This window comes from Bos javanicus, chromosome 3 (assembly GCF_032452875.1).
Source record: "Bos javanicus breed banteng chromosome 3, ARS-OSU_banteng_1.0, whole genome shotgun sequence".
Taxonomy (NCBI): Eukaryota; Metazoa; Chordata; class Mammalia; order Artiodactyla; family Bovidae; genus Bos; species Bos javanicus.
Genome location: NC_083870.1, coordinates 108,204,852 through 108,315,539, shown reverse-complemented (window position 1 = coordinate 108,315,539; position 110,688 = coordinate 108,204,852). Strand labels below are relative to the sequence as shown.

General features: G+C 47.3%; 4 protein-coding genes and 2 long non-coding RNA genes across 9 annotated transcripts in view; 3 read left to right on the top strand and 3 right to left on the bottom strand.

Annotated features, from left to right (window-relative positions):
• Window positions 1-495: 495 nt before the first annotated feature.
• INPP5B (inositol polyphosphate-5-phosphatase B) lies at window positions 496-55,238 on the bottom strand. Of its 4 annotated transcripts, none has more exons than XM_061412456.1 (24): window positions 55,142-55,238; window positions 54,425-54,494; window positions 53,915-54,009; window positions 53,027-53,124; window positions 52,863-52,892; window positions 51,120-51,230; window positions 45,394-45,534; window positions 26,952-27,048; window positions 22,924-23,091; window positions 21,685-21,786; window positions 20,132-20,246; window positions 19,398-19,514; window positions 18,566-18,753; window positions 16,816-16,927; window positions 14,304-14,413; window positions 13,273-13,408; window positions 11,483-11,593; window positions 10,128-10,290; window positions 7,672-7,907; window positions 5,128-5,241; window positions 3,516-3,600; window positions 2,737-2,864; window positions 1,558-1,669; window positions 496-1,318 (listed from the first exon to the last, which is right to left on the bottom strand). In XM_061412456.1, exons 2-24 carry the CDS (start codon window positions 54,479-54,481, stop codon window positions 1,176-1,178), a joined length of 2,769 nt encoding a protein of 922 aa, XP_061268440.1. In that variant the 5' UTR covers window positions 54,482-54,494; window positions 55,142-55,238; the 3' UTR covers window positions 496-1,175. The 4 variants fall into 4 exon arrangements, with proteins under 4 accessions (XP_061268440.1, XP_061268439.1, XP_061268438.1 ...); XM_061412455.1 differs by having other exon boundaries at window positions 53,915-54,015; window positions 54,431-54,494; XM_061412454.1 differs by lacking the exons at window positions 54,425-54,494; window positions 55,142-55,238 and having other exon boundaries at window positions 45,390-45,534; window positions 53,915-54,015.
• LOC133244817 (uncharacterized) lies at window positions 13,405-26,556 on the top strand. Its single transcript, XR_009735524.1, has 2 exons — window positions 13,405-13,581; window positions 22,683-26,556. It is a non-coding gene; the product is annotated as an uncharacterized LOC133244817 (long non-coding RNA).
• A 9,432-nt stretch (window positions 55,239-64,670) lies between the features above and the next one.
• Window positions 64,671-91,095, bottom strand: SF3A3 (splicing factor 3a subunit 3). Its single transcript, XM_061412450.1, has 17 exons — window positions 90,843-91,095; window positions 90,520-90,567; window positions 89,172-89,224; window positions 88,960-89,065; window positions 85,969-86,041; window positions 85,512-85,603; window positions 84,486-84,568; window positions 83,342-83,480; window positions 82,125-82,193; window positions 81,633-81,700; window positions 81,368-81,475; window positions 80,352-80,421; window positions 77,677-77,841; window positions 77,470-77,580; window positions 76,265-76,355; window positions 65,884-65,939; window positions 64,671-64,976 (listed from the first exon to the last, which is right to left on the bottom strand). Exons 1-17 carry the CDS (start codon window positions 90,936-90,938, stop codon window positions 64,899-64,901), a joined length of 1,506 nt encoding a protein of 501 aa, XP_061268434.1. The 5' UTR covers window positions 90,939-91,095; the 3' UTR covers window positions 64,671-64,898.
• Window positions 91,096-95,261: 4,166 nt separating this feature from the next.
• FHL3 (four and a half LIM domains 3) lies at window positions 95,262-102,862 on the bottom strand. The gene is made up of 6 exons (XM_061412452.1): window positions 102,710-102,862; window positions 97,671-97,844; window positions 97,408-97,582; window positions 96,422-96,591; window positions 96,125-96,311; window positions 95,262-95,996 (listed from the first exon to the last, which is right to left on the bottom strand). The coding sequence occupies exons 2-6, from the start codon at window positions 97,824-97,826 to the stop codon at window positions 95,842-95,844; spliced, it is 843 nt and encodes a 280-aa protein (XP_061268436.1). The 5' UTR covers window positions 97,827-97,844; window positions 102,710-102,862; the 3' UTR covers window positions 95,262-95,841.
• Window positions 102,863-102,960: 98 nt separating this feature from the next.
• On the top strand, window positions 102,961-105,089 carry LOC133244811 (uncharacterized). Its single transcript, XR_009735520.1, has 2 exons — window positions 102,961-104,453; window positions 104,581-105,089. It is a non-coding gene; the product is annotated as an uncharacterized LOC133244811 (long non-coding RNA).
• A 3,915-nt stretch (window positions 105,090-109,004) lies between these two features.
• The window catches only part of UTP11 (UTP11 small subunit processome component), an 11,193-nt gene continuing 9,509 nt past the window's right edge, over window positions 109,005-110,688 (top strand). Inside the window, exon 1 of the mRNA XM_061412453.1 lies at window positions 109,005-109,173. Coding sequence (XP_061268437.1) covers window positions 109,111-109,173 — 63 coding nt within the window. The 5' untranslated portion in view covers window positions 109,005-109,110. The remainder of the gene's footprint in view (window positions 109,174-110,688) is intronic.

The window sequence follows — 110,688 nt, the reverse complement described above, 5'->3', positions numbered from 1 at the left end:
CCCAGGCCGTGTCTCCCAGGTTTTTCTCCAGAGGACTGCCGGCTTCCTCCGGACACGCACCCGGGCCAGGTAACGCCACCTACTGGCCATTCCCTTTCTTTAACCGTTCACATGGTCATACAGCCTGCCCGTATCTGAATCAGTACACTGCCAAGGAGTGGTGGTGTTCCAAGAAGCGATTTTGAACGTGCTTTCATTCTGCTCCAGACTTATAAATGCCTGTTAGATCTAGCTGTCGGAACTTCTTATCAGCCACAATCGTCTTCCCTATAAGCTACTTATTCAGCGTGGGACAACCCTCAGAAATTAGATCAGGGGTCAAGGGGTTGGGCCATGCCTGTACTAGCTCTTCCTTGAAAAATGTAAATAGTGGTTGTTATCACCAGACTGCCAGGCAAGTATCTCTCTGGCCCCTGACCAGCTGCCCCCAGTGCTTATGCCACAAATGTCCAGCTGCTGAGACCTGCCATCTCTAAAAAGATAAAAACAAGCAACCACTGTTAAAAATACATTTATCATTAAAATATATTACACACAGAGGGAATGCATTATATACAGTTGGGAGGATTTGTTGGCCTGGTAAATTCCACTTGTTTCACCAGAACACCAGTTTCTTCAGCATTTTCATTTTCAAGCCACTGTATTGCCCTTGGAGGCTAGGTGGCCAGTTCCAGAGTTGTTGAGCCATATTTATGAGTGGGAAGCGGGGCAGGGTTTGCATATGGGTACACCCATGTCCTCGGACAGAGCACTGAAAGCACCTGGAGAGGCTGTGTGGCCTGTTTATCCAGCAGCTTCCATTTAATTCTTTGTATTTGCATCCTCATTCATCCTTCAGGACTCCAGAGTTTGTTCAAATACCTGATTGTGGGGAGCTCGGCCCAAGCTACAGGGAAGGCACTGTATGCCTTGGAAGCAGGTTGAGCACAAGGAGTATGGCTGTTTAAACGTTAAAAAAAAAAATGTTAAAAAACTAAAGTTGAACACTGCATGTCAGTTTTACTGTGGTAGATTTCCCCTCAATGTCTTCACAGCAGGACTGAGTGTGATGGTCATGGTGGACAGGGCGGTCTGGGCTCAAGAAACAGGCAGCTGCCACTCAGGCTTCCCTGTGGGCTCATATCCTCTTAGGGCAGCTCTGGAGCTGAAACAGGTGGGGCTGGTAACTGGCTGTCTCAGGCAGAATAGGAGAGGAGAGAGAGAGGCTCCGGGTGAGTGAGGAACTGGTGAACAAATTCTTGAGCCTTCTTCTTTTCTGCCATTTCAAGCTTTTGGTGACCAGCTGGGTTTCGAAGCAGCAGGCTACCAAATATGCTGGCTGCATGAAAAACACATAAGACACAGAATTCAGCAGAAGTACTACTTACTCTCATGTTCTAAAGGGTGGGGAGGGCTGCCCCCGTGGCAATAGTTTCTGCTTTAAAATAACTATCTGAGGGTAAACTTTGCCCAGAGCTTGAGGTTTTAGTTCCACTGCAGTGGACTTGGGACCTTCCTCAACCACCCTTCTTGTAATGAGTCAGTTTGCAGACTGCTTTCCACACATCCTTGGCTTACCTAGAATATTATCATCCAAATGATTTTTTGCTGAATTTTTCAGCAATTCTTGCAAAAACGCCATCAAATAGGTGAAGACATTTCTGTGGCACGCAGGAAGGGCAGTAATGACCTGAGAGAGGGAGAATTGATATTTGTCTTTTTGTTCATTCAATCATTTCTCCAGTGGCTGTTACGTTCCAGGAATTGACTGTACACGATCCAGGTACATGAGAAAGACTGTGTGTAGAAAACCCTGATCACTCATCACAGGTGCCAAAAGAGAAGCACAGATCAAGTGCTATGTGAATTTAGAGGTCAAATTTCTAACTGCATGTTCTCAAAAGTCAAAAACATCTCAGTTGGGTCTTGAATATAAGTGAAGATTGGACTTGCAGAGGTAAGGACTAGAGCATTTAGGGCAAAAGAAAGTGTAGAAAAAGGCAAGATAAGGAAAACTGTGAGATAAGAAGAGAGAACCCATTGTGAGAAGTCAGTTTTGGTAAGAGCACTACTGTCTGAACAGGCCCTAAGCCTGGAACGGTTGATCAGGCTAGAATTCAAAAAGTACTCTGGCTGTCTGCCTTTCAGAATTGGTGGCAAAGCTTGCACAAAATATATTTCAAAAGAGATTCTGATTCAGAGGAGGTGGGGTAAGACTCGGGAACCTGTATTGTTAGCATATTTTCTAGATTATTCTGCTCCAGCAGGTTACTTATGTGTACGACTAGGTGAGATCATAAACAGTCCCAAATACTGGTTTAAGAAAATCCTTATTTGGCAGTGGAGAGCCTTTCTGACTAATGGGGACCTGATGAGAACTTTTGAACCCCAGATCTAATGGCAGTTCGCAAAACCAATTAGCAGAGGCAGAGCATGAATGCAGGGCCCTGAACCAAGGAAAGTGGGACTAGAATGGAAGAAAGAAGGAGAGTGGCAGAGTAAGGGGATAGCACATGTGGGAGGTGAGAAGAGGAGGAGGAAGGAATGACGCCGTTTTCTGGGCTGAGTCAGTGGAATCATGGTGATGCCATTAAGAGGAAAAGGGACATGAGAGGAAGAATGGGTTTGGGAAGGAAAGACTTGGAGTTGAGTTTCTAAGACATTGCATTTGGGGGATGGTAGCCACTTTTTTCCTGTAGGCCCCATGAGACCCAGGGTTACACCATGAACACGGCAATGCTCCACGCTCGCCCTCACCTGTTTACTTGCTGCGAGGTTGCCGGAACACTCCAAGCAGTTGCGGTAGGCGCTGTAACAGATGACAGGCTCTGGCAGGCTCTCCAAGAAGAGCAGCAGGGCTTCGGCCACAGAATGATTGCTAGCAGCTTTGGGCCCATCGTTAAGGAATAGATGACACTGCTGCCATGGTCACTGTTAGGAAAAGGCCTGGGAGCCAGCACGTGCCAGAGTGCTGCGTGCCCAGTCAGGCTCTCTGCTCAGTGCTCAGATGCTGGACTGACATCGTGAAGGGGCCAAGCTGTTAGCTTAGCTGGGCTCTCCTAAATTCCTGATATATTGGTTGCTTAAGGTTGTAAATGGAGAAGGCAGTGGCACCCCACTCCAGTACTCTTGCCTGGAAAATCCCATGGATGGAGGAGCCTGGTAGGCTGTAGTCCATGGGGTCGCTAAGAGTCGGGCACGACTGAGCGGCTTCACGTTCACTTTTCACTTTCGTGCACTGGAGAAGGAAATGGCAACCCACTCCAGTATTCTTGCCTAGAGAATCCCAGGGACAGAGGAGCCTAGTGGGCTGCCATCTATGGGGTTGCAGAGTCGGACACGACTGAAGCGACTTAGCAGCAGCAGCAAGGTTGTAAAGTCTTCTCTATGCAAACTTTAAATAAGAAAAACATGACAGCTGAGTTCACAGTGTCTGATTTTGAGCCTTAAAATATCACCCTTTCCTTCTGCTCACTTCTCTTACTCATATGCACACACACATATACACACGGGCACACGAACATCTGAAAGGATACAGAGGTTATCAATCATCCCAGTATCTAAACAGTCCCTGATATGATCAAATTCCGACCTCAGGCCTGGCTGCTGAAACAGATCTTCCTGAAAAAAGGAAGAGAGTCACAAAATAATTCTATTCTCAGAAAGTCAGCAATGATTTCCTGACCTAGAAACATGATCACCAGCAGGGTACAGAAAGGGAGAGCATGTTGAGGCTTTTGAATCAACCCAGTAGACAATGTGATGTAGGCTGATGTGGCTAATTCATCTCTCAGGCCTTCCCAGTCATGCTCTCACAACAGGTCTTGAGCATAATAATGTTTCTATTATGAGAGAATTCTTTGGAGTCCAGTGATTAGGATGCTGTGATTCCATTGCAGGGGGTGCAAGTTTGATCCCTGGAGATCTGACCGAAGGGAAAACTATTATTTTTTTTATAAACATTTATTAAAATAGTCGTGTCTGACTCTTTGCGACCCTATGGACTGTAGCCTACCAGGCTTCTCAGTCCATGGGATTTTCCAGGCAAGTGTACTGGAGCTGAAGGGAAAACTTTAAAGTAGCTATGGTTCCTGCAGTGTTAAGAGGGATTAACCAGAAAAAAAAAAAACAAAGAAGGTATATCATTTATAAGATGGAGAAAGTTAAAAAGGTATCTCAGTGCTTTGAGAAAATGAGATTATGGCAATAAAGGTATTTCCATGAATCCTAGGATCCCGTATATTCATTTGTTTTACAAAATGACTCAATGCCCAATAACTGAACAGTAACAATATTATATGTATTGCTCAAAAGTTACACCTGGAAGGAGCTCTGAAGAGAAGGTAGACTAGCACAGTCCTTAAGAAGGTGACTTCTAGAGATTCCCTGGGTTTAAATCCCGATCCTGCCCATCTGTCAGCTCTGGGACCCTGGCCAAATTATTTCACCATTTCTGAGCATCTGTCTCCTCATTTGAGAACTACTATGAGAACTAAATCAGGTTGTGCTGCAAAACACTTAGAACAGAGTTTGGGACACTGTAATGCTCAATAAATCTGAGGGGAAAAGCAGAGAGACACTGTGCTAAGAATGTACACTGCTCTGAAGTGGCAGAGCTGCAGTAGATCAGAGTTTCTATGGGTCTCCCTGGGCCCCAGACAAACCAGTCAGTGAAACTGACCAATCTGATGCCAGGAAGCTTGCCCAACCCACTCTGGAAATCAGGCTTCCTGACTCACGGCCTGACGGCACGGGTACCCCTGCCTGTCTGGCTTGTCAACAAGTGAGCCCCTCCCATTCCTAGAAGCTGATGAGAGTTCCTGCAAAGGAAAGCAGGCTGACATTCTGAGAAGGTTTCAGATGCCTTTCTACTGGGGGACCCCAGAGGCCCAGGGAGGGAGTATGCTCTGCCCAGAAGGCCCTCCCAGGCTGCTTCCCCTAGGAAGAATTGGGTGCTATATGTCATAGCGGGGCCCCATGGGAGTGTGGCACGTGAACCTGTCAACCTCCACTCCACGGTGGAAGAGCAGCGTTCCACAGGTTCTGCAGGGTAAAGGTGTTTTCTGCCCAAAGTTCTCAGGGCTGATGCTCTTTCTCAAGGCAGCATGGCCTCTGTCAGGTGTGAATACCTACCTCAGCACCACCTACCTGCTGGATGGCATTTCGGTACAGGTAATCAACCAATATCCAGAGCTCCTTGGGGATGTCCATGGGTTTCTCCAATTGGCTCCCATTATCTTCAGTCTGGAGTTGCATCAGAGTCTGAAAAGAAATAAAAAGCATGATCAGAAGGTCCACCAATGGAGCTTTCACCAGGCTGGCTTCAGGAGAACGCAGGATATGGGGACGCAGACCCACGGAAGAAGGGAAGCGTTTTGATGTCCCTAAGCAAATGCTCATCAGGCAAAAATGAAATCAGGTGGCATGATCAAGGTATGAAAAGTGACTCCTGAGAATTGGGAGTGGCTTATGGCAAGTAGTTTCAATGAATCAGGTGAAATATGTAGCATCTTAGAAACAAACATCCTGCCTCTAGCACTTTCACCATCAGAACCAGAGAAATGGTGTGGTCTGGTGAAAAAAGAGCACAGACTTAGGAATCCCAAAACCCAAAAGCAAGGTTGAGGTCCAGGATTAACTCACTACACAGATCCGTGACAAAAATCACTCCCCTTATTAGGCCTCTGTTTTCATCCATAAAATGGAGAGAAGAGAGTTCAGGAGTCCCTAAATTAAAAAATGAAATGGAGGAAAAAGAAAAGCATACCTATTGCCAAAAATCTGTTCCAAACTAGCTCCCCTGTATTAAAATTATCTCCATAGGAACTTTTTATTAATTTTATTGGACTATAGTTGATTAAGATGAGCACCAAAGAATGGATGCTTTTGAACTGTGATGTTGGAGAAGACTCTTGAGAGTCCCTTGGACTGCAAGGAGATCCAACCAGTCCAACCTAAAGGAAATCAACCCTGAATATCCACTGGAAGGACTGATGCTAAAGCTGAAGTTCCAATACTTTGGCCACCTGATGCAAAGAACTGATCCATTAGAAAAGACCCTGATGCTGGGAAAGATTGAAGGCAGGAGAAGGGTACGACAGAGGACAAGATGGTTGAATTGCATCACCAACTTGATGGGCATGAGTTTGAGCAAGCTCCGGGAGTTGGTGATGGACAGGGAAGCCTGGCGTGCTGCAGTCCATGGGATTGCAAAGAGTCAGACACGACTGAGTGACTGAACTGAAATGATAGTTGATTTACAATTTTGTGTTTGTTTCAGGTATACAGTAAAATGATTCAGTTATACATATACATATATTTATTCTTTTTCAGGTTCTTTTCTCATACAGGTTATCACAGAATATTGAGCAGACTTCCCTGTGCTATATAGTAGGTCCTTGTTGGTTATCTATCTTATATATAGAAGTATGTATATGTTAATCCCAAACTCTTGATTTCTCTGTCCCCACACTTCCCCTTTGGTAACCATAACTTTGTGTTCAATATCTGTAAGTCTGCATATGAATCTTTTTAGATCTCAGAAAATTATTTTAGGATAATACACCAAGTGATGATTAAAACAGGGAATTCCCTGGTGGTCCAGTGGCTGGGACTCCAAGCTCTCAATGTCGAGGGCCCAGGTTCAGTCCTTGGTTGGGGAACTAGGGTCCCACAGGCTATGCAGCGCAGCCAACAAAATAAACAAAACAAAACAAAAAAAAGTGATGACTAAAACAGGAAAAGAAATAACTATTGTGGGGCAGGGACATGCATTATCTTGGTATCTGTGGCTGAATTTCTTTAATAATATTATGAAGGATCAAAAAACACAGCAAAACATTTCACAGTTTTTCCATCAAGAGGTAGTCTTGCCCTGTCCCTAGAATCTGGACTGACCTCACAACTTGTTCTGATCAATAAAATGTGGCAGAAATGGTACCATGTGAGTTTAGAGGCTAGGCCACTAGGGGCCTTACAGTTTCTGCGTTCAAACTCTTGCCACTACTGAGGGAAGCTCAGACCAACCTACTGAATGACAAGAGCCCATAGTGAGGGAGAGGCCCAGTGAGCAGCCAACACCAAGAAAGTAAGGGAGGGGCTTCCCCGGTGGCTCAGTGGTAAATCCACCTGCTGATGCAGGAGACACAGCTTCCAGCCTTGGTCCATGAGGATCCCACATGCCATGGAGCAACGGAGGCCATGTGCCACAACCAATGAGCCTGCAAACGGCAATCACTGAGCCCACATGCCGCAGCTACTGAAGCCTGCACACCCTAGAGCCCAAGCACCGCACTAGAGAGTAGGCCCCGCTCACGACTAGAGAGAAGCCCTTGCAGCAACCAAGACCCAGAACAGCCAAAAATAAACAAAGAAAAATTATTTTAGAAAGAGAGGAAGGCTTCCTTGAACCCTCTGGCCAGCACAGCTGCCATTGACAAAAATGAGCCTGGGCGAGACCAGCAAAAGAGCCACAATGGAAACTCACATGAGAAGCAATAACTTGCTGTTGTTTCAAACCACAAAAAACTGTCAGGATGTCCGATACACAGCAGTACACATCTGACAGCATAGGCAAACACCATGGAGGCTAGAGAACCCTCAGGTCCCTGGCAAGGCAGGCATGAGAGCCTCTCACTTGACTGGCTTGGCTGCTACATCCTTCTAGATGTTTTCTTGTGGCAAGTAACTCACCAGCTCTCTAATGGTTTCTAGTGGCAAGTCCAAAATCGGCTCCTTCATGTAGCACAACGTGTGAATGGGCGATCCGAAGCAGCTTGGTATGTAGTTCCCAGACACAGATAAGAAGTAATCCTTTCCCCTTTCCAAGTGCAAAACCAGAATGTCCTCGATTTTGTCTTCACCCGAGTTGAGCTTTGTAGCTGTGGTCTTATTTACAAATAGCTCTAATTCAATCTCAATGGCAGAATCTAAAAAAAAAAAAAAAGTAAAAAGAAATGCTGGTTGGCAGGAGGCCAAGAGGAAAGGGGGCGAGAAGACGGGCTGGCAGAGGGTCGGGCATACAGAGTTAGGGGAAGGAAATAAGAGGTATCAGCCAACCAGCAAGAATCTACATGCTCAGCACTCAAGAGACTCCTCTGGAGGAGGGCTTGGCGACTCACTCCAGTATCTTGCTGGAGAAACTCATGGACAGAAAAGCCTGGCGGGCGACAGTCCATAGCGTCACAAGAGTTGGACACGATTGAAGAGACTGAGCATGCACACACGCACACTCAAGAGACACGTGAACAAGGAGTTTATGGTCCAAAGGGGAATTGAAAACAGTAAACAAAAACACGAATAGGTAATTGCTATTAAATTCACGTTCTAGGTAGCACTGCTCAAGCTAGGTTCTACTTCCCTGGTGGCTCAGACGATAAAGCGTCTGCCTACAATGTGAGACCGGGGTTTGATCCCTGGGTCGGGAGGATCCTCTGGAGAAGGAAATGGCAACCCACTCCAGTATTCTTGCCTGGAAAATCCCATGGACAGAGAAGCCTCGTAGGCTACACTCCATAGGGTCGCACAGAGTCGGACACAACAGTGATTTCACTTCACTTCACGCTCAAGCTGCTGCTGCTGCTGCTGCTAAGTCGCTTCAGTCGTGTCCGACTCCGTGCGACCCCATAGACGGCAGCCCACTAAGCTCCTCCGTCCCTGGGATTCTCTAGGCAAGATTACTGGAATGGGTTGCCATTTCCTTCTCCAAAGCGTGAAAGTGAAGTCACTCAGTCGTGCCCGACTCTTAGCGACCCCATTGACTGCAGCCCACCAGGCTTCTCCGTCCATGGGATTTTCCAGGCAAGAGTACTGGAGTGGGGTGCCATTGCCTTCTCAGACACTCAAGCTAGAAACAATTAATAAGAAGGTGTGGATCCAGTAGAAAATATAACATGTTATTAGACTGTGAACTGTCCACTTGCTTTTGTTCACTCACTAAATTGTATCTGACTCTTGGCGACCCCGTGGACTGCAGCATGCCAGGCTCCTCTGTCCTCCACTATCTCCCAGAGTTTGCTCAAATTCATGTCCATTGAGTTGGTGATGCTATCTAACCATCTCATCCTCTGCCATCCCCTTCTTCTTTTGCTTTCAATCTTTCCCATCATCAGGGTCTTTTCCAAGGAATCAGCTCTTCACATCAGGTGGCCAAAGTACTGGAGCTTCAGCTTCAGCATCAGTCCTTCCAATGAATATTTAAGAGTTGCTTTCTTTTAGGATTGACTGTTTTGATCTCCTCATTGTCCAAAGGACTCTCAAGAGTCTTCTCCAGCATCACAATTTGAAAGCATCAATTTTTCAGCGCTCAGCCTTCTTTACGGTCCAGCTCTCTCATCTGTATATGACATGTGAACTGACCACAAAACAAGCTAACCCCTTTGCTTCACAGCATAACACAGTGCCAAGGAGAAGCTGGGAGAGAGATACAGGTGGTCAGGCCGGACATAATTTCTGGATGACCACCCTATTATCTTCGCCACAAGAGCAGACAATTAGGAATTGACTGTAGTGAGACAGAAAGTGAAAGGGTTCTTGTTACAGCCACACCTGCTTCACAGAACTGTGTTTTCTGTGTGAAATTATAGAGCATCCACATGACTGAGAATACTTTTGACAGTGAACTCACGCCCTTTACTATTTTACATCTTATCTATGGATGGATCTCCATCTTGAGAGTCCCTTGGACTGCAAGGAGATCCAACCAGTCCATCCTAAAGGAAATCAGTCCTGAATATTCACTGGAAAGACTGATGCTGAAGCTGGAACTCCAATACTCTGGCCACCTGATGTGAAGAACTGACTCACTGGAAAAGACCCTGATGCTGGGAAAGATTGAAGGCAGGAGGAGAAGGGGACAACAGAGGATGAGATGGTTAGATGGCATCACGGACTCAATGGACATGAGTTTGAATAAACTCCAGGAGTTGGTGATGGACAGGTAGGCCTGGCATGCTGCAGTCCATGGGGTCACAAACAGTCAGACACAACTGAGCAACTGAACTGAACTGAACATCCACAGGGCTTTGAAAAAGCTTCAAGCAAACAACAAAACATTCAGAAACAAAAAGTTTATTCTAGGAGAATGGGCAAAAGACAGGGTAGGGTGTTCCCCAAACCAGCCACCAGGAAGCCAGGGACAGAGGCCTTACCTGGCAGGAGGAACCCTCGGCTGGGGCTGGCTCGAAGCCACTGCTTACAGTAGAACTCTTCGTTAGGCTTGCTGATGAACTCAAACTGACATGGCACCTGTCCATTCCGAATGGTGAAGGACTCTACCTGCAGGTGCATGTACTTCACGTTCTGGAAGCAGAACTGGGGACAAGCCCGGGACCAGTCAGACCAGGGCCCTCTCCTCGGCAACCTGCCCAACCACCCCAACCGGGCGATCCTTGCCCTTCCTGGGAAGAAAACGAAGGACCATCTCTTTCAAATCATGCTTTTAAGTATTTACCTGGGAGACCACAGCTGCTCCTACTAAAGACCAGTTGTTAGTGTTTAACTCAGAAATCCTAAACTCAAAAAAAAACAAAAAATTCCCTAACAGAATCCAAGTTTAAATCTCCTATACCCAAAGACCATACCCAAAATATCCTTCACACATTCCACTCCCAAATGTGAAACTGAAGCTCCTCCTTCCCTGCAGCTGGACATCTAGGACATTAAAAATACCCTCACCATAAATCCTCATTTAATTGACTTTTTACTGTCAATTCTGAATGATCTATACTGTGGCACTTCTCTGAAAAATCTTTAGCCCTAAATTGACTTCTCCCAATGCCTGTTACTTTTCCATACTGCCTTCCCTCTCATCAACTCATAGGTACCCCACATTTTGGACTCAATCTCAAAGCAAAGCATCAGTAGGAAGACAAACCCAGGGCAAGAATGCACACAGCTATACTAAGATCAAGTGAAACATATTTTGGATCCTCTGTGACTTATTTAACTCATGGAGGGCCCATGCTGCTGCTGCTGCTAAGTCGCTTCAGTCGTGTCCAACTCTGTGCAACCCCATAGACGGCAGCCCTCAGGCTCCCCTGTCCCTGGGATTCTCCAGGCAAGAACTCTGGAGTGGGTTGCCATTTCCTCCTCCAATGCGTGAAAGTGAAAAGTGAAAGTGAAGTCGCTCAGTCGTATCCGACTCTATCGACCCCATGGACTGCAGCCTACCAGGCTCCTCCATCCATGGGATTTTCTAGGCAAAAGTACTGGAGTGGGGTGCCATTGCCTTCTCCGATGGAGGGCCCATGGATGGGTAAAATACAGGAGTCACAAAAGGTTGCAGGCTTTTGGTTTAAAAGATCAAGAGGTGAACCAAATCTAAACCAACACCCCCTCTCCTGTCAGCTGGCATCATCAGCCTCAGTTTGTCTAGAAGCAGCCAATCAAGGAAGACTATAGAGTCCAGGAGTCTGACAGGTGCCCCTTCGAGTTCTGAGACCTAGCAGATGAGATTTATGTTCTACAAAGAGAAGAGCCAGATGCGTTATCACATCCTTTCTACCTCTCGCTTGGAGAGGGACACGGAAGGGATATTGGCATTTTCCATCTTATCCAGGGAGCGAACAATCTCCTCCAGAGTTTTCCGATACAGCTCTTCATTGATGACCCTCACCTGGAAGGGAAACAACAGAGACTTAGTGCCTTGGCTTCACCCACTTTCTCTTTTTCAGGGTCCCCAGTCTCCAGGATCTAATGCCTAATAGTCTGAGGTGGAGCTGATGTAGTAATAACAGAATAAAGTACACAGTAAATGTAACGTGTGTGAATCATCCCCAAACCACCCCCCACTCTTCCCTATGCATGGAAAAATTGTCTTCCATGAAACCGGTCCCTGGTGCCAAAAAGGCTGGAGACGGCTGCTTTTAGAGGACATTCACAGCCTTGGGAAATAGCAGTTGATCACAATGCAGAAAGTGAATACTAAACAGATTTAATTAATGAACAAAGAAGCCAATTAACAGTAGACGTAGAAGGGTCCCCCAGAGGCAAAGCCTCTCATAAAATCAACTGCTTCCCGATTAGCAGAAAAAAAAGATATGGGGGTGAAAGCTGGGTGAGTGGTTCTGCAGGGTCTGAGGCCAGGGCAGAGAGACGCCCCTGCCTGTCTCTGCTATGCTTGCTGCTGCCGACAGGCCGGCAGGCGGGAGCTTCTCTAGGGCTCTGAGTCAAAGCAGCATTTCACAGGCTTTTTAAACCTGTGCTCCATCAGCCAAGAAGCTTTTGTCAGGGTTTCCCTTCTATATTTTGAATTACAATTCTTGTCATCTTCCAATAATAAAACCTTAGTTATAACACTCATTAGGCTTTTTTCAAGCCACCCACACCCTTGTGGATTCTGAGGCACCTCTGCCTGCACCCTTGAGAACTGATAATATACAAGGAAACACAGAAGTCACTAAAGAGGAGATGCAAGTGGAGAATACATAAATAAAAAGATTTAAAAAAATATTTATTATAAGTCAACAATACTTTGACAAAAAAAAAAAAAGATGTTCAGTTTCACTAGTAATCAAGGAAGTATAATCTAAAAGAATGAAGTATCTTTCTCATTTGGCTCACTGGATTGGTAGAAATTTAAAAGATTGCTAAAACCCAGTATTAGCCAGACTGTGGGAAAAGAAGCTCATCCATGGTTGGCAGAAGAGTAAAATGGTAAGGATGCTGGGAGGATAATTTTGTAGGTTCAAATAAAAATAGAATACATTTTTCTCTGAACCACTCATTTCACCTCCAGGAATTTCATTCTACAGAAATGTTCATATTGACACACAAAGATATATGTGAAGGCTGGTCACTATAGCAATGTACATCATAGCACCATTTTGGAAACAACTTAAATTATCAATACAAACATGGTTCATCCATACTATGAAACATGTTACAGCCCTTAAAAATAATGAGGAGGGAGCTCTACCCTTACCGACATGAAAAGATCTCCTAAAAAATAGCCAGTGAGGGAAAAAGATGTTCTCAGAACCATGGGTGTGATAGATTTCTTTTACAAAAAGGGAGAAACTTCCTCTATGTTATATATAGAATACTGACACACTGCATAGAAAAAGGTTTGGAAAGAAACAGTCCAAAGAGCAAAGGGGAACTTCCATGTACGCAGAGACATAAAGTATAAGCCTATAAAACATTTATGAATTAAATTTAAATTAAAACCATTTTTAAAAGGAGCCTCCTCTCACTCAAGCTGGGAGGAGGAGACCAGAAAGACAAAAGTGGTCTCAGCTGTGGGGACCAATTCCCTAGAGGATGATGGCAGCTTGATCCCAGCTGCCCACCTACCCCGATGTCAAACACTGAGCTGACGGGCTTGTGGTCGCTGGTCTTCAGGGCCATGTGGCTCTGGTAGCTCAGCTGAGTGATGTTCTTCCCTTTCCAGAGGACCCGGTCACACCAGGCGGGAGCACGACACTTCTCGCTGAAACACAAAGCCCACACTGAAAGCCCTCTGAGGCACAGCGGTGCCTGACGCCTGGGGTAGCGTGTATCCTGCGGGTGTCACCCCCAAACAGCTGTGAGCACTCAGAGCGAAAACGCTGTTCAGGATGATTTCTGTTCTCCACCTTCCTATGGGGATCAGGCCATCTGAGGGTAAGCACTCTGTGGGCCTCAAAAGATGCTGGTTAAAACAGGTCGTGAATTCCTACAGCTTGGCTTCAAATCCTGCTTCAACGCTTGCCTGCTTGGGAGGATCTTAAATTTGGGGGTGGGGGGCTTTTGTTCCCCAGTCTATAAAATGAAGATAATAAATCATACCTACTTCAATGGGTTGTTAAGAAGGTTACATGAGATAATACAAGTACTGAACAGCATCCCATAGGCTCTCATAAAAATATGAACTACCATTAATGACCAAGTACAAGCTCAGTCTATTGGAATCATCACCCTAAGCATAGCTGGAAGGGAAATGCGTCTTAAGAATTACTGTGGGGACTTTCCTGGGTGGGGTCCAGGCGTTAGGACTCCATGCTGTCCATGCAGGGTGCCCAGGTTCGCTCCCTGGTCAGGGAACCAGATCACACACGCCTCGCAGGGCAACTAAGCCCTGAGCCACAGCTAGAGAGTTCGTCTGTCACAACGAAGATCTTGCGTGCTGCAACTAAGACCCAGACCAGGCAAAGAAATAAGTTTTTTTTTTTTTTAAAAAAGTGTAGGAAAGCAGTCTGCTTAATGAACAGATACTGAGAGAAAATGTTTGACCTGAGGAAGAAGTGACAGGAAACCTATCTTCCTCTGTAGGTCCCCGAGGGAAAGTACTTCCAAAACTTTCTGAGTTTCTATTTGCTCAGCCTCCGAAGCAACCTCTGACCTACCTGGTATCCCAGTCATCGGAGCCAGTATCATACTTATAGGTAGGCTGGAACGTGAGCTCACCCTCGCTGAAGCCCTCGAAGACAGCCTTAGCAGCCACCTGAGCTCTCAGCTACACAAAGGATGGAATTAAAAAAAAAAAAAATCTCAGCATTAAAAGGTCAAACCTTGAATTAGCAGAAGAAAGGAAACCAATCTGGAATCTAAACCCTAACCCCAAAGGAAAAGCCCATGAGAAAACTATTCTGCGGGAATTCTCTGGTGGTTAGGACTCCATGCTTCCACTGCAAGGGATATGGGTTTGATACCTGGTTGGGGAACTCAGACCCCACATACTGCAGTGTCAAAAAAAAAGAACAGAAAGAAGTTCCTCTGTAAGACCTTGAGTTAATTAACTCCCAGGAAGAGGAGCATGCTGACTATTCTGCCTGCTGTACAATTTTTAATGCTCTTTTATAAACCATATCCACGTCTGAGGGGCCTGAGCTCCATCGCAGTGAGATGCCCCTAGGAGGATTAGTTTATGGATATAGTTTCTCTTCCAGGTATCAAACACATCATCTGTGTAGCACAGGTGTTCCAATATACAGAGGGATAAAACTGCATTAAAAAAAGTCTGTAAAGATACAATCCAAAAAGTAAAAGGGAACCTCCAAGTAAGTATAAATATATAGTACAGGTATAAGCAAACCATTATGAATTAAGTTTAAACTAAATTCTTTAAAGAGGTTTGTCAAATCAGTTATATGAACTGGGGGGAGCTCTATGCTTTGGTTTCCCCATCTGTAAATTCTGGATTTATAATAGAATTTGCCTCACAGGATTGTTACAAAGATAAGCTGTCAACTTAGAACAGTGCCTGACACATTACGATAGTAACTGGCCTCCTTGCCACTGCACTGGTTCTAAGAGCTCCTTCTCAGCAAAAGAGAAAAACCACGGGTGTTCCTGCCCCCTCCCTGGAGCACCAAGCTTGGTGCTGTGTGGCCTGGTGACGAACTGTAAGCTCTAACTTTGGTGAAAGGGTCAGCTATCCAGGGGACAACAGTTGACAAACCCCCAAATAGGAATTCCTTAAAAATAAAATACTATTAAGGAAAAAGCAACAAGAAATTAAAATAGTGTAAGATGATTCTTTCCTTTTCGCTTTTTTCTGGATGCACTGCATGGCATACATAACTTCCCAGACCAGGGATTGAACCCACGCCCCTACAACAGAAGCACAGTCTTAACTCCTGGACCACCAGGGAAGTCCAAGATGACTCTTAAATGGGTAAATATGAGGACTTTCTTGATGGTCTGGTGGCTGAGAATCTACCTTCCAATACCGGGGACTCGCCTTTGACCCCTGGTTGGGGGAACTAAGATCCTGCATACCTCAGAGCAACTAAGCCCTCATGTGGCAACTGCTGAGCCCGCGTGCCCTGGAGCCCACAAACCACAGCAAAGACTGAGCATGGCCAGAATAAGAAGAGTAAAAAATAAATTAAAAACAAGAAACGGGTAAATATAAATCTTGAAACCATTTGGAAAGCAAGGGAACACACAAACTGGTTACTATTACTTAAGGAGAGACCAGAAAAGAAGGGAAGAAGAGATGGTATTGAACTCCCAGGGAAATAAGAATGCTGCAGTCTAGAAAAAAGACAGACAAGGGATAATGCTGAAAAGGGGAATAAAGAGACTAATTTACCAAGGAAAAGAATGGGAGAGAAAAATGGGTCACTAAAGAGATTATTCTATAAAGAAAGACATAACAGACTTGGGATTTTTTTCCCCTTAATTGATCCCACTGGGAGAAAAATAAAGGTAACAGAAAGATTTAGACTAACGACAATACAAAGATGATTAAAAGGGAGATACAGGGTAGAAAGAAAAAGGACCGTGACATCCCGAACAACTCTGACTGCTTGAACAGTTTCAGAATCTCTTGAGAGGAGTACCCTGAAGGTCAGAGAGAAACAAGTTTCTCTCGTCCTGGGAAACAGCTAATGCTCTGAGAAAGGAATGATAACCCAAACAACGGTAGAGGCTAGCAGGAGACGGAACGGATTCTTTCTGGAAGTGAACACAGCCCTTTAGAAAAAGAGTGGTCCCGCACACGGCACAGGTCTGCTGAGGGGCAGGGGGCGCAGGGGGCCCACTCGAAACATCAGTAAATCATCTGAAATATACAAAGGACTAATATCGTCTTGATGAGAAGCTTGGCTCCCTTTTGGCCCCAACTTGAATGACTGAATGAATGGGCACACACGAGACAGAGAGAAAGAGAACAGCTCTTGCCTCCAGGGGAGACAAACCTCAAGGGCAGGACCAGTGGGGCAGACAGCTATAGGAGAGGGAGCACAGATGGAGGGAAGGAAGGGATGGCGGGCGCCAGCTCCTCAGGGAACCCTCCCAAGATGAGGAAGAAGAGGCAGAGCTGGAGCTGGGCAGCCAGGCTTTCTGTGCCCCCTGGGGGGTGGGGCAGGGCAACGACAGCTGCCTGAAGAGTGCCTGGGTGGCCGCTGGTACCTGGTCATACGCATACAGCGTTTGAAAGGCCTTCTCTTCGATGAGTTTTTTCACTTTTTCCACATCCGGATCTTCTATCCTGTAGTTGAGGTCCCCCAGCCACAAGATCACACTGCGGGGACAGAGCACAAAGGGCACAGGGATTAGGAGGGGCTTCGCCCACCCTATCTGGTGTGCTTCTGACAGAAGGCCCGGAGGCTCAGTCTCTTGGGAGCTGCGTGGGGAAGGAACTTGACTGCTCAGGGTCTCTTTTCCTCTTGCCATCCCATTTAACATCATCTCTAGCATGCCTCTTACTCAGTTATCTTGGTCCAAGTTCACTGGCAACAGCCTTGTGTTCTCCTTGACTCTTTTATTCCCATACAGCTGGAAAGGGAGGAGGGCATGGCAACCCACTCCAGTATTCTTGCCTGGAGAATCCCATGGACAGAGGAGCCTGGCGGGCTACAGTCCATAGGGTCACAAAGAGTCAGACACGACTGAAGCGACCAAGCACAGCTGGAAAGATAGTCTAATAAGATCTAAAAGCAAGACAATAATTTACCTCTCCTGGGAAGACGGGGAAAGATCAAGTATTGGGAGTCCTGTCAATCACTCAGGGACCCCAAGCCAGATGATGCCACAATGCTGCCTCTGCCTCCATGCACACTCCAGCCCCCAAAGCATGCTCTTAGCCTTTGTTTCTGGAGCAGAGTTCCTCTGAAACAAAGCCTGACCTGCCCAGTGGTGTCTCGGTTTAACCACCACTGCGTTACTGGCCGGCTCTTTCTGCAGAATGCGACAGGTGTTTTCTTGCACCTGCTGCTTTGGGAACATGATGACTGGATGCTCCCAGGTGACACTGCACATTCTGGGGAGACCAGTACTGCTCTACGTGAAGCCAAGAGCTGGGTTATGAGAGAAGCCGCATGGCAGCATACACACTCCAAAATGAATGCGCCCACGAGCTAAATGCAGACAAGCTGACATGCAGCCTCACACACTGGGATGCTGCCGGGTCAGCAGAATGGAAGACCCAGTCCCTGCTAGGTCCCCTGGAGACGGAAAGCCATTCTGGCAGCTTCCAGCACACCAATCAAGATGGTCCTATGGACGCAGCAGGTGGATGAGAGGTTGGGCTCTGTGTACTCCTTGGCAGACACCACAGCCCCAGTGGCTTCCTCCTTGTTATAAGAAGAAGGGGCGTAAGTTTCAAGTGTTACTGTAAAGCCTGAAATTCCAATATGCCTTGAGTTTAGACAGAGAGCAAGTACTGGAGATAAATGAAATAAAGAGAACAAACATTAGCACAAGACATCCCAAGCAGCTGCAACCATGGCTCCAAAATGTTGAATCAAGAGGCGAAAAAGATGTGAAGACTGGGAAATGCAGCCCCATCCTCGACCGCACATGCTTCTGCAGACAACAGGCAGCAGAACCCTGAACCACACTTCTAAAACCTGCGCTCGAGACGCCTGCTCTGGCGTGGCTTTTCTCATGACGCTGCATCAAGGCGGACTGTGTTAAAAAAACATCTTACACATTTTCCAGGAACAAATGGTGTCTGAGAAAATTCGAGAGGTTGGCCAGATGGTAAGTTGGGAAACTAAAAATTTCCAAGAGGTGTAATCCCTGTATAACCGAGAGTTGGCTGAGAGTTCCCGCTCAGGTGGTGGGAAGCCTCCCCCGGTCCCCTCCCTAATGAAACAGAGAGCCCTGGGCTTGGACCGCGCAGCCCGGCACACTGCCTGGGGTGGAAGGCCAGACTCACTCGTGCTTGCTGATGGTGAGAGGGGGCAGGCTTGGGTCGACCTGACAGAACTGCATTCGAGAACAAATGTCTTTGTAGTCCTGGTTCCTCCTCTCGTACTCCTCCGTGTGGGCTGCCAGGTGGGAATTGACCACGCAGATGCTGGTGTTGTGAAACTGGAACCGGATGGCCACACCCCCTTTGTTACCCTGTGAAAGGGAGCCCGGAAAAGGCACAGTTCCCAACTTCACTGTGATAGTCATTCAAACCCATGGGCTTTCAAAATGTTCTCTTTTAGTCAGTCTGTGTCACAATCCTGGGAGATGAGTAAAGCAGGGTTACATATTTATAGGTGGGAAAACAAATGCAAGAAGACAGAAGGACCAGGCGGCCAGCGGCGAAGGCGAGTCCACTCTGCAATAGATTGCAGGCAAGCCACACACTCTCCCTTCCCCCTGGGAAGCTAAGCTCTCACAGTAGAACCTAAAAGGAGGACTTTAACAGCTTCAAGAAGAAAAACGGCAAACCTATTATTAGCATTCTTTCTTTCTTTTCCTTGGTGATCCAGTACAGCTTCTGCGACACGTGTCATGCATTAAATGGAAGGACCCACTTGGGGGCTCCAGAGCAGAGCGGCCGTGAGGATGCAGGCTAACTGGGCAAGTCAGCCAGGAAGTCACTAAAATACAATTTCGGAATGGCCTCCTCCATCAATTCCTGCTACAGCATGAGGGGACAGTTCATCTCGTGCTGCCAGTACCCTCAAGCTGGGACACAGGTAGTTGTGGTATCATGAGAAGCAGGCTCAAGACCTTAGGGACCAAGGCCCTCCCTGTACCAACCAGGAACTCACCATTCTCCCCATGATTCCTGTCCCCACTGTCTCAGCTTCCACTTCTGAGATGTACGCGGCATGCTCCTGTTTGACATATAGCAGCAGCATAATCCCAACCAGTCGGATGAGCTTCACCTGGAAGAGAGGCATGCGTTCAAGTCACGGCATTAATGGGGAGGTGAAAGGATAAGTGGACGGGAAGCTGGCTGTGAGGACTCCTATATCTCCTGCTCCACACCAGGAAACAGGGTAATTACCCGAGCAACTCACTGACCACACCCTGTGATAACCTCAGCAGCCTACAGGTGCCGAGACCTGAGAAACCTCTCCTAGAACTGAACATCACAGCATCAACAGGACTTCCTTCCTCCCTTCCTTTCTAGCTGGCTGTGTCATCACTGTTGTGAAGGGGCCTTCTCTAGTTGCTGCGAGGTGGGGGCTACTCGTTGTTGTGATGTGCGGGCTTCTCACTGCAGTGGTTCTATGGAGCACAGGCTCGAGAAATGCAGGCTTCCGTAGTTGTAGTGTGGCTCGTGGGCTTACTTGCCCCGAGGCACGTGGGATCTTCCCGGACCAGGGATTGAACCTGTGTCCTCTGCATTGGCAGGCAGAGTCTCAAGCTCTGGACCACCAGGGAAGGTACCACCACCCATTAGGGCTGGCTTTTGATGAAAGTCGCAGAAGTGAAAAGTTGTCTTAGCATTTCCCTGCATGGCAACACAAAGTCAGAAGGTCCCGGACTCCTCTCATACCTTTGCATATTTGGCATCTGGATGAAGAGCCTCTGATACAGCTTTAAACCACTCTTCCTCCTTTGGGGTATCGTGGAAGAAAAAGGCTTCCTTACTCAGATCAAGCTCCTGGAACCTATCAGGAAAAGCAACCAGTCAGGGAGTAGAGAAGGGTAACGTGCGAGATGGCACATTCTCAGATTGGTGAAGCTGTGTAAGGCCTACCTTTCTAGCTAAACTGCAGGACCCTCAAAGAGGAAGAAAACAAACACTCAGAAACAAAGGACTAAAGGCCCAGGAACTCACCAGGTACTTTCTCAAGCAGTGGCCCTTTTCGTCTTCATAATGAGCCTGAAGTACCTGGAAGAGTCTCCAGTCTTTACATCCGAGATCACTAGCTCACCTAAGCACCAGGCAGCAAATAGACTGAAACCTGCTGCTGCTGCTAAGTCGCTTCAGTGGTGTCTGACTCTATGCGACCCCATAGACGGCAGCCCACCAGGCTCCCCCGTCCCTGGGATTCTCCAGGCAAGAACACTGGAGTGGGTTGCCATTTCCTCCTCCAATGCATGAAAGTGAAAAGTGAAAGTGAAGTCGCTCAGTCGTGTCTGACTCTTAGCGACCCCATGGACTGCAGCCTACCAGGCTCCTTCGTCCATGGGATTTTCCAGGCAAGAGTACTGGAGTGGGGTGCCATTGCCTTCTCCAAGATTGAAACCTAGCTCTCTATAAACACGTTACCACCCAGGCGTCTTTGCTTCTCCCTCCCCAACAACAATATTTGGTACAGTGGTAAGAAGACAGTAGGTGTGGGGAAAAAAAAAAGACTGATGAATGGGGCCCTCCCTTTTAAAATATTTAATTATTTGGCTTGCCAGGTCTTAGTTGGGCTTCCCTTGTGGCTCAGCTGGTAAAGAATCCGCCTGGGAGACTTGGGTTTGACCCCTGGGTTGGGAAGATCCCCTGCAGAAGGGAAAGACTACCCACTCCAGTATTCTGGCTGGAGAATTCCATGGACTGTAGAGTCCATGGGGTCACAAAGAGCTGGACACGACTGGTGACTTTCACTTTCACTTTCAGGTCTTAGTTGTGGCCCGAAGGATCTTCAAGGTGGCCTGCAGGATCCAGTCCTTTGACCAGGGATTGAACCTAGGCCCCCTGCATCGGAGCACAGGGTCTTAGCCACTGGACCACCAAGGAAGTTCTTGGATGGGGCCTTTTTTTTTTCCTTTTAACCTTCTTTCCCTCACAAAAGATATTTTTGCTTTGTAACCAACAAAGCATTGAATGTCTAAGTAATAAAATTCAGTTCAAGGTGCATGCTTTTAACACAGGATTGCACTCAAAATTAACTATTAGCATTCCAGTGCCAAGCACATCACTTTAATAGTGCCAGAAATCTGTTTACTATGAGGAAGCACACAGAACAGAGGAGCAGCTGTTATTGAGCATATGCTCGTTTTTCAATCCCTTCACCTGCTGCAAAGTCTCAGTTACAGATTCATGCCCCCATCCCTTCAACCACAGCTACACATTCTGGAAAATGCAGAGACAACGAGAAGAGAAGCACTCACCCCACACAGTACACATCTGGGGCCTGGGTATCGTGGCTGAGCCAGGGCCGGAGGCACTCCTTGGGGGACTGTCCGTTCACATTGTACGTTCCTACAAAAAATCTGTTGCCAAAGACAATCAACTGGTCACTTGGGAGGACTATGGACATGACAGGGAGAGCACTGGATGCTGATTCTGGCAGGTTTCAGTCTCTCTGGGCTGGAATTTGAAGACTTAAGAAATGTCACAGCTGTCCTAGACAAGTGACTGTGGCACCAAGGGGTGACCTGCAGTCTGCCATGACATTTGTTGCTTTTGTGATAACTTCAGACAGTAGAGACCCACTTTGAACATTTCTACTTAGCTTTAATAGCAATTAGAGAGCCACAATCCACAAAATGACTATGTACTGTGCATGCTACTGAAATGAAAAGAGAAGTATCCCGGCAACTACTTTTGGAAAGAAAGCAATACCAGTGTTCAGATAATTCACTGGGGTTTTTTCTGTTGTTCGATTTTTTTTTTAATTTTTTGGAGACTTTTTATTTTGTATTGGGGTATAGCCGATTAACAATGCTGTGATAGTTTCAGGTAAGCAGCAAGGGAACTCAGTCACACATATGCATACATCCATTCTCCCCCAACTCGCCTCCCATCCCGGCTGCCACATAACATTGAGCAGAGTTCCATGTGCCATACAGCAGGTCCTTGTGGGTTATCTGTTTCAAGTATAACAGTGTGTACATGTCCATCCCAAACTCCCTAAGACAACTCATATCTTGATCTCTAGAAGCAACATGACTTTGTCTTATAGTCCCAGTGCAGTGATTTAAAAAGACCTGGCAAACCTGCACCCTTTATTCATGGAACTTTTGGTCATTTTGTCTAAAAAGATCACCAGTCACTAACTTCATGTGATTAATTTAAATTCAAACAACTTTCTTCAAAGGCCCCAAATGACCAAGAGATACACAGAGGCATAACCAAAAATCAAGATCTCTCTCCTTCTTCCACACAGGGCTATCTTCAAATATCTCTGCAACTGTTTGCTGCAAATTGTGTCATTCCCACCACACCACACCTCCCACGATGCCTGGCCCGAAAAGGCACAGAATAAATGCCTGCCAAGGAAGAGTGAAAGGAATCACTCATTCAGAAAATGATGGGAGTGACTCTGTAGGGTACAGAGGAAGTGCTTCTGTTTCAGAGAGCTGAGCGATCACTTTGCTGTGGAAACAGTGTAAGATCCAGTGAGCTACCTGAAGTTCTGGATGTAGGTATAATCCTCTTCTTTCTGTATTAGATGTGATTTCACAATTGTATCTCGCAGTCCAAACTTCTGCATGGATAAAATGTGAGCCTTGTCTGATACCGTGATAGTGGAGGAGCGAACCATGTTGGTTATTTCAGATTTGGACTTGTTCTGTCTAGAAAAACAAACAAAACAAAAGTTTTTATAGAAAGTGTTTATCAGGGCTTCCCTGGTGGCTCAGTGGCAAAGAATCTGTCTGCCAATGCACGAGACCCCGATTTGATCCCCGATCCGGGAAGATCCTACATGCTGTGGAGCAACTAAGCCCATGTGCCTAAAAAAAAGGGGGATTAAAAAAAAAGAGAGAGAAAAAGTTTTGATCATATTTTTTTTGGCCACATCACACGACATGCAGGATCTTACTTCCCTGACCAGGGAATCGAACCCAAGGCCCCTGCAGTGAAGATGCAGAGTATTAACCACTGGACCACCAGGGAAGCCCCTTATATGCTGTTGATTATATACATTGGTCCAGAAATATTAACTGTATAGAATCTCAGACCAGAAGGAAACCTGGAAGATAATCTAATCTAACTCTTCATTTTTCAAATGAGAAAAATGAGACCCAGCACCGTGAATGACTCATGAGGCTGGACGGTGGCAGACTGTGCATTAGAACTCAGTTTACACAGGGCTCTTTCTGGACTCTGGGTCTCACGTAACAAGACTCTACAACTGTCTAGATCTTTTGACTCGATAATTCTACTGGGTCTCTACTCCACAGGAATAATCTGTAATAAAAGAGAAAAGCAGTAAAAATTTATATTTTATTATTATTTGTGTAGTTTTCATAGCCATACTAAAAATTATTCAAATGCCAACATTTAAGGTTAAAGAAAAATAAATATAAAGTTAAGGGAAATTTAACATATTTATATAAAAGAATCCTAATGCTCAAAAACCTTTTGTTGAAATTACTTAACCAACTAAGATATATAAAACACTTGAGACAATTTCTGACACTGAATAAATGCCATTTAAGTGCTTGATGGTCATGTATTAATACATACTAATACTGCTACTGCTAAGTCGCTTCAGTCGTGTCCGACTCTGTGCGACCCCATAGACGGCAGCCCACCAGGCTCCCCGGTCCCTGGGATTCTCCAGGCAAGAACACCAGAGTGGGTTGCCATTTCCTTCTCCAGTGCATGAAACTGAAAAGTGAAAGTGAAGTCGCTCAGTCGTGTCTGACTCTTAGCGACCCCATGGACTGCAGCCTACCAGGCTCCTCCATCCATGGGATTTTCCAGGCAAAAGTACTGGAGTGGGGTGCCATTGCCTTCTCCCACATACTAATAAAGGCTATGTAAAAATGCATCTATATGTATCAGGAAGACTCAAAAGTGAGTTGAGAATGATAGGTTTCAGTCAGTTCAGTTCAGTTCAGTTCAGTCGCTCAGTCATGTCAGACTCTTTGCGACCCCATGAATCACAGAACGCCAGGCCTCCCTGTCCATCACCAACTCCCGGAGTTCACTCAAACTCATGTCCATCGAGTTGGTGATGCCATCCAGCCATCTCATCCTCTGTCGTCCCCTTCTCCTCCTGCCCCCAAACCCTCCCAGCATCAGAGTCTTTTCCAATGAGTCAACTCTTCGCATGAGGTGGCCACAGTACTGGAGTTTCAGCTTTAGCATCATTCCTTCCAAAGAAATCCCAGGGCTGATCTCCTTCAGAATGGACTGGTTGGATCTCCTTGCAGTCCAAGGGACTCTCAAGAGTCTTCTCCAACACCACAGTTCAAAAGCATCAATTCTTTGGCGCTCAGCTTTCTTCACAGTCCAACTCTCACATCCATACATGACCACTGGAAAAACCATAGCCTTGACTAGATGGACCTTTGTTGGCAAAGTAATGTCTCTGCTTTTCAATATGCTATCTAGGTTGGTCATAACTTTCCTTCTAAGGAGTAAGCGTCTTTTAATTTCATGGCTGCAATCACCATCTGCAGTGATTTTGGAGCCCAGAAAAATAAAGTCTGACACTGTTTCCACTGTTTCCCCATCTATTTCCCATGAAGTGATGGGACCAGATGCCATGATCTTCGTTTTCTGAATGTTGAGCTTTAAGCCAACTCTTTCACTCTCCTCATTCACTTTTATCAAGAGGCTTTTTAGTTCCTCTTCACTTTCTGCCATAAGGGTGGTGTCATCTGCATAGCTGAGGTTATTGATATTTCTCCTGGCAATCCTGATTCCAGCTTGTGCTTCTTCCAGCCCAGTGTTTCTCATGATGTACTCTGCTGCTGCTGCTGCTAAGTCACTTCAGTCGTGTCCGACTCTGTGCGACCCCATAGACGGCAGCCCACCAGGCTTCCCAGTCCCTGGGATTCTCCAGGCAAGAACACTGGAGTGGGTTGCCATTTCCTTCTCCAATGCATGAAAGTGAAAAGTGAAAGTGAAGTCGCTCAGTCGTGTCCGACTCTGTGCGACCCCATGGACTGCCGCCTACCAGGCTCCTCCGTCCATGGGATTTTCCAGGCAAGAGTACTGGAGTCCGGTGCCATTGCCTTCTCCAATGTACTCTGCATAGAAGTTAAATAAGCAGGGTGACAGTATACAGCCTTGACGTACTCCTTTTCCTATTTGGAACCAGTCTGTAGTTCCATGTCCAGTTCTAACTGTTGCTTCCTGACCTGCATACAAATTTCTCAAGAGACAGGTCAGGTGGTCTGGTATTCCCATCTCTTTCAGAATTTTCCCACAGTTTATTGTGATCCACACAGTCAAAGGCTTTGGCATAGTCAATAAAGCAGAAATAGATGTTTTTCTGGAATTCTCTTGCTTTTTCCATGATCCAGCGGATATTGGCAATTTGATCTCTGGTTCCTCTGCCTTTTCTAAAACCAGCTTGAACATCTGGAAGTTCGTGGTTCATGTATTGCTGAAGCCTGGCTTGGAGAATTTTAAGCATTACTTTACTAGTATGTGAGATGAGTGCAATTGTGCAGTAGTTTGAGCATTATTTGGCATTGCTTTTCTTTGGGATTGGAATGAAAACTGACCTTTTCCAGTCCTGTGGCCACTGCTGAGTTTTCCAAATTTGCTGGCATATTGAGTGCAGCACTTTCACAGCATCATCTTTCAGGATTTGAAATAGCTCAACTGGAATTCCATCACCTCCACTAGCTTTGTTCGTAGTGATGCTTTCTAAGGCCCACTTGACTTCACGTTCCAGGATGTCTGGCTCTAGGTGAGTGATCACGCAGGGATCGTTCATTGCTATTTAGGTGCATAATTTAAATGAAAGTGTTAGTAGCTAAGCTGTGTCCAACTCCTTGTGACCCCATGCACTGTAGTGCACCAGGTTCCTCTGTCCATGGGCTTCTCCAGGCAAGAGTACTGGAGTGGGTTGCCATTCCTTTCTCCAGAGGATCTTCCCAACCCAGGGATGGAAGCCAGGTCTCCTGCATTGCAGGCAGATTCTTTACTGTCTCAGCCAGCTGGGAAGCCAGACACATGGAAGCTTTTATCTTGACCAGATGATTCCAGCTATGGTCAGTAGGGGGAACTGGAGTATACACTAAATATAACGGCATTAGAAAAAAGAAAAGAGTAAATAAAAACGAGGGGAAAAGAAGTATCTTCAGAGTGAAGAAACTTCTAAAAAACGAGGAGGAGAAATCAAATGTTTCTAATCTTCATTTCCAAGGTAGGCTTAGACTTCAGTTTCGAACCCTAGGTCTGCCGCCTGCTAGCTCTGGGTCGTAGGTGAGTTATGTAACATCTCTTCTTCACCTGTTTCCCTACTTGTGAAACAGAGCAAATAATGGTACCTACCTCTTAGGTTAAGGAAAGATAATCCGTGTAAGTGTATGATGTGTGGCACATTACACAGTAAATGCTCAATAAAAGTCTAACATGTCCGAGGCCAGCGACTGTGGGACAACATACATTACGCACAGTAGTGGCCTCAGCTCTTCAGTGAGGAAAACCGCGGCCCCAAGAGGCACAAGTGAAGGGAGAGCTGTGTTACCTTGAGAGCAAGTTTTCTGGTTTATTCTGACCCCAGGAGCTTTGGTCCACAGGCAAGCCCTTCCCATTTGGTCTCAGCTCGTCAGAGGAAGAACCACCTGTGGGGAGAGGGAAGGAACGAAAACACATACATGCTTTCATATGGGGTCCCCAACCTCTGGGGTCTAATGCCTGATGACTGAAGTGGAGCTGATGTAATGATAATAGAAATAAAGTGCACAATAAATGCAATGCACTTGCCTCATCAGGGGGCGGGGAGAAACCATCTCCCCACCCCCGGCCCTTGGAAAAACTGTCTTCCATGAAATTGGTCCCTGGTGCCAAAAGGTTAGGGACTGCTGCTCTACCATGCAGACCACAGCTGCTCAAACTTCGGTCTGGGAATGACTGGTGCTTTACATATTGCTTGAAGGCACAGGAAAGGCCTACCAGTGTCTGTATGAAGCTCCCACAGAGCAGGGCCAGGACGGGGGCGGGGGGGGGCACGGTGGTGGCGGGAGGTATTTCATCCAGATGTCTTTACTGCTGAAAACACAACTCTCCCGACTAGTCTGACCCGCTTTTCTTGGAGATGGAATGCATTACAGAAGGAACAAAGCTAAGAAATCTGCAGACCTAAGTTGTATCATCAGCTCTGCTGTTTTTTAATCTTTTGACTTTGGGCAACCATCTAATGTCCCCTGATCTCAGTAATCTGACCTGTCCTGCCTTCCTCACAGGTTTATTGTGGGGATCAAATAGCTGGCGTGTGAGTAAGCACTTTGAAAGCCACACAATATATCATGAAATATAATGTAGTGACGTTATTACCACTTACTGTGAGTGAGACTTCAGCTTCAAGGACAGAGAAGGCAAGGGTGAGAGAAGTAAAACCGGGAGGGCCTAAGTGCTCTAGAACATGAGTAGTCCCTGTCATTGTCAACAAACTGCCCTGAAAACCAAGGAGCCCGAGGACTTGCAACAAAGAAATATTTTGGGAAAGCTATCAAACCAAGAGAAACCAGAAAAGGAAAATTCATCTGCCAATTTCTTGCTTCTTTGTTCCTTAAAAGCCAGATTCCTTGTCAACAGGGAACTGCATGAAGAGGCCATAGAGAGATGCTGCTTCGATACACAAGGTACATGGAGCACTGTGGGCGTGAAGCATCACTAAGGAATTCTGCTCTGAAGACTATTACTAAACATGGATTTGTCAACCATGCATTCACAGCAATGGGAGGAAAAAAAAACAACTTTGGAGTTGAGAAAGAAAACACAGTCATTCGCAACATGAAAATAATTACATTTCAATGCCTCTAATCAATCACCAAGGGCCTTCAATTCTGCTTCCTAAATTGCATCTCAAGTCAATATATTCTCCAATATCTCTCTACTAGTTTAGGTTACCAACAATTCCTTGGAACTAGCTGAGAGAGACCTCAATTAATCTCCCTGCCTCCTCTCTCACCCCACCCTCTCTAATCTAATCTCCACACTGTGGCCAGAGGATTTTTTGAAAATCTGATAATATAACACCTTTAAAAAGCTCCCCATTGGATAAATCCAAACCCCTTAATACAGCTGCCAAGTGTCTTCTCAGTCTGGCTCCTGCCCACCTCTCCAGCCATATCGCTCACCACAGCCCCCTAGCTCCTTGAAAGCTGTAGTCCAAGTATACGAAAGTTACTGCAGTTATACAACGATCCCATCGGAAGCAGACTTCCTTCTTCCTCACTCTGCTTTACACGGCTGACTCCCACTCATCCTGGGGCCAGGAGCTAGCAAACAACCTTTTCTGTAAATAGCCAGAGGGTTAATGTCCTGGCTGCAGGCCTCACAGTCTCTGCCACTGTTCAACTCTGCCATTAGAGTGTTAAAGCAGCTATAAGCATGGCAGTATTCCAATAAAACTTTACGGTCACTGAAGTTTACATACTGCATTATTTGCACATGTCGCAAAATATTAGTTTCTTTTAGTTCTTTTCAAACATTTAAAAATGTAGAAACTATTCTTAGTTCATGGGCTGTATCCCAAAGCAGGCAGCAGGCAGCTCTGGCCCAGGGGACTGTAGTTAGCCAACCCCTGGTGTACGGCACATCTTAGAGGCCATTTCTTCTAAGAAGCCTTCTCCGACTCCTCCCAGACCGGTTCAGATGCTCTGACAGGGATGTTCCCATAGCTCCCTGTACTTCTCCTGTCATAGCCCTGATGGCTGTGTGTCGTCTCCCCATTAGCCTGTAAGCTTCCGGAGGACAAGACTGTGCTTAGTACTAATCTCATTTGATATCAAATCTTATACATATGTATTCATTTTTTTTCAATTGGATGCTATTCCCATTAAAATGTAAGCTGTATGAGATAAGGACTTTGCCATCTTTATGCTACTTTCCAGGGACTTGGAGCAGTAAAGGTACTCAACGTATTCAATGTAAGCATTAGGAAACTTAAGTTGAAGTCTAGCTCCACCATCATCTTTCTGTGTTACTTCCTCTCTTTGGGTCTACTTCATCTATAAAGTTAAAAAAAAAGAAAAACTCATAGAGCTTCATGACATGCAAAGGCAAACTTAATAGGCTCTTTCTGCATGTCAGTGCTTTCTGAGGACTCCGTCAGGCTACCTTTCAGGGAACAAGTGGTTTGTCCCTGTGGACTCTACTTCCATCCAGAGCAGGCAGTGTACAGACTGGGAAACCACCTTGCTGACCTGTATCTTGTCAATCCCTCCACCCAATATCTCTCTCAGGACTCAGTCCAGCAAGAACTGGAACGTCACCATTCATGACTTCATGTATGGAAACTTTAAGGCACCGTTGGGGGAATTTCCAGCCACAGGGCAGCCTTCTCGGAATCTCTTCTCTCCTGAATCTGGCACGGAAGTCGGCTGTCAGCAGCTCTTTACCAAGTTCACCATCACACAGCCCATGGTTCCCTCTCTGGCCACAGCTTCCTGCCCTTCCTCTTCTCCTGCTTCCCTACTCCCTCTCTGCTCTTTTTCCAACCTCAGACCTCCAATCCCTTGTCACTCAACCTAACAGATGACATCTGGATTGTTTTCCTCTTTCCATGTTCCCAAAGTCCTATAAATCCTCTCTCCTAAATATTTTTATACCCGACCGTCTCCCCATCCCTACTGCCATGCCTTAGTTTAGGCCCTTAATATGCCTGGAAAGCACACTCAGGGATTTCCCTGCCGCCATTCTCATCCCCTCCAGTGGATTCTGCCAGCTGCTAGAAGAAAATGCAGATCTGAGCAGGTCTTTATTAAGCAGGGCTTAATAACTTCTAACACCTTCATAACAAAACCCAAAGCTCTAAGTACTACATACAAGAACCTTTATAATTAGCCCCAGACTACCTCTCCAGACCCATCTTCCACACCCCCTGACTCAAACCATTCCTTTCGGGACTTCCCTCATGGTCTAGCGGTTAAAATCCATTCATCAATGCAGGGGACACAGGTTCAGTCTCTGGTCTGGGAAGATTCTACATGCTGCGAGGCAACAAGGCCCATGTGCCACAACTACAGAAGCCTGTGTGCCTAGAGCCTGCGCTCTGCAACAAGAGAAGCTACTGCAGTGAGAAGCCCGTGCACTTACAAGGAAGTTACATCTGCTCGCCTCAACTAGAAAAAGCCTGTGCTCAGCAACAGAGATGCAGCACAACCATAAATAAACAAATAATTCTTAAAAAAAGATTTGTGAATAAACAGAGATTTTAAAACAAACACTTCTTTCTCACCCCAGTAATTCAGTCACACCAAAACCATTTACCTTTTTAAGGGTAACCCAGTGGTTAGGACTCTGCGCTTTCACTGCCGAGGGTGGTGGGTGACATTTATCGTTTTAAATGTTGCCTCCAACCCACCCCTGATCCTTGGTATAGCTTAACCACCCCTCAAACACACCTTCATGTGAAGGGGAAGTCCCTCAGTTGTGTCCGACTCAGTGACCCCGTGGACTGTACCCCATCAGGCTTCTCCATCCATGGGATTCTCCAGGCAAGAATACTGGAGTGGATTACCATTTCCTTCTCCAGGGGATCTTCCTGACCCAGGGATCGAACCCGGGTCTCCCACATTGGAGGCAGACGCTTTAACCTCTGAGCCACCAGGGAAGCCCATCACACCTTCATGTGGCAAACTTCAAACTCAGCTCAGGAGTTATCTCCTTTGAAAAGCCCTCTGGGGCCCTCTCCTCCTTACATATCTAGTGCTCACCTCTAAGGCATTTATTTATCACAAAAGAATTGTAACCACCTTTAACTCTTTTCATCCATCTTTTTTCTTTAGCTAGATCTCCGCTTCTGGGAGAGAGGGCAATGGCACCCCACTCCAGTACTCTTGCCTGGAAAATCCACTGGACGGAGGAGCATAGTAGGCTGCAGTCCATGGGGTTGTAAAGAGTCAGACATGACTGAGCGACTTCACTTTCACTTTCATGCACTGGAGAAGGAAATAGCAACCCACTTCAGTGTTCTTGCCTGGAGAATCCCAGAGACGGCAGAGCCTGGTGGGCTGCCATCTATGGGGTCACACAGAGTCAGACACGACTGAAGCGACTTAGCAGCAGCAAAAGCAGCAGCTTCTGGGAGCAGGGACTGATGTTTTTCCTCCGTGGCCCTGAGCCTACCATGCATGCATGCTATGCATGCTAAGTCACTTTAGTAATGTCTTTGTGACCCCATGGAATGCAGCCTGCCAGGCTCCTCTGTCCATGAGATTTCCCAGGCAAGAATACTGGAGTGGGTTGCCATTTCCTTCTCCAGGAGATCTTCCAGACCTGGGGACTGAACCCTCTCATGCTGCATCTGGGACACCCCTATCCCGGCCTGCCACAACATATGAAATGTACCAGGCAGTCAGTAAATACTGAACAAACAGCCTCAGGGCAAGGGTTAAGATCAAAGTAATTTCTGGGTGTTTTTTTTCTGGGTGCTTTCTCATGGTCCTTTCATACCTACAATTGAAACCCTGTCCAAGTAAGAACCTCCTAGTAGGTAAATCAAGAGATAACTGCAGCTTGACCTAGATGTGCAGAACTACCATTTTTCATGTGAATTCTGTGCACTGCTCATATTACGGAAACTACACCCCTCTCACACGCCTGCCTAAATAGCTAACACTGCTCCTGGGGGCACCTTTTTTGGCCCAACCAGCAGTATCAGTTCAGTGCAGTCGCTCAGTCGTGTCTGGCTCTTTGCGACCCCATGGACTGCAGCACACCAGGCTTCCCTGTCCATCACCAACACCCGGAGCTTACTCAAACTCATGTCCACTGAGTCAGTGATGCCATCCAACCATCTCATCCTCTGTCGTCCCCTTCTCCTCCCATCTTTAACCTTTCCCAGCATCAGGGTCTTTTCTAGTGAGTCAGTTCTTCACATCAGGTGGCCAAAGTATTGGAACTTCAGCTTCAGCATCAGTCCTTCCAATGAATATTCAGGACTGATTTCCTTTAGGATGGACTGATTGGATCTCCTTGCAGCCCAAGGGACTCTCAAGAGTCTTCTCCAACATCACGGTTCAAAAGCATCAGTTCTTCAGTGCTCAGCTTTCTTTATGGTCCAATTGTCACATCCATACGTGACTACTGGAAAAACCACAGCTTTGACTATATAAACCTTTGTTAGCAAAGTAATGTCTCTGCTTTTTAATCGGCTGTCTAGGTCAGTCATAGCTTTTCTTCCAAGGAACAAGTGTCTTTTAATTTCAAGGCTGCAGTCACCATCTGCAGTGATTTTGGAGCCCCCCAAAAATAAAGTCTCTCACCGTTTCCATCGTTTCCCCATCTATTTGCCATGAAGTGACTGGACTGGATGCCATGATCTTAGTTTTCTGAATACTGAGCTTTAAGCCAACTTTTTTACAATCCTCGTTCACTTTCATCAAGAGACTCTTTAGCTTCATCACTCACCTAGAGCCAGACATCCTGGAATGTGAAGTCAAGTGGGCCTTAGGAAGCACCACTAAGAACAAACTAGTGGAGGTGATGGAATTCCAGTTGAGCTATTTCAAATCCTGAAAGAGGATGCTGTGAAAGTGCTGCAGTCAAAATGCCAGCAAATTTGGAAAACTCAGCAGTGGCCACAGGACTGGAAAAGGTCAGTTTTCATTCCAATTCCAAAGAAAGACAATGCCAAAGAATGTTCAAACTACTGCACAATTGCACTCATCTCACAGGCTAGCAAAGTAATGCTCAAAATTCTCCAAGCCAGGCTTCAACAGTATGTGAACCGTGAACTTTCAGATGTTCAAGCTGGATTTAGAAAAGGCAGAGGAACCGGAGATCAAATTGCCAACATCTACTGGATCATCAAAAAAGCAAGAGAGTTCCAGAAAAACATCTGCTTTATTGACTATGCCAAAGCCTTTGACTGTGTGGGTCACAACAAACTATGGAAAATTCTTAAAGCAGCAGTATAACCTAATACAGATCCACAGTCCCTTATCTGAAACCCTTGGGGCCAAGTGTATCTTGGAATTCAAAATTTGGGGATTTTAGAAAGGTAACACATAATCTGTGTTGTACGTTATACAGCACCCAGCAGAGTCAAGGGAACATCCAGAAATCAATCGCTTCAGTATCTCCTTAGTGCAACTTATGAGTAGTAATGCTTAGTGGGATAAATAAAGCCTATAAATAGTTTCCTGGCAGTTCAGACAAGTCTTAATTGCCAAATTGAGCTTGGGCCAAACTTAGGGAAAAAAATTTTTTTTCCCATCTTCAGAGCTTTTAGGACTTCAGAAATGCTGATAAAGGATTAAGGGTGGTAGTTAAGAGCATGGCCTACATGCATCAGAAAAGACTGGAACATGTCTCTGTACATATATACCACGCTTATAAATATACATATATATGTATTTATTTAGACGCACACATACCCATGGGAAAGTCTGAAAAGCATACACTGAAGGTCAATAGTAGTTATTTCTCAATGGTAATTTTTTTTTCTTTTTGCTTATAGGTACTTTCAAAGTTAGATAAAATAAGATGTATTTTTTTGATATACACACACACACACACACACACACACACACACGGGCTTCCCTTGAATCCATCCGCAATGCGGGAGACATGGGTTCAATCCCTGGGTTGGAAAGATCCTCTGGAGAAGGGAAAGGCTACCCACTCCAGTACTCTGGCCTGGAGAATCCCATGGACTGTACACCATGGGGTTGTAAAGGGTCAGACACGACTGAGGGACTGACTTTCACTTCACTTCATACTATAAATATATAAGTACTATATATATACATCCTGGAGTATGAAATGGCTACCCACTCCAGTATTCTTGCCTGGAAGGTCCCACAGACAGAGGAACCTGGCAGGATACAGTCCATAGGGTTGCACAGAATTGGACACAGCTGAGTACACACACACAAACATGTTCAGTTCAGTTGCTCAGCCGTGTCTGACTCTCTGTGACCCCATGGACTGTATGTAGCCCGCCAGGCTCCTCTGTCTGTGGGATTTTGCAGGCATGAATACTGGACTGGGTTGCCACTTCCTTCTCCAGGGGATCTTCCCCACCTAGGGATCAAACCCACATCTCTTACCTCACCTGCGTTAGCCAACAGGCTCTTTACCACTAGCGCCACCCGGGAAGTATGTACGTACATCAGCACAGGTCAGTTCAGTCGCTCAGTCGTGTCCGACTCTTTGCGACCCCATGGACTGCAGTGCGCCAGGCTTTCCTGTACGTCACCAACTCCTGGAGCTTGCTCAAACTCATGTCTGAGTCGGTGATGCCACCCAGCTATCTCATGCTCTGTCGTCCCCTTCTCCTCCTGCCTTCAATCTTTCCCAGCAACAGGGTCTTTTCCAATGAGTCAGTTCTTTGCATCAGGTAGCCAGTGACTGATTTCTGTATTGGAGCTTCAGCTTCAGCATCAGTCCTTCCAATGAATATTAAGGACTGATTTCCCTTAGGATAGACTGGTTGGATCTCCTTGCAGTCCAACAGACTCTCAAGAGTCTTCTCCAATACCACAGTTCAAAAGCATCAATTTTTCAGTGCTCACCTTTCTTTATTGTCCAACTCTCACATTCATACATGACTGCTGGAAAAACCATAGCTTTGACTATACAGCTTTGTCGGCAAAGTAATGTCTCTGCTTTTTAATATGCTTTCTAGGCTTTTCTTGCAAGGAGCAAGCATCTTTTAATTTCATGGCTGCAGTTACAATCTGCAGTGATTTTGGAGCCAAAAAAAAAAATAACGTCTCTCATTGTTTCCCTTGTTTCCCCATCTAGGATGGGACCGGATACCATGATCTTAGTTTTTTGAAAGTTGAGTTTTAAGCCAGCTTTTTCACTCTCCTCTTTCACTTTCATCAAGAGGCTCTTCAGTTCCTCTTCGCTTTCTGCCATAAGGGTGGTGTCATCTGTATACCTGAGGTTACTAATATTTCTCCTGGCAATTTTGATTCTAGCATGTGCTTCATCCACCCTGGCATTTCACACGATGTACTCTGCATATAAGTTAAATAAGCAGGGTAACGATATACAAGCTTGATGAACTCCTTTCCTGATTTGGAACCAGTTCATTGTTCCATGTCTGGTTCGAACTGTTGCTTCTTGACCTGCATACAGATGTCTCAGGAGGCAGGTAAGGTGGTCTGGTATTCCCATCTCTTTAAGAATTTTCCACAGTTTGTTGCGATCCACACAGTCAAAGGTTTTGGCCTTTGTACATAGCATGTACATATATGTACAAAGCACTATATATATATATATATATATATATGTACACACACACACACACACACACACACACACATATAAAGAGAGAGAGGCTTTGGAGTCAGACTTGGTTCCATTTCTGGCCGTGCTACTTACTAGCTCTATGACCTTGAAGAAGTTATCTCACTTCTCTAAGCTTCTGCTTCCTGAACTGAACAAAGATAACAGTATCTGCCTATGACTGCTTCCTATGGTTAATCGAAGCTACCCCTCACTGCATGACCAGAGGGGCTCTAGAAGTCAAACCAGCAAATTCAAATCAAAATTCAAGTACTCTATTTCTTTTGAGAATTGCCCAAAAGGCAGCTACAATATTTCTTATTTCAATTGCTCCTCTTGCCCTGGTTTCCCCCTGCATGTCCCCCAGTTTTTCACAGGTTTTCCCAAGATCCAGACCAGTGCAATCCAACAGATGATGGAAATGCTCTATAACTGCACCGCCCAAAAGAGTAACTACTAGCTACACTTGAACAGTTAAAATGAGAAACTGAACTGTTAATTTTAAATCCCTAGAGTAAATTTAAATAGCCACATGTGACTAGGGACTACCACATTGGCCACTGCAGTTCTAGATCTGGCTCTTCTCTTCTCCGAGAATCATTGGCCATCACAGTCAGTTCCAAACAGAGCTACCCAGCTGTGCCTGGCATCAGGCCCTCTGCTGCTCACGTCTCCGCACACTGGTGGGTCCCAGGTAAAGCTGAGCTTTGACTTCTGGACTTCCGCTGGGCTCTCCCTTCTGTCACAGCCCCATCATTTCCCCTTCAGCCTGGTTTGCCAACCCGCCCTTCGCTCACCACTCTCCTTGGGCCACCAGGGCTGGTCAGCCACCCGCCTCTTCATTCTCACCGCTGCCTTCCTCCAGGCCTCCTCCCCTCGCCTGTTACATCAAAAGCCTCCCAACGAGAGAGCTTCCTGCTTCTCCTGACGCGATCTGCCAGTTTTATCTCTGGACTTGGCCAGGTTAAAATCTGATTTCATCTCTCCCTGCTCTAAAACTTCCAGTATTACACCACTGCCTGCAGGTGAAGGTCCAAAGCTGGTTGCACTGGCACAGGAGAGGCCCTTTGCAAACTGGTCCTGCGCTCTCTCCCCATCTGCCACCTGGAGACAGCCGATTTAATAAACAGACAGGTTCCCCGTGCACGTCGCCCTCACTCTGACTTCTGGACCCCTCTCCTCAAAGTCCAGCCTCAACTCCTCCACCACCAAGCTCTCCACGACCACACTAGCCCTCGGCAGTCATTTCTCTCAATTCTGAAGGCCTTCCAGTCTGTATGACTTGTCTAGCATTTTAAGGGTCATTTGAGTGTTTCTGGAAAAGCCATGGGGCTTTGGAATAAAATGACCTGGCCATTTTACCGGCTGCATCCATAACCTCACAGGAAACCTCAAGCAAACTACTTCATTTGTTTCCTCATTTGTAAAATGATGATAACACCACTACACTTGGAGAGAGGCCAAAAGAATAAACAAATGAAATTCTAAACAGGTCAAGAACCTCGCACCATGCCAGGTACACAGCACATACGCAGGAATGGTTAGTTCTCTTCCCTCTGCCTTGCCACTCCTCATCCCCCTCGGCCTTGATAATGATGATGCTCATTTACCGAGTCCCCTCTAATATGAATAGCTAGGCTTGCACTACATGCTTCATGTGTTATTTCTGATTATTGGCCTCATTTTACAAATAAGGATACTGAGGTCCAGAAAGGGAGCAGACATGCCCAGCGACACAGAGCTAGCCCGGGAAACAGCACCGTTGACATTAACAGTCAGAACTCCACAGCCTCCCTTTGGCCAACATGAGCACAACATCTTCAATGAAACTATGAACTCTTAGGAGTAAGTACTACATGGAGAGAAGGATTAAGTCGGTCTGGATAACAAAGCAAAAGTACCACCCTGGTCTGCACAGGCTGTGTGTGTGTATGGCTGTCACTAGTGGGTGACAATCATATCCTGCCCCTTTCTGAGCATCTACTAGATAAGTCTAGGAGGTGGTGTCCCTATTTCCTCAGTCACCGGCCCTGGCATTCCATTTCCAGCACACTTGAAGACCCTGCAAAACCATGTGAGCAAATTACTCGGCAGTTCCCATAGGCAGGATTAACGCTTCTTGATGCTGGGTACACACCACCAGGGGGCCATCCCACGGCCTCTCTGAGTCTAAGACAAGGCAACACACACTAGCAAGAGATTCATTCACTTTACAAGGAATCAGAGCCATCCGGACCTAATTACCCAGACCCAAAGTCAGACTGTGTTAACGATGACAATGATAGTAATATCACCATGAATAATATTAATCGCAAATACTTAAGGCTTACTGCATGTCAGGCATGGTTTTAACCTCCGTATGTATACTTAATCTTCACAACTCCTCCATGAGGTAGATGGCATTATTATCTCCACTGTACAGACTGAGATAAACACAGAGAGGGTAAGTAACCTGCCCAAGAACACACAGCTAATAAACAGTACAGCCAGGATTCAAACCCAGGGAATATGGGTCAAGAGTCTGTGCAGTTAATCAAAAACTATACTATCAGAAAAAGGTGACATGCAGAAAGCATTTCTGGCAGAGGAAATAATTCCAGCGCAGAGACATGGCATCATGATATGCTCAGAAATAAGTCATAACAAGTAGTATAAATAAGTAGACATGCAAGGTTTTGTTTGAGAAGCATCACGGGATACAAAAGAAGAGTGTTAGGGTTAGGGCTCAAGCATTAGATTCAAACAGATGACCTGAATTCTATTCTCACAGTCACTTACCCTCTCTGAGCCTTAGTCTCTCCATGTGAAAAATGGACATCCTCTTACAGAACTTTTCTGTGCACTGGGTAAGGCCCATAGTGTTTACTAAATGTTAACTGCCAGTGATAATAACAGTTATAATAGTAATCGATTTTTATGTATAACTATAATTTTATTGTTTTAATTTATTAGGAATAGGTTTTTATTATATGTATTAAGGCCAAACTGTAAGACTTTGAATGCCATGTGGAGTTTGGATTTGACTCTTATGACCAAAGGGAATGAAATACATAGCACACACAGGGCAGAGAACTCTTGAGAGAAACCCACAGCCCAGGGCACCCAGCATTATCCTATTCCAACATGGCAACCAACCCAAACAGTTCTGTTACTTTTTTGAAAATCAAATAGCCATGCTTCTTAGTCCTTTCCTTCCTTTAAAAAAAAAAAATTTCCCACTATCTCATGGCTTTAGAAAAAAGCACCAGACTTTAACAATTCACGTAAGCAGAGGCATCTCTAAAAACACATCCCAGGCCCCACAAACCTGTAAGCCCTGGTCTCAAAATCCAATTTGCCCCCTGTGCAAATCCAACTTGAGCTCTTGTTGTTGTTTAGTCACTCAGTCGTGTCCGACTCTTTGAGGCCCCATGGACTGTAGCCCACCAGGCTCCTCCGTCCATGAGATTTCCCAGGCAAGAATACTGCAGTGAGTTGCCTTCTCCTTCTCCAGGGGATCTTCCTGATCCAGGCATAGAACCTGCATCTCCTACACTGGCAGGTGGATTCTTTACCCCTGAGTCACCAGGGAAGCCCCCAATTTAGGTTAGCAAGGACTAAATAAACATCACTAGCTTAGCTTCTGAGCAAAAACTACAACCGTGCAATTACTTTTCAGCCACAGGTTATAATGGTCACAGGCTACTGGAGAGATGACTTGACTTTTTCCTCCAGGCTCTCTCTTTGCTGGCCTTCTGTGAACTGTCTGTGGTCTGGTGATAAAACCGAAAGAGAAGTGGGCAAAAGCAAACCAGGAAGGGGTTGAGGGGTGGAAAGAAGTGCAGAACCCGCTTAAAGAGGAAGGGGGCAGGCATCCTTCAGGCAACAAAGCACTGGAGCTGGAACGGTTCAGGTCTCAAAGACAACAGACATTTTTTGAGCACCTACTGATATACAAGGCATTGGGCTGGCATTCGGGGAGGAGACAGGATGCAAAATGCTAAGAGTAGCACGTTCGAGCTTGTACAAATGCAGATGAATGAACAGCCAACGAAGATGAAAAAACACAGAAATAATAAGCAATCAGGTCTGAAGTAAGAGGAAATGAAGGTGAGTTGGGGACGATAAGGCTCAACAGAGGGGCTGAGGCCAGGCCTGCAGGACTTAGATGTCCCACTAAAGAATCTGAACTTTATTCTGCAGGCTACAGGGAGTGATGCAGCATTCAAGTTCACAAACAAAACAGCAGGGCGTGATAAAAGTTACCCTCTTCAGCAATACGTGAACCGTGAAATTCCAGATGTTCAAGCTGGTTTTAGAAAAGGCAGAGGAACCACAGATCAAATTGCCAACATCTGCTGGATCATTGAAAACGCAAGAGAGTTCCAGAAAAACATCTATTTCTGCTTTATTGACTATGCCAAAGCCTTTGACTGTGTGGATCACAATAAACTGTGGAAAATTCTGAAAGAGATGGGAATACCAGACCACCTGACCTGCCTCTTAAGAAATTTGTATGCAGGTCAGGAAGCAACAGTTAGAACTGGACATGGAACAACAGACTGGTTCCAAATAGGAAAGGAGTACGTCAAAGCTGTATACTGTCACCCTGCTTATTTAACTTCTATGTAGAGTACATCATGAGAAACACTGGGCTGGAAGAAGCACAAGCTGGAATCAAGATTGCTGGGAGAAATATCAATAACCTCAGCTATGCAGATGACACCACCCTTATGGAAGAAAGTGAAGAGGAACTAAAAAACCTCTTGATGAAAGTGAAAGAGGAGAGTGAAAAAGTTGGCTTAAAGCTCAACATTCAGAAAAGGAAGATCACGGCATCTGGTCCCACCACTTCATGGGAAATAGATGGGGAAACAGTGTCAGACTTTATTTTTGGGGGCTCCAAAATCACTGCAGATGGTGACTGCAGCCATGAAATTAAAAGACGCTTACTCCTTAGAAGGAAAGTTATGACCAACCTAGATAGCATATTCAAAAGCAGAGACATTACTTTGCCAACAAAGGTCCGTCTAGTCAAGGCTATGGTTTTTCCAGAAGTCATGCATGGATGTGAGAGTTGGACTGTGAAGAAAGCTGAGTGCCGAAGAATTGATGCTTTTGAACTGTGGTGTTGGAGAAGACTCTTGAGAGTCCCTTGGACTGCAAGGAGATCCAACCAGTCCATTCTGAAGGAGATCAGCCCTGGGATTTCTTTGGAAGGAATGATGCTAAAGCTGAAACTCCAGTGCTTTGGCCACCTCATGCAAAGAGTTGACTCATTGGAAAAGACTCTGATGCTGGGAGGGATTGGGGGCAGGAGGAGAAGGGGACGACAGAGGATGAGATGGCTGGATGGCATCACTGACTCGATGGACGTGAGTCTGAGTGAACTCCAGGAGTTGGTGATGGACGGGGAGGCCTGATGTGCTGTGATTCACGGGGTCACAAAGAGTCGGACATGACTGAGTGACTGAACTGAACTGAACTGAACTGAACTGAGGGCAAGCCCCAGGGGGAGGAGGAGACCTAGGGGAAGACTTGTAGAGACAGCACTGCACTAGTTCAAGTGAGAGGATACCAACGTGAACTACAGGGACTTAATCTCTTTAATTTTCAAAAGATTTTTAAATTGCAGGGAAAAAATGGACCAAATGTGGTTATTAGACATGGGGAGGGAAGAGTCAAGGATGACTGAGGTTTTTAGTGATTGTATTGACAGAAAAGAAACTGGAGGAAGGAAAGGAGTAAAGAAGAGAATGAATATGGAACTTGGAACAAGCCAGCCTAGGAAAGGCCCTGAGGAGTGCAGCCAGTTTCTAAGCTCTTGGAGGTGGGCATCTGCAAATCCTAAACGGGTTTCCCAGAGGAAGCACCCCCCATGCCCCCCCGCCAAATTTGAATTTCTTCAGTCCTATGAGACCTTCTAGGAGGCAAACTCACTCCTATCTTACAGAGGGACGAGAGGAAAGTCAGAGGTATGTCCAGTGTGATACTAACATGCAGTAGGAAAAATAAAAATTAAAGTAGGCCACGTAGACATACACTTTGCTCAAATCCTCAGCCTTCATTTTGGAGCTTTAGTTCACATTTGCACCACTGGTAAAATCTACAAGTTTGTTACAGTAGATTTGAAGCAGCAAACAAAACAAGCAAGCTAGTGAGCGTCTATGTTTCCAGACTGTCTTTCCTCTAGTAAATATTGATGCCTCCCTCTTCCTGAACCTTCTGTCCCTGAGGACTTTCCTGTGCAAAGCACCCCTTCTAAGGGAATGTTTGTGGGTCATCTGCTTGCTCCATGCTCCCACTGTAAAATTCCACAACAACCTGTTTCCTGAAGGAGAGAAAAGTCTTCAGGGGGTTCTCCTGTTCAAGAAACAAACACAAGGAAATGGAGAAGGGAACAACACAAGAAGGAAGAAAAAGGAACACAGTTCTCTTTTGTTTAAAGAAACAAAGTTAGCCCAATTAATTTGCTTAGGAGCCAGCAGAGCTTCCCACAAAGGTGGAGATGATGGGCAAGAGTTCTACGTGTAAGATGAACATCTAGGAAAATTCATTTTCTGTGCTAAAAGGGTATGTCAGTCACACAGATTTTATTTATTAAGAGGAGGAGGAGCAGGGCGACTGACTGACCCCAGGGGCTGTTTTTCCAACATTCTCACTGGCTTCTACCCTAGTAATCTAGGTTACCCTTTATGCTACCCTGAGTTATAAATAGCATTCATTTCCTTTCTCAGGCCACACAGACTTCAATGCTTTATTTCCTGGGTCCAGGGGAAAAAATACCCATAGCACATCTCATTCTGAATTTGAGTTACTACAAAGCCATCACGTTTTGAATCAACCATGGAATAAGAAAACCACTTCAGAACTCTGCAATGAGTCTGTTGTTACCATTTCATTAAATTAGCCCAGAACAACCCCAATGGGACTTCTGAGTGGCTGCTTCCTCTCAAGCCCATAGCTCAGAGTCCTCCAGAACACAGCTCCAGGTCTTTGAGTGTGTGTAGGATGAGGCAGGTGAATATTTTACACAATGACAGGGTGAGCACTGAGTCAGAGGCAGATTCCCCAAGGGGTTTTCTTGATAAAAGCATCTTCAGTTGGCTAAACAGAAACAGGAAGGTATTTCTCTTTATTTCTTTTTAAGAAAAAAAAAAAAAAGCTACACCACAGAGCAGTTAACTAAGTGAAGAAGCAGAAAGATCCCCTACTTACAACAGCTACTTGTCTGGGACCCATGCAAGGTCTTGGCACCTGAAGAAGCCAAGAGAATCAGATGAACAGGCTGTCACTCAACAAGAAGGCTTATATCTCACTTCCACATCATAACTTAGCTCAAAGATCCTGGTTTGAACCTGAGAACACTGACCCCAAACGAAAACTAGCAGCATTTTACTTTTCTGCAACCTCTACCAAGTTTAGCCTGACACTCCTGAATGCAGGAAAGACAAATCCAAGGGGAAAAAAATGGACATTTTGGAGAGATGCAGCCAAGTGAGATGTTTCCTTTCTCTACCAAAACAAAGGCAGAGAGTGAAAATCAGATTCACTTTGCCCCCCAAATAGCCAGACCTTGACTAGCCCCACAAGGTCCCCCTCCTGCTGAACCGACCCCACACTCACTCACCTCTGTGAATCATCAGATCCCTCTGACACTGTCAGCTCCCTGGAGAAGCCCTGTTTCTCCTGATGCATATCACACACAGCATTTTAAAGCAATGCTCGGGTTGGTTCCCGAAGCCATCAGGAAGTGGGTATTTTGATTACACGCATATTGGAAGCACCAAATTCCCTATCTGTTTCCCGCTGGGTCTGGACTGTCTGGGACATTCAGAGGCGGCCCCAAGGGTTCCCCCTACTTGTTGTAGATGACAGGACTCTCCTCTGAGACCTCTGAGACCAAAGAACTCTGCAAACACGCTACCCAAACAGAACTAGAGGTCCGCGGCCATTTCTTACCAATTGTAACATGAGCAACTTACCATTTAATAGTGTAATCCCATTTATTGTAGGGATTATGACAGGGACAAATAATTTCAGATTAAAAATGAAACCAGCACCTTGACAGTAACTCTTCACCAGCATGCAGCTAGTTTGGGATTTTTGAAAGATCACAAAAGAGTCTGAGATCCGTTTGCATTCACGACCCCACAGCAGATAACTGCTTCAGAGCCATCCTGACTCCTCACAGAAGACCTCCCTCCATTCAAGAGATGAAGCGCTTCAACAGGATCCGGCGTGCTGGCCGAAAAGACAGAACCCACCTCTTTCTGCTGCCATCGGGCCTGTCTTCTGTCTGGATGCTGGCAGCCTCTTTCCAAGGGGCCAGGGAAGGATATGTTCTTAATCTTAAATTCTCACCTGTCCCAGTACCAGAGCCCAGAATGTCATGGAAACTGATGCAAAAGCTGTCTCAAGATCAGCACTTCATAACTGAGATAAGCCCATGAGACGCAAACTACCAGCACCATAGGGTGCTGTGACCGCGTCTTGCGGCGGCTGCAAAGAAGGTCAAGAACAAGCGCGGAGGAAGTCCCTGCTCGCTTCGTTTCCTTTCATTTTACAAACTTGTGCAATGTGTTATTCCCCCCCGCCCCTCACAGTTTCCAAGCCTGGTGAGAGCAAGTGGAGTGCCGGCCCACGCTTACACAGGCACTTGACAGTTCTCTAGCAAGTGGCTGAGAAATGGGACACAAGTGGGTACTCACGGTCATGCCAAAGCTTGGATGTAACAGGAGCTGCACGGGCACACCCAGGAATAAAACATACCAGGGAGCCCCGGACAGAAAATCCAGGAGCTGAACAAAAAATACCTCCTCCCAAAGCACCAGACTGACCCAAATTTCAGCCGGGGGCCTCTCACTCTCCAAAAGACAATCTCCTGCTCAACAATCGGCCTTTTGTGCTGCACAGCCTTATCCAGCAAGGGCTGGGTGGGAAAAAAAAAAAAAAAAACTAGTCTCTTTTACCTGTAACCTCACCGTGGCCTCCAGGCCCAAGGTGGACAGGGCTCTCCTGGACTCCCGGTCTGCACAGAGTCCAATCTCTCAGAGGGGCTGAGGACCGACAGGAGAGTCAGGCAGCCCCAGTACACACACCAGTGCTCACCCAAAGGAACGCTGTGTGATAGGGAGTGCATCCCCAACACAAGTCAGACTCGAACGTCAGGATGGAGAAACTGAAGCTCAGAGAGGGGCAGCCACCTGCCCCGGGTCACACAGCGAAGCAAGAACAGAGCTTTACTACAATCACAATCCCGACCTCGGGATTCCTGAATACCCCCACTGGCCCGCGCCTGCCCTCATCACGGAGGGCTGAGAACTAACATCCCCAGAGCCCTTCGGACCCAATGTCCCCGCCTCCGTGGGCCAGGACCTTGGTCTTCGCCCCAGGCGTTCGTCGGACAACCCCGCAGACCCCGCCCGCCCGAGGGCCAAGCCCGCCACCACCCCCGGCTCAAAGCCCCAGCCCAGCTTCTCACCTCCCGCCAGACCTGCAGAGTCGCGCTCCCGAGAGCCTGCGGCGGCGGACATTTCCCTGCCAGCTTCCTCAAGCTCTTCATCTCGCTGCCCGAGCCGCTCCGCCCCAGCTCCGCCCCCCCGAGGGTCCCGCCCCCGCGTGCCACCCTCGCCAATCGAAGGCCAGCCTGCTTAGTAGCCCCGCCCCAAAACAGAACGGGGCCCGTCCCTGAGGCGAGGTCTCCTCCAATCACTTTCTCGCCTTCCAAGACCGATACCTGCCTCCGCCAATTCTGGCACGCCCCGGCCAGGTGCCTGGGGCCGAATTCCAGCTTTGAGGCGTGGGCGGCTCGGGCTCTGGCTCAGGGCACCTGTATCGAGACAGCCACCGGAACTCAGGATCTGGGGTCGCTGGGTCGAAGCCTGTAGAAGGAAAAAGGAGGGACTACTGAGCCACGGGCTTGAAGAGCCGGTTCCCCTCGGCACGGTTGGCCGTCCGTGAGCAAATCGATCAGCCTCTCGGGGAGGCTCCAAGTCTGTTTCCCTCTCGCACAGGGTGCACCTGAAACTCAAATACAATAATAAATATGAAAACAAAATGCTGTACCAAGATAGACCAGCACCACCTCCTCCCACCTGGTGGTAATTATGTGCCTAGGTCTGTGCTTCACAAGTATATTACGTCCCTAATTCTCACAACTAATTTAAGGAGGAAGGAAACTGTTATTCCGTGGCAATGATTATCCCATGGCAACTCAGCTCAGGTGTAGTCTAAGGTGGAAGAGTGAGTGGCAGAGTGGGAATTCAAATAGATGTGAGTGCTAGAGAGCCGGTTGGAGGCTTTAACTACCCATGATCTCCATCAGCAATTCTCAGGCCTCTCCAAAAAAACACACTCTGTAAGTAAAAGCAGTGTGCTGGCTATGAAATACACCTTCAAGAGAAGCTCCATGGTTCCCTCTTAACCAGATTGCCATTCCTCTCTCCCAGAAATTCTTGAGTCCTCTCTGCCTCTCTCACTCAAACCCAGGTATGCCTGACTCCCAAACACTTGCTGTTTCCTATGCTATCTTCCCTGTCCCCCTTGTAGAACTGCATGACCCTGACCAAACTGAATTGGATTTGTAAAAACATCATAAATGAAAAGACTTGGGTTGCAGGACTGATTATGGCACTGCCAGACATGGCTTTTAAATTATTTTCAGCATTTACATGTTATTAACCCATACTACACCTCATCTTAGCAGCAGCAGCAGCAGCACCTCATCTGATCCTCACAAAACCCTTGGAGTAGTAAGTAAGGCGAGTTCATATTTCCACTGTACAAATAATAAAGCCAAGGCTTGGGAATTCCCTGGTGGTCCAGTGTTCAGGACGCTGCCCTTTCACTGCATGGGTTCAATCCCCGGTAGGGGAACTAAGATTACACAAGCCACTCAGTGCAGCCAAAAACAAAACACACACACTCACACACAACAATAAAGCCAAGGCTCAAAGAGATTAAATATATTGTTCACAACTAGGAAGTGGCAGAGCTGGGATCTGAACAAAATCTCTGGACTCCATGGACTTTGCAGGTATAGCTTGGGCTTCCAAACCTGGTCGTATTACTTCAACTGATGAATGACTTCTGGTAAGGCACCGTGTGTCAGTGTACTCTATCATGGATAAAACAGATACTTATACTTAAGTATTGCTCACAAGACTCAACAGAAGAACATGGTGGTTGTATGTTGTCTGACTATTTAGAAAAATGTATGGCACACAGTAGGTACTCAGTTCATGTTGGCTAATTCTTTTCTCTAACTGCAATCTCCTGACCAAGGCACTTCCACTCCCTGACCTTCTGTGCTGCACATTATTCACCAAGGGCTGAGTGGGAAAAACCTAGTTACTTTCACCTATAACCTCTTCTTGGACTCTGGTCCCTTTATCTATAAAATGTAAGGGTTGGGCAGATGGATTCCCAAGAGCCTGTTGGCTCTGAGAGTCCCCTCTCACCCAATTCCTTTCTGAGGAAGTCCATCATGACAGCTACTCAGAGAACTTGAGTTAGTATAGTTTCCTTGCTGGTTACCTCACATGTAGACCCCAGGAGTAGGGAAAAGGAGTAAGCCTAAGAGAGGAAAATCGACTCTTCTCTCTCTTTCATTCTCACAGATAGACATCAAGTTCTGTTCTTCCATTCAACAAATATTTATTGAGTGCCTACCAGGTGGTGCTAATGGTAAAGAGTCCGTCTGCCAGTGCAAGAGACAAAGAGACTCGGGTTCGATCCCTGAGTTAGGAAAATCCCCTGGAGTAGGAAATGGCAACCCTCTCTAGTATTCTTGCCTGGAAAATTTCATGGACAGAGGAGCCTGGCCGGCTACAATCATGGGGGCCACACACAGTTGGACACGACAAAGCATAGGCACACAGCTAGGTACTGTTGTAACCACAGAGGGTTAAGTTGTGAACATAACCCAAACTCACTGTTCCCATGGCACCTTCGTTCTCATCAGTTTGGTCTCTCCAGTCCATCCTCTCCTCCCCATCCCCATGATGGCCCCTGGTCCAAGTCTCATTTTTTATGCCTGAATCACTACAAATACATCCCCACTGATCTCCCTGTTTGATGTTCCCCCCTTCTGCACCAGTTGCCAGAGGAATTTTCCTAACATGTAAATCCTGCTTTGTCATTCCTCATTTTAAAACTCCATCAGCTGTCCACAGGCTATAGAGAAGTCCAAGCTCTTTGTTGCTTATTTAAGGCCCTTCACGTACTATCTCTGTGGGCCTCTTCTGGCTCAGCTCACTCCACAGCTTCCTCCCACCGCAACTTCAGTCCCACCCAGTGACTTGCTCTTAACTCCAAATGTCTCTTTTCGTCCTTGTTGCCTGCTTGGTAAAAACCTCACTTGTCCTTCAAGTCTCCGTTTAAACATCACCTCCTACATGAAATCTTCCCTGAGCAGTTTAGATGGGATGGGTTGGCATGAGTTTAGGATGCATCAGAGCGAAACTCAAGAGGTCAGGCTCTGGAGGAGACTCTCTAATCCAGTCTAATGCTGCCTCTATTGTTTATGCTGCTGCTAAGCTGCTGCTAAGTCGCTTCAGTCGTGTCCGACTCTGTGCGACCCCATAGACGGCCTCCTACCAGGCTCCTGTGTCCCTGGGATTCTCCAGGCAAGAACACTGGAGTGGGTTGCCATTTCCTTCTCCAATGCATGAAAGTGAAAAGTGAAAGTGAAGTCACTCAGTCGTGTCCGACTCTTAGCGACCTCATGGACTGCAGCCTACCAGGCTCCTCCGTCTACTGTTTATACCAGCTATGTATTCGGACAAGGCACTTACCCTCCCTGAACCTCAGTTTCCTCATCTGTAAGATGGAGATATAATACCTGCCTTGAAGGGCTGTGGTAAAGAAAATGAGATAATGTGCTGAAAGTTCTTCAAACAGTGTCTAATACACAATAAGTCCATGATCAGTGTTAGCTGAGGAAATAATTTCTGAGTTCCTACTATGTGCTGGGCATTTTCATATGTATTATCTCATTTAATTCCCACAATTCCCTGAGGAACATATTCTCTTTCTTTTTTTTCCTCCAAAATATTTATTTATTTTTGGCTGTGTTGAGTCTTTGTCCCTGCACTCAGGCCTGCTCTAGGTATCGAGACCAGGGACTGCTCTCTAGTTGCGGTGTGCAGGCTTCTCCTTGTGGTGGTTTCTCTTGTTGCAGAACACAGGCTTTAGGGCGCTCAGCCTTCAATAATTGAAGCAGGCAGGCTCAGTAGTGGTGGTGCCAGGCTTAGTTGCCCTAAGGCATGTGGGATTGAATCAGTGTCCCTTGCATTGCAAAGCCCAGGATATTCCCTTTTTTTTTTTTTTTTGCCTTGCTGTGCAGCCTGTGGGATCAAACCCAGGCCCTCTGCAGTGGACCTCAGAGTCTTAACTACTGAATCACCAGGGAATTCCCAGGAAGATATTCTTTACATATAGAAATCTACAATTAAGCAAACTCAAAATTAGGTCAGATTTGTGGTTACCAGAGGGAGGGGTAACATAGAGGGGAGGAGGGATTACATGAAGGTAGTCAAAAGGTCTAAAGCTCCAGTTATAGGACAATTAAGTACTCAGAATATGATGGGGCTTCCCTGGTGACTCAGTGGTAAAGAATCTACCTGCCAATGCAGGAGACATAGGTCCAAATCTGGGTCGGGAAGATCCCCTAGAAAAGAAAATGGCAACCTACTCAAGTATTCTTGCCTGGGAAATCCCATAGACAGGACTTTGGTAGGCTGCAGTCCATGGGGTTGCAAAGAGTTGGACATGACTTAGTGATTGAGCACACACAGAAATATGATGTGCAACACGATATATCTAACTAACACTGCTGTATGTTATATATGAAAGTTGTTAGGAGAGTAAATCATGAGTTCTCATCACCAGGAAAAAATATTTTTTTCTATGTCTTTAATTTTATATCTATATGAGATGATGGATGTTCACTAAACTTATTGTGGAAATCATTTCATGAGGTATGCAAGTCAAATCATTATGCTGTGCACCTTAAACTTACACAATGCTGTATGTTAACTAGAGTTCAATAAAACTGGAAGAAAGGGAGGGACCTCCCTGGCAGGCCAGTGGCTAGGACTCAATGCTCCCAATGCAGCGGGCCCAGGTTCGATCCCTGTTAAGGGAACTAGATCCCACATGCAGCAATGAAGATGATAGATCCAGGGTGCCACAACTAAGACCAGTGTGGCCAAATAAATATTTTTTCAAAAAACCGTAAGAAAAAAATAATCTACAAAACCAAGGTTCAGAGAGGTGATGCCCAAAGTCACACGGTTAAGGAACAGCAAAGACAGGTTTCAAATGCAAGAGGTCATATAGCTTCAAAGTCTATGCTCTTGGCTGTTACGACTATTATTACTTTTTTAAAAAAACCGTATCAAATACTTTTTCTTTTTCTTCAAGATATTGTTCATTTGTATTCTTTTGTGCACTATCCATCTCCTTTGCTCAGTTTCCTATCAAAGCATTTATCTTCTAAAGAATTCATTTTTGATGCAGATATACTGAAGACTTTTTGTGTTTATCAAGGACTATAAACTATTATTGCTTCTCATACAACTACCAATGATCATCATAAAACAAGTTATCCTTATTAGTTGAAGGTTTGGAGATTAATTTCCCCCTGCTTAGAGAATCAATCCTTTAACTCAGCATTCAAGGCTCTATAATTTTGTTTCCTTTTTGCACACTCCCCTGTTCGCATCCAGTCAGTCCACTTCCTGCACACCATGCAAATGAAGCTGGAGTGCAGACATTCAGGCTCCATGATGAGACCACAATAGAAAGGGAGCCCGCCCCCTCCCCCCCACCCCACCTCCGCCATTTCTGCAGAACAAAGATGCTGGCTAGGAAAGAAAGAAGTAACAGTGCTGGGTAAACAGCCAAGCTTCTGCACCTGGTGGCTCGAATTTGCATATTCTTTGACTGATCTTCTGATCTGAACAACTCTCCTTTACCTGCCTAGCTAATCTCCTAGTCTAAACAGATTCTGCCCTAGAGGCCACTAACCTCTCTCTGCTAGTGCAAAGCTAGACCATTTTCTCAGTTGCAGTGGAGCACAGGGTTCAAGGGCAGACCTGCCTTGGTTCTAGTTGTCATTGGCAGACAGAGGGAAGATGGGCCTCTAGAAGCTGCTGATCTTGCTAATTTACAGAAGACTCTGTATTAGAATCACACCTCACCCCGTTCAGCCCTGCTCAGAGCAAGGAGGGCAAAGGGGCCCTGCTGGAGTTAAAACTCTGATCCAGAAATGGGAAAACAGAAATGCAAACACCGTGGCCAGCTGGTGGCCTGGGGGCACTGTGACCTCATGCCAATAGCTTTAAGAGGGCACAGAAACTATGGAGTATGAGTTCAAAGTGTGCAAAGTCAACTGGTGGTGGGGAGGTCAATGCCCAGCCACCCCCTCCCCCCGCTGTCACAGGGAGCCTGGGGTCTCACCTACCTGGACAGGCCCTGGCAACTTCCTGGAGGAACGTTCTGGTGTGTGAACCAAAGGGGAGCTGGAACAGGAGGCTGAGCTCTGCTGTGTCCAGCTGGACGGTGACATCTGAACCTGTGCAGGGGAAGCAGGACATGAGCTCTTGGCTTCTGAGATGCTAAGGTGCATCTTTGGGCTGGAGCCCCCAGAATGGAGTATCAGCAGCCCAAGCTCCCGAAGCCCCTTTGACCCTTAAGCAATTGACTTATGGGTCAACTTAATGACTGTTGCTAGGACGATACGGAGCCCTTTGTACCCCCAGCTCCAAATTAACACCCTCAGTCTACAAGAGGGGGTGGACCTAGGCTCTGAAAAGCCAGTAAGCCTTGCCACAGACTTCTGGATGGAGACAGAAGAGACCAAGTTCTCAAACTATAGTCTACCCGCTCCCCCAGCCCACCACCACCACCACCCAAGTGGAATGAAAAGCACACAGAGGTGGACGGAGGGGCTTTCTGGCAGTCAGACATGCTAGGCACTGTGAATACCATGCTGAAGAGATCAGCCTGTGGATGGTGTCTGGCTTACAGCGTAACCTGATCGCCCAAAACACGTGCTGAGCTAGTGAATAAGTAGGAGCAGTCTAGCAGACTGATCAAGAGTGTGGGCTCCAGGGTCTGTAGTCCGAGTTTGAATCCCACCACTTACTGAATTACCTCATTTCTCTGGGTCTCCATTACCTCATCCATAAAACAGGAATGAAAGCAGTGATGACCTGATAGAATTGTGAGGAGAGCACCACCTGATGTGTGTAAAGCTCTTAGCATAGTACCTGGCCAAGATCATCTTTGACCAAGTATTCATTTCTATTATCAATACTTTTATAATGACTACTACTTCACTACTGTGACTATAATCTAGCCCAAAAAAAAAAAAAAAGTGAAGAGGAACTAAAGAGCCTCTTGATGAAAGTGAAAGAGGAGTGTGAAAAAGCTGGTTTAAAACTCAACATTCAAAATACTAAGATCATGGGATCCAGTCATCACTTCATGGCAAGTAGATGGGGAAACAATGGAAACAGTGAGAGACTTTATTTTCTTGGGCTCCAAAATCACTGCAGATGGTGACTATAGCCATGAAATTAAAAGATGCCTGCTCCTTGGGAGAAAAGCTATGACCAACCTAGGTAGCATATTAGAAAGCAGAGACACTACTTTGCCAACAAAGGTCCATCTAGTCAAAGCTGTGGTTTTTCCAGGAGTCATGTATGGATGTAAGAGTTGGACCATAAAGAAAGCTGAGTGCTGAAGAATTGATGCTTTTGAACTGTGGTGTTGGAGAAGACTCTTGAGAGTCCCTTCGACAGCAAGGAGATCAAATCAGCCAATCCTAAAGGAAATCAGTCCCAAATATTCATTGGAAGGACTGATGCTGAAGCTGAAGCTTCAATACATTGGCCACCTGATGCAAAGGACTAACTCATTGGAAAAGACCTTGAGCCTGGGAAAGATTGAAGGCAGGAGGAGAAGAGGACAACAGAGGATGAGATGGTTGGATGGCATCACCGACTTGACGGACGTGAGTTTGAGCAAGCTCCAGGAGTTGGTGATAGACAGGGAAGCCTGGAGTGTTGCAGTCCATGGGGTAGCAAAGAGTCAGACATGACTGAGCCACTGAACTGAACTAAACAGTCTAGCAAATAAGGTAGATATTAAACAGGTCACTATAGATAATTAGGACCCAACTCAGACTGAAAGGCCCACTCACCAAGAATGTAGAGCTCACCATCTGGGGACACTGCAGGGAGGGAAAGGAAAAGGCCCTTAGCCATTGAGCATCATCCTTGCTCCCACCACTCCACCCCCAACAAGGGCAGAAATGACCTGGGGGCCCTGAGGAGAGGGATCATCCCATCCCGCCCACTGTGGCACCTTCTTCCAGTGTGAAATCCCGAGAGACTGGCACGATCTGGTCCAAGGAGACATCGTCCCCAGTGATGGCCATCCTCCGGTGTGTATACAGGAAGAGACTGAGGGCAGGAAGCATCGTAAGGACAGGGTGCACGGGGCCATTCCTCCGGTCCACCGTGGAAGCCTCAGCGTGCTCGGCTCGCATTCTCTCCTTGGTCCCTGGGGGCTGTGCTCATGCTTCTCTGCACAATGGTGCCCATCAGAGACCGATGGGTTATCAAGGCTGGACTTGCCTCACTTTGGGAACCCCGCTTTGTTAGTAAAATCCATGTGTAATCCCCACCTTGTGCATTCTAGGACTGTATGTGACAAGAACAGGGCAATCCTCACCTCCTCCTCTCCCTCCCTGAACCTCAGCTTTTCCATCTGTAAAGGAAGGGTGATGGGTTCAAAAATGTCTAAGGCTCCTCCTTCCCAGATCTGAGACCCTGAGGGTCACTTTTCAGCTATGAGAACTTTGATCATTATTCTCGCTGTTTCTGGGTAATAGGTGGGTGTTACTAGCAACATTTATGGAGCCCTTTTTACGTACTTCACAGCATTTTAACTACTTTATATGCAGAAACTCATTTTAATCTTTAGTTTGGACGCATTGAGGTTTGCTCAAGATGTAACAAAGCCTAGGTTTGAATCCAAGACAGTCAGGCCACGGGGTTTCTCATCAGATTTTGAGGATTATATGAGCTAATAATACATAGGGCTGGGCATATAGTGTTCAGAAACTATTAACTATCATTATTATAATTATTCTAGAAGCCTCAGACTCTGTCCTAGAAGGTGTGAAATCCAGCTGGAGGGATGATGGAAAATAATAAACCCAAACAGGCAAGGCCCAACCCCATCACTTACGCGTGTTCCTGGCCACCACGCTCCGGACGGTAGCGCACAAGTCCCAGGAGGCGGCTCTGCCTGCTGTCGCCCTCGCACAGCACACCTTGCACCGCCTGCCGCTCAGGGTCAAGGCAAAGGGAAAGGAAGCCTGCATCCAGGTCTTGCCCAACCCGGCCCGCCCCACCAGCCTTGCCCTGGCTTGCCCTGCCCTCACCCATGCAGTTTACTGTGTGACCCTGGGCAGGTCACTTCACCTCTCTAACCCTTCATCTGTGAAATAGGGATATCAACCCCCAACTTCACAGGGGGTGGGAGGATAACTGAGTATTTAAAGCATAAGGCAGAGAGTCCAAAACTGAGTACATAGTAAGTACTGGTTTCCTTCCCTCCACCCCCGTGCTCCCCCTCCCCCCATGGCACAGAGAGAGGGAGGCAACCAGAGAGACACGTAGACACCTGCCATTCCACTTCCCAAGCCCAGGCAGGGAGGCCCTGGGGCTGGGAGCTCCAGGCTGCAGGGAAGGATATGATCACGCAATACTCCCCATCAGCCAGGGTCTCCTGGATGGCCACAGATTGGTCCATGCTGGTGCACACCCTGGGGAAGGGCAGAAGGGAGGTTCTTTAGGTCAATATGTCACCGGGGATGTGATGGAGTTGCCTCTGAGGACCACCGGCAGGGATGGGGGGCTCTGCTGGGAGAAGGCGGAGGAGGCCCCATCCTCTCCCTCCTCCTCCCCCTTTGCCATCCTTTGCCTCTGATGCGAGGTACAACTTGCTATGCCGGCCTCTGTCCTGAAGGGCATCCAGTCGCTCCTTAGTGGGGTCCAGTCACTTGCAGGACGTGTGGTGCCCTGTCCCATTACCGGAGAGGAGGCTATGGTCTTTACTGCTCCAGGACGGGGGCTCTGCCTCTCTTTTGGGGGAGCAGTGTGAGTTCTGCTAACAGCTGTCTGGGAAGTGTCAGGGGTGTATCTGCATGTATCTTGGGAAGGGAGTGTCTCATTCTGGACCAGGACTCCAGTCCTGTCCCTCTTGCCTTGGAGATGGGCAAGTGTCCCGTTACTCCTTGGCCCTCCCCCAGCCCAGCAGGCCACATTGCATCAGCCAAAGGCTGGGGGTGTCCGGTTCTGACAGCTTCAGGACAGGGCACCCAGCTCTCAGCTTGCCCAGTCCCTCCTGTCCAGCCCTGCCCTGGCTTCCCTGCCCCACACTCACTCCTGGCCCCCTGCTATTGCCGCCTACCTCCTGAGCTGTCACCGCTGCTGGGTGTGCGGAACCTCGGCCGGGACCGGTCAAAGACTACATTTCCCAGCAGCCCCTACGCCACACGATGGTCAGCCAGCCTGCAAGTCCCAGCATGCTGTGCCAATGTGGGGGTTGGGGGGCTCCTCCCTGCGCCCTCCGCCGCTCCGTTAACTCCTTAAGTCCTGTGGTACCCTCGGCTCCCTATTCTGGAAAGCTTTTCCTAAGGACTCCCCCCGACATCCTCAGCCCTCGAGCGGCCAGAGTTCCTTATCCAGGACCTGGAAGGAAGATGGTCACTTTAAGGGAAAACGTTTTCTCCGTTTCATCCTCAGCTCCTCGCACTCCAGGCAGGCCGACACTGGCCTCTGCTGGAACTCTTCCTCCCCAGGTACCTATCCTGTCCTAGCTTCAGGAAGAACAATACTATGAAGAACCACATACCCCCATTTTCCAGGTGGAGAAACTGAAACTCAGAGAGGTTAAGCGTCCTGACCAAGGTCTTGCAACTGAAACGTGAGACTCCAGCTTCCATGCCGCGGACACTGCCACCCACGGCCGCATTTCCTCCCTTAGCCTCAGCAGGGGTGTGTGACAGGACCAGCCCATCCTGCCTGCCTCATGGGGCTGTGTGGGGAAAAAGGAGGCCAACGCGCGTTGTCAAGGGTGTGACCGTGTTCATATGCAGCGCCTGTGCTGAGGCCCCATTCTCTCTCCTCCTGAGGAGAGACATCGAGGGAGGTCCCCCCCCCCAGCTCAGCTCTCACAACAGCCTGAGCCTACACTTTGTTGTTTCCAGCCCTTTCCCCTGATTCACTGGCCACTGGGCAAGGCTTTCCTCCTTTGGGGCCTGCCCTTCTCCACCTAAGATAAGGAGGCTGCTCCAGATGGACGAAGGGCCAGCTCAGATTAGGGTATCCAGGACCAGTCTCTCCCAGTCTATTGGCCATTTCACTAAGCTGTAAGCTCCCTGAGAACAGGCTGTATCTTTTCCTTATCACTCCAGTGTTGTTTCTGGCACACAAATTCACCCTGAGAACATGTTTATTGAGTTAGTGAGTTATCTTAATGAGTACTTTTTCTCTTAAGCTCTGACCCAAACTGAAGGGTCAGTGCTGGGGAAGGAGTGACCATGTGACTTCTAGTCCATTCCCCGTCCTTTTCCCCTAAGCTCAGAGTTGCTGCCCTAGTGACCAATTTGAATAAGTAAATCTCTTTCAGAGAAAGTAACTTCTTCCCAATTTTCTTTTCCTGGAAATATCCACAGCACAAATGGAGCTCAAGTTTATTTGAATTTGGTTTCAAAGCTGAGTTGAGGACGAGGGGAAAGGGGATTGATTCAGATCCTTCGAGATAAAGAGGGCTGAGGTCACTTCAGGAAATCAGGGGAACCCCAATTCCAGCCCCTCTCTTTGTGTCAAAGTCTGGGGAGGATCAGGGAAAAGTGGACAGGGACGAGCACTTTTTTTTTGGCTTCTGCTTTTTGTATTTTTGGCCACACAGAGGCATGAGCAATCTTAGTTCCCCAACCACGGATCACACTTGCACCCCTGCACTGGAAGGGCAGAGTCTTAACCACTGGACTATCAGTGAAGTCCCAGGACTGGGCACCTTTTACAGATAAAGAAACTGCTCCTTCAGGACTTTGGGGTCCTCGAACTTTATGGGGATCAGATAGGAGATTGTTCTGTTTTATCAGACAAAACTCCAGCCTGCCCCCTTGGAGGGCATCATGTTCAGGCCTAGGCCCTGGGAACCTCTAGCACAGAGCTGCAGTCTTGATAAATCCCTTTCACTAAAGATACAGTCACAGGAATCAGAGCTGGCAGTGGGCCTGGCAACTTCCAGGGCCTAAAGGGTCTTCCTGCCTGGTTCTCCCTGACTCAGCCTGGCCTAGCTAGGGGAGCAGGACCAGGAGCAGGGCAGAGTGGAGGAGAAGCAGCCGCAGCCAGGGTCCCGTGCAGGGGGCTCCTGGTGGCCCCTGGTGCTGCCCTGTTGAAATGGAGGTTCCCATCCAGCTGGAGGCAGCTGTCAGGGCCCGAGGCTTGGCAGCGCTCTTGGTAGCAGGGCTGAGCCACAGCCCCGTGACACCTGGGGGTCCCTGCCGTGCAGGCCTGGCTGCACCCTGCAGTGTGGCCTGAGCTGGATTGTTTCAGCTACAAGAAGAGACGAGACTATTCATCCTCCCCTTGCCTTCGTCCCCCATTCATGGAGGCAAAAAATGTTAAGTGGGGGGACTTCCCTGGTTGTCCAATGGCTAAGACTCCATGCTCCCAATGCAGGGGGCCAGGATTCAATCCCTTGTCAGGGAACTGGATGCCACATGCCACAACTAAAGCCAGATGCAGCCATAAATAAATATTGGAAAAAAAAAAAAGTGAAGTGGGGCTGTGGGCTGAGTTGAACTTCACTGGGCTGCTGGTTCCCAGCCCGCTAGTCCTCAGAGAACATCCAAGGTGATCAGAAACAAGGGCATGTCACGGGGACTTGGAGGATTCCAGCTGCTATCCTGGATTTCAGCATTATGTGGAGCTTAGAGGGGTCCAGCAGCCTGGGCCCCAGCAGGTCTAGCTCCAGCCAGATTCAGCTGCTGACCCCGCTCTGTCCAGGCAGGAGGAGGCCTGCAGTTCTAAGGGAGGGCAGCGCTCGACCTTGGAGCACTCCAGGGCTCACCTCACAGAAGTGCAGGCCCTCAGTCACTTTGAAGCAGTCATTGCCTTGGCAGGAGAAGGTGGGACAGGGTTTCCTCTGGAAGAGAAAGTGAAAGAAGAGTGAGGGATGGGGAGCTCTGTGAATTCTGGACTCAGGTGGGGGCTGGCTGCCTATCTCACTGGCCTCAGCCACTATTGCCCATTCCTGCCTCCACCACCTGGAGCAGGCAGGTGTGGGTAGACACTCACGTTTTTTTTTTTGGGGGGGGGCGCTGGAGGGGTGATGATCACCAGGAGTGGAGTGGGAAGCGGCTTGTCCTCTGGGATGGTCAGGTGGTCTAGGCCTGAGACAGAGCAGGGCTGCCCGGGGAAGTGCAGTGACACATGTGCTGGGGGACAGGTCCTCTGCGAAGTCCCCGCCCCTGCCCCAAGGGGAGAGCACCCTGTGTGTGGATGTCATGACCTGAAACTCCCCTATCTCTGCCACCTGGAGAGGCACAGGAACTGCTTTACAGTGGGGGTGGGGGTGGGGAGTTAGGGTTAGGGGAAATCCTGAAGGGGTGGGGCATGGGGAAGGAGGGTAGACCTCAAAGCTAAGGGTCAGCCTGACAAGGTTGAGAGGTTGAGGTTTTGATAGAGGTTGAGAAGGTTGGTAAAAACAGCTCAGCTCTGGAGGCCTGCCAAAGGGTGGGGCTCAGAGCTGGGCATTAGTGAGTGGGCAAGGGTCAGGGCTAGGGGACAGGTGGGGCGGGGCTCTGAACTTATGGGGCCAAAGGGAGGAAGGACTCGGAGTTGAAGGAGCACAGAGGAGGGATTCAGAGCTACAGGCTGGGGGGCGCTGTCTCACCTGAGACCGACTGGCTGAGTGCCAGGCAGAGAGGCCACCGCTGCAGCCTTGCAGAGAGCAGGGTTGGGGCTGGAGTTTGTTGGCCTGCAGGCAAGGGCTGGGACTGGTTTCATGTCTCCACATGCTCCACACAGGCTGCACTGAGCTGTGTGGTGCAAAGTGTTGAGTAGGACCAGTTGGGTGAAGAGAGAGCCTGCAAGTTCAGGAGCAGCCAGTTCAGGAGGGGCCAGCGGGTCCTGGACTGAAACTCAGCTTCTCAGGGCAATCCAACAGCGACTCCTCTCTCTCTGGCTTCGGTATCTCCCTCCCAGCACCTACTGGAGGTACCTGGATGTCAGCACCCCTCCAGCCCTGCAGCAGCTTCTCCTGGCAGCATCCTGCCCAGGGCCTATAACAGCCCCGCCCCACACCTTGCAGTAGTTCTCCCCTGGGCTGCACTCTTGCTGTTCCGTTGGAGAGCAATGCCTCCTGGTAGCCTGCCTCTTGGAAGCAGTGGAAGCTGTGGCATGTCTGCGGGAGGGTTTGAACGCTGTGGCCCTATTCCCACAGGAGAAGGCATCCAGGAGGCTCTGTCCTCCTTTGCCCGCTGCTTTGTTGCTTACTTGGACAGAAGGCGGCGGGATGCGGGGTGCGGGGAGCTAGCTTCTCACCAGGTGGTAGTTCTGGGCTACTAGTAAGACCTGCAGGAGGACTAGTAGGAAGAAAAGGAGAGAAGGCCACTGCAGGAAGTAACCAGCCCTAGAGTCAAGATTAAGGGAAGGTCACTCCATGGTGAAGTCAAAAAAGGTCATGACATAGGGGAAGAAAGAAGGGACAGTGTCAGGGCTCAGCAGTACTGACAGGTTAGGGTTGGTCACAGGGACCAGGAAAGGCTGGTGTCCCTGGGCTGTGGACAGTTACCTCTGAGCAAAGCAGCCTGATGGCTACTACTGGTCGCAGACATCTCTGATTATGTACTCCAGGAGCCCAAGAGAGTGAAGGACCGGTCCTGGGCGACCCAGGGGAGGGCTGCAAACAGAGGTTCCCATATTGGACCATGCAGATGCGTAAACTAAGGCTGGGAGCAGCGGGGAGAATCTTATATGGAATACAGTGTCCTGGGGGCTGGGCTTTCACTTTCCGCAAGTCATATTGTTGGTGATATTGAGGTTGGCACAAAGGGGCCTGCAGCCTGGTAACAGCCCCTCTGAGAGTAAATGTTGTTGTTGGCATGGCGACAGCAACATCCCAAGCCCGAGGGGACACAGAGCTGGCGCAGGTGCAGTGACAGGAAATAGACACGCAGTGCCTCTGATCTGGCCTCATTTGCCTCTGACATCAGAAGGTGCTAGGGTGGGGAGTAGAGGGTGATAGGCTTCCTCAGAACCCAGGGCAGGAAAATGCTGGGTCACAGAGTCGAAAGTCAGGGTTCCTTTGTCCAGATTCTTCAGGGTTCTAATCAGAGCTGAGCCAAGGACAGGAGGTAGCTTTCAGACCCTGGGTTGCTGGATCCCAGCTCTGCCTCTCCCAGTTTGAAGGGATCAGATCTGTAAGGGTCTGCTAAGCCCAGGTTCAAGTTTCTCCATGGGAGGCAGAAAACTTCTGGAGATGGGAGAGGGGGCCATTATTCCCATCTTCCTGCCCAACCCTGGGATGCTGAGTACTATCCAGCCCCCAAAGTTCCTGGAGTAGACAGGGCATATTTCCCTGTCCTCATGGGTTGGTCCTCCATCAGCACTTGGACCTCTTAGGTGATGGTTGCCATGGTGATGTGATATGGAAGGGAGACTGGATCCTGTCTGGGCTGGGTCTCTTTTGGCAGTGGCCTTCAATGCATGAGTGGGGAGGTACTCAGAATCCCAGATGCAGAGGTGAAGTAGGATAGGACCCTTTGGCAACAGGGGCCACTTCTTATCACCACCAGTCTCATCCTCTCTATGGCTCCCTCTCCTCCAAGGCTATACTCAAGAAGTGTTCTCATCCAGTCAACACCTCTCAGGGGGACTTCAGTCTCCAAAGGCAGATAGGTCAAGAGGGGAGCCCAAAGTTCTCCCCGGCCCCTGTGTCCTTGTGAAAGAAAGGGCCCAGGCCTCCCACACAGCCCCTTCCTTTCCCCCTCCTTGGTTGGAAACAGCTGAGGCCGGAGGGACAGCTCAGAAGTGTGAGGGAAGCAGATCCTCAACCAAGTTGGAAAGCTGGGCCAGGCCTAGATGGTTACAGCTAGTCTGTGTCAGTTCTGGCTCCTTGCCTGTCTGCTTTAGACTGTGCACTCCTCAACGACTAGAGTCCCAATGTTCCCTGAACCCCAGCTTATTCCAGCGGTAGATTAACATGCGTGCCTGAATGTGTGGAGGGCAACCAGCACGTGTCCCTGAGTCAGGAGGCTGCAAGTGCAGCCCTTGGAAGCTGGTGGCTGCCCTTCATCCCCTCCTGTCATCTGTCAGCTCTGGGAGTTTCCCGCTGACACTGCTGCCACCCCTGGGGACACAAGCAAAAGAAGGAAGCTTTTGTTCAGACTGGAAGCAGGAGAATATAAAGCCAATTGGCAGATAGAAGGGCCCCACTGGGACGTGTCTCTTTTGTGTAGATAAGAAAGCCTGCAGGTACCTTATTTGTGTAGATGAGAAAGCCAGCAGGTGGAGCAGGCTCTCAGAAGGGAGGGGAGGCCAGGGTCCATTTGCAATGAAAGTCTGTCTGGCTGATAGAGGGAAGGGGAGTGGGTGAGGAGAGGTCACAGGTCATTCCTACCAAAAGAATTTTGAGGTGAGGCTGCTGCCAGGCAAGACTGGAAGAATGAAGGGAAAGAGTTATCTCAAGGATAAAAAAAATGTAAACAAATGCAGAAGGAAGATGAAAACCTCACCTTTGTCTGCCCCTCACTTTCCAACACATGGGTTACCTTTAGGGTGCTCCCTTCATGGAGACTTCCAGCACAAGCTGACCCAGCGAGGGAACCAGAAGGGAAGTGGAGGAAATAGATGACAGGTGAGGCTGGACACAGACTTATCTATTGGCTTTCCTTTCAGAAGTAGGGACTTGCTTTCAGAAGTCCTCTTGCTTCTGGGAGGTTCATCCCCAAGTCAGCCTCAGGGGTCAGCAGCGCCAATCCAGAGGTCAATCCCAGATTCCTGCCCAGGGCTGGAAGGGGCAGGTAGAGACCTGCAGCCTCTCTGATGGAGGAGCTTTCCTCCTTGAAGAGTGAGCTGAGTCATCTGTTCCTGGCAGGCAGTGCCCTGGCAGAGGCTCAGACTCCAGGTTTAAGGGAGAGATTCTCAAAAGACTCAGGAACCAAGGATGCACTTCTGGGGATTAACTATACAGGATGTTTATGCAGAGACTTCCCTGGTGGTTCAGTGGTTAAGACTCTGAGCTTCCACTGCAGGGAGTGTGAGTTCAATCCTTGGTCAAGAAACTAAGATGCCACGTGACACACAGCATGGCAAAAAAAAAAAAAAAAAAGTACACGCATGCATATTTTTGTAATGTTGACTTAAAAAAAATGCACAATGTGTGAGTTGCAAGTTAAATTTTCTTTGGAGCAAAATGAGGGCTGTAGCCTGGGAGACAGTACCTCAGATAGCTCTGAGAAACTGCTCCCAAGAGTTTAGGGGTAAGGACAGCATGTATGTGATTTTGGTGAATACATGCAATCAAGCACATATTTTTTCAGGTTTCTGTTGGTCTCATGAGGCTTCTGCTAGTCATGAGAAACAATTGTCATCATGAAGGATTTTAGTGTTTTTCTACATATGGGGCGATTCAAGAATTGGGCTCATAAAATCAGCCCCTGAAAATATCTGACCTATCCTGCCAGTTTCCACCCCTCCTCTACCAAAGCACAAAGGGCCTCATTTCTGCAGGTGGTGGGGAAGGTCGGCAGCTACAGCAGCAGATGACTTAGCCGTTGGAGACGTAGACAGGTAGATGACAAGGGCCCATGGCAAGAGCCAATTTGTAGCTGACACTAAGGAGAAAGCTTCCCTGGTGGCTCCGATGGTAAAGAATCTACCTGCAATGTGGGAGACCTGGGTTTGATCCCTGGGTTGGGAAGATCCCTGCAGGAGGGCATGGCAACCCACTCCAGTATTCTTGCCTGGAGAATCCCCATGGACAGAGGATCCTGGCAGACTACAGTCCTTGGGGTCGCAGAGTCGGACACGACTGAGCGATAAGCACAGCACGGCACTAAGGAGAAAGTCTACAGGTATCTTTATATTTCCGAAGAAACTATGATCCTGAAAAGATTAAGAATGACTGACCTAAACCCAGAAAGAGCTCCTCTCCATTCTCCCCTGCCTGGTCAGGGGGTTCAGCTGAAACCCTGTTCTTCCTATAGCAAACCCCCAAAGAGGCAGACATGACTGAGTGACTGAACAACAAAAGAAGAGCAGACTTCACTGAGTCACCTCTGGGGAGAATCACTTCTGATCCAAGTTTGCTGGTCTCCCCCCTAGTAGCTGTGTGCCCGCTCAGGGCTGGATAAGCTGGCCACACAATTCCTGCTGGCCCAGGTGTGCCTGGACCGCCTCTGGGTCTGCTCCCACCCTCCCACCTCCACTCAATTCTCAAGATTTATAAACCTAGCTGCGCCTGGCACATGCAAGGCACTAATAGATAGATATTTGGATAAATGGAAAAGATAAACAGAAGAAGCCTCTGCAGTGACAGGGAAGCCCTAGGTTTTCTAATGCAGCTCATCAGATGCTCTCCTCAAAGTTCACAGGATGACTGCAGTCATCTGGGCAAGGCTGAGGGCAGGACTCCTTGGAATCTGGTCCCACTACCCCTTCACACTGTAAAGCAAAAAAAAAAAAAAAAAGGGCTCTTGGGTTTGACCATGGAGTCCCAGGTACCCCTCCTGAAGAGGGGGCTCGAGGACTGTGATAGCAGGAAAGCAGCAGGAGTGTTCTGGGGAGGCCCTCGCTGCAATGCTGGAGGGACATGTGCCCCTGTGTTTCCTGTTTTCCAGGTTTTAAATCTCTTTAAAATGGTAATGTCTCCTTGCACTTTGGGCCTGTTTTCAGTAATCAATGCTTTTAGTTGGCTTGATTAGGTTTAATTATCTACTTTCTCTGCTTTAGAAGCTCAGGCCCTGGAGAGGTTGTCCAAATGGGGTTTCAAGCAACTGGAGGAGCCAAAGTACACATGAATGTGTGAAGAGTTGCCCAAGGGATAGGTTGAACCAGGAAGGAAAGTAATACAGAGGGAAGGACCACAGCGGCAAGCTGTGTGGAAACCCTACTCATGGAGATGACTAGGGTAACAGATGAGTGTGGGGGAGAGGCCAGCTCTGGAGCTGGGATCTTCCCCAGTGGATATATGACAAGTGAACTGAAGTTCTGGGTGCTGAGGGGCAAAGGGAGCCTCTGTGGGATTCTGTTGGACCAGGCCCTGCCATTCAGATGACTGTGCCTGGGGGCAGATCAGGGCCCCCTGACTCCCCTAGTTCTCTCCACTTGGGATACCAGATTCAGATCCTGAGGTAGCTGCTCGAGTCCCCCCAAACTGTGGCTCTCGGGGCTTGGAGACCACTCTAGGCTTGGAGCCACTTCACAGTCAAGCAGGGATCTTGTAGGAGACAAAGGCTTATGGGATCACCAAACTCTGATTCTGAAGCGGCAAGGAGGTGGTCACTGCTGCTCCTGGTTTCACTATGTGCCAGGCTGCTGAGGTGTGAAGAGGGGCAGGGCTGCAGCCCCATTCCAAGCCCAAGTCCTCCCTTTATGCAAATTAAAAGGCAACCTTGGTGGCACGGCTTTGTCCTCAGCAGAGGTCCTGGCTCACCCTCCCAAACTTTCCCTAGTACAGTATATGCACGAACAGCTGACTCAACTAAGGTCAGGGCTTTCCTGGGGGTGATTTTCATTTGGAGAGGCGGCAGCAAACAGGGGTGGGGAACAAGGTCAGGTCAGAATCACCTAGCATAATATACGTAAAATAATAGGTGCTCATTAATTTAGTTGCTTCTCAAGTCTGTGAGAAAGAAGGAGGTGTTATGAACTAGAGGACTGAATTAGTTCATGATTCTTGGCTTCACAAGAAGACACATTCAGAACGAGGGCTGGTTTTATTTTCCAACGGAATCTTCTTTAATATAAAACAAAGATAAAACACATCTCACCGCTGCAATCTGCCAGCATGCCTTGTTTCTACAAGATGCATGCTAGTCCATAAGACTAAGTAGCAAAGAGTCTTTAGGAGCATTTGATTGGGAGAAATAGAAAAAGCAGATCTTAGGGAAGCCTGGGCAAGGCCCACGGCTGAGACACATCCCCGAACACTAGAGCAGTCCTTGTCTTTTCAGATCCTCGTACGTCTTCTTATTTACAACATTCCCACTGGAGTCTTCATATTCTTCCTAAAAGGGAAGAAGGACTCCATTAAGTACAACTGCTGGGAGAAATATTTAGACCAGCCTCTGGGTACCTGAGCTCGCCCTGGCCTGATTCCATGCCATTCATCTAAAACAGCCTTTCTCAACTGGGGTTCTGCTCTACTGCCCACAGCATCCATTAGACATCTAGAAAGATACAAATTATGACTGATCCTTGGGGATATCTGAGAAAATTGTGTATTCAAACCACTTTCTGTGTTTAAGATGAGGAACTCCGGCTCAGAAAGGCTCACTTCAGACATGGTTTTCAAATGGGCCCCAAGAACTCTAGGTTTCTACCTGAGAGGACACTACAGGAGATAAAGGCCAAGAGGACTGAGCTTCTCCACATTCAGAGGAGTTCTGCTTTTTCTATGTATTGGAGTTCTATGTTACAGCTTGAAAAGGGCTTTGCTGCTAAAGGAACACTGAACACCACTGACCTAAGAGGAAGCAGCTACCATATCTCACATACACACCACTCCTCATCTCTGAAATCCTCTGTTAGGGATGACCATCCCAAGACCAACAAGACGCCTCCCCACCCCATGAGCAAGCTCATCAGATGCTCTCCTCAAAGGAGATCTAACATACGACACAGATTTTCAGCCTCTTAGCTTATGAATCCCAAGGGCAGGACAAGACACAGGGTACTTCTGCTTGCCACTTCAAAATTTCAATGGGAGAATATAACCTGTCGTTAAGACACAGATTTGAAGTCTGACACATGTAATATCACAAATAAACTAGGCTTTTCAAGTCAAGAGCTGATTAGAGATATTGTCACCCTACACTTCCTGCTACAGTGAACCAGGGGCCGTCTCTCACTCCCTTCTGCACTGTGAGGGACTCTGTGGCTTGACGTTACACCTGATGCTACATAAGCACTCACCTCAGTGTCAGGCTGCCATCGTTCCGATGCCTTCTGCAGTTTCAGCTTGGCCCACACTGCCGGACAAGAAATGATCAGCAATCAGATTCCACTGAGTATCCATTGGGTACTGGGTGTTATAACATATCCCTCATTAGGATCCCCCTGAGTGCCTGTCCTAAAGACATCTGCCTGCCCCAAATGGGAATTTTGGTTCTGGACTGCCTGTGGACAAACCCCTTTCATAGCAAAATTTACCATAATGTTTGCTTTGTTGCAAAATAAAAAGTTGGATCATATATAACCAAACACCTCTTAGAATTGAGAACTGATACTCTCAAAGGAAATAGAAGCTGAAGTTGAACGGTTATATGAAGACCTACAAGACCTTTTAAAACTAACACCCCAAAAAGATGTCCTTTCATTATAGGGGACTGGAATGCAAAAGTAGGAAGTCAAGAAACACCTGGAGTAACAGGCAAATTTGGCCTTGGAATACAAATGAAACAGGGCAAAGGCTAATAGAGTTTGGCCAAGAGAACGCACTGGTCATAGCAAACACCCTCTTCCAACAACACAAGAGAAGACTCTACACATGGACATCAGATGGTCAACACCGAAATCAGATTGATTATATTCTTTGCAGCCAAAGATGGAGAAGCTCTATACAGTCAGGAAAAACAAGACAGGGAGCTGACTGTGGCTCAGATCATGAACTCCGTATTGCCAAATTCAGACTTAAATTGAAGAAAGTAGGGAAAACCACTAGACCATTCAGGTATGACCTAAATCAAATCCCTTATGATTATACAGTGGCAGTGAGAAATAGATTTAAGGGACTAGATCTGATAGATAGAGTGCCTGATGAACTATGGACGGAGGTTCATGACATTGTACAGGAGACAGGGAACAAGACCATCTCCATGGAAAAGAAATGCAAAAAAGCAAAATGGCTGTCTAGGGGGGCCTTACAAATAGCTGTGAAAAGGAGAGAAGAGAAAAGCAAAGGAAAAAAGGAAAGATATAAGTATCTGAATGCAGAGTTCCAAAGAATAGCAAGAAGAAATAAGAAAGCCTTCCTCAGCGATCAATGCAAAGAAATAGAGGAAAACAACAGAATGGGAAGGACTAGAGATCTCTTCAAGAAAACTAGAGATACCAAGGGAACATTTCATGCAAAGATGGGCTCGATAAAGGACAGAAATGGTATGGACCTAACAGAAGCAGAAGATATTAAGAAGAGATGGCAAGAATACACAGAAGAACTGTACAAAAAGATCTTCACGACCCAGATAATCACGATGGTGTGATCACTCACCTAGAGCCAGACATCCTGGAATGTGAAGTCAAGTGGGCCTTAGAAAGCATCACTATGAACAAAGCTAGTGGAGGTGATGGAATTCCAGTTGAGCTCTTTCAAATCCTGAAAGATGATGCTGTGAAAGTGCTGCACTCAATATGCCAGCAAATTTGGAAACCTCAGCAGTGGCCACAGGGCTGGAAAAGGTCAGTTTTCATTCCAATCCCAAAGAAAGGCAATGCCAAAGAATGCTCAAACTACCGCACAACTGCACTCATTTCACACATTAGTAAAGTAATGCTCAAAATTCTCCAAGCCAGGCTTCAACAGTATGTGAACCGCAAACTTCCAGATGTTCAAGCTGGTTTTAGAAAAGGCAGAGGAACCAGAGATCAAATTGCCAACATCCGCTGGATCATCAAAAAAGGAAGAGAGTTCCAGAAAAACATCTATTTCTGCTTTATTGACTATGCCAAAGCCTTTGACTGTGTGGATCACAATAAACTGTGGAAAATTCTGAAAGAGATGGGAATACCAGACCACCTGATCTGCCTCTTGAGAAACCTATATGCAGGTCAGGAAGCAACAGTTAGAACTGGACATGGAACAATGGACTGGTTCCAAATAGGAAAAGGAGTACGTCAAGGCTGTATATTGTCACCCTGCTTATTTAACTTCTATGCAGAGTACATCATGAGAAATGCTGGGCTGGAAGAAGCACAAGCTGGAATCAAGATTGCCGGGAGAAATATCAATAACCTCAGATATGCAGATGACACCACCCTTATGGCAGCAAGTGAAGAGGAACTAAAAAGCCTCTTGATGAAAGTGAAAGTGGAGAGTGAAAAAGTTGGCTTAAAGCTCAACATTCAGAAAACGAAAATCATGGTATCTGGTCCCATCACTTCATGGGAAATAGATGGGGAAACAGTGGAAACAGTGTCAGACTTTATTTTTTTGGGCTCCAAAATCACTCCACATGGTGAATGCAGCCATGAAATTAAAAGACGCTTACTCCTTAAAAGGAAAGTTATGACCAACCTAGATAGCATATTAAAAAGCAGAGACATTACTTTGCCAACAAAGGTCCGTCTTGACAACAAAGGTCAAGGCTATGGTTTTTCCAGTCATGTATGGATGTGAGAGTTGGACTGTGAAGAAAGCTGAGTGCCGAAGAACTGATGCTTTTGAACTGTAGTGTTGGTGAAGACTCTTGAGAGTCCCTTGGACTGCAAGGAGATCCAACCAGTCCATCCTGAAGGAGATCAGTCCTGGGTGTTCATTGGAAGGACTGATGCTGAAGCTGAAACTCCAGTACTTTGGCCACCTCATGTGAAGAGTTGACTCAGTGGAAAAGACCCTGATGCTGGGAGGGATCGGGGAAAGGACGAGAAGGGGACGACAGAGGATGAGATGGCTGGATAGCACCACCGACTCGATGGACATGAGTTTGAGTGAACTCCGGGAGTTGGTGATGGACAGGGAGGCCTGGCGTGCTGCAGTTCATGGGGTCGCAGAGAGTCGGACACAACTGAGTGACTGAACTGAACTGACTCTCAAAGGAAAAGTTAGTATGGTACAAAATATAGGAATTATTGGAAAAAGTGACCTTACTGTTTTAAAGTTCATAATAGAAGAGAAAGAGAATGCTATGCTTAGTCACTCAGTCATGTCTGACTCTGAGACCCCATGGACTATAGCCCACCAGGCTCCTCTATCCATGGGGATTTTCCAGGCAAGAATAATGGGGTGGGTTGCCATGCCCTCCTCCAGGGAAATCTTTCCAACCCAGGGATCAAACCCAGGTCTCTCGCATTGCAGGTGGATTCTTTAGCATCTGAGCTACCAGGCAAACTACTTGAGTGGGTAGCCTATCCTTTCTCCTGGGGAATCTTCCCAACCCACGAATCGAACCAGGGTTTCCTGCATTGCAGGCATATTCTTTACCAGTTGAGGTATCAGGGAAGGCCCAAGAGAACACTAGACATTGTCAAATACAACTACTTGAGGTCTGATGCGTGTATTTCAAAAAATTCAGAGAAAAAAAAACAATGAAATATCATGGCCAAAGAGTTTGAAAGATAAGATAGCTCAATAAACACTGAAGACATAAGAAGAATAATTCTGACAGTTCAATTCTAATGAGCACGGAAAGAGAAAGACATCTACAGACACTACCGTAGCTCCAGAGGAAGGGATCAGACATGTGCAAAGACAGGACAGATACAAAACTAGGAAAGAACAACTTAAACTTGTAAGAATGGTGTCTGGAAGGCGCACCCTTAGAACAAAGGGCTATGTGCAACAGATGGGACAGGTCGCTGCTATGAAGGTAAGATAACAGTTGAAAGGAACAACTACTTGATTCTTATAAGCTTTCATATTTCTCATCACGTAGAACAATCTCTAAACATGACAAGATTAGAAGAAATATCCTATAGAGAAAGCTGAAGTCTAAGATGGGTGAAGAAATATTAATAGTAGATGAGACAATATGTAAGTGCTGAAATCTTTTTAAAAACATATTCATTTGGCATCGGGTCTTAGTTGTGCCACACAGGGTCTCCGACCTTCACTACAGTGTGAGGTCAGTTGCAGCATGTGGGATGTAGTTCCCTGACCAGGGATTGAAGCTGAGCCCCCTGCATTGGGAACACGGATTCTAAGCCACTGGATCACCAAGGAAGTCCCTGAATTTCCTATTTTTGATGGAATAGCCAATACGATAAAAGCTATAGACACAGGATATCTTGGTTTTAGAAAAGCGATTGCTCTCACAGGCAATGTCCCGAGAATCCATGAAAATGTATCTCTCATGATACTGTCATAAACAAAATGATGCTATCTGAACCTGATGCTATTAGTTTATTAGGGTTAGTAGACTTATACCTAGTGAATTTTGGTCAATTATGACCAACCTCCTAAATGAGAAATATCTTGTGAGAAGTTCCATAGGGCTCTTTCTTAGCTGTCTTTTGTTCAACTTATGATATGTAAGTCTGGAACAATGGAATGATTAAAATAATGAATTCATACATCAAATCCTTCATTTAAGTTGAAAAAAAAAAAAAACTACTGTAACTTAAATAACAGTACTGAATCCCTTGTGCTAAAAATGCCAAAGAAAAACTTCAACAGAATGATCTAAAACAAAGACAAGGAAAGCCAGTCTGACAGCTGTGCCAGTGGCTTGCTCCTGCCCACTCCCACTAGGGCACACGTCTTTCCAGGTGCTCTGGAAGGAGCAATCCTGGTCTAACAAGGAGCTACTTTTGCTGCCAGTTACTGAAGTGACAGCTGACTGCACAACAGATGGAACCTGACCCAGCTGCACCTTGCTACCATCCTTCCCTGATATTAGAAACTGGGACACTGAGAGATTGAACTACATGAAGGCAGGCTCTGAACACTGAAAAAGGTCATACAGGGCAAGGGCTGGAGTTACTTTCGCTGTGAGCTAAGGCTTAAAGAGAAGACACGAGAAAGCGGAGAAGGCATACGCACAGACGGAAGCACAGGTGGAAAAGCACCTTCTTCCTCAGGATGGAAGGACACGGAGTTAGGTTTTCAGGGGCTTTCTTCCTCATAGCCCCAAATCCTTAAGATGTCTAGTTTGGATGCTTTAAAAAAAAAACCCAAATCCAAAAACCACACACGAAATCCAGGTTTAATAAAAAATAATTATTCTACCAATGGGAAATGAAGAAAAACTGCACATACTCTACAGAATAATAGAATTAACTTCAATTTAATAATGAATTGATTATAACTGTAGCTGATTCATGTTCATGTGTGGCAGAAACCAATACAATATCATAAAGCAATTATCCTTCAATTAAAAATAAATTTAATTAAAAAATAATTAATGAATGCCTATTAGTAGTGAGATACCTGAGATGAAAGTCTGTCAGGATCCTGCAGGAGTCAAGACGTCTGTAACTACCTATCTGTTACTGCAAAGTCTGAAAGGAAGCCAGAGAGTTAACCCCAGATACTTAAAGAGGAGGAATAGTCCCTGGGGAAAGAAAGGGGAGGGGAGGTGATGAAAAGACAAAGTGATATTGAGATAGAAGTGAAACTACAAATGCTACACAAATGACCTACAAGTGTCAAGGGAGGTCATTATGGGTGAAAACGATACACTGTATCAAAGATGTGGCAATAATAATATGAGAGAAACTGATAAACCTAGACATCTGAACAAGGAGATAAATACTGAAAACAATATGGATAACATTTTGAATCATGAACCTGCCAATAATATTCTGGAAAAATTTTTTTTCTTTTCTAAAAGTTTGTATCACTAAAGAGAAAATTTATAAAGTTTCTTTATGAAACGTCCTTATTGATCAACTCAAAAAAAAATTACGGGGGTAATTTAAAATAAGGCAGTATAGGATTATGGGAAGAGAAAAGACTGTGGTAGAAAAGACATGTGACTGACCCCTGGCTTTCTTTTCTTATGGTACATGACCTAAAGACTGACCTCATTTTTCTTCTGAAAGTGTGGGTGATCTTCTACCTCACTGATTGCTCTGAAGATTAAGTGAGTGTAAAAATCTCCCATTTGCCTCGCATATACCAAGCATCTGGTATATGGCAGCTAGCAACAGGAAGATTAAATTACAAATGAAAGATAAAGGTGACTCCGGATCTCACGCCTTGGACTCCGTAGAGGAGCCCACAAGTGAAGCTGACGGTGATGGCAGCTTATGCTTTCTCACTGATACATTCTACATTGTGGTCAGGCATGCTGTAGCACTTTACCTATATTATTTCATTTAATATATATATTATCTCATTTGAGACAACTCTCTGATGTAGATATACTATTAACTCCCACATTTGATAGATAAAGGAAACCAAGGCACTAAAAGACATAACTTGCCCTGTGTCCCCTAGCCAGGAAGTAAGTGGCGGAGCTACAATCGGGACCCTAGATCCTTCAGAGTCTGCACTGTTAGGAATGTGGTTTTGAACCAACTTCACCCTTGAAGAGGACCAGACGAAAACATAAAGAACTTAAGGGAATCCATCAACAAAGTCCTTGGGTAAAAACAACATGACAAGACATAATGGGGGTGAAAGCTACTGTGTATAAAATGAGTAAGCTACAAGGACACAACACAGGGAATTGAGCCAATATTTTAAAGTAACTACAAATGGAGTATAATCTTTAAAAATTTTGAGTCACTACATTGTATGCATGAAAATTATATAATATTTTAAGTCAAAGAGAAAAAAGGAGATAATGGGATTCTGAAAGCAGAAAAACCACTTTTTGTAAACAAGGTGATAAGAATATTGATATAAGATTAAACAGTCTACTGAATCATTATGAGTAAGATGTATAGAATTTACTGTTTCAGATCATCAATATAATCACCTCCTATAAATAACTCAACAGAATGACACATACTAATAACAGATAATAGAAATTTGTAGTAGAAATAAACTGTTAGATGAAACATTAAAGTTAGAAATGTTAGAAACATTTCTAATGTTCCTGTATGAAAGGAATAGATTCAAATTTACTATATAATCTTTGTGAGAAATCTAACAAGAAAACAAGGAGTTAAATATTAGATCAGTTAATACACTGAGTGTAAAGAGCTCATCTGTATACAAGGATGAATATTGACAACTAGGGTAAAAGAAAGAGCCCACATTTGCTGCTAATATTTGATAACTGGGGAAATGGTCTATTACAGTAGAACAAACAAGCTATCAGATAACAGGAATTTCAAAACGCTAATGGGAGTGACCAATAAGGTTACAATGTAATACTGCGTTTTATGTGGCTCAAATAACACAAAACTGGCAGAAATGCAAGACACGAAGTTTAATTACAACCGGAATCAACATGTCCATACCAGAATTCAAAACAGAGAGACATTAAGTATGAAAACTACCGAATAGGAGAAAATATTTATAAATCATATGACTGATAAAGGGTTACTATTCAAAATACGTAAACAACTCATACAGCTTAATAGAAAAAAACAAAAAAGCAACCTGGTTAAAAAATGGGCAGACAATTGGAATAGGAATTTTTCCAAAGACGACATACAGATGGCTAACAGGCACATGAAACAATGCTCAATATCACCAACTGTCAGAGAAATGCAAATCAAAACCACAAAGAGGTGTCACCTCACACCTGTCAGAATAGCTGTCATCAAAAACACCACAGATAACAAATACTGAGGAGAATGTAGAAAAACGATTCCCGTACACTGTTAGTGGGAGTGTAAACTGGTGCAGCCACTATGGAGGATAGTATGGAGGTTCCTCAAAAAACTAAAAACAGAACTACCATATGATCCAGCAATCCACTCCTGGGTATATGACAGAAGAAAACAAAAACACTAATTTGAACAGATACATGTACTCCCAACATTCATAGCAGCATTCTTTACAATAGTCAAGACAGGGAAGCAACCTTAATGTCCATCAACAAATGAATAAAGGAGATGTAGTGTGTGTGTGTTAGTTGCTCAGTCGTGTGCAACTCTTTGAGACCCTATGGACTGTAGCTGCCAGGCTTCTCTGTCCATGGACTTCTCCAGGCAAGAATACTGGAGTGGGTTGCCATTACCTTCTCCAAGGGATCTTCCTGACCCAGACATCGAAGCCAGGTCTCCTGCATTGCAGGCAGATTCTTTACCATCTGTGCTACCAGGGAAGCCCAAAAGAAGATGTGGTATATACAGATAGCTAGATATACATGCACACACACACACAATGGAATGTTACTCAGCCATAAAAAAGAATGAAATTGTGCTATATGCAACAGCATGATGGACCCAGAGGGCATTATGCTTAGTGAAATAAGTGAGGCAGAAAAAGACAAATACTATGTATTATCCCTTATATGTGGAACCTAAAAAATAAAACCAACAAATGAATATAACAAAACAGAAACAGATTCACAGATATAGAGAACTTGTGGTCACCAGTGGGAAAGGCCAGGGCGGGGGCGATGGGAGTGGCAAGATAAGGACAGGGGATTAAGAGGTACAAACTGCAATGTATAAAATAAATAAGCTACAAGGATATGTTGTACAGTACAAGGAATATCGCCAATTTTATAAGTTTTTTTTTTTTCCCCCCTGCGTGACCTGGAGGATCTTAGTTCCCAGACCAGCGGCCAAATCTGGGCCCTTTTGCAGTGAAAGCAGGGAGCCCCAGCCACTGGACTGCTAGGGAATTTCCTACTATTTTATAGCTTTAAATGGAGCACAATCTATAAAATTTTGAATCACTGTTATACATCTGAAACTAATACGATATCAAAGTATCTCCAAAGAAAGTAAGTTTTTAAACAAAGTAACAAGATCAAAGAAAGTATTAATAGGAAAAAGGAAATAGTAAAATGCAGAATAAAAATACTGACTTTTCTACTTTGTCATACTAAATCAAGGAATCATATGGGCTATAACTAGAGAGTCTTCTCAGAGTAGTCCCTTTCTATGAGGAAGTGATCTCCATCTAAAGTTTCAAATGACAGAAGAGAATGTAGCATGTAATCAGATTGACTTTACGACATAAATATGGTTTTGAATCCTAAATCTGACAAATGTCTGAAAGCAATGCAAAAAGCACATCTTTTATTTATGAATGTAAAAACAAAACTTCTAAACAGAATTCTAACAGGATAAATAACTACATTAAAAAAAAAAATACTACTCAGAATGAAATAATTCAGAAATGCTGTTTTATCCAAGCCTGATCAAAAGTAGTAAAAATGCTGTCACTTTTCTTTCGTGGAATGTGATAATAAAATCGTAAGCCAACCTTCAAATTAGTGAGGCTGCATCACATGGTCTTTAAAAACAGCATTCAGGCAAGGAAGACTTATTGCCTGCTTCTATTTAACATTTAAGATTTAGGAGTAATGCTTAGGAAAAATAAATACATGGAATAAAATTAATTAAAACATGTTTTTGCAGGTGAACCTGACTGTAAGCCTAAAATAATGTAAGGTATTACATTACATTACAATTTCAATGTATCAAGTAATAAATCAATTCAGGCAATTTGCAGGACATATTTAAGAAAATATGACCCCTCCTGCCCGGCCCAATCATTATCTACTTATTAGCTATATGTAGCTAGAAAACAAATCTAAAAATGTGACAGCATTCAAAATGCAGTATTATGATTCTATGAAATTTCATTACTATTTTAATTTCCTCCAGAGTGAAGGGCAAAAATGAAAAGAGGCTAAGTGGATAATTTGATATATTTTAATTCTGATCAGAGGAACTGTATGATCCTGACTTGTAAATGCACAGAGACAAAACAGCAAAAAGGAGTCCCCAAAGTTTACCACACTCGAGAAACTCAATGGAAGAGTCCCTGGAACTCACGGGTTAAGTCAGGGATTGGGGAACTCTTTAGAAGGTCACTTCTACTTGGCTTTACCATAGAGGATTTGAACCCCAGAGGTGGAAGCCAAATCAGTCAGCTGACCAGGCAGCAGAGTAGTGTGATATGCTAAGAGGCAGTGCCTGAAGCTTAGCAAAGTGGAGTGGTAAAATTCTTTTCCTAACATTCTAACCCACTGACAGTGAAAACATGACCAAAAAAAGAAATAAAACTGTGAGGAAGATGGAAAAATCTATCATGACCAGGTAGCCAGGAAGCCTGAGGTTCCTGGGAGCTTCAACAACACATTCCTGGACACACGTTGAGCCTGGTTTTTTCTCTGAGAGATATTTTGCTGACATGTTGCTGTGTATCTGCCCTGTCATCTCAGAAATAAGCTTACCAAGATCACCTCTATTTCTTCCTTTGTATCTGCAGTTCTTAACACAGTAAAATCAATTCAGAAAATACACCTACACTCATTCACTCAAAATCTTGCATACCCGGGAGTTCACAGACCCCAGTTAAAAGCAGTTTCATACTCAGCACAGAGCTCTTCTCAAGGGGGAAAGAATTAGTACTCCTGGCTAATCCATCCCCTGAACAAACAATAAATATAGGACTGTAGTAGTCTGTATGTACCCACAACCTGCTGCCCTTAGGCCTGGACACACGACAGTACTGGACAGTGACCTGTAGTTCTAGCCTCGGGAACAATAAATGATTACTTACAGGAGACCGCGTCTTCAATCTGTGTCACATTAGCAAAGTGGGCAGTATTTGGGATGCCCAAACACCTCATGCCATGAGCATGGCGCCACTCCTGGGAGAAGAGAAGCAAGAGGACAGCGTGAAATAGGACTGACTGGACATACAGCACTAACCCCAATCCTACTCAAAACCTTCCCTAATCCTTTGCAAAAGGCTCCACCTAAAGCCAGCATTCCTTTTGAGGTGCCTGTCTGTAGACAGCTGGCTATGACTGACAAGAGGCAGTTACTTCAAAGCAGCACTGTATGTTTGCCTCACTGGGCAGGTTTATAAAACCTAGATCTACACAAAATCTGTGTCAAGACCACAACTCTAACTCATCACTTACCTCGTATGCAACCCCCACCACCAGCATGTATAAGCATTACTGATGGCAAGTCAGTGTAATCTTTAGAAGTAAAGGAGAAGACTGTTCATCAGGTACAAGCAAGGATACGAAAGAGACCAGGGAGGGATGCCGATGCAATGACAGCATGGCTCAGGGATGGCAGATGGCATGGGCCCTGGATGCCAATTCCAATTCACTGGAGGTGGTACTGAGAAAGACTTAGAGACTACTGGAGTTTGGCAGAAAAGACCCCAGAATCAGTAATATGCACATCTGAGGAAGAGAAAGAGGAATTCACATACATTCTCCATTCTTGGCTACATCTAGCATGTCTTCTATTCTGTAAAATTTCTCTCCAAGTACTGAGGACTGAAGGCAGAAACAAAACAAGGGTGAATTCACTTACTGGAGTACCACCCAGATAATGCCTTCTCTCAAGAATAGCTTGATAAATGTCATCCTCTTTTTTTTTTTTCAAGAGGCAAAGGCCCATTTAAGACCCAAAGAAGGAGGCGGTCAGCCCTTTCTTTGGTATTGAGTACTAGCAACAGGAAAAGAGAAATGACCAAGGAGTCAGAAAGGCAGAGAGAAAGAGCAAGCAAGAGAAAATGGAAACAAGGTTCAAATAGTGGAATGCCTCCAGAAACTGTCTCAGGTGCTACCCAAGGCTGGCACTGCTGCCAGAAGCCAAATGCCCCATGCTGGACTTTATGTCCACTCCTTCTCTGATTCTCTTTTGCTCTGGACGCTAGGGATCCTCTCAGGCTGCTCCTATCCTCTTCTCTAAAAGACTCATGTTTCAAGCTTCCACGTCCAGGAGAAGCGCCGAATCTCTTACAGCAAAGTGCCTCTGGAAGGCCTTAGGACCTCGGTAGGTATAGTTTCCACAAATCTCACAGTTATAGTTGATATTTAGGCCATGAAGCTTATACAACCAGTAAGGAATAGGCTAAAAGAAATCAGACAAAAAAAAAACAGTATTAGACCAGTGTCTGTATCTGCTGCCAAAATGAGAGAAGGGGGAAAGGTGGCAGGGGGGACTTACTTTGCCGTCCCAGCCCAGGGGCAGGTTTTTGGGGTTGTAAATGATCTCATTCTCTTCATCTTCACTTTCACTCTCACTGATCTGCTCTTCCTCTTCCTCTTCCCGCTCTTCTCCAGTTCTTGCCTGCTTGCGTTGCACGTTCTCATGAGTGAGATGTCGCTGTTCCTATGTCAGGGCCATGAATGAAAAGGGAGGTGAGAGAAAGTGCAGAACAAGAAAGGAAATTTTTTATTTTCCTATAACCCTTGTTGATCCTTCACTTTTAAGGATCAAGTTTCCTTTCTTGCAGAGCAAAAGGAAAGTCTTGCTTTCAAATAGTATTCCTCTTCAGCAGACCTTTCCTGATCTTAAAGGAAAAATTCAAAGAAAAAAAAAAAGGAAAAAGTTAAACCTAGCACTTGCCGAGGTCACTCATCTGAGGCCACAGACCATCGCAGAACAATAGAAGTCTTTTCTCTTCTGTCCCTAAACCGTTCCCTGAACCAGTCTTCCTTTCTCTTTCCCACTGTTACCACCCTCACCAAGGTGACAATGTTCTAACTTGCCCCGAGTCTGTCCTCAGTCCAGTCTAGCTTCCATGTTATCCCCAGATTTATCTGCTGGAGAAAACCAATCTCGTGGCACACTTTGCTTAAAAAAACTTTAATTTGCTTTCTGCTACTTAAAGGACAAGGTCCAACCTCCCAACATACAATAACTTACCAAATTTTTCTCTGACTACACCATCCCTCACTAGACATACCCAAGGACAATGGTTTGTTTTCTCATTATTTCCTTTCACAGTAATTTTACCTTCATGCTTGCTGTTTCCTCTACCTGGATCATCTTAATCTCCCTCTTTCTACTTAGAACACCCAATCTCAAAGTATTACAGTAAACATCACATTATACGGCAGTTATCTGTAGCCCTCAGTCACAAACTGGGCTTTTCAAGGGTAAGAGGCTATGTCACATTCACGACTGTACTCAAAGATTTAGCATAATATCTGGAAACCAACAGGTGTCAGTAAATGGTGAAGTTATGGTAAAAATAATACCAATTCATAACAAGATCAACTTTTGGAACTCATTTTGGCTGGAATTCCAAGGAGAACAGTGCCACCTCCTGGCAGGGAAAGCAGAATGCTCTCAAAGGTAGGAGTTGTGGGCACACCTTATGTTACGGGCACAGATGAGCCTCGCATTCGGCTTCAAAGGACGGGCAACTCAGTCCGCTGCCCACACTCAGTCCAGTCCAGTCACTCAGTCGTCCCCGACTCTTTGCTACCCCATGAACTGCAGCACGCCACACCCCCCTGTCCATCACCAACTCCCGGAGTCCACCCAAACCCATGTCCATCGAGTCGATGATGCCATCTAACCATCTCATCCTCTGTTGTCCCCTTCTCCTCCTGCCCCCAATCCCTTCCAGCATCAGGGTCTTTTCAAATGAGTCAGCTCTTCGCATCAAGTGGCCAAAGTATTGGAGTTTCAGCTTCAGCATCAGTCCTTCCACTGAACACCCAGGACTGATCTCCTTTAGGATGGACTGGCTGGACCTCCTTGCAGTCCAAGGGCCCACGCTGGCACAGTCCTAGTTCAATGTGGAGAGTATAAGTATCCCATGTAGCCAGTGTCTGGCTAATCCCTTTTATCCAAAGGAGTTGTAACAGCGGGATCCAACAATGACTCTAGTTTTATGAGTTATTAATGCGTGGTCATCAAACAAGGGCAAAAGACAAAGACATGCGGACCAACTATCTGAACCAGAGCCACCTACTCACTCAAAGCACCATGTGCGTATCTGTAAAGGAAAAGGCTCTGAGAGCAGTTGAAAACTACACAGACACTCAGAAAGGCTGGTCCTCTCTGCAGGACTCCCAGAGACACTGATCATCTTCCACCTTCTCCTCCCTGAAAGAGAATCATTTTCTCCTGCTCCTCCCCCCACTTTCTCTAAGATAAGCATCTTGGTCAGGTAGGCCTCTTTGTACCTGTAACCCCCTTCAGCTTCTTCTTGAAAGAATACTCAAGGAGCAGCTCACAGCCAGTTCTGTACCACTAACCTCCAAACCTAACAAGCTCTGCACAACCCTGTGAACATGTAAGTCACACCTTTTCAGAGTAAGTCATTCATGAAGAGCTGCTGTTGTGGGCGCACCTTATGTCAGGGGCAAAGATTAGCCTCAGTCGTCTTCAGGGACTGGCAACTCAGACTGCTGCCCACAATCGCACAGTCCTAGTTCCCTGTGGAGAGTGTAAGTATCCCATGTATCCAATGTCTGGCTAACCTCCTTTTATCCAAAGCAGGTGTAAAACAGGGAGCCAACATATGACTCTACTCATATCTTATTTGCCTTTTGAGTGTTTGCTTTCTGGGTCACCCCTGGCTATATTCTGGAGCTCAGGGAAAGAATCTGGATTCTACACTGAGTGGGGGGAGGGGGGGGTGGAGTCTACTCTCCCACCTAGCCTCAGGGGATTGGGCAAACTTAGGAACATCACCTAACAACAGACCCCTAACAACAGAACAGGACCTCAGTGAAGGGCTAAGTACCCTGGGAGAACACAATTTTCTGCTGAAGTAGTTTGATATATACTTTTTTTTCTTGCAATCCTAAAAAATATCCTACAAGTTCATAGCTCTCTTACTTCCACAACTTGGAGCATTTACAGCCCTCAGCAGAGTCACTTACCCCAAGAATCTCTACATATTCGTATATCTGGGCTTCAAGGAAAGCAATGTCTTTGTTCCTCTCAGTGTCTCTGGAAATAAAAAACAAACTATCACTCAAGGGTTCTTTCACCCAATGCCATGTTCTCTATATCTGGGAATATTTATTCCAGAGGTGCATTTAAAATTACAAGCACAAGAGAAATACCATGTTGTGAAAGCAAATGTTCTCTTCAGCTCAGGACTTGCTGATATTTATTCATTTTTTATTTAAAAAATATTTTTGGCCATGCTATATGGCTGGCAGGATCTTAATTTCCCAAGCAAGGATCAAACCCACACCTAGTGGAAGTGAAGGGTCTAAACCACTGGACTGCCAGGCAATTCCCCTGAGATCATTTCTTAGAATGCATAGAAGCTTCCTCTTTGACCTCATTCTAGAGAGTGAAAGGCATATCCAGGTATTTAAGTTCCTATCAATTTCCTATACAAAGGAAATGCGGTACAGAAGGGCAAGCTCTGGAACAGGCAGACTTGGGCCCAAATCCTGACCTTGCTACTTAGTAACTGTGAGATAACAGGTATAACTTTTCTAAGTCCTTATCTGTCAAAGATGAGGATAACAAATATTTTTCAAGGTTGTTTTGAGAATTAGCAAAACCACATATAAAATAAATACCCTGTACAAGCATGTGGCTCAGGTACAGATTCAACTGTTATTAGCAAAAATGCACTTAGATGAACATTTTTGAACCAACTTACGCTCTATAATCTACAGAAGTAACAAAAGATACCTGGGGCACAGTTTCAACTTTAGAGATGTCCCCCACTCTCAGACACCTGAGTACAGACTGTCCTTGGTTTATAAGAACAACGAGAGAACTGTCTGCCATTAGCAGAGAAAAAGAGCAGACTGGAGCTGGATGGATCAACAGCGGTAATAGAATGGGCTTTAAAATTTGTGATGTGGTACGAACTCTGCACGGGAATAAAAAGCTTAAAATGTAAGCAGAGGTGCCCCCCCTCCCCCCCACTCACCGCTTGGTGCCCTTTGTCTTGGGATTTTTGGCAAACAGGGAGGTGTCAAGTGACTCGAGGGACTTTCCTTTGGTGCTGAATAGCCTCTGGGCTCGCTCTTCTAGGGTCCTAAGGAGACACAGGGGCAAAGGATTTCAGGATTACTTTACCATCTAGGCTTGCTTCTCTTTGCAGTGTGGAGAGAAAGAATGGAACTGAAGCCACTTAGAAGATCGTGAAACTCAAAGTAAACGAGACACTTCTGACAGAAAAATCAGTCTCTTACCCGCCACACTTCAGGCCTAAAGCTAGGAGTGCAGATTTCAATCTGTCCAGACCCAGGGAGGCCAACTCCTACATGGAAGAAACAAGTCACACTTTTATACAAGTAGACTTGGAGAAACAGCAAAGGCTCTAACTTAGGTTTGCAGGCTGGCGTGTGGGTGTTCCTCAAACAGCGGCAAGACCACACGTTCCATAGCCAGTCTCCTAGCAGGATGCTCCAACTCTCCAAAGGACCGACTCCGTGCTTAAGTTCATACATAACCATACTGGCTGTGTTCCACTACCTCCACTACAGCTTAAGATGGCTAATTTTTAGTTAACAGTGTTCAAAGAAACTGGACAAGCTTTTTTTTCTTTTCATCTTTCTACATTCTTCGTAGATGCTTATCTCGAGGATTGGTGTCTTACCATAATAAGTCTATAGCATTAGGAGATCAAGTGACCCCTCTGAGGCGTGAACAGGCAAGACCAGCACAGGCTAAAGAAAACATACCTCCCAGGAGGAGAATGCAGAGAGGTCCAGATGGGCTCCAGCATGGGTCAGGGCACTGCTTGTCTCTTTCTGGAAAAACAATATGATGTTTATTAAGACCCAGGATTAGAACAAAGGCAAGGGAGTCATCTAAATTACAGGCATACCTTGGAGATGTTACAGGTTCGGTTCCAGACCACTGCAGTAGAAGAATTAGCGCAATGAAGCGAGTCCCATGATTCTTCCTGGTTTCCCAGTGCATACCAAAGTTATGTTTACACTATACTGTAGTCTATCACGGAGAAGGCGATGCCGCCCCACTCCAGTACTGTTGCCTGGAAAATCCCATGGACGGAGGAGCCTGGTAGGCTGCAGTCCATGGGGTCGCTGAGAGTCGGACACGACTGAGCGACTTCACTTTCGTGCATTGGAGAAGGAAATGGCAACCCACTCCAGAGTTATTGCCTGGAGAATCCCAGGGACGGGGGAGCCTGGTGGGCTGCCATCTATGGGGTCGCAGGGTTGGACACGAAGCGACTTAGCAGGAGCAGCAGCAAGACAACGCACATGTCTTAGTTAAAAAACTTTATTGTGAAAAAATGCTAACCACCATCTGAGTGTTGGTAGTAATAAAAATCAAAGACCACCATAACAAAACAAAAAGTGGCAATAATAGACTTGCCTAATGCAGGGAGTTGCTGCATTTGTTAAAAAAATAAATGCACCATCTGAGAAGTGCAAGAAAGCAAAGTGCTGTAAGACGAGGTGCGCGTGTACCAGGTGCTGGGTAGCCCCTTATAAACATGTATGAATGAGAATCAAATGCCTATAAGAGCAGAGCAAAAAGGAAAAAAAAAAAACAAAACAAACACCAACTAAAACTAGATGGTCCAATTCTCCCAGAGATTTCAGAAAAAATTCATGTTTGTCCCCAGGAATGAAAATATATAATAAAGATTTCTAGCACATAATCACATCAGCCTCTGGTCAGTAGGAACCACAAAGCAGTAATGATATGGTTGGTGAAAATGCTGGGCCCAGCCAATGGCAAGTGGGCCCTGCCAAATCTCTTTCCAAAGTACACAGAGAAAACTCAGCACAGTTGGCAGAGAACACCCCCTGGCTACAACTGATCCCAAGGGACCAGCACCTGAAAGCCTAAAGCAGAGGCTCAAGATTAAAGTAAAATAGTTTACTTCCCTGGAATGTCCTCCACCCAAACCCCCACTGAAGCTCACCGGCCATCCAGGAAAAGTACCATTCTCCCACTTCTTCTCAAACTCATTCTGAATTTTCCCAAAAAGTTCATTCTGATCTTGGAGAGGCTTCACTCTATCTGTGTAATCCTGAAGGTATTCAAGCAGCATCTCCAGATATCTACAAAGGAATAAGTAATATAGAGACAGCAAGGTTTCTATTTCTGATATACTGTTACGCCCTATAAAATATACTTATAACTCCAGTGATACTAGTCTTTTAAAGGAATAAAAATGAGCTTACAATTGGCTTTCTTCTAATATGTCATCTTGATTTTGACCTTTCCTATCTTCTTTCATCCTTAAGATACAATTCCAAATACTACAGTCTTAACTCACAAATAAGAAAGATTGCAGGTAAAAAGAAAATGAGAAAATAGAGGAAGGCAGATTACTAACTAGGGCACAACAACACAAACAAAGCGTAACATCTATACATCAGACCCAGGCACCTCTGAGAAAGTTTCATTTTTCCCCACTCTGCTCAACTCCAAAGCAGAGGCACCAGGGTGGGAGACTTCCTTCTACAGTGACACAAAATTAAGAAGAGTATGGGCCTAAGATCACAGATGTGCCCATAGACACATATTCTTCCAGAGCCAAAGTATTATGATTTTATTTTTTAACTAATTAATCTTTTATTTTTTGGCTGCACTGGGTCTTCACTGCTGCGAGGGCTCTCTCTGGCTACAGCAAGTGGGGCTACTGTTCGCTGCAGTGCACAGGTTCTCACTGTGGTGGCTTCTCTTGTTGCAAAGCATAAGCTCTAAGCACATACGCTTCAGCAGGTGCAGCACGCAGACTCAACAGCTGTGGTGTGCGGGCTCCAGGGCGCCCAGACTCACTAGTAGAGGAGGGGCTCGATACTTGTGGTACAGGGGCTGCTCCATGGCATGTGGAATCTTCCAGGACCAAGGATCAAACCTGTGTCCCCTGCATTGGCAAGCGGATTCTTATCCACTCTACAGCCAAGGAAGTCCCAAAGCATTATGATTTTAAAAACGTATCTTAGAAGTCATTCATGTATGCCTTTCATGAAACAAAACTCAAAACGGCCCTCAAATCTTCTCATTAAAATAATCTTCTAGTCACATTCAGTAGAGGCCTGGAAGCTAATAATGCCTACCTCTTGTACTCGGCATTCTTCCTTTCTTTAGGAATGTCAAACAACTGGTCAAAGATGGACAGGTAAGTGATATAATCCAGCTTCTGAAAAGAGAAAAGAAATGACAAGAGATTCAGTTAGGTGTTTGCACCAAGTTACAACATAATCTCCAATAAATGAGATCAAAATTGAGCCTAACAAAGTTAACAAAGCCCAACTCACTTAAGCCTTTTTTTTCTCCTACCATTTAATTCCTACATTAACTGGGTGTTAATTCCACTGGACTGAGTAGAATATGAGACACATAATTAGCCTGTAAAAATACAGATCAAGTCAATAAACCATAGGCTAAAAGAAACATCTGTTCAACATTACTACATACCAGGCACTTGTTCAAAGACTGACACCCACTGCCTCTTAAATAAGATCCTGGAAGGTGTCGTTTTTTCCCTCATTCAACCACTTATTGAATATCTTTGGACCCAGTGCATGGATACACATGAGAACAAGACAGAGGCAGCAGGACTGGACTCATGGAGCTTCTACAGCTGAGACAACTTTGGGACATGTCCTTACAACTCCAAGAGGAATTCATCACATACTTCCTTGCAACTTTCCTGAGGCTGTCAATTAAATCTCATCTCTTACGGTAAGTTATTTTTAGGTATCTTTTTAAAGATATTAAATAGTCATTCCTGGAAGAGATTATGTTTTTGTATCTTTATGTACCTACTACTATATGTACCTAACACAGATGCTGCATGTGTATTTGGAAGTTTTAAAAATTTATTTTTACAAAAGCAAAATAGGCTTGTTGTCATAATAAAACAAAATTTACTAGTAAGTAAACCAGACTTATTCATTCACTGTAGAAACCTGATTTTCACTTTGAAAATGGTTTCCTTCCAAGAAAGCACATCACCATTTTAATATTTACGTAACAGTTCCAGAACAGAAGGAAGACACCGTTTCATGTCTAGTAGCCCCAGCCCAGTGTCCTGACTCACCCTGAGAATCAGAGCCACCCTCCCCTATCCTGGGTCTTACCTCAGAGGCCTTCAGGTTAATGTATTTGAGGTAACAGTCATGAAGATCCAGGTAACGACCGTATCCCTCTTCATCTGTGAACTCCACCAAATCTGAAGCAATCAGAGGTATCAGTGATTCAGGTACTAAAGACCACTTTCTTGGACCTGGCCTTTCAAGAGGACTGCACAGCTTCATAATGCAGCCCTTTACCCAAATACCCTCTCTGTGCTCACAGAGTGAAACAGGACTCAGCCAATGCATTTAAGTTGGACGAGCACAAAATGAACATTGTGCCCAGTGCCAGTTTAGGATGCCAATCTAGTCCAGACTTTAGTCTAACAAAGAGAATATCAGTAGGAGAACACCGCTATACATTTCTGTGGGGCCATTTTCCAGGGATCTGAGGGCAAATCTGAGGTCTGTTATTTACCTGTACTTCTGTTGGTGCTGGAGAGAAGCATTAAACCCTACTTACTTTGTGCTTCTTCACTTGGATTCTCTCGCGCCTTTAGGAGTTCCTCAAATTCCACTGACATTGGAACACAGATCTGATGGGAAAAGAGAGAAAAGCTCAGGTGGATTTTTCAACATAAAAGTTGCAATATCACAGAATGAGCTATATAGAAAGTTGGATTTCTAATGCTTTACTTGGCTTGGATTTTTCATTAGGAGTTTACTTCTGTTTTCCAATTACCTTGCCTTTTCCTCTGCTTTCTGCCATTGTTTAACTAAAATTTGCTAAAATAACATTCACAAAAATTCAAATAACATAAAAAGACAGAATGGAAAAAAAAAATCAAGGTACCCCCTTTAATAATTCTCCCACAAGGGAGTTCTCTGGTGCTCCAGTGTTTAAGATTCTGCACTTACAATGCATGGGGCATGAGTTCGATCCCTGATCAGGGAACTAAGATCCCACATGTCTTGAAGAGCACTCCCACCCCCTGGGCACCAACCTGCCTCCACCAAAAAAAAAAAAAAACTGTACTGCAAATAGATAACCACTGTCTACAGATTATTTAAAAAAATTTTTAACGTCAGCCATTCTCAAACTTTGCTGCACATTAGAATCACCTGCTGTTGCTGCTAAGTCACTTCAGTCGTGTCCGATTCTGTGCAGCCCACCAGGCTCCCCCGTCCCTGGCATTCTCCAGGCAAGAATATTGGAGTGGGTTGCCATTTCCTTCTCCAACGAATGAAAGTGAAGTTGCTCAGTCGTGTCCAACTCGTAGGACTGCAGCCTACCAGGCTCCTCCATCCATGGGATTTTCTAGGCCAAGAGTACTGGAGTGGCTTGCTATTGCCTTCTCCTGAGAGACAGCGCTAAAAGCCCTGACATACTTGACACCAATTAAATGAGAAGTGGGGGGAGGTATCAGCACTTTTTAAAGACCCTCAGATTCAAATGCACAGCAAGATTTGGAAACCACTGCTCTGTGAGTTTATATATATGTATTTGTGCAACCATAATACAGGCAAATGACAAGATTATTACTTTGCTTCTCACATAATTGGATTTATTTTTTTCCCCCTTAGTATATCCTGGAATAAATTTAACCATTTATTCTGCATCACTTTTCTACCAGAGCTGGGATTAGGTTATACACCAAAATGGTACTCACGTCTTCTCTCTTGGTTAGCAAAAGACTGAATACTCTACCTTCCAAAGAGAGTGAGGAGACCTTTATGTACCTCCACTAAGTAGCCTCTCCTGCCTAGTATTTTCAGTCTCTTATTTTTCTACCCATTCCTTTACATATGGACACCTTCCTATCTTCCTCCTGCTTCTCCTCTCCTTTTTCCTGCCAGTCTTTCAAATGCATGTTAAAACACTACACACTACAGTTTCCCCATTATTTACGAGTACTCCCTGTGACCAGATTTCCCAGATTTCCACTCCCACCACTTCTACTGAGCGGCAATCCTGGCAGTTACCAATCAGGAACAGTGGATACCACTCACTTCCTTTCTGAAGCTCATTTGCTGAGCTCCCATAAGACATGACCTGGAGCTGCCAACTGACCTGTACTGGAGGCTTCCCAGGCCCCCTTTCTGTGAGTGCCCCAAGGCACCCAGAAGCTGACAGTCTCCCTTCACACTCTCTCTCCCTCCCACAACTCTATGACTCAAGGCTTCAACCATCAAGTCCATGTGCTAATTCTCAAGCCCCAATCACGAACTTCAACTCTCATAGGACACGTCTACCTAGGTATATTATCACCTGAAAATCTACATACATAAAAATCCACTTCCAGTGCAAATGGGTTCTTTCTTCCTTATTTCTATCAAGGGAAAAAACAACTTTTCAGTTACAGAGTCATAAACGCTCAGTGCAATTACTGACCCATCTCTCCACTTCTACAGCCATGCCTCATTTCCCCTTTCCCCTGGAATTCCTTTGGTCAGTTGTGCAAGATGTTTAATGAGTTCTCAACAACTGAGATGTAATCCCTGCTCCTTATAATTTTACAGTACAGTGGGGCAGACATTCATTGTCAGAGAACATGACAAGATCATAAAGGAAGGAAGGATTAATTGGGATTAACTAGGAGTGAGATAGACTAGGAAGCAATTTTCATGAAAGACTTGGTCTCTGGGCTGAATCATGAAGGGGTAATCGTCAATGGACGTGAGTAAAGCTTCTCCGTGTTAGTTGGTTCCTCCAGGCAGCATATTTCAAGACAGGAACACAAGTGGTTTATTGGCCAGTAGATTACCCATGAAAGATAAAAAGGAAAGGACTTCCCTGGTGGTCCAGTGGTTAAGACTCCATGCTTCCAGTGCAGGGGACACAGTTCTGATTCTTGTTCGGGGAACTAAGATCCCATGAACTATGAGGTGTGGCCACCAAAAAAAAAAGGAGAGAGCGAGCAGGATGGAAGGATAGAGCAGGGAGAGCCTAGACCATGATGCAAAATCTCACTAAAAGTCTCACACTGGGCAGAAATAACCAGGCTGTGATACCCCCACCCCCCCTTACTGTGTTCAGTCACTGGTTAGGGGCTGCCCAAGAGTACGTGTGCTCTGTCGCTTCAGTCGTGTCCGACTCTTTACGACCCATGGACTGTAGCCCGCCAAGTTCCTCTGTCCATGGGATTTCCCAGGCAAGAATACTGGAGTGGGTTCACATGTCCTCCTCCAGGGAATCTTCCTGACCCAAGGATTGAACCTGCAGCTCCTGCAGTGCAGGCAGAGTCTTTACCACTGAGCCACCAGGGAATTAGCAGGCAGCTTCTTTACCGTGAGAGCCACCTGGGAAGCCCAAGAAGAGAATGGCTTTAGCTTAAAGCTGAGGGAAATTCTGAAAGAACTTGGAGTTGCAGGATGTCACCTAACTACGCTGCTTATAGCTAACTGGTAAGTTCCCTTTTGAAAGGACATCTGAATGGCAATCTCCATTTTCCTAACACATGTCCTTTGTATACTCTTTGGACAGGTCTGGAGAAAAAACTTTGCAAGGTCATACCTCATTTGGGTGCTTCCGGTGGAATTCCTTTATTTGTTTGAGTCTATTATAGAATTCAGCAAACTCATTGGGTCCTGAAATGGCATTGAGCTCCTCTTTTCGTAACCTGCAATTTCAGAAAAAAATCCAGAAAACGCGGAGCACAAAGTCAGTCCTTTAACCATGGCCCCTCAAAAGCAGTAATTGCTGGACTGAATGAGACTGTCACTTACCCATCCTTGTCGTCATACAAATCCCTCAGATTCCCACTGACTTCCATGTACCTCTGGAAGGCAAACACAAATCCATCAGAATGAAGCAATCCATCTGTACAACTGAGACCCAAGCAACCAACAAGGGCTCTCTAGTCAAATGTCAGGAAAACTTCAAGAGATGTGGTGTTAAAAGTTCTTATGCTTCCTTAACAGACAACACTGGCTCCTAGCTTATTTTTAAAACAGGTCACTCTGAAGATTACCTAAGAAATGTGTTTTGAGGGGTGGCAGAGTTCCCATATTTAACTTTCCCTAGAAGAGTCATGGGCTTCCCTGATGGGTCAGTGGTAAAGAATCTGCCTGCCACTGCACAAGACCTGGGTTGGATCCCTGGGTCGGGAGAAGGAAAAGGTAATCCACTCTAGCATTCTTGACTGGGAAATCCCATGGACAGAGGAGCCTAATAAGCTACAGTCCATTGGGTTGCAAGAGTCGGACACGACTTAACACCTAAACAACAATAGAAGTATTGTAAAAGAGAGCCATGTAAGAGTCACCCTTTGGAAAACTGCAGTTCCCATCAAAGACTCTCAAAGATAAAAGGGTAGTCCAAATTGACTTTCACTATTTCAAAAGGCTTGACTAAGGAATGCTCAGGCTAAGTCAAACACCACACAGCTTCCTCTGGATTCAAACTTAGAATGGCACAAGTACATAGCCCATTCTCCAAAACTTTTGGGACCGGATTTGCTTCAGAATGTGGAATTTTTAAGTTCAGGAAGGTACTACATGAAATAAAATATCCCTAGTGGGATCTGGAAAACACATTAATTAGTTCTGCAATGAAAGTTATGTTATTTATTAAATGGGATAAAGACCATAAAAAACCTCTCATCTGATCAGATCAAGTCAGATTTTTGCCACCAAATAATTTCCAAAACAAATTAAAAAATCTTTTGTTTTCAGAGTACTTTGGATTTGGGAATCTAGATAAGGGATTAGGGGCTTGTAATATTTATCTACCCTAAATCAGAAACTCTGATTAGGGTCTTTTATTCTTTTCTATGGGGGAGGAGGAGAGTACATTCTCAGCCCGAGGCATTGACACCTCATAACTACTCTTCGCACATCCACGAGATACAGGATGCTATAAAGGAGATCTTCTCTAGTAATTAAAAATGAGTAAGAGTTCTCCATTCGGAGAAGGGAGTAAGGGTGGTTAAGCATCCTTAGGTTTGGCAGCGCGCGTACATTCGGCAGGCATACAAACCCCTCGACTGGCCAATAGGCTACCTTTGTCCCCGCACCCACTCCCTCCTCTTCCAGTCCATCGCGCCCAAAGAGAAGCGGACAGCGGGACACTCACATCTTGCATGGCCCGTGTGCGGTGGTCAGAATTGATCTGGTCCCGGAGCTGAAGAAAGGCAAACGTAACATATACGCTGTTAGTCGGAATTCTGGAGTTGGGAAGGCCGCCCGAGGGCGGAGCTTACCCGCTCGGGTCTTAGTGGCCCAAGCAGAGGCCTCTGGGCGCTGGGCCCCGGGGAAAGGCTACCTATGCCTGAGCTCGGGGAGGGAATACCCTCGAAGGGCTCGGGGCGGGGCTGGTCTGAGGGCTGAAAAAAGCTCTGAGGTTAAATCCGGGCAGGGGGCCCGGCCTTACGGTAGCCCCTGCCCAGGCCGACTCACCGTGGACTTCTTAGTGAGCATCTCTTTGGCCATGACATCCATAAGCCGTTCCTTCTCCTCATGATAGCGCCGCTGCTGCTCCAGAATCGTTTCCATCTTCCCTCTTCCTTCTCCCCCGCCGCCGCAGTCACTGCTGCCCCAACTCAAGACAGACCACCAACACGACCGGAAACAACCCCAGCCGCCTTGCGCGCCCGCGTCCGCAAGTTACGAGTCCGGCGGCACCAAAGCGCCGCGGTTGCCGGAAGTTCCTCGGGGACTCGAGGAAAAGTGAGCACCGCTAGAGACCCAGTCCGTGCTATGGAGACTGCTGCAGTGCCCCCTGTTGGCCGGAGGTGTGTGGCGCGATACCGAACGATTTGCAGGTGCCTCTAGGGGGCACCTGTTCTTGCCTGGAGAATCCCAGGGACGACGGAGCCTGGTGGGCTGCCGTCTATGCGGTCGCACAGAGTCGGACACGACTGAAGTGACTTAGCAGCAACTTAGCAGCTAGGGGGCACACAGAAATCCACCAGTCTGGCGTTAAGGAATCTGACCTGGCCGGCGGGGACTTCCCTAGCTGTGCGGCCGGGCGGGTAGGGACCTGGACTGAGTAGCTGAGGAGCACGGATGGGAGCTGAAGAACCGAACTTGAGTCTCCAGCTCAGTGTGACCTGTGACAACGTTTTTCCCTCAGTAAAATGGGGATGATCACGGGGTTTTTTAACTTTCTTCTTTTCTTTCTCCTTCCCTTCCTCTCGTTTTGATATGTGGAAACAGGTTAACCTAATTGTCTATCAGCAGTGCTGCGTGAGTGCTAAGTCGCTTCAGTCACGTTCGATTCCTTGCGACCCTATGGACCATAACCCGCCAGGCTCCTCTGTCCAAGGGGTTCTCCAGGCAAGAATACTGGAGTGGGTCTCCATCCGCTCCTCCAGGGGATCTTCCCCATCCAGGGATCAAACCCACATCTCTTAGGTCTCTTGCATTAGCAGACAGGTTCTTTACCACTCGTGCCACCTGGGAAACTCAAGGGACTGGTTAAATGAAATATAGTGCATTCAAGCAGTAAAATACTATATAACTGGGGGAAAAAAATGAATGAAACAAGTCTATATGCCCACATCTAGCTGGAGAAATGAAAACATATGTCCATATGTGCAGACATTCATAGCAGCACTATTCATTATCAACAAAGCTGCAACCCCCAAAGTCATTAACTGGTAAATATACAAACCAAATATGGTGTATCCATACAATGGAACATTATTCAGCAATAAAGGAATGTTGCAATATGGATGAACCATGAAAGCATCGTGTTATGTGAAAGAAAGCAGACACAAAAAAAAAAAAAAAAACCACAGTGTATGTCCAGATGGCAAATCTATAGAGACAGAAAGTAGGTGAGTGGTTGCCTGCTGCTAGAGGTGAGACGGAAAGGAAATGCAAAAGAAATCTTTTGGAGGTGATAGAAAAATTCTTGGAAAAGGAAACACTCCAGTACTCTTGCCTTGAGAATCCCATAGACGGAGGAGCCTGGTAGGCTACAGTCCATGGGATTGCGAAGAGTCGGACACGACTGAGCGACTTCACTTTCACTTTTCACTCTCATGCACTGGAGAAGGAAATGGCAACCCACTCCAGTATTCTTGCCTGGAGAATCCCAGGGACAGAGGAGCCTGGGGGGGCTGTGTCTATGGGGTCGCACAGGGTCGGACACAACTGAAGCGACTTAGCAGTGGCAGCAGCAGCAGAAAAATTCTAAAATTGAATTGTGGTGATAATTGCACAAATCTATTAAATTTGCTGAACTCAATTGAATTGTACACTCAAATTGAATGAATTTTATGATATGTAACATACCTCAATAAAGATGTTTCAAAAATCTGTATGAACTCAGGTGGAAAGATGGTCATACAGAGTGACAACAACTAGAGGCACAACAGTTTTTATAAAAATAGATATGCAAAGAGATTATTTCCAGAAAGATATCCAAGTAACAGTAAACCATTGTTGTCTATGAGGAGACAGACTGGAAGCTCTGGAATGTGAGGGAAATTTTTCTTTGTATATGTCCAAAGTACAGCATGAAAAATTTTCCTTAACATATATATGTATTACTTTTCAGTTTAAAAATACATGTAAAACTAAGTATGAAAATACATATATGCACATGCTTGCTTAACAAAAAAGAACTAGGAGGTCATAATATATGAAGGAGTTATTTGTAATTTACCTTCTTTTTTTGGTATTCTTCAATTTTTCTACAATAAGCATAAATTGCTTTTTGTTTTCGAAAATTTGAAAAATAACAGAGATAATGACTTTTGTCCTGCTTGCTCATGAGATGTTGTGAAGGTTATATTAATGTCTAAAAATTTAAGCAAGACCTCCAACTTAGGGATAGGATCCCCAGATACAACAAATTCCCAGAAATTTCTCCTGCACCTCTGGGAGAGAGGTAAGAAATTCCTCTTCTGGATTGCAGAGACTCAGTGTGTGTATCTTTTGAGGTGTGGGGGGTGGAGGGTAAAGGTCTGGGATTTACTATATTTTATCACATACGAGACACTACCAAGTGTGCTAACCCCACCATTATTTTATGGTCGATTAAGAATGAAAGAAAAAAAATTTTTTTTTCAATTAAGCTATGTCACATGGTTGATTATATGGTTGCATCTGGGTTTCTTAGGTCATAAATCTGAAAAATGTTTATCTTGAAATCAATGAACCATTATTGTACCTGCACATCCCTTTCCTCTTAGGTGAGTGGGTCACCTAAGCACCATTCACCTGATGCCTTCCTTCCCCTTAAACCTTCTCCTTCCTCATTCCTTCAGACCGGTCACCAAGTCCTGTCTTTTCCACTCCGGCTGCCACCTGTCTCATTATCTCTCACCTGGACCACTGCACCAGCCTCCTCCCCAGCCTGCTCATCTTACCCCTCCAATCCATTATTCACTATGCAGCGAAGTGATCCTCTCACGCCCCTGCTTAAAGATTTCCACTGCCTGGTTTACCCACAGGGTGAGGTCTGTTTCACTTGGCTTTCAGCGTTTCATGACCTGGCTGCTGCCTGCTGCTTTAGTCTTTTGGCACTTCCTCCAAATGAAATTACTGCTGCTTCCTCAAAATACACCATATGTTTTTTCAGGCCTCCAGGTCTTTGCATTAGCTGTTTTCTATGCTTGGACTACTCTTCCTCGGTAAGTTCTTTATTGAACATGTAGTTAAGTGCCGGAGGCTGAGTGTGGAGGGGTGAGCAAGGCAAGTGTGAATCCAACCCTGAGAGGCTGGTGGAAGAGAGACGAAAATGTCAACATACAATCATTAATGATAAGCACACACGGTGGGCTGGGCATTCATCAAGGTTTGTTGAAAATGTCAAAGTTTAGGATTCAGATTGGTCCGGGAAGGCAGCGTGGAAAGTAGAACCCCGGATCTACCTATTTTGGGAACTTGACAAGTACAGTCTCCACGTCTGTGAAATGGAAAAACGCCCGCCCCATAGAATTTCGGAGAGGATTTCATTTCAGATACATATAATCACGCGGTTCTGCCGGCCCGGAGGGCCCCTCCCCCACTGGGCGCCGAAGGTCCGCCCGCCAGCCCGCCGGGCCGGGGGCCCCCCACCCGGGGGGAGACCGCGGGCGGGAAGTCAGTGGCTCAGCCCGCGCCGGCCGCCAGGACGCACGAGTCGGGCTCCGCCAGTCTAGACCGCGGAGCCCACATCGCAGGCCGCCGAGAGCGCAGGGGCAGGGGAGTCGGACGCCGGGAGAGGGGAGCAGCGCTCCGCCCATCGCCTCATTTTGGGGGACAGCCCCCCCACCCCCCCACCCCCGGGCTCATTCCCGCCCCCGCCCTTGAATCACGGTGGGGCGGGGCCATGACCCATTCATGCCGGGAATCGGATCCAGATGTTCCCGCGGCGCGTGCAGCTGCATCCTTGCCTTTTTTGGCAAAAAACGTGCGGCCGCGAGCGGATCCCGGGCCGCCTCCGCTAATCCTACGAAAGAGGGGGAAGGGGGCTGAGGGTCTGGGCCCAGACTCGGGATTCGCACTGGATGCTCCGTGGGGTTCGTGGGGGGGCTGTTAAGGGAGGGGAGCGACTTGTACCTGGCGGGGAACCCAACACCAGCCGCCCCCGCCCCGGCTCCGGTCCGCAACCTCCCTAAATCCCTCCCTTCCTCACCGGAGGAAAAAGCCCTTTGCCAGCAGGCGGGGGAGGTGGAAGGGAGGTCGGCTAAGCCAGAGAGGGACGGTAGCGGCGGCGGGGATCCCCTTTCTGGGGAGAGATTTCCCACCCCGCCTGGAAGCTTCCTCCTGACCTGCAGGGAGGAGGTGGGAAGAACCTCCGAGTCCCTTGCTGTGCGAAGGAACCTTCCTTGCCCCTCCAACCCGCCTCCGCCCGCTCCCCCCACCTCCAGCCAAACAGAGGCCTTCACTTTCTCATACTGCTTTATTGCAGAATCTGAAACAGGGGGGCGAGCCAAACCCACCCCTCTGCCCATCTCTGGGCAAAATGGAGCTGAAATGAAAAGAGAAAACACTCACAACACGGGATGGGCAAAAACCTGTACCCTAGGACCCCCTACCCAGTGCTGCCCCAGACAGCCCCATCCTTGGGGATCCCAGTGGGACAGGGGTGGGGAGCGTCAAGCCTGAGTATATTCGACTTTTGAGGACCTCTCAGGCACCCAAAGGAGACCTAAAGTCTTTGGAGACAAGTCTACGTTGAAGGGGGATGGGGTCATGATTTGGGGAAAGGGCTTGGTCTGGGAAGCAAGCCCGACCTGAAGGGAGAGGACAGAGTTCTGGAGTTCAGGTTTGGGGAGGGGATTTGAATGATGATGAAGGCTCCGGGAGAGCCCAAGTTTGGGGGCCCTGGGTCAGGAAGTACCAGATTGAGGATGCTGGAGTGGGGAGGCTGAATCCTGGAGCCCAAGGGGAGCCCCAAATCGGGGAGAGGCTGGGTCCCAGAGGCCGTCTGGAGAAGGAGCCTTAGTCCCGGAGCCCTGGCTCAGGGCCCTGCCTGGCTGCAACCCTGGCACAGCACTTGGTCTCCGTCCGGCACGAAGCCCTGACCCACCAGGGAGGTGGAGCAGCGGGCGCAGGAGAAGCAGCTGTGGTGCCAGTGGCGGTCTTCGAAGGACACATACTTGCCTCCACCGAGTCCTGGAGGGAGGCTGAGGATTAGCGCTGCCGTCTGGAGGGCGGTCCTGTCCCTTGGCCTCACCGAGACCAGGTCCCCTGCCCCCCCCATCTACACCTGACCCACTCCGTCTTTGGACCCCCTGACCCACCTGTGATGGGGCGCTTGCAGCTGCTGCACTTTGGTGCAAAGAGTTCTCCAAAACAGGTCACGCAGTAGGGATCGTCCTCTCGGGAGGTGAACTGCTGCCCTGCCAGGGGCGTCTGGCACCCAGTGCAGACCAGGCATTCTCGATGCCAGGGCTGGTCACGGTATGTCACGCCACCCTGCGTCAGCGTCTGTGGGAGCAGCCTCTGTCAGCAAAGGGGGGGGGCGTGGGGATTCCCACCCCGCAACAGAGCCTTGCTCACCCCCTCCCGAGTGCAGTGGAGCTCCACGCTGCCCCCACCTTGCTGCAGCGGGCGCAGCGAGGAGCAAACTTGTTCTCATAGCAGGGCACGCAGTAGTGAGCGCCCTTGTCGGGCACAAAGGAACGGGAACCCAGCGGCTGCTCACAGCCGCTGCACAGGAAGCAGTGCTCATGCCACGTCTGGCCTCCGTACTCCAGCTTCCGGGACCCTGTGGGGAACAGGGGTCCCATCAGAGGCTGTGTCCCAGGCTCCTGAGTGCCACCCTCTGCTACCCTCCAGGAGGGTCCCTGCTGCTCCCGCAGCCTTGAAAGTGGTGTCCATCCATTTTCACCAGGGTCCCCACCTCGTATGTTACACATGCTAACTTTCCCCCAACACCAGACATGCTGGCTAAGCACATGACCTGAGGGTTTGGCCTAAGTGAAGTCCCCACATGTCCCAGAATATGACGACCTCAGCTGCAACCAGGCCTCTAGGTGATGGGCTCGATGACTCAGTACATGCTAAGCAAGCCCTTATACACCAGATGTGATAGTGTGAGCACACACACAAAGACCCCATCTACGAGGCAAGTGAGTCTAATATCTCAGACATGATACATTCAGTACATAGGAAGCCCCGACATATCCTCATCATGCCAAGTTCCACGTGTTCTAAATCCCCACATTCTATCAGCCATGCAGGTCACCACACGTGTTAAGTTCTCTATGTATCTGTCTTTTCTGTCTTTGCACACAAGCCCCAATGCAACAAACACTGACAATCTCAGTACACTACGTGTGCCAAATGTGTTAAGCCCCCAGGTGTGTATCACGCATGTCAGTCCTTGCACGTGCTGAGCTCCAAAGAGCAAAGAGGCACAACAGATCCTGCACACAGTTTCCAGGAACGTGTGGCATGGCCAGCTCTTTATCAAGCCTCCCTGTACATATCAGACAGGCATGCCAGTCCCACGCACACGCATGGATGCCACACAGATGCCAGGCATGCCAGTCCCACGCAGAGCGAGCCCCTGGGAACATACCGGGCATGACGGTCTCCCCGCAAGCAGAGCACTGCGAGGAGAAGGCACTGCAGTAGCAGTCGTTACAGAGCAGCTCGCTGTCCTGGCAGGTGAAGGGCTCGTCGGCTAGGGAGCGCTGGCAGCGGCAGCAGCGGAAGCAGCCCTCGTGGAAGTGGCGGTCTTCATAGAACAGCTCCTGGAGGGAGCGTGGCAAGGGTGCTGGCACATTTGCCCCCTCCTGCCAGCTTCCACCCACTCCCTGCCCTCCGTGGTCCAGTCCTTACCCGTGAGTCGTGTCCGATCAGCTGCTGGCACTCGGCACATGTGTTGGCGAAGGTGTTGTCATAGCAGGGCACGCAGTAGGGGCCATCGTCTGTCTGGATGTATTTGCGCCCGTACAGGGACTCGCTGCATTTGGCACAGTCAAAGGCTTCGCTCATGGTGGCTGTGAGTGAGCCCTGTTAGGGGCACAAGGTGGGGCAGGGGTCACCCCGAGGAGCTGTGGCTTAGCCACACTGCATTAAAAAAAAAAGAACAAGAGACTAGGCATAGGAAATGCCAGGTCAGAGCAGATGGTGATGGGGAATGGGTGCTTCTGGGAACGTAAGAGTCCTGTATGTTTATTTCTGTATTTAATGTTGGGGGTGAGGGGGATCAGGAAAAAATCAGGAAGCAGAAGTTCTTTTCTTATCTGGGCTCTGGCAGAACTGGGGGGAAGGGGCTTTTCCTGGGTCAGTGACTCATTTCCTGCCCCTACGTTTAGCCTGAGTTTAGCCTCCACTGTCTTTACTGTCTCCAAAAGGCTGTAGGAGCTGGGGCAAGGAGTCACCCTACCCTCTCCCGTATGAACAGTACTCTCACTGGCTCCTGACTCCCAGGAAGGGACATACCCAGAGCCCTGGAGTGAGGAGCTTTGGGATGACAATGGGGCTGTTTGTACCACCCCCCTCTCCCTGCCTCAATCCCATTCAGGAAACAGCAGAGTGTAAGAAGGATGCTGGGCCAGTGAATGGTAGAGGTGGAGGAGGCTGATGGGAGAAATGACATTGGGCCTCCCTTCCCAGGAGAATCCAGCAACAAGGACTTCAGAGGCTCAGCCCAGGTTTAACCAGGAAGGAAATCCTGCAAGCTGGACACAGCCAAGCTTCCCCAGCTGGACCCTCTGCCCTCACCCCACTCCACTTCCCTCTGCATCTTTGGCCACATCAGCCTGGGCAGCCTTGGCCTGCAACATCTGCAGCAGCTGTGACAGCACAGATGGCCAGCTGTCAGGTTTTGCCAGCAACAGGGGAGAAAAAAGGGAAACGAGATGCTTGGGGACAGAGAGGGGAACAGGCGATGACGCAGTGTGCCCTCTGCCCTCTCTCCTGCAGGACATCACTCCTGGCAGTGCCTGCAGAGCCCCAGAATCTTTCCATCCCCTTGGTCATTATTTCCTTCCCCTTGCCTCTGGGAGAAGACAGCCTGTCTCCAGCTTTTCTAAGGGTTTGGGGCTGGGGGAGTGAAGGGCGAGAGAGTGGGAGCCACTGAAGACATCTCCTCTCCAGTCAGGCCCCCTCTAGGGTGGGGAGTCAGGCAAGGGGGAGCACGGAGAGCTGCTGCTGCAGACACCCAGCCCCCCACCAAACCTCAGACACTTTCCATTTTCTCAGGAACAAAGCATGTTTGTGGGATGAGGTCATCCACACAGCTGCCTCTGCAGCAGGAGCTTGGGGAGTAGGGAGGATTAGGAAGTGGGGTTCCTGGTCCCTTCTGCTGCCCCTTGTTCCCATCTCGAGCCCCAAATTCAGAGCTCCCCACCCCAGCCTTCTCCATCAAGAAGCCTGCTCTCTCAGGACTGGGATCTTGGGTGGAGAGGAACCACCAGGACCCTGGGAAGGGGATCTTCTCACAGCTGCAGATGAATCTGAGGAGCACAAAGGGACCCACCAACCCACTCCCCTCATTAGACCCCAGGAACTGGCAGTCCCCAGAGCCTGGCCTGGCTCAAGCTGAAGAAAAAGCCCTCCTTTTCTCAGCCACCCCCAGCAGGAAATTCTAGCAACAAGCGTTGCTCAGACTCGAGGCACCAGCGGATGCCCCAGGCCTGGAGGGCCTGGTTCTTCTGAAGGGGTGACTCGAGCTCGCAGCTACCCTTCTGTCATGGGAGGACACTCAGTTCTTACTCCAGGCCAGGAGCCACCAGGGGCTGGGGTTTTCAGAGTGGAGACTCCTGGGCTGGGGGCTATGCTGGAGGGTGGAGTCCACTTCCCACCATTCAGGCCTAGGTTTCTTCTGGCCCAACATCTGAGGGTGGCCTGGGCTGCCGGCCACTGTGCAGCAGGGGGCCGCACAGGTGGAGAGTAGCCATGCATCACTCTGGGAGAGCCCTGGGCCTTCCCTTCCTTCCTGGCTTGGCCCCCGGCAACCACCTTCCCAGGCCCAGACTAGTCCTAGGTCCGCCCCCTGGGAGGCAGTCACCACTCTGAGACAGGGGCACCCCAAATAGGGAATGGGCGTGGCTTCGGCTTCTCTCCCAGAATTCCCTGGTCCCCTAGTCTGTCCAGCTGGGCTCCGATGAGGACAGAGTGAAGGGCACTCTCAAGGCCCACCTGTCTCTGCCCTTTTTCTGCCCCTCCCCCCTCCCCCTTCCCTGGCAGGGCTGGGGAGCTAAAGGGAGCCTCCATGGCTGGTTGGGGGTTGCGGGGGAGACTGCTCAGTCTGCCAGATGGCGCTCAGCCGCTGCCCTCACCAACACACATACACCTCTACACCTGACTCAGACGCACACTTCTGACACCTCCCCGCAAATCTGCAGCTCAGAATGGCTGGTTAAATGGCTGCAGCCTGTGGTATGTAAAGGCCTGAACTGTGAAATATAAACTTAGGTGATTTCGAGCAAGTCACTTAGGCTCCCTCAGCTTGTTTTCCCATCTAATACTACCTCCTACCTCCTAGGGTTGTTGCCAGACTTGGATATGATGGAAAAAAAAAATCTGATGATACCTGAAAAGCACTTGGGAGATACTAAGTAGTCAGTAAATGGTAGTTCTTAGTGTTTTTATTGATATTATTAGCCCCTTACTCATACTGAGGTCAGACTACAGTTTCTCAGCCAGGCCTGGGTCAGGGGGCTGGGCTGGGACTTGACCTTGACATTCTCAGGGTGGGCCTGGGGAGAAAACTAAAAGGGAACCCCCTAGTTGTGCTGGGGAAACCGAAGAGGCGCAGGCTACGGGGCTCACTGAGACCAGTGGGGGCAAGTCTGACTCCAGTGAACATAATTCTGAAAGCTCCAACATAGGTGTACAGGTATACTCGTCTGCATGCTGTTTTGCCTCTCACAAAGCCCACCCACCATCTGTGTGTACACACTAAGTCACTCCAGTCGTGTCCGACTCTTTGCATCCTTATGTACTGTAGCCCACCAGGCTCCTCTGTCCATGGGATTCTCCAGGCAAGAATACTGGAGTGGGTTGCCATTCCCTTCTCCAGGGGATCTTCCCAGGATTGAACCCGTATCTCCTGCAGCTCCCACATTACAGGCGGATTCTTTATGGCTGAGCCACCAGGGAAGCCCCTACCATTTATCAGATCACACATAAGGCAGGCAGGATAGGGTATCATCCTCACTTTACAGCTGAGTACAGAGGCCAGGGAAAAGGCAGAAGCATGCCCAAAGTCACTCAGGTATCAGAGAGTCCAGGTCCCCTGCCTCCCAGCTGGGAGCCTTTTCTCATTTCCCTAGAAACGGTGGGGGAGGGGGTGTTCAGCATTTAAGGGGGGGGGGACGACGACAGGAGATGCTGGGTGATGTCACTTGTACAAGAGCCTGGCTCTTCTCCCCAGCTGCCGGCCCTGAGACTGGAAGACATCCAGAAGTCTTTCCAAGTACCCCTGCCAACCGCTCAACCCCTTTGCCCCCCTCTACCCCCCACTGTCCATGAGGACCCTGGCCAGGTCCCACAGCTGTGACTCACAATCAGAACTGATCCCTCCTCCCCCAGTTTTCAGGAGTTGACAAGACACTTGAGGGGAGAAATCAAACTCCCCCCGCCTCATCCTTGCTACCAGGCATCAACCCCAAACTCTTCACTCTCTTCTCCCCACCTCCCTCCACCATGGGGGCCTGGGAGTCAGAGCAGTTTGGTAGAAGGGGGGTTGGGAAGCAGGATCCAGCAGCTGCTCTGGGGACAGAAGAGGAACAGTTCATTCACCCCAGGTCCCCCAGGGCTGAAGCAGAGCGTCCAAGACTGGAGTTTAAAAATAAGCTGGGGCTGTCTCCAGCAGTGTGTGAGGCTCCTTCTTGATGTCTTACTGTCTCAGGTCCGCTGCTCTCCTAGTTCTGTTGCCCCACGTCCTCACCTCCCAATCTTTCGGGGCCTGAGTCCTTAGGGGTCTGTCCTGAAAACTGTCACCGTCCCTCCGTGACATCTGTCTCGGTGTCTAACTCTGCTCCGCTCTGGACGTCTGTGTCTGTACTTCAGCAGCTGTCTGTATGTTTCGTGTCTGTATCTCTCCTGTCTGTATCTCTAACCGGCTATCTTCCAACTTCAGCCTCTGTGGATTTCTACCTCCATTCACCCAAGTCTTGGCATCTCAGTGTCTCCAAAGGGTGGAATGTCTCGGTCCTTACCAGTGGCCCTTCTCTATCTCTTAGCATCTCTGTATGTCTGAGTGTCTCTGCCTTCAGTCTCTGGATGTCTCTCTAGGCCTCTCTGAGGCTTGATGACCACAAGACTAATAAAGTTTAAGCTCAGGGGCCCTTCATTTGCGCTGAACCCTCCAAGGCCCTAAACTGGGCCGACAACACGTCTGGGGTCCCTGCATGCTTTTTTCCTAAAGTGTTTCGCTCCACAAAACCTGGGCCCGTCCCCAAGCCTCGGGTCTGCCTCCTGGTGACCTGCGCCCCGGTCTCTGCCCCTGTTTCAGGTATCTCTGCACCCTCCGGTCTAAGCTCGCCGCCGCTCCTGTCCAGTCTCGGTCTCCCGCTCCCACCGGGCTTTCTGGAAGCCGGTTTCTTGAACCCTCTCCCTCGGTCTCTCTCGATTCTCGCTTTTCTATTTCAAACTTGGCCCCCTCCCCCGCCTAACTCGAGTAGCAGCCCCCGCCCCGGCCAGGCGGCCCGGGGCGGTGAGGTCCGGGGGGCGCCCCCGGGGCTCGGCGTCCGCGCGCCACCGGCTCCAGCGGCTTCCCGGCGCCCGCGGCCGGACCCAGGCGGGGCCCCGGGGCAGAGGGCGGGGGCTGCGGCTACCCTTAACCCCCGGCTGACCGTCTCTCCCCTCCCGCCCGAGGGCGGGGGCCGGGAGCGGGGATGGGGAGCCAGGCTCGGCGGGGAGCTCACCTCGAAGCGGGCGGCGAGAGCGGGGCGCGGTGCTCACGCGCGGGGGCGGTAAGGTGGGCAGCCGGGGCCGCGTCCCTCGGCGGCTCCTACCAGCGGGCTGGGCCGAGCCGGGGCCGAGGGAGCAGCCGGCCAGTCTGCCGGCGGCACACGGACTGTGTGGGCGAGTGGGAGCGCGGCCCCAATCCCTCCCCGAGGAAGTGAGCGCGGGGCCCGCCCCGCCCGGACCCCGCCCCCGGCCGCCCCTGCCCGCGGGGTGCGGACCCCGCCCCCGGTCCTCGTCCCGGAGGCTGGGGGCCAGACCCCGCCCCCACCTTCCTTTTAGACTGGAGCTGGCCCCAGCCCCCTTGGCCTAACCTGGCTCTCCCAACCTTCCAGGGCCGCCAGGACCCCGCCCCAGTCCCCTCCCTTCAGCTTTTGCTGGCCTCCCTCCCTTCCCCCCCCCATCTCGCCCCCTTCCCCCCCATCTCCCTTCCCCTCGCCGCCCCCAGCAGCTAGCTGTATTCAATCTTAGGCAAGGGATACCTGGAGGCAGCAGACCAAGGTCCATTTGGGGACCGAGAGAGAGTCCTCCTTCGTGTCCACTTCGTGTTACCGCCCCCTCCCAGTTTACCCGCAGGGATCACACTCAGCCCGAATTTGTAAAAGAGGACTTAGGCCAGCCTGGAGGAGGAGGTGGTTTTTACCCTGCTGTCGCGTCCCTGGCAGTGGGAACCAAGATGTTCTCCGGAAACAAGGAATGAAGCAAGGACCCCCTCTCTAGGGCTTTGACCTTCAAAGGGCTTTATTTCACAACTCTAAAGTGGCGAAAACAGAAGTAACCGCCGCCTCCAGCTCGTCGTGGAGCAGAGAAGACCTTCCTTGGTCTCCACAGTGCCCAGGAATAGTTTTGACCTTTGAGGCCCAGGGGAGACCCATATCCTAGGCCCCATGACTTCAGAGCTTCTCAAGAAGGGGTGTGAGGAGTGTGCATGGATGGGGCGCTTGCAAGGGGTGATGGAGGGAAGTCCTTCTCCCCGACCTTTGCAGTTTCCAACCTTCCGACTTCCTCCCTGTGCCCTGCCTGGGAGGGAGCACTGGCGCCTGCCAGGAACACAAGGCCCCTCCAGGTCCTTGAGGCCACCCCCCCTGGGATCCTCAGGCTTGTCACTAGGAATAAATAGCCTCGATCTGAAGGGGAGGGGAGGGAGGAGGAGGCTGTGCCCCGCTGTTTGCAAAACAGGAGACAACAAACCAACCCTGGAAATAACCTCAGGGTCTAGAGTAGAAATTCAGGGCCCACAGAGGTGCTCCCATCCCCAGCCTGGGTCTGGCCAAACTCTCAGAGACTCATTCCCTCCCAAACTGGGGCTCCTGCATACCCTGCTTTGCCACTTCTGAATCACATACATATCTGCCTTCCTGGTCCCAAGTCACCCTTGAGGCCAGGTTTCCTTTCAAGACTAATTGCTTATTAATTATTGTTGTTCCTGACACCTACTCTGTGCACAGGGACTGAGTTATTCTGGTTCACCACAGCATTCCCAGTATCTACTCCAATGTCTGGCACTCAACAAATATCTGATGAATGAATGAATCACAGACACTGCTTCCATTTGGACTCCCAAGCTGAGATTGGTTCCACAGGCACGTACTACCTGGAGTCCAGGGAGGGAGTAGCCAGTCCAGACTTTGGAATTTGCCTTGCAGGTATAGGAGACTCCCAGCCCTGGGGAGCAGAGGGAAGACTGCCTGGTTGGAGGAGATGGTAAGAAAGGGTTTGCTCTGGGTTGAGGGGACAGTAAAGGTGAGCAGCCTTCAGAAATGGAGTGGTTATGAGTGAGTAAGGAAGATGCTGGATCAAAGGTACCATTGTGGGTCTTTTTTCTTTTTAGTTGAAGTTGGACCATAAAGAAGGCTGAGCGCCAAAGAATTGATGCTTTTGAACTGTGGTGTTGGAGAAGACTCTTGAGAGTCCCTTGGACTGCAAGGAGATCCAACCAGTCAATCCTAAAGGAAATCAGTCCTGAATATTCATTGGAAGGACTGATGCCGAAGCTCCAATACTTTGGCCACCTGATGCGAAGAACTGACTCATTAGAAAAGACCCTGATGCTGGGAAAGATTGAAGGCAGGAGGGGAAGGGGACGACAGAGGATGAGGTGGTTGGATGGCACCACTGACTCGATGGACATGAGTTTGAGCAAACTTCGGGGGATGGTGAAGGACAGGGAGGCCTGGCATGCTGCAGTCCATGGAATCGCAAAGAGTCGGACTTGACTGAGCTACTGAACAACAACAATAATTGATTTACAATGTTGCATTAATTTTTGCTGTACAGCAAAGTGATTTGGGGTCTCTGGTTTTACTCAGTTTGAATCTCTGATGAGCAGCCTGAATAAGAGTCAGTGTTTCCTGAGTTCTTACTTTGCACCAGTCCCCGCCTAAGCATTTTACATATATTAATGCACTTGATTATCCAACAGCTTTGTGAAATATGTAATTTTATCCTTAAGGATGAGAACATGGAGGCAGCAGAGAGAGTAAGTACCCTGCCAAGGGTTACACAGCTAGTAACAACAAAACCTGGATTCAAATCCAGACAATCAAATGTTAAAGCTCTTTAGGGCCCACCCCCTGCAAAACAAACAAACAAACAAACAAACACAGCTAAACAAAGGGAGCTAGCTTAATCATTAGGCTCCATAGCCTCTGTAGTCATTTAACCTCTTGAACTCTCCAACTCTCGTCTGTTCAGAGTGGTGGACTCCCAGTCTCATTGCATAATTGTGAGGAATGGGTGAGAATACACAGTAGGTATTCAAAATGGGGGACACTCCCCCAACCCCCTGCCGCCCCCAGCTACTGCCCAACTCCCCCAACACTCTCTTTCCTCGTCAAGTGGTAAGATTCTGCTTCTTGGAATCTGGAAGCCCTGGAAAGTTAGGAGATTTTTGACTTGGCCCGGCCTAAGGGAGGGAGACTGGTGTAGGGCAGGGCTGTATCCTTTCCTCTGTCCATTGCCAGCAGGCTCACATTTCCCTGCTTGCTCTAATTTCCCTTGACACAGGTGGACATGCCCCAGGGAGGTCTAGGGATCAGCCTCATGGACTCCCTGTTCCTGTTCCCCATCAGTCTTCTCCACCCCCCCCCTCCTCTCGGGAACAGGTGTGTCTGAGCTGGGGCTGGAAGCACAGCCTGAATGCTGGCCAGGCCGACTGGCCTTGGGTGAGTAGGATCTGGTTGTCTCTCCCCTCAACCCTAGAGGTCCCCACCTTCCTTATCTTGGGGTGGAGAGCGGCTTATTCAGGGTCTCCCAGCTGTTCTCTCACCTTGAAAGTTTACAAAAGGAGGCCCTGGGTGCCTGGTGACTGGCAGGCCTCTCATGGTTTCCTCTGGCTGCTGAATCACTCTCTGATGCTTGTAACCACAAGCCCTCCTTCCCCCTAGTGAGAAAACTCCCTTCCTTCTCTGCTTTATTGCTCATTCTTGCCCGCTGGACTGCCTGCAGCCCCTGCAGGCCTCTTATCTGAGCAGACACCCTCTTTCAGATTGCCCAGAAACACCTTCCTCATGACTCCAAGCCTCGCAATGGGTCTGTGGGTGCAGAGGGTGAAATGACTGACTTCTACAGAGCACAGGGAGAACTAAACAATGCTTAAATGCCAATTATACGCAGGGTATCATGCTAAGTGCCAGTTGTTACTTCCTTTGGTTCTCACAAAAGCCATGCCAGCGTGCATGCCAAGTTGCTTAGATTGTGTCTGACTCTTCGCAGCCCTATGAACGGTAGCCCACCAGGCTCATCTGTCCATGGGATTCTCCAGGCAAGAATATTGGAGTGGATGGTCAAGCCCTCCAGGGGGTCTTCCCAACCCAGGGCTAGAACCCGTGACTCATGTCTCCTGCGTTGGCAGGCAGGTTCTTTACCGCTAGCGCCACCTGGGAAGCCCCACCAAAGCCATATGAGGTGGTTATTACTGTTATCACTATTTTACTGAGTAGTACAGAGGGCTCAGAGAGTTTGACAAGGTGGCCCCAGATCACAAGCTGATAGGTTGTGGACGTGCAATTCAAATCGAGTGTGCAGAGCTGCCTTCTCCTGAACGTCTCTGCCACTAAATGCCTTCTTCAGGGAAAGTGGCAGGAGCTACTGGGGCTGCTACCTGGTCACTCTGCCTGATAGCTGGGCTTCTTAATTGAGGTGAAGCTTGATAGGGCCAGATCATGAAGGTCCTTGTCTTTTGATCGTCACCGATTAATAACAAGTGAGATTGAATTTTGTTAATGTGGGTGGTCTTAGTTGGGCAAGACTCAGACTCAGAGGCAGGAAAAACTTTTCACACAGCAGATCTCAGCTACTTTCAGCTTTTACATGCCCACTGGCTTACTGGGTTCACACTTCTGGGGACTGAGTAGAGGTTTTCTGCAGAGCTCCACAGCTGGAGGGGTGAGCCTTGTGATGAAAATGGGTGCAATTACAGAACTCACTGAAGGTTAGCTCTATGTGGGGGAAAAGAAGCCAAATGCCTCTGGAATGTCCTGCTGTACTCAACATTTTCTCTATTCTTACAGGTAGGTTTAGTTATAATAACAATAATAGATCCAACTGTGAATTTGCCAATGAGTGAACACAATATTAAGGACTTTAAACATATTATTTCATTTAAACCTCATAACAATCCTGTAGGTATAATATTATTACCTCCATTTTACCGATGGAGGACCAAGGTTCAATGAAGCTAACTGTGTCTTGACTGGTAACACACCTCCGTGGTTTATGGTCCCAATCATTACATTGTACTGCCCCTGAGATTCTTTCAGCCACACCTTGAGGGTGTGACTTAGAGCTTTGTAACTAGTGCCATAATATGACTTCTCTGTTCAACTATGAGCCCTTTGACAGCCCTATGAGGCAAGCAGTGCATGCTATTATTATCCTTGGCTTATGCATGAGAAAAATGATGCCATTAAAGTCAAGTAACTGTGTGTGTGTGTGTGTGCGTGTGTGTAGTTAGGGCAAATTCTGGACCAAAAGATATAAAAAGACCAAAATATCCAACTATCCCTTCCTGGGTTGCAGCAGCAAAAATCAGGTGTTGAGAGCTAAGAAGGCAGGGTAGCCCCCTGCACTCAACACCATAAAGGGGTGGGCAGAACACACCTAAGCAACTCCTCTGGCCTGAACCCTGGACACACCCTTGCCCTCACCCCTAATAAGGCACCAGCCTCCCCTCCCAGCTCTTCCCTAGGAAAGGAACCTGCTACTGTTTTTTTGCTCCCGCTTGGAGCTACAGGGGCCGCAGTCAAGTCCTGTTTGAATTTCTTGTCTAGCCTCTTGTTCAGTCGTTCTGACTCTTGGTGACCCCATGCACTGCAGCACACCAGGCTTCCCTGTCCTTCAACATCTCCCCGAGCTCGCTCAAACTCATGTTGAGTTGGTGATGCCATCCAACCATCTCGACTTCTGTCATTCTCTTCTCCTCCCGCCTTCAATCTTTCCCAGTATCAGGGTCTTTTCTAATGAGTCAGCTCTTCACATTAGGTGGCTAAAGTACTGGAGCTTCAGCTTCAGCATCAGTTCAACTCAGTTGCTCTGTAGTGTCTGACTTTGCAGCCTCATGGATTGCAGCACTCCAGGCTTCCCTGTTCATCACCAACTCCCCGGCATCAAGCCTTCCAATGAATATTAAGGATTGATTTCCTTTAGAATTGACTGGTTTGATCTCCTTGCAGTCCAAGGGACTCTCAAGAGTCTTCTCCAACACTACAGTTTAAAAGCATCAATTCTTCAGCGCTCAGCCTTCTTTATGATCCAACTTTCACATCCATATCTCTAGTCAGTTTCTGTTGATTGGGGAAGGCCAGGAACCCTTGTCAGTATCAGAGTAACCTGTCCAACGTTATGTAGACAAGTGGCAGAGCAACAGGTGGTTTTAAGGACTCTTGTCTCTCTTTAGAGCGGTCTTCCAGATACACCGGGAAATTCACAAGGCTCCTAGCTTTAAACGTACCGCTTAAATACAGCAAGTGGAGCGGCGCTGTAGGAGACCGCGCATGCGCACACTCCAGGCCCAATTCGGTCCGAGGGCTGTGCCAGCCACGTGTTCCCAGGTGCCAACGCGGAGCCGAGCGCGAAGGCGAGGTTTCGGTACACGTGGACAAGCTCTGGCGAATAAGAACGGGAGGTTGTAGAGTCACGAGACTAGACCTAGAGAACTACACTTCCCAGAAGTAGCCTGTGGTGGACGCCTTCACTAGATGACGTATTTCCGGAAAGACAGCCGCTGGATAGGCTGCGGGGAGGAAGTGGGCGGTTCTAAGTCGCTGGTGGCTTGGCTTATTTCCGGTAGGGTCCGTGGTCCGGCGGCTGAAGCGGTACGAAATCGGCATTGTGTACAGAGGTTTTCCAGAAGTGAGCAGACATGGCGGCGGCATTTCGGAAGGCGGCTAAGTCCAGGCAGCGGGAACACCGAGAGCGAAGCCAGGTAGGGTACCACAGGCCCCACTGAGCGCTTGCCGGTGGCCCCATGTGCTATTCCCGCCCCAGCCCTCCCTACCCCACCACCTGCGGATCTTGGCCTTCTCCTTGCGGGCATGGTACAAGTAAATATATGTAAATATATGCTAGCGACGCCGGCGTGGCTGGGGCGGAGCCTCGCCGTTGGGGAGGAGAGCATGTTCGTTCTCGCTAGGAAAAGAACGGCTGTCCTTAATCCTGGGAGATAGGGCTATCTTGCAAGGTTTCGGTGAGGTGGTTAAATAAGATATTGTGTGAAAAGTGTTTGATTTTCTTACGGGAAGTTGAGGTCAAAGTTCACACAGCCATTAAGTGTCCCGACTGGAACCGGAGTCCGTATTTAAAGATGCTCAGCTCTGTCCACTGTGTCTGTGGGCTGAGCCCAAAGAGATCGGTGTTACTAATGCAGTATCATCATCATGCCTGGGTTTTGAGGTTCCCTGAAGATCTGCTGCATATGCTTTTTGTTATGTCTCCCCCCGTAATGTTCATGTTTTCCAAGCCCATTATATAGATGGGGAAAATGAAGTTCACAGAACAGAATTGGCTTGCCCGGTCATAAACACCAAATTCAGGTAAACAGTCGTAGGACTTTTGTGCGGGGTTTCCCTGTGTGGGGAACTTGAGTGGGAATTCGTTTAATGTAGGCAGAATCCATTATTCCACTACTCTCAGGAATCACACAATATCCTATCCAGAAAGGCCCGTAGGGATGTCTGGTCCAACTTCGTATTACAGATGGGAAAGGGAGAAGGATGTGTCTAAAGTTGTGTCACTGATGGGATGGGATGGAACTAAGGCCTCCAACCACAGTTTAGTCTTCTGGCTTAATGGCATTTATCAGACATTTATTGTGAACTTGCTGTGTGCTCAGTGGTGTGTTTGGAGTAGTGTAATTTGCCACCTTGTTTGGACCTATATATCAGATCAGATCAGTTGCTCAGTCGTGTCCGACTCTTTGCGACCCCATGAATCGCAGCACGCCAGGCCTCCCTGTCCATCACCAGCTCCTGGAGTTCACTCAGACTCATGTCCATCGAGTCAGTGATGCCATCCAGCCATCTCATCCTCTGTCGTCCCCTTCTCCTCCTGCCCCCAATCCCTCCCAGCATCAGAGTCTTTTCCAATGAGTCAACTCTTTGCATGAGGTGGCCAAAGTATTGGAGTTTCAGCTTTAGCATCATTCCTTCCAAAGAAATCCCAGGGCTGATCTCCTTCAGAATGGACTGGTTGGATCTCCTTGCACTCCAAGGGACTCTCAAGAGTCTTCTCCAACACCACAGTTCAAAAGCATCAATTCTTCGGTGCTCAGCCTTCTTCACAGTCCAACTCTCAAATCCATACATGACCACAGGAAAAACCATAGCCTTGACTAGACGGACCTTTGTTGGCAAAGTAATGTCTCTGCTTTTGAATATGCTATCTAGGTTGGTCATAACTTTCCTTCCAAGGAGTAAGCGTCTTTTAATTTCATGGCTGCAGT

Excerpts from the sequence above, each read along its gene's own strand:
- INPP5B (XM_061412456.1), bottom strand. The coding sequence starts at position 54,481 with ATGGACCAATCTGTGGCCATCCAGGAGACCCTGGCTGATGGGGAGTAT. Across the intron at positions 54,010-54,424 it reads ATGGGGAGTATTGCGTGATC|GCGGTGCAAGGTGTGCTGTG; the intron begins ATATCCTTCCCT and ends CCTGAGCGGCAG. Across the intron at positions 1,670-2,736 it reads ACCTCGCAGCAAGTAAACAG|GTCATTACTGCCCTTCCTGC; the intron begins GTGAGGGCGAGC and ends TCCCTCTCTCAG.
- SF3A3 (XM_061412450.1), bottom strand. The coding sequence starts at position 90,938 with ATGGAAACGATTCTGGAGCAGCAGCGGCGCTATCATGAGGAGAAGGAA. Across the intron at positions 65,940-76,264 it reads GATTGAAGACGCGGTCTCCT|TGTGGGCCAAGCTGAAACTG; the intron begins GTAAGTAATCAT and ends CTTGTCCGGCAG. Across the intron at positions 64,977-65,883 it reads GATGGCAGCCTGACACTGAG|GAAGAATATGAAGACTCCAG; the intron begins GTGAGTGCTTAT and ends CTTCCCTTTTAG.
- FHL3 (XM_061412452.1), bottom strand. The coding sequence starts at position 97,826 with ATGAGCGAAGCCTTTGACTGTGCCAAATGCAGCGAGTCCCTGTACGGG. Across the intron at positions 97,583-97,670 it reads TGATCGGACACGACTCACGG|GAGCTGTTCTATGAAGACCG; the intron begins GTAAGGACTGGA and ends CGCTCCCTCCAG. Across the intron at positions 96,592-97,407 it reads CGGGGAGACCGTCATGCCCG|GGTCCCGGAAGCTGGAGTAC; the intron begins GTATGTTCCCAG and ends TGTTCCCCACAG.